Here is a 142,693-nt window from a genome sequence, read left to right as displayed (position 1 = left end):
TATTTATTTGTATTTTTCTGAAGCTGGAAACGGGGAGAGACAGTCAGACAGACTCCCGCATGCGCCTGACCCGGATCCACCCGGCACGCCCATCAGGGGCGATGCTCTGCCCATCAGGGGGCGATGCTCTGCCCCTCCAGGGCGTCACTCTGCCGAGACCAGAGCCACTCTAGAGCCACTCTAGCGCCTGGGGCAGAGGCCAAGGAGCCATCCCCAGCGCCCGGGCCATCTTTGCTCCAATGGAGCCTTGGCTGCGGGAGGGGAAGAGAGAGACAGAGAGGAAGGAGGGGGGGTGGAGAAGCAGATGGGCGCTTCTCCTATGTGCCCTGGCCGGGAATTGAACCCAAGTCCCCCGCACACCAGGCCGATGCTCTACCGCTGAGCCAACCGGCCAGGGCCAGGGATGAGTGCTTTTACAGCACCAGAGGTGTGGCCTTAAAATTTTTAAATATTTTTCTCCTGAGAGTCTTTGGAACCAATCAAAGAAGGAGTTCCATCAGCTCTGGGAAGCCTCAGTGTGTTCATTTGTTCATTTGCTCCAGAAGTGTGCAAAGACATTATTCAAAGGAAACTCTTCCCGCTGATATGCAGACAGAAAAAAGTCTGACCCTCCCTCACCCAGCAGAAGAGTCTTCTCCAAGTCTCCTGCGTGCTGGAAACTGTCAAGGAGACTTCCTGTGAAGACAAAAGTCCCCTCCACCCCTGCAACTGTGTCCAAACTGAGGGTCTTCGTTGGGTATGGAGTTTTAGGGTCTCTCTGGGAGTGTTTTTTTGTTTGTTTGTTTGTTTTTTAAATTTTTTTTTTTTTCATTTTTCTGAAGCTGGAAACAGGGAGAGACAGTCAGACAGACTCCCGCATGCGCCCGACGGGGATCCACCCGGCACGCCCACCAGGGGCGACGCTCTGCCCACCAGGGGGCGATGCTCTGCCCATCCTGGGCGTCGCCATGTTGCGACCAGAGCCACTCTAGCGCCTGAGGCAGAGGCCACAGAACCATGCCCAGCGCCCGGGCCATCTTTGCTCCAATGGAGCCTTGGCTGCGGGAGGGGAAGAGAGAGACAGAGAGGAAAGCGCAGCGGAGGGGTGGAGAAGCAAATGGGCGCTTCTCCTGTGTGCCCTGGCCGGGAATTGAACCCGGGTCCTCCGCACGCTAGGCCGACGCTCTACCGCTGAGCCAACCGGCCAGGGACTCTCTGGGAGTGTTTTAATAAGCTTGGGAACTCCTGGGTGTGGATTAATAGGTGGGGTGCTGGTCCTGTTTTCTGCAACACTGCAGAAAGCTGGTACTTTGTTGGAGCACAGTGAGGGCGAGCTAAGTCCCACAGATTCTCCTGCCAGCCTGCCTTAGCCCCTTAGTGGTTCTTCAGAAGGAAAGAAAGAGAAGCAGTCAGAACCAGCCTCAGAGAGCTGAAGTAGAGGTCCAACTCATGAGCTGGCCAGTCTCTACTTCTCTTCTAGTGTAAGACTCAGACTCCCCCCCCTCCCCCACAGCTGTGCTCCAAATGTCACAGGTGCCCTAGGTACCTCCAGGAACCAAACCTCTCCCCAGGAAGCCATTCTCACCAGGTGGCTCCCTCTTTCAAACCAGTCTCATTTTTATAGCTACTTGCATGTTCATTTCCTTAGAGGACACAAACAGGCAGCATGTCCTGGTCCCTTCGGATGGTGATTCCAGGGAGCCTAACTCACAGGCAAAGACCACAGAAAACAAGCAGAACCAGTTCTGCAGTGAGAGCTAGAAGCAAAGTTTAAACAGGCACCCTGAGTCCACAGGGAGGGCTATTGGTCTGGAGCTGGCCCTTGGACAGCTACTCTGGCCTCAGACTAGAAGCACAGAGAGGACAACCACTGCTTCCATTTCTTTTTTTTTTTTTTTTTTTTGTATTTTTCTGAAGCTGGAAACGGGGAGAGACAGTCAGACAGACTCCCGCATGCGCCCAACCGGGATCCACCTGGCTCGCCCACCAGGGGCAACGCTCAGCCCACCAGGGGGCAATGCTCTGCCCCTCCAGGCCTCACTCTGCCACGACCAGAGCCACACTAGCGCCTGGGGCAGAGGCCAAGGAGCCATCCCCAGCGCCCCGGGCCATCTTTGCTCCAATGGAGCCTTGGCTGCAGGAGGGGAAGAGAGAGACAGAGAGGAAGGAGGGGGCGGGTGGAGAAGCAAATGGGCGCTTCTCCTATGTGCCCTGGCCGGGAATCGAACCCGGGTCCCCCGCACGCCAGGCCAATGCTCTACCGCTGAGCCAACCGGCCAGGGCCCACTGCTTCCATTTCAATCTGGAAGACAGGAAACCTCACCCAGGCTTCTGCTTTTTCAACTGGAAGACAAGCACGCTAAAGGGATCTGGTCAGTATCCTGGAACACAGTCATGGTTCACAGAAACAGGACATTCCGTCTCAAACCATGAAAGACAAGAGGAACTAACCAAGACAGATCAGGGGACCAGAAATTCAAGTGGCCCCCAGACTTTGGCAGATGACAACCCAGAAACTATTTTAGTTGTTGCAACTAAGGTTCAGCTCCTCAGTCATTAGCAGCCCTCCTGGGGAGCAAGATCCAAGACTCAAGGATCCTAACAGCACACTGCTATGACTTCTTGAGGGCCAAGGCTTTTGCTCTTGATGGCAGCTATCCTGAAGTGAGTGACTCATAGAGGAAACTAAACTGTGAAAGCAACAGTCTGAGCCAGAGAGAGTGCAGATCTCAGGAACGAGCTGCAGAGAGAGGAGTGTTTACATCAATTTCTTCAATAGGTGTGAAACAGGTTAGTTTCCCAAGGGCTAGAACTCTTCCCTTTATGTCTTTATGAGTTGTGTGGGTTAAAACTGGGTCATTTTGATCCAGATATATTTTCAATAAATGCCAGATATGGGAATCTTAATCAGAAATGTGGTTGAGAACTTCAATCAGAAATATAAGGCAAGAAAGTCTAGTTTTCTCTCATGACAAACTCATGTTTAATTGGGGGAGGTATCTTCCTTTTCTTAATTTTGAAATAAAGTCTACCCACTTGTGGATGGGGTCTGTGTGTCATTTCCACTTCAGATACCAATCTAGACTGTTGTCACAAGGATGGTGACATGATTAATAGAGCAGGAGACAAAGCAGAGCTGACTGGCTGAGCAAAAGCTTCCCTGGAAGAGCCATAACATTTATAAACCTCATCAATGCAAATGAGAAAAAACGCATTGATGAAACATATGTTGGATGGAAAATGGCACATAACCACAGATGAAGTAGGTTTTATTTATTTTATATATATATTTTTAATTTTTATCAGATGAACTAGGTTTTAAACTAATGAATATTCTAACTAACTTTATGCCAATACATTTTTTTTTTAATTTTTAGAGAGGAGAGAGAGTGATTGAGAGAAGGGGGAGGGAGGAGCAGGAAGCATCAACTCCCATATGTGCCTTGACCAGGCAAGCCCAGGGTTTCTTGAACTAGCGACTTCAGCATTTCCAGGTCGACGCTTTATCCACTGTGCCACCACAGGTCAGGCTATGCCAATACATTTGAGAATGCAGGTGATATGAACAAATGCTTAGGAAAAAATGACCAGTATTGATTCAAGAAAAGGCAGAAACCCTAAATAGTCGTGTAATCATAAAATATTTTTTTACTAGTCATCAAATATCTTTTCCCATAGCAAACAGCAAGCACAGATGACTTCCTGAGCAATATCTACCAAATATTCAAGAGTAAAGAGTTCTAATTTTACACACATTATTCAGAGAATAAAAGAAGTTATACCCTTGTTAGAAGGCAAAGATAACTTTGACACCAAAACTTGTAGAAGACATTATGAGAAAGAAAAGTATAGGACAACAGAGAGGAAAGGGGCCAAAGGAGTGGGTGAAAATGTGAAGAGATTAAGAAGTACAAATGACTAGTTACAAAATAGTCACAGGGATGTAAAGTACAGCATAAGGAATACAGTCAATAATATTTTAATAACTATACATAGTGTCAGGTGGGTACTAGAAATATCAGGGGGCTCACTTTGTAAAAGATATGATTGTCTAACCACTATGCTGTACACCTGAAACTAATACAAAACAATATTAAATGTAAACTGTAATTGAAGAACAAAATTAATAAAAGTAAAGAAAATTATAGGCCAAACTCACTCATGAGCATAGATGCAAAATCCAAAACACAATAATGGCTGTATATTAAAATGATAATACACGGTGACCAAGTTGTGTTTATCTCAGGAAAGAAAAATAGATTTAAGAATAGAAAATAATTTATTATAATTAACCACATTCATAGGTTAAAGAAGAAAAATGACGTGATCATCACAATAGGTACAGAAAAAAACATTTGATAAAATTTAGCCTCCACGGGAGGAGGTGGAGGGTGGTAGAGGGGGATAAATGGAGATGGAAGACTTGACTTGGAGTGCTGAATACACAATACAGCGTATAGAAGATGTGTTGTGGAATGGTGCATTTGAAACCTGTAGAATTTTAACCCCGAGAAATTCAATAAAAAGGAAAAAATCAATATCAATTCATAGTTAAAAAGAAAACTCAGGAAACTAGGAATTAAAATAAGCTTCCTTAACAAAAAGACCTATAAAAATAATTATAGTAACCATCAATCATATTATTTATTTATTTATTAGCTAGAGAGAGACAGACAGACAGGAAGGGAGAGAGATGAGAAGCACCAACTCATAGTTACGGTACCTTAGTTGTTCACTGATTGCTTCTCATATGTGCCTTGACTGGGGTGTGGGCTCAAGCCAAGCCAGTGACCTTTAGGCTCAAGTTAGCAACCATTGGGTCATCTCTATGATCCTATGCTCAAGCCAGTGACCCCGTGCTCAAGCTGGTGAGCCGTGCTGAAGCCAGCAACCTCGGGGTTTTGAACTTGGGTTTCAGCATCCTAGGTTGATGCTCTATCCACTGCACCACAACCTGGTCAGGCTCAACCATCAATTTTTTTTTTATTAAGTGGGAGGTAGTGAGGCAGAGACAGTCTCCTGCATGCACCCTGACAGGAATCAACCCGGCAAGCCCCCTTCCAGGAGATGCTCTGCTCATTTGGGCCACTGCTTCGTTGCTCAGCAACCAAGCTATTTTAGTGCCTGAGGTGAGGCTATGGAGCCATCCTCAGTGCCTGGGGCCAACTTTGCTGGAACCATTCGAGGCATGACTGCAGGAGGGGAAGAGAGAGAGAGAGCTGGGGGGGGGGGAAGCAAGGGAGAAGCAGATTGTCACTTCTCCTTTGTGTCCTGACCAGGAACTAAACTCAAGACTTCCACACACTGGGCCAATACTCTACCACTGAGCCAACCAGCCAGGGCTGCAACCATCAAATTAAAATGGTAAAATGTTAAAAGCTGTCTTTGAGAACAGAAATAAGAAATTGATGCCCACTATCACCATTATTATTATTATTATTATTATTATTATTATTATTTAGAGAGAGAGACAGACAGATAGGGTCACCATCAGGAAGGGAGAGAGATGAGAAGCATCAGCTTTGTTGTTGAGGCACTTTAGTTGTTCATTGATTGCTTTCTCATACGTGCCTTGATCAGGGCGGGGGGGGCTCCAGCTGAAACAGTGACACTTTGCTCAAACCAGTGACCCTGAGTTCAAGCCAGAAACTTTGGGTTTCAGGCCAGAGACCTTTGAGTTCAAGCAAGTGACTATGATCCCATGCTCAAGCCAATAACTGTGCTCAAGCTGGCAACCTCGGAGTTTCAAACGTGGTCCTTAGTGTCCCAGGCCAATGCTCTATTCATTGTGGCACCACCTGGTCAGGCTCCACATTACTTTTTTAAAAAATACTTTCTTTGTTAATTTTTCACAGAAAGGAGAGAGAGAAGGGGGAAGGAGTGGGAAACATCAACTTTTGGTAGTTGATTCTCATATGTGCCTTGACCAGGCAAGCCTCAAACCGGCAACCTCAGCATTCCAGGTCAACACTTGCGCTACTGGTCCTAGCCAGCGAAGCAGGTCAAGAAAAATAAAAAGAAGAAAAGAAAAGACTGTCAATTTTCACAGGTGATTTGATGTGTATTATAAATATCAAAAATCTAGAGATAACTTATTACAGTTACTAAGATAATTGCTGGATACAGAATTTATATATAAAATTAATTTATATTTCTACCTATCAGCAGCAAACACTTCAAAACTGAAAGTCAAAAATTAATGTACCATTTTCAATAGCATTTTTAAAAACCCAAAGTACCTAGGAATTAATTAACAAAAGACTTGCAAGCCTATTTTGGAGGACTTTGTAAACGTTTAATGAGAGACCTTAAGGAAGACCTAGATAAATTAGATATATCCATGTCCATGGAAGACTCAATATTTTAAAAGATTTCAATTTTCCCCAAGTTGGTTTTTAGAGTCAATGCACTACCTATCAAAATCATAATATAACAAGCTGATTCTCAAATTGATTTGGAAGTGCATAGCCCCAAGAATAGAATAGACACTTGTGAAGTTGAGGACAAGGGGGAAGACTGGATCTCCCAGATATCAGATATAGAGCATATTCTAGAGCTACAGCAGTTAGTACAAGGTAGTCTGGGGGCCAGGACAGACAGACTAGTAGGGATTAATAGAGAGCCTAGAAATAGCTTCTTTGCTTCTGTGGACTCTTGAATACATGACAGAGGTGGCACTTAGGGCATTAAAAAGAGTGAACCTTTTTTTTTTTTTTTTTTTTTTTTTTTTGTATTTTTCTGAAGCTGGAAACGGGGAGAGACAGTCAGACAGACTCCCGCATGCGCCCGACCAGGATCCACCCGGCACGCCCACCAGGGGCGACGCTCTGCCCACCAGGGGGTGATGCTCTGCCCCTCCGGGGCGTCGCTCTGCCGCGACCAGAGCCACTCTAGCACCTGGGGCAGAGGCCAAGGAGCTATCCCCAGCGCCCGGGCCATCTTTGCTCCAATGGAGCCTTGGCTGCGGGAGGGGAAGAGAGAGACAGAGAGGAAGGGGGGGTGGAGAAGCAAATGGGCGCCTCTCCCATGTGCCCTGGCCGGGAATCGAACCCGGGTCCCCCACATGCCAGGCCGACGCTCTACCGCTGAGCCAACTGGCCAGGGCCAAGGGTGAACCTTTTAATAAATTGTGTCAGGACAACTGCATTCATATGCAGATAAAATGGAACTGTAAAAAAATTTAAAAAAGAAAAAAAGAAATTGTACCATGCACAAAAATCAATTTTGCATAGATTACAAACCCTAAAGGACAAACCATAACTCTTTCTGAAAAAAACATATGAAAATATATTAATTACTTGGAGTAAGCAAGGTTTATTTTTATATTATATATGAGATACAAGAAGCACTAACCACAAAGGAAAAAAACTGAGAACTGATGTACATTAAAATCAGGTAGTTGGATTCATCTGAAATCGCATCAAGAGAATGAAAAAAACAAGCTACATGATGAGATGATTGTCACACATGAACCCAACCAAGGACTCGTATACAGAATAAATTCCAATTTAATAAGAAAAAGACCAACAACTCCATTAAAAAATGGGCAAAAGGGCCCTGGCCTGTTGGCTCAGTAGATAGAGTGTTGGCCAGGCATATGGATGTCCCAGGTTCAATGCCGGGTTCCATTCCCAGTCAGGGCACACAGAAGAAGTGACCATCTGCTTCTCTCCCCATATCTCTCCCCCTTCTTTGTCTCTTTCCCTCTAGCAGCCAATGGCTTGATTGCTTCAAACATTGGCCTCAGGCACTGAGGATAGCTTAGTTGATTTGAGCATTGGCCCCAGATGGGGGTTGCTGAGTGGATTCTGGTTGGGGAGCATGCAAGAATCTGTCTCTTTATCTCTCCTCCTCTTGCTTAAAAAAAATGGGCAAAAGTCTTGAACAGGGACCTCACAAGAGTAGAACTTTTTATAAATACATGAAAAGGTGCTCAATTGCCATAGTAATCAGAGGAGTAAAAAAATTAACCCACAAAAGATACCACTACACATACACCAGATTGGAATGAATTAAAAACCCCAGCTCTGACAGTACCAAGTGTTGGCAAGGACATGAAGTAATAGGAATGCTCAGACATTGCTGGTGAGACTGTAACTTGGTGCAACCACTTCAAGAAACTGTTTGGGCCTGACCTGTGGTGGCGCAGTGGATAAAGCGTCGGCCTGGAAATGCTGAGGTCGCCAGTTCGAAACCCTGGGCTTGCCTGGTCAAGGCACATATGGGAGTTGATGCTTCCAGCTCCTCCCCCCCTTCTCTCTCTCTGTCTCTCCTCTCTCTCTCTCTCTCCCTCTCCTCTCTAAAAAAAATGAATAAATAATAAAAAAAAAAGAAACTGTTTGGTATTGTCTACTTAACTTGATCATACACATACCCTGTTACCCAGCAATTTCCCTCCTGGGTGTATGGATATGTCCAGCAGAAAGTTGGGCACACAGACTCCAAGAGAAGCAGGATGTTTGGCTCTTCAGAATGAGCAAAAACTGGAAAGCACCAACACACCCATCAATAGTAGAATGTATAAATAAGCTGTGGTATAATAATAGAAGTATCTCTCATAAACATGATGATGAGCAAAAGAAGAGAAACACAGACTAACATATACTGTATTATTCCATTCATATAAAGTTCAACTATCAGCCAAACTAAACTCTTATTTGGGGAGGCTTCTTTAGGAGGTAAAACACTAGAAAAACGAGGATATGATGATCACAAAAGTGAATACGGGAGTGACAGCTGGTTTAGGAAAGAGCACTATGCCTGAGGAAGGGCATTGAGGGCCTGGCAATATTGATTTGTCAAACTGTGAAATGTTTATGCGGTGTTTGCTTCTGAATTGTGCTTTAAACTGTACAAATAATATTTGATGTACTTTATTTTGAACAGCTTTATAGAGGCATAAGTTACATACAACAAAGTGTATTGTTTAAAGTATACAAATGGAAAATTTGGACATGTTTGATATATACCCATAAAACTACCACATCAAGATAATGAGCATGGCCATCAGCCCTCAAAAGTCCCTCATGCCCCTCTGTAAATCTTCCCTCCCCTGCTCCCCATAGCCCAACCCCTTGGCAACCCCTGGTCTGCTTTTTATTATTATTTATTTATTTATTCATTTAAGGGAGAGGGACAGGGAGCATCAACTCCCATATGTGCCTTGACCAGGCAAGCCCAGGGTTTCGAACCAGCGACCTCAGTATTCCAGGTAGACATTTTATCCACTGCACCACCATAGGTCAGGCCCTGATCTGCTTTTTATTACTATGTGTCAGTTTGCATTTCTAGAGTTCTATATAAATGGAATCATGCAGTATATATTCTCTCTCTGGCTGCTTTCACTCAGCATGATTACTTTAAGATTCATCCAGGTTGTTGCATTTTTAAAAAATATTTCCTTCCTTTATACCATTGAGTAGTATTCCCTTGCATAAATGTACCAGTTTGTTTCTCATCCATCCTTTGAAAGACATTTGACTTGTTTCCAGTTAAAACTATTACAAACGAAGCTGTTGTGAATATAAAAAATGCACAGAGAGGTTCATTCCAGGTTGAATAGCAGATTGAACATTTGTATCTAATTCTGTGCCTCAGTAAAGCTACATACAGTAAAGCAACTTTTGGAAGAAAAACAAAGTAAATCTATTATATGAAAGTGGAGGGCAGAAGATAAGATCACAGCAACAACACTTTGAAAGCTGGTGAAACAGATGACTGAGTGTGAACTGACTTTGCTAACCAGAAAGTCAGGTCACAAGTTGTAGGGGAGGGAGCTGAGGTTGCAGGGACTGGAGCTAGGAGAAACTAGGAGATTTATTTTCTGGAGGAACAAAACAAGGAGTCAGTGGACTATAAGATACCAGATGCAATTGAGGGCTGTGAAATTCTACCTGGAACAGGGTGATCCTGTGAATATCTGCATCCTACATGGTCAGATACCTTCCTCTGCCCCCTGATCCAGGCCCCCAGGCAGTGTGTCTTCTCTAGAGCATCAGGATGAGACTGTGCTTCCAGTCACTTTCCCAGAACTGAAGGACAGGAGCTGCCAAACTGAAAAGGACCACCAAATGCCTAAGACATGGGTGAAAACAGCCCCTCTCCGAGGTATATCCTCCTGATAATTTAGAGCACTGAGGACAAAGGAAGATTCAACAAGCTTCCAGATAGATGAGCCAGAGTTCAGTATAAAGAATCAGGAATCAGAATGGCTAATCCTGGAACAAGAAGCTAATGCAGCAATACCTTCCAGTAGCTGGAGGAAAATAATTTTCAATCTAAAATTCTATAAGTAGCCAAATTATCACTGATATCTAAAAGCAGAATGGAGACTTTATCAAACATGCAAGTTCTCAAAAATTCCTCTCCCTCACACTCTTTCTCTGGGAGAGGATGGAAAAACATGATCTCCTCCCTTGAACTGTGAGGTAAACATGATAGAGGAAGATGAGGACCACAGGGACACAAGCTCCAACAGAGGACAGAGGGAAAGGACTCCCCGAAAGCAGGGTCCAGCCTGACTCTAGGTCCCAGGCTTGAGGGTAGCCAGTCGGAATTGGAAAAATGTGACACAAAAGGCAGACACAGGTGGTCCCTGGTCCCAGCCTCAGCTCTGCCAGATACCCCACTGGGGAGCTCTGTTTCTCAGCAGCCTTGTGACTTTGTCCACTGGCTTCCAGATAGATGGAAGGGAATTCCCTGAAGCTATACCATGACCTAGAAATTTTGTCTAAACTTCCCTTCTCCTGGAAGCCTGGACCCTATAGTGATGAGGTTGCCCTCTCCTTACCAACCACTCAGGCTATTTATTTATTTATTTATTTATTTATTTTTAGGTGAGAGGAGGGAGATAGTGAGGCAGACTCCCGCATGCATCCTGACCAGGATCCACCCAGCAAACCCATCTGGGGCCAATGTTTGAGTACCAGCTATCTTTAGTGCCTGAGGCTATTGCTCCTACAGAGCTATTCTCAGCTCCCAGGGCCACACTCAAATCAGTCAAGCCACTGGCTGTGGGAGAAGGAGAGAGAGAGAGAGAGAGAAGAGGGAGAGGAAGAGGAAGAGGGAGAGGGAGAGGAAGAGGAAGAGGAAGAGGGGAGAAGCAGATGGTCACTTCTCATGTGTGCCCTGACTGGGAACCAAACCTAGGACGTCCATACGTCAGGCCAATGCTCTATCCACTGGCCAGGGCCACCACTCAGATATGTTCATTATCTTTTTTGTGCACTTTTGTGAGTTGGGCCTTCCCTATTATCCTATTTAAACTTGCAACCATCCCAATGCCCATCCTTCTAGACTTGAGCTATAATAGTAAAGAAATCTGACAAAGACACTATTTCCTTCTTGAAACTGTTAGCATAGGCAAAAGAGGTGCAAGTGTATTTTGGGAATTATCCATCAAGTCAACTTATTTGAGTGCTGACAATAAGCCAAGCACTTTTCAAGCACTGGATAGAGCAGAAGACAAAGTGCAGCCCTGCTCTCATAGTGCTTACCTTTCAGCAGGGGAGACAAATGTTAACATGCCCTTAGAATCTGTAACGTTGGAAATAGGTGCCTGGAAGGGAGGTACAGTTAAGGTGTAGAGTGGCACAGTGCAGCAGTGTCAGCTGCTATTTTAGGTACAGCGAATAGGGAAGGCTTCTTTGAGCGTAGGACACTTGAGCAATTGGTTGATTCCAATTTCCTTTGCAGTGTAATCTATTATCACTTTTTGTAAATTTCTCTTCAGAACTAAAAATAACATGTAGTCTCTGTAGTGTACACAGTTTGATACTTTATTAGAAAACCAGTGTTATGGGTTATAATTTTAGCCAACTGTACTGTAAATATTTTTACATTTTCTATATATTATGATGTTGTTTTTTTGACAGAGACACGGAGAGAATTAGAGAGAGGGACAGATAGGGACAGACAGGCAGGAAGGGAGAGAGATGAGAAGCATCTTCATTGCAGCTCCTTAGTTGTTCAGGGATTGCTTTCTCATATGTGCCTTGACGGAGGTGGGGGTGGGGCTACAGTAGAGCATGTGACCCCTTGCTGAAGCCAGTAACCTTGGGCTTCAAGCCAGCCACCTTTGGGCTCAAGCCAGCGACCATGGAGTCATGTCTATGATCCCACGCTCAAACCAGTGACCCCTCGCTCAAGCTGGTGAGCCCGCGCTCAAGCCAGATAAACCTGAACCTGGGGCCTCCACATCCCAGTCTGATGCTCTATCCACTGCGCCACCGCCTGGTCAGGCTATTATCCTAAAAATACCTTTCTGCCTAGGGTGAGATTGCCCTTCCCAGGGCTAGCCAATTCTCCAATAAAGCAAATAGCAAAAGGGTAGTCAGGGAGCATGCAAATTGACCAATCCAGTGCTGTATCTCCTCTAGCTGGCCCCATCCAAACCAAGAGGCAATATTTTTCTGCCTTAATCATACCACTGCCAGAGGTCACACCACTAGAGACAAGGCCTATAGCCCAAGGCCTGCTGAGACTATTTAAACTAGCCAAGCCTAAACTGTTTGCTTTCCTTTCCCTGGAAACTGCCATAAAGGCTCTGACCTAAACCTTCTTCTTGTTCCTCACCTCTTGACCACCCTGGAGTTTCCCCCATGCAGCCCTGCATGGTGTGCCTCCTGCCTCTAGGACCCATGAATGTAAGAAACTTTTTCTTCCTGAGCCTGTGCTCTGTCTTCTCTTGTGGTTGTACCTGACTGGGCATCCCGTAAAAGAATACAAAACACCAACTTGTATCCCTCTCCTCATGTGGCCCCGGAAGTAAGACTTGTTAAATTGCTGCCCATTTCTTCTTTACATATGGGGATAACAGCTGTGTTAGGCTTGCTCACTGGTTTACCGGCTGCAAGCACTTTACCTGATTAGTGCACAAGCACATGGCAGCGCCCTGTGTGTATGGTCTATGTAAGGCTACGGGTGCTTTTTCTTGGGGTCAATGCTTTCCAGATCACTGTCTCGCCACTGCAAGGTGCAGTTTTCCTGCTCCCTTTCCCTACACTGTGAAAAGCAGGTTTTCCTTTATTAGCTCTTTTCCTTTTTTATTTGCTCGCCTGTCTTCGTGAGCCTCCAATGAATGGGTACGGCCCTACACTTTCCGGCTCCTCAGTTCCTCTACCATCTTCCCGAAATCAGTGAGAACCTGCTTGGGCTCAACCACCAGCATTACATCTGACGTAGTGGGCAGGATTCAGAGCAGACTGGTATGGAGCCACCAACACCCTTGAAGGGTGGGGTAGAGGAGTGGTCATTGTTCTCCAACATATGGTTCCCCGTGGCTGACCTTTAGGGGAATATGGGCTGGGTGTTTTTTACAGCCCTGCAAGAAGAAACCGAGAGCTCCATGCGAGACACTGCCCAAGGTCAAAAGCTCCAGGATGAGCTGCAGACCGGACGCCAACAGTCATATGAGCTGGAACGGTCACTGGAGAAAGAGTTGCAGATCCAAGAACTGCAGGTCAGGCTACAGGCTGAGAACCAGCGACAGCCTGAACTGGAACGAGCACTGGAGAAGGAGGCTTACCAGGTTCGAGAGCTGCAGTGTGAGATGCAGGCTGAGCACCAGCGGCACCTGGAACTGGAATGGTCTCTGGAGAAGGAACTATGGATTCATGAGTTGCAATTTTCCCTGGAAGCTGAATGGCGGCGGCGACAGGTGTTGGGGAAACAACTGCAGGTTCAAGAGCTCAAGTCAGCTTCAGGCTGAGAGCTGGCAGCTGCAGGACCCAAAATGGTCACCGTAGAAGGAGCAGCATCTGTGCAGGTGAAGGGGCAGGAGCAGGTGTTTCCAACTCCTCCTCTTCTGAGGAGGAGGCTCAGGCTGAAACTGCCATCTCCAGACTCAGAGTCCAGCCAGTAATTTCCCAGAAGGTAAAAACCTAGCAGCCAAGAGTGCCTCAGGGGCAGGCACAACCTTCTCCACAGGTAGTGGAGCACTCTGTGGTCCAGCCCTACACCCAGTCAGAGCTGATGGAGTTGGGGGGCACAATTCAGGAAGAAACCCACCAAGCCCCTTGCAGCCTAGCTGCTGCAGTTGTGGGGCATAGGGGTGGATAGCATCATACTCTCTGGAACAGAAATGGGGAAATTGGCCTCCATTACCAATCCTCCTTGAGGCGGTGTGTTCAGAACGGCCATGACAACCCAGGAAATCATACCCTATTAGAGTGGGTGATGGCTGTCATTCGTACAGTCTGGCAGAATGCTGGAGATTTGCCAGGGGCCGTGAGTCAGTAGCAGTCCTATAGTGAGCTTCCCCAGGCCCTTTGGGAACTAGGTATAAAGAATACTGCTTTCAACTTGAGGTCTTGTGGGCCAGATGAGGAAGTGTTTATGGCAGGGATGAGGAACCTTATTCTCTGTAGCACCCTGTCAACCCTTTTTGGGTCACTAATGGCTATCTTGAGCCCCTATGTGGGACAGCCCATCAGCGTGGTTACACAGATGGTGGCAGATTTGGGGGAGTTGGAGACAGCACTGGACCATAAGGTGTGAGGACTGCTGTTTATGCTGCCCCCACCCATGACTAACAACAAGAGAAACACGGTTGTAAAGGTTACCCAAGCACAGATGTGGGTAGATTTGCTTGTGGCCAGGGCAGATAGAGAGAAATTGGATGACAGGTCTAATAGAGTCCTGTTAGAGCTTTGGCAGCAGCTTAAGGCACAGCAGAGGTTCCAGCCGCTGAAAAAGTGGGGGAAGCAGGTGGTCCTGGAAGCTGCCAAGAAAATGGCTGGCATTTGGGTTGCACAGTTGTAGGATTACTTGATGGAGACAGCTGAGGGAGAGAAAGATCCCCAAGATCTGTTATACCAGTTTGAATAGGGGGAAGCTGAGGGACCTGTCCAACGGGGATGGGCAGGGGGCAGGAGAGCCCATGTGAAATTGGCAATCTGCTGGTCCACTTCTAATGTGCAGCAGGTGTTGGCGTTAGAAGATAATAAGTGGTTCTTTTTGTTTGTTTTTTTGTGCCGTGACTCGGATTCAAGTGTTTTGTTTTGTTTTGCAGCAGCAGCAGCAGCTAAAAAGAACTGTCAAGGCGGCACAGGCCTTGAATGTGTTTGACCTCACCAAGCTCTGTAAGCTTGCTGAGGGGTTTAGATGGGGCTTGTGGCAACGAACAGAGCGCTTATGGAAAGGTGCTGAGACCTGTTAATAAGAAGCTGTGTGGCTAGTTGCCTGTAATGAACTTACACTTTGAGTGATTTGCACAGACAGTTGGGCTGTCTATCATGGACTTATCATTAAGCGGTGTAATGGACTCTTGAACTGTGACCAGAGGGGGGCACTGGCTCCCTTACTGGACAGACATGCTGCCTGTGGACAGTACTATAAGAGACCTTGTAGGGGAGGCATGGCACCTGTGAAGGCCCTCCTGGACTGGGAAACTGTTCCCATCCAGTTGCAGAAATGCACCAAGGACACTTCGTGGTTTCAATGGACATAACCCTGGACTATACAGGCCCTACCATCTGCTTGAATCCAATGTGGACCTTCCTGGCCTCGGCCACCGGCATTCCAATGATTCTTTTTTTTTTAATTAAACTTTATTTATTTATTCATTTTAGAGAGGAGAGAGAGAGAGAGAGAGAGAGAGAGAGAGAGAGAGAGAGAGAAGGGAGGAGCAGAAAGCATCAACTCCCAATGTGCCTTGACCAGGCAAGCCCAGGGTTTTGAACCAGCGACCTCAGCGTTCCAGGTTGAAGCTTTATCCACTGTGCCACCACAGGTCAGGCTCTTTTTTTTTTTAAGATTTTATTTATTCATTATAGGGGGGGAGAGAGAGAGAGAGAGAAAGAGAGAGAGAGAGAGAGAGAGAGAGAAGGGGGGAGGAACAAGAAGCATCAACTCCCATATATGCCTTGACCAGGCAAGCCCAAGGTTTTGAACCGGCAACCTCAGCGTTTCCAGGTTGACGCTTTATCCACTGTGCCACCACAGGTCAGGCTGATTCTTTATCTTTCAATAGCTCTTATCAATAGATATTGTCTAATGTTGATCAATAAAGTAATAAATTTTTGAATATATTATTTAAAGTTTTAAATAAAACCACTAGGAGGTCTAAAACTAATCATACAAACGACCGTTTGGAGGCGCAAAGGCCAGGGAAGGAGTGGAAGTGGCAAGGGAAATGAGCCCATTTTCCGGCTTTGAAGTAGAGAGTTCATTGATGGGCCTGCCCCACACCTTTTTATTATCAGATCCATTCCCCGCCTTTCCTTCACCCTGCAGGGTGAGGCCTTGCTACCCGCCTTTCCTGGGCTCCTGGCTCAGCTGGTTTCAAGATAGAATTGACAGTAAGAGGCAGGTACAAGAGATAAAGGATGGAGGGGAATAGCCAGGGTATATTGCCTCTTTGCATCTCTGCCGTAGGGCCAGCAGCTGCAGCACCTACTGAGAGAACCTCTATGATTCTAAGTCTTCTCTTTGTCCCTCCAGCCTAGGGACAACAGAGACTTACTGCTCATGATCACAAGCTGCCTCACTAGCCCCCCACCACCAACTTCCCATTTTCTACGTGCCCCTTCCCTGGCATTCAATGCCCTTTGATGAAGTGTTTTCTGTTTTTCTGGGAAGACCCTAATGGGTAAAAGAGCCATTCGAGTCCATAGTGAAGAACATCCCATGCTGGTCATCATGGTACAGATGAGTGACGAATGAATCACTGACCACATATTAAGCCAGGAAGGGTCCTCAAGAAATTCCAAAAAAAAAAAAATATATATATAGAATGCATTTTTGGAGTCGAATGTTAACAAAAATGGAGGGAGCCTACCTTTAGAATTTAGAACTCCCTATAAAAAATCGTCAGTAGGAAAAAGTCAAAGAAAGATTCTGAATATCTAGAAAACAGGAATGATGAGAACAGAAAGTAACTAACTGGAACACAGAGAATCCAGAGAACTAATAAATAAATCTCAAAACTTGTTCTTTGAGAACCCTAAAACAAGACAAGAAGATAAAACATTAGCCAACCTATGTAAAAGGGAAATAACCCACAGAATTCAAACTCCAGTCTTGGAAATAACAACAGATACTGATGAAAGTCTCTAGTCTCCCAAGACCTCACAGAAGTGGCCTTAAGCCCCCCGGGGTCACAAGCAACTTGTGATCAAGGCAACAGGAAAAAATAACTATGGCAGGGGAACCCTTAACCACAGAGAAAGTTCTCGTAAAGAGACCCCTGATGCATAATTGAGCTACCGCCACTGTTTCAAAAGTCACCTTCAGACCAAACCCAGTCCAGGAGGAGCAGAAGGGCTACAGCTTCCCAGAAGCCCCTGGAGGATTTGCCTACACTTCTCATTGGCCAGAATTAGGTCACCAGTTACCGTAGTTTACCACAGCAGAATTTCTTTCTAAATCAAACAAGAAAACAGTGGGAGCCAGCATATAAGGAGGGCTTTACTGAGAAAGCAGAAGGGGGATCTGCCCAGACTGTGCCTGGGTCTCTTTAGGACACTACTCAGTTTCATTGATCATTTGTCTCTTTTGGAACCAAAACTGCAGTATTTTCATTAATGTCGTTTCAGAGTGTCTTTGGATATCTGGTAGGCTACTCTTACCTTGAGTTGACATGTTCTTGGCCCATCTTGTGCATTTTTACTCTAATGAACCTTAGAATTATATTAAGTTCCATGACACTCAGGTAGAAAATATATATCATTTATTGGGCCCCTTCAAGCCCCAATATGCTTTTTTTTTTTTTTTTTTTAGAGACAGAGTCAGAGAGAGGGATAGACAGGGACAGACAGGAACGGAGAGAGATGAGAAGCATCAATCATTAGTTTTTCATTGCGCATTGTGACACCTTAGTTATTCATTGATTGCTTTCTCATATGTGCCTTGACCGCGGGCCTTCAGCAGACTGAGTAACCCCTTGCTCGAGCCAGTGACCTTGGGTTCAAGCTGGTGAGCTTTGCTCAAACCAGATGAGCCTGCACTCAAGCTGGAGACCTTGGGGTCTTGAACCTGCGTCCTCGGCATCCCAGTCCGATGCTCTATCCACTGCGCCACCACATGGTCAGGCCCCAATATGCTTTTGTTCTCCCTTTCTCCACTCTCCCACTTCTCCCTTATTGATTATCTTTTCAACTTTATCAGGATGGGATGTGAAGGTTAACTCTGACAATGTAAAAGTAAAGTATAACTGATACCAAGTTGTCAAAGATACGTTACTATTGAAAGTTAATGTAACAAGGTTTGAGTGTGTTATTTAAACTTACAAAGAGTTAAAGATAGTATAAATATTTATTATGATGTGTCTGGGATCGCCAAGAACACCCTCAGAAACACTGAGGCTTAATGAGTTAACCCTTTAGTACACATAAAGGGAAGAGGGCTGTGCATAGGTTGACTCTAAAAGTTGAAAACCAGGCCCTGGCCGGTTGGCTCAGTGGTAGAGTGTCGGCCTGGCGTGCGGGGGACCCGGGTTCGATTCCCGGCCAGGGCACATAGGAGAAGCGCCCATTTGCTTCTCCACCCCCCCTCCTTCCTCTCTGTCTCTCTCTTCCCCTCCCGCAGCCAAGGCTCCATTGGAGCAAAGATGGCCCGGGCGCTGGGGATGGCTCCTTGGCCTCTGCCCCAGGCGCTAGAGTGGCTCTGGTCGTGGCAGAGCGACGCCCCCGGAGGGGCAGAGCATCGCCCCCTGGTGGGCAGAGCGTCACCCCTGGTGGGCCTGCCGGGTGGATCCCGGTCGGGCGCATGCGGGAGTCTGTCTGACTGTCTCTCCCTGTTTCCAGCTTCATAAAAAAATACAAAAAAAATAAAAATAAAAAAATAAAAGTTGAAAACCAAACATTATAGTGTTCGTGTAACTATTTTGTAATGCCAGATCAAGATATGTTTTCCTTTTTTTTTTTTTTTTTTTTTTTACAGAGGCAGAGATAGACAGGGACAGACAGACAGGAACAGAGAGAGATGAGAAGCATCAATCATCAGTTTCTCGTTGCGCGTTGTGACTTCTTAGTTGTTCATTGATTGCTTTCTCACATGTGCCTTGACCATGGGCCTTCAGCAGACCGAGTAACCCCCTGCTGGAGCCAGCGACCTGGGGTCCAAGCTGGTGAGCTGTTTGCTCAAGCCAGATGAGCCCGTGCTCAAACTGGCGACCTCGGGGTCTCGAACCTGGGTCCTTCTGCATCCCAGTCCAACGCTCTATCCACTGCGCCACCACCTGGTCAGGCAAGATATGTTTTACTTTGATTCTTATTTTGATCATAAATTTCTTGTCCAGTTCTTTTTTCCCTGTTGTTTTAATTTTCCCCTTATTTTCTTGTACTAACTACCATCATAATCAATTTTCTTTAAACTCACAATCATACATCTAATATGTTTAGTTCACATACACTCTGACTTAAAAAAAAAATTATTGGAATCCTCTCTCCCAGAGCCTGCCATTGTCCTACTCCTGTCTGGACTCATTACCAGCCAGGCCTTCTGCCCAGTTGGCATTCCTATTATTTCCTGTCACTGCTCCCCTGGATTAGATCCACTGTCTTGTGGATCCCACATCTTCCTTTTTCTTGGCTTATACCCTTATTTTGCTGGAGAACACCCTCAAGTAACTTCCTAAGAAAGTATATTTAACAGATAAATCTTAGTTCTTTGTTTTGCTTTTTGTTTCTTTTTTACAGGGACAGAGAGAGAGAGTCAGAGAGAGGGATAGATAGGGACAGATAGACAGGAATGGAGAGAGATGAGAAGCATCAATCCTCAGTTTTTCGTTGTGACACCTTAGTTGTTCATTGATTGCTTTCTCATATGTGCCTTGACCGTTGGCCTTCAGCAGACCGAGTAACCCCTTGCTTGAGCCAGTGACCATAGGTCAAAGCTGGTGAGCTTTTTTTTTTGCGCAAGCGAGATGAGCCTGCGCTCAAGCTGGCGACCTCGGGGTCTCGAACCTGGGTCCTCCGCATCCCAGTCTGATGCTCTATTCACTGCGCCACTGCCTGGTCAGGCTAAATCTTAGTTCTTGTATATCTAAAAGTATTTTTATTCCATTGTCACACTGGATGAGTATTTTGGCTGGTGTAAAATTCTAAATTGAACGTGATTTTCTGCCTGACCTGTAGTGGCGCAGTGAATAAAGTGTCGACCTGAAATGCTGAGGTCATCAATTCAAAACCCTAGACTTGCCTGGTCAAGGCACATATGGCAGTTGATGCTTCCTGCTCTTCCCCTCTTCTCTCTAAAATAAATAAATACAGTCTTAAAAAATGTAAAAAAAAAAGGCCCTGGCTGGCTGGCTCAGTGGTAGAGCATTGGCCTGGCGTTCAGGAGTCCCGGGTTCGATTCTTGGCCAGGGCACACAGGAGAAGTGCCCATCTGCTTCTCCACCCCTCCCCCTCTCCTTCGTCTCTGTCTCTCTCTTCCCCTCCCGCAGCCGAGGCTCCATTGGAGCAAAGATGGCCCGGGCGCTGGGGATGGCTCCTTGGCCTCTGCCCCAGGCGCTAGAGTGGCTCTGGTTGCGACAGAGCGACGCCCCAGAGGGGCAGAGCATCGCCCCCTGGTGGGCAGAGCGTCTTCCCTGGTGGGCGTGCCGGGTGGATCCGGGTCTGGCGCATGCGTGAGTCTGTCTGACTGTCTCTCCCCATTTCCAGCTTCGGAAAAATACAAAAATAAAAAAAAAGAAAGCATTGTCATACTATCTTTAAAATTTTTTTTTGCTATATTATCTTTGATCATCCAGTGTTGTTATGAAGTCTGATGCTTTTTACTCTGATTTCATTTCCTTTTTCTGGTTTTATCTCTCAAGAACTTGTTAGATGCTTTCTGAGCTTCCTAGATCACTCTTCAAAGTCCTAATATTTTCTCTCATATTTTATGTCGGTATTGTTTAGTTTTGTTTCCTGGGAGACTTCCTCAGTTTCTTTTTTAAAAGATCTTATTTATTGACTTTACAGAGGGGGATGTAGGAACAAGAAGTATCAACTCATAGTTGCATTACTTTAGTTGTTCATTGATTGCTTCTCACATGTGCCTTGATGGCAGTGGGGGACTCCAGTGGAGCCAGTGACCTTGGGCTTCAAGCCAGCAACCTTTGGGCTCAAGCCAGCGATCATGGGGTCATGTCTGTCTTCTCACACTCAAGCTAGTGACCCCGCACTCAAGCCGGATGAATCCGTGCTCAAGCCAACAACCTTGTGGTTCCAAATCTGGGTCCTTAGCGTCCCAGGTCAACACTTTATCCATTGTGTCACCGCCTGGTCAGGCTATACTTGACTATTTTTTTTATACTTGACTATTTTTAATATTGAAGACCTTATTTAACTTTCTGATGCTCCTTAGTGATTGGTTTATATTTAATAAAGAAGGTCTGGGTAACTATTGTGGATTTAATCTGCTTTAAGGGAAATAGGTTTGTTTTCCTGCATTGACTCTTCTGTGTAGGGCAGGGAGCTAAAGAACTGAGTTCACATCCCACAAATACTAGAATGAGGAGAAAATTGTTCAGGGGTTGCCAACATCTATGCTGGAAGCCCTAGCTTTTTACAGACATTTCATTCAATTTTGCTGCAGGCTTGCACCAGCTGCCAGCTCAGCTGTCTGTTGGAGGGGAGAAGGTTCCAACTGGTGCAATCATTCTGTATTGGGGCCTTCAATCAATCCTCGTGTTCAGTCCCATTCAATTCTATTGCCTTCCTCCATGTGCCTCCTGATTCTGAGCCTACACTTCTGGTGTTATACCTGCCAAACTGGCTCCCAAATCGTCTGTAGTTCCCTTGTCAAATATCGTAGGCTGGATTTTTCTTGCTTATTTCATTCATTACTTAATTCCCATCTGTTTCTCAAAAAATTGTTGAAATCTGTCCATTAAGGAAAGCCTTTCATCCTTACCACATTCTTTACTTTCATGGGTTTATTTCTTTCTGTTCCTATTTTTCTTGTAGTGAGCTTCTAGGGGTAAAGAAAACCCTGTGTGTATGTCTGTGTGCGTGTGCATGCACAAGAGTGCAAGCATAATATATCAGAATCAATTCAGTTCTCATTTATCTTCCTATTCCTAATAAATGTATTTAAAGCTATTATTTTTTTCTAGATGACCTCTTTGGCTACATAGCATGGGTTTTAATATACTGCTCACAAAAATTAGGGGATATTTAAAAATGAACATAAAGTGATAAAAGCATTTGATTTTTTTATTAAACAAGAACATCATAAAAGCAATGACAAGTCAAAGAAAGTTGTTTGATTATGCAAAAGAGATGCAGACTCAATTATCGTGATTGAGTGGCAAGTGACATTGGTGAGGGTGAACAGAAGCATGTCAAACTGGATGAGAGTGCCACACATTGACTGTCCAGTAGGGTGTATGATCACCCAAGACTGCCAAAACACTGACAGCGATGGGGCATGGAAAAGATCAGAAGATCAAACTTCCAAATGCGCCCTGGCCTGTTGGCACAGTTGTAGAGCCTTGGCCTGGCATGTGGATGTCTCGGGTTTGATTCCTGGTCCAGCAGTTCCTGTGGGATCCTCTGCCACGCTTGCTCCAGGGCAACTTCTAGCTCAAGAAGTGTCATGGGAGGCATTGGTCGGTTTGCCAGACGTCTTCCCAGTGCATCCCAAGCATGTTCAATGGGATTTAGGTCTGGAGAACGTGAAGACCAGTCCGTGCGTTCGATTCCTGCCTCCTGAAGCATGTTGTTGACGAGATGTGCACAGTGGGGCCTTGCATTATCGTCCATGAAAAGAAAGTTGTTTCCAACTGCTCCAGGATAGGGTACCACTATAGGGTGCAGGACCTCATCTTGATATCTGACAGCAGTCAGATATCCATTTCTGATGACGTGGAGGTCAGTACGACCACCAATGCTGATGCCAACCCCCACCATGATTCCACCACCACCAAAGGAGTTCCTTTCTCACATGAAATGTGGATTCTCTCATGTTCCTCATTCATGCCAGATCAAGACACGATGATTGTCAGGCTGCAGACTGAACCGTGACTCATCAGAGAAGAGGACAGTTGACCACGCATCACGGGTCCAATGACGATGCTCATCAGCCCACTTTCAGTGGGTTCTACAGTGTTCAGCAGATAACATAATGCATACTATCGGTCACCAGGCATGCAGCCCAACACAATGGAGTCGATTTCATATGGTCTGGGTGCATATCCATCGTCTAGTGGTAGCAAAAAAGTGTCCCCACAGCTCTGTTGTATCACTGTGCCTCTTTCTTCTTGTCAGTAAGGTCAAGTAGCAGTCATCTCTTGCTGTTGTGGCAGATGGGCAACCCTGCTCTCGTCTTCTTCGTACTGTGCCAGTCTCTTGAAAGTGATTCCACCGTCTGCTAATCACGCTTTGTGATGTTCCAAGTGCTGTTGCCACTGTCGTCTGTGTTTGACCAGCTTCAATATGTCCTATGGCTCTCCAGGCTTTGCATTCGGGCAAATCCTGTGGCAGGGGCATTGCAAGGGCTGGGAAATTGCAGGATGTGCAGTTTCAAGATCAGGGACCGTACAGATACTCCAGTACTTTCAGCCTTTTGTATAGTGCACTTTCACCAATGAAATAAAAGTTGGGTTTGCATCTCATTTGCATAATTGAACAACTTTCTTTAACCTGTTTGCTTTTCTGATCTTATTTAATAAAAAACCAACCAAGGTTTCTTTTTTTTTTTTTATTGCTTCATATTTATTTTGAAATATGCCCTAATTTTTGTGAGCAGTGTATGTAAGGCTCTCATTGTCGATCATTTTAGTTTTTGTTTCCCCTTTAACCAAAGAATTATTTTGAAGTTTGTTTTAAAACTTCCAAATGGGGCCTGACCTGTGGTGGCGCAGTGGATAAAGCGTCGACCTGGAAATGCTGAGGTCACCGGTTCGAAACCCTGGGCTTGCCTGGTCAAGGCACATATGGGAGTTGATGCTTCCAGCTTTTCCCCCGTCTCTCTCTTCTCTCTCTCTCTCTCTCTCTCTCTCTCTCCTCTCTAAAATGAATTAAAAAAAAAAAAAAAAAACTTCCAAATGGGCCCTGGCCTGTTTGCACAGTGGTAGAGCATTGGCCTGGCATGTGGATGTCTCGGGTTTGATTCCTGGTCAGGGCACACAGGAGAAATGCCCATATGCGTCTTCACACCATCGCCTCCCCCTCTTGCTTCTCTCTCTGTCTTCTCTTCTCCTCTCCTCTTATAGCCATAGCTCAATTAGAATGAGTTGATCCCCGGGGATTGAGGATGGCTCCATGGCCTCTACCTTTGGCACTAAAAATGGCTCCTTTTGCAATGGAGCGAGGGCCCCAGATGGGCAGAGCATCGCCCCTTAGTGGGCTTGCTGAGTGGATCCCTGGTTGGGGCACATATGGGAATCTGTCTCTTCCTACTCTCCTCTCACTAAAAAAATTAAATAAATAAATAAAACGTCCAAATGGAGAGAGGTTTTTTGTTTGCTTTGTTTTACTTTTGCCCATTCTTTTGTTCCTAAGTTTTAATTTTATTGTATTGTTGCCAGAGAGTGAACTGCAGGATTTCTACATTTTGAATGTTACTAAGATTTCTTTTATCAAGCCCACATGCAGATTATTTTTTCTCTAACAAGTTTACATCAGTGTATGGCAGTTACAGACATTTATTTCATAACAAAAAATTAACAAAAGTTAATATTTATTAAACTTGAAGTGAGGTAGGTAGGGAAGAGGAAGGAAAGCACATTCAGGAATGAATTTTCAAAGTGAAGCTCAGAACTGGTGTCCAAAATGATACAGACATCACCTTCCCAAATAGTGGAGCCTTTCCTTTCCTAGGGATGAACGGGCGAGGGAGCGGCGGTCACAGCAGTGCTCCTGCTGACTCTTTCTCTAGTCCTACTTTTTTGGCTATCAGATGGCATTTTGGGAACTAGGAATTATTACTATCACCTATAAGTTATTCATAGAGTTGAAAGTTACATCTGTAAGAAAAAAAGAGAAGTATGTGGAATAGGTGCTCACATTGTGGGCAGGAAGATGGGATCAAGGGCTACAAAACAACACAAACCCATAGGAAGGATTCCCACTCTTGTCCCCAGATAATCTCTTTTATTTTATTATTTAATTATGTTTGTGTGCACGCATGCACATTAGGGGGTGGGGCAGGCAGGGACAGACAGGCAGGAAAAGAGAGAGATGAGAAGCATCAACTTGTTGCAGCACTTTAGTTGTTTGTTGATTGCTTTTTCATACATGCCTTGACCAGGGCTGGGGTGGGGGCTTCAGTTGAGTCAGTGACCCTTTGCTCAAGCCAGCAAACTTGGGCTTTAAGCCAGCGACCATGAGGTCATATCTATGATCCTACGCTCAAGCCGGCGACCTCAGAGTTTCAAACCTCGGTCCTCAGCATCCCAGCTCAATGCTCTATCCACTGTGCCACCTCCTGGTCAAGCCCCAGATAATCTCTTCATTAGTTAATCATTACTTTTCATTTTTATTTTATTTTTATTTTTTTAAGTGAGAAGAGGGGAGATAGTGAGACAGACTCCTGCATGCGCCCCACTGGGATCTACCTGGCAACTCTCACCTAGGGCTGATGCTTGAATCAACTAAGCTATTTTTAGTGCCTGAGGCTGACACACTCAGACCAACCAAACTATCCTCAGTTCTTCAGGCCCACGCTTGAACCAATCGAGCCACTGGCTGTGGGAGGGGAAGGGGGACAGAAAGGGGGTAGGGAGGGTGAGAGAAACAAATGGCCACTTCTTTTTTGTGCCCTGATCGGGAATCAAACCTGGGACGTCCATACACCAAGCCGACATTCTATCCATCAAGCCAACCGGCCAGGGCAATTATTATTTCTTTTTCTCTTTTTCTTTTTTTCTTTTTATTTTTTTTACAGAGACAGAGAGAGAGTCAGAGAGAGGGATAGACAGGAATGGAGAGATGAGAAGCATCAATCGTTAGTTTTTCGTTGTGCGTTGCAACACCTTAGGTGTTCATTGATTGCTTTATCATATGTGCCTTGACCATGGGCCTTCAGCAGACCGAGTAACCCCTTGCTCGAGCCAGCAACCTTGGGTTGAAGCTGGTGAGCTTTTGCTCAAACTAGATGAGCCTGCACTCAAGCTGGCAACCTCGGGGTCTCGAATCTGGGTCCTCTGCATCCCAGTCCGACACTCTATCCACTGCGCCACCGCCTGGTCAGGTGATTTCTTAACATAAAAATAAAGGTAAAATTATGTTGAGAAGGTATGTAAGACTAGACCTTGAAAATTAAAGAACCCAAGAAATGTGTTTTATCTTTCATTTTCTTCTTTACCACCAATCTTTCCCCTTTCAAAAAACAGATAAAAGCTCCACCGCCATTAAGATATTGACTTATCCTATTCAACTGATTCTGTCTTTATTCTTTTGGGTTCTAAGATAACAGTTTATTTTAGTCCAACAATTCTTGTGCTTGATACTGCAGGTAAAGGGAAAGAAGGGGAAAACATCAAATAAAAAAAAAGAAGCTTGAAATGCAGGCTTAAGCTGACACTGAGCACATTCTTCATTGTACAAGTAATAATGTTATAACTATTAAATGGTGTTTTAGTAACTGTGGCATTTCTGGTTTCCATGTACTTATTCTGCCTTTTTCTTTGTGATTCCAGGTAGTTTTGCTTGTTTTTTTTTGTTTGTTTGTTGTTTTTTTTAGTGAAAGAGAGAGACAGAGACAGAAGACAGGGACAAACGGAAAGGAAAGGAGAGAGATGAGAAACATCAACTCGTAGTTGTGGCACCTTCGTTGTTCATTGACCACTTTCTCATATGTGTCTTGACTGGGGCGGGGGCGTTCCAGCTGAGCCAGTGACCCTTTGCTCAAGCCAGCGACCTAGGACTCAAGCCAGCAACCTTGAGGTTTCAAACCTGGGTCCTCAGCATCCCAGGCCAAAGCTCTATCCATTGCGCCACCACCTGGTCAGGCAGCTTGGACTTGGTTCAATCACAAGGTGATCCTAACATAGTGGTCAATATAGGTCTTGTATTTTCATAGACAATCAGAACACTGAAAATGAGCAATTCAGCAAGAATTAGTAAGGTGATTTCATTGAAAATGGCACCACCATAGTTATCAGCCACATGAAGACAGCCAGTTTTAAGGAGTCAACCAGATCTTCTATCAGAAAGAGAGAATAGGCCTGACCTGTGGTGGCGCAGTGGATAAAGCGTCAACCTGGAAACGCTGAGGTTGCCGGTTCAAAACCCTGGGCTTGCCTGGTCAAGGCACATATGGGAGTTGATGCTTCCTGCTCCTCCCCCCTTCTCTCTCTCTCTCTCTCTCTCTCTCTCCTCTCTATAATGAATAAATAAAATCTTTTTAAAAAATTAAAAAAAAATACATAATCAATTTCTTTGTGGTTAATAGAGGGTCTGTCCAGGTTTTCTGTTCCCAGAGTCAGTTTGGTAAGCTGTGCTTTGTAGAAACTTATTCATTGTGCTTATGTTTATTAATTTACTGACATACAGTTGTTCATAATATTCTTTTAAAATGTATGTGTAATCTGTCATCTATTGTATAATCTATTGTATCTATAGGCTCTTTTTCATTCCTAATATTATTGTCTCTTCTCTCCTCATAGCTAGCTTGTTAGAGGGTTGGCTTTTGTTTTTCATCTTTTCAAAGAATCAGCTTTTGATATTCTCAATCCTTTTTATCACTTGTTTCTGCTCATCCTATTTTTCTTCTACTTTTTCTTTCTTTTTTGTATTTTTCTGAAGCTGGAAACGGGGAGGCAGTCAGACAGACTCCCGCATGCGTCCGACCGGGATCCACCAGCATGCCCACCAGGGGGTGATGCTCTGCCCATCCAGGGGGGTCGCTCTGTCGTGACCAGAGCCACTCTAGCGCCTGAGGCAGAGGCCATAGGCCATCCTCAGCGCCGGGGCCAACCCTGCTCCAATGGAGCCTTGGCTGCCGGAGGAGAAGAGAGAGACAGAGAGGAAGGAGGGGGGGAGGGGTGGAGAAGCAGATGGGCACTTCTCCTGTGTGCCCTGGCCGGGAATCGAACCCGGGACTCCTGCACGCCAGGCCGACGCTCTACCACTGAGCCAACCGGCCAGGGCCTCTTCTACTTTTTCTAGGTTTACTATGCTGTTCCTTTTATACCTTCTTGAGTTGGATGTCCAGCTTGCTGACTTCTTGGTTGCTTGTTGACCCAACTACTTACTCAACATCTCCACTTGCACATCTAATAGGCACCCCAAGCTTAACATGGCCAAAAAAAATTTTGATCAGTACATCCAACGTGCTTTTTCTAATTTTCCCAATCATAGTGAAAGGCACCTATTTACTCAAATGCTCGGGCCAAAACCTCAGGAATCATGCTTATTTCTTCTCTTTCTTTATACACTACAGCCAATCCTTTCTGCTTGATTTTGAAAATACAGCTTGACTCTCACAACTTCTCAGAATCTCCACTGCTACTACTCTAGTTAAAGCCATTACCACCTCTCCTAGACTGTTGTCAGAACCTCCTGCCTGGGCTCTTGTTCCTAATTTTTTCCCAGCACAGCTAGTTCTCCACACTACACATACAACACAGATCTGATGATGTCAGCTCCCAGTTCAAAATTCTCCAAGGGCTCTCATCTCAGAATAAGCTCCCAGTTCTCATGGTGGCTCCAGCTGCCTCTCCAACTACACACACTTTCCCTCTCTAGCCACATAAGCTTCTTTGTTAGCCCCCAACATGCTAGGCATCATCTTTTCTCAGGACGTTTGAATTTGCTTGAAATGTTCTCTCCCCAGATAACCATATGGGGGAATAATATGAGGGCAAAAAAGCTTGTGGATATCTAAATAGCACCCCTTTTACCCCTGTTTTATGTATCTCAAAGCCCTTATCACTTTGTGACATTATATTATACACTTATTTGTATGTTTAGCATAAATCTTCCACATAAGAATGTTAGTTTGCTGTCTTGTTTAGTACTGTGCAGCCAAAGCCTGGAACCGTGCCTACTACACAGAAGCTGTTTAATAAATGAATTGGTGAAAGCCAAATCAGAATCAGAAGATTCCACATTAATCATAGAACTAGCACAAGGAGCACTGGATGAATTGGATGATGGTTGGAATAAGAATAAGGTTGCCTTGATAAACAGTCTTGTCCTCAACATCCTATTGGCTGAAACTTTTCTCATACTCTTAAGTATTTTTCTAAAACAGAATTGCTGGATCTTAGCTCCCAAATCACCTCTTCTAGGAAGTCTTCTCTCTCCCCTCCCCTCCAGGCAGAGCTTGGTGCTGTTCCTCTGTTCTCCACTGTCCCTTCTTCACACCTCTGCCAAACCATCTGATCCAACAGTGACAGATCTCATGCAGTTTGGCACGTACCCTTTTCCCCCACCAGTTTTACGAAGGCCAGGGCTCTGATACGTTGTCAGTTTATTCCCTGCCTCTATGTGAGTGTGACTCATTGCAAGCTGAGATGAAAGAATGCAGTGGGCAGGCCTTTTAAATCAAGGTCCCTAGGTTGGAACAACGTCAGGCTCCAGAGCAAGCAACTTCGCCGCTTCTACCAAAAGTGGTAGTATTGAGAGAATGCGGGTGCAGTGAAACACTTATTGCAGCATCCTTGGTGCACTCGGGAACAAAACGTCAATGGCCCAGGAGGGCTGCGCAAACAGGAGGCCTGAGCCTAGGCCTTCCCTTGCCCTAGCACCCGCAAGAGCGCATTAATCCTTAATATTCAAATTCTGCCTACTAAACCAGCCCCTTCGTGTCCAAGCCGCCTCTTTTTCCCAAATGACGGCCAATGGCAGCCAATCGACAGCTGGATAGGGTGCCCGCCCCCTTTTCCCTAGCCGGAATGGACACAAACTCCCGCCAATTGCCGGCACCACCGCCGAGACCTCGCCCACCCCGGCTGTCGCACCCAATTGCTAGCGGGCTCGCTGCGGCACTGGGGGTGGGACGCGGACGCGCAGGTGCAGCTGCGTGCATGCCGGCCGGGAGGGCGGGGCGCGACGTCGGCCGTGCGGGGTCCCGGCGTCGGAGGCGCGCGCGCTCCCTCCTCTCGGAGAGAGAGGGCTGTGGTAAAAGCCGTCCGGAAAATGGCCGCCGCCGCCGCTGCCGCGCCAAGCGGAGGAGGAGGAGGAGGCGAGGAGGAGAGACTGTGAGTGGGACCGCAGCGGCCGCGGGCGGGGACCCTTGCCGAGGGGCGGGGGGTAGGGGCGGGACGTGGCGCGGGAGGGGCCCGCGGGGTCGGCGACACTGCTGGCGGATGGCGTCCCTCCTCTCTACCCTCCCCCTCCCGGCGCCGCCGGTGACGGCTTCCCCCCGTCCCGTCACCCACACTCGCGGGTGACTGTCCTCGCCGCGGCTTCCCGGGGCCGCCTTCGCCTGGCGTTTCGCTCCCTCCCGCCTTCGGCGCGCATCCCGGTCCCCAGACCCGCGGGCGCCCCTTTCGCTGGGGCTTCGCTAGTCCGAGCTGCGCGCGCGTCGTGCCCTTCTAGGGGCTTCGGGCCCGCGGCGCCGTCGCGCGCCCGCGGCCCCGGCCTCTCCCTGGATCGCGCTCTCCCCTCTCCCTTCTTCGCGCACCCCCTCTCCCGTTACTCGCCCCCCCCACCGGCGCGCGTGCGCAGTCCGCCTCCTGTCGGGAGAGTGCGCCACAAGAGCTCCCGTGCTCTTACCCCCATCTCCAGGCTTTGCCTCCTTTTCCTTCTGGCCCATTCCATGACTTTCTGCCCTCATTGCGAGCGAGTCGTCCACTATCTCCTTTCCCATCTAGCAGGAACAAGTAGGGGGAAATTATTGTCCACTCACAAACGGGACTACATACTGTGTGTGCTCCTGGTCCCACAACTCATCCTAAAGAGGCTGTTCTAGTTCCGATCAGAAGCCGTGGACAGGAGATTGTGTGTCCGGCAGCACCTGAAGCTCTTCAGTGGAAGCGCGTCCTTGGGGTCTTTGGGGGTGCCGTGGCTCAGAATTTAAGCGCCCTCCTATCCTTCCCCCTTCGCCGGCGATCTTCCAGTTACATAAGTGGAGTGGGACATAGCATGTAACAGGCTCCCATAGTCTTGGAGCGCCAAGATCACCAGTACCACATGGGGCAGCTTCATCGCATTGTTGTGGTTCCTGTCAGTTTTCCCTGAAAGTTTATTTTCTTTTTTGTTTGGTTATAACTGACCTGAATCACTCAACCTGAAACTCAGGTGACTTTTATGTGGCGTGGCAATGTGTCTGTGGTTTTGCACCGAAGACTTAAGGTCATCGTGAAGAATCTGAAAAGAGTGCTCTCACAGAAGAGACCCTTTGTGACACTGCTAAGTATGGACCCGAGATGGGGAAGCTTGCTTTGGAACACTTCTGTGGCAGTCACTTCTGTTGTGTGTTCGGTGTGGCTTGGTCACAGCAGAAATGGGCTTTACCATAAAATTGATATTCCTGACTCATGGTCAGGCAGATGTGTGCTTCTGGTTATTTTTCCAGGAACAGGAATGGGCTTCCTGGAACCATTCATACGTGTGTCTGCTGTGTGGGATCAGTAAATTGTGAGATGGTAGGATCAAATTCAGGGGGTGGTTGGTGAGCGTGGAACCAAACCTACCTGCGTGTGATGCTAAGTGTCTTAGACTTTGTAGGACTCACAAGTTGTAGGCACTTTGTCATATTAGAAAAATGAAGCATATTCGGACCTTGATAGTAAAATTCGCTAATAGGCAGTTATTACTCTAGAGGAGAAATTTGGATTTTGTGGCTGGAATTTTCATCTGGATCTCAGTGATTGCAGTTAACAAGATAGAGCAGATCTCTAGGGTCTTTTGAAACATAGTGGGCTCTTATTAAAAATACAAGGTCTGGAATTTTGGGTCTTTTGGGAATTTCCCTCAGGGATTCAGGGAAATAAGCTTATTTATGGGCTTTTTTAGGACTTCTACTTCAAATTCCAGTCAGGAAGCCTAGGAAACACTTCCCTTTATTTTCGTTCTTACACGTGTCAGAAGCTTAAAGGGCACAATCAATCTGGTAAAAGTACAGTTAATTAAGTAAGTCATTACAGAGCACCCATTTGTGGCATGTCAGCTAGGCGGCTGATTGCTGAGGTACATCTTGTCCATGCACACAGACACACAAGCCTCACTTGTCAAAACTTCCAAGGTGTATACATCTGAACCTGAGATGTGACAGGACAAGGGCTCTGCTTTGTTTTGCCATTGTGGCAATGTGTTTGCCTCCTCAGATGCCCTGCAGCTAGCTATTTGTCATACCCCCAGCCCTTTAAACAGCACAGGCAGCTTCTAGAATGTAGTTTCTTTGCAAAGTTCCTAGTGGTATCTGAAGTCAGCATGTCCTAACAACTTGAAGAAACCTTTTACCACTTGCTTGCTCACTCATATTGGCTTATGGCACTGTTCTATTTCTTACTGTTACAAATTTGCCTGGAATGCTTTAAACCTAGAGTACCAGGTCTTTGTTTCATTTGACAGAACATGATACAGTCAAACCCTACTCCAACTTTTGTGCTGTTTGTGTTTGGTGGGGTTAGAATACAACTTTGTATCCTCTTTGCAATTTCCAGCCAGAGTTACTGTTTCCCTGCCTGCCCTGCTGCTGAGTGACTGAATCTACTTCGGTGGGGAGGCAAGCTGTGGAGTTTGACACCAACTGGCTCAATGAGTGCAGTATGGTGTTGCCACCACCCAAATACTCCTTCCCCCACATGGAGATGGAATGAGAAGCCCACTTCTTTAACTTAGAATAAACAAGAGCAGAGGTAAAATTGTTACTTCCTGCTCAAGGCCAGTTTCCACTGCTAATGTACTTGCCTGGGACTATTTGCATGATAAACTGTGTCCTGAAACCAGTAGGCTTTTATGAAGGTGAATATTAGTGGAAATCTTTTAATTGACTAAGAGCAGTTTGTTGGCAGACTGCCTGAGTATCTGTGAGGAGGGAATAATCACAGAAAATGTTTGACATTTGTAGTAACTAGTGTTTTAAACACATGGGAAGTAAAGAACAAGTTTTAGACTGGCAATGAATTTCAGCGAGTTTAGCAGGACACCTGCTTGTATTTACTGCCCTCTGTTATGGTGACATGAGACCAGCCTCCTGTGGCCGACAGATGTAACCTTATTTTCTTGGGTAGAGCATTATTGCTGCTCCAACGGAAGGACCTTGTCCTCAGTGCTTCTGTACCAGTACCAGCTGTGTTCAGGCAAACTGCCATTGTCACCACTGTGCTTCTACCTTGTTTTGGTTAGGACAGACATAAATGGTTTTCTCATATTTGGGCTCACTTACACGAAGATTGTGCTCCTCTGCCTTTACCTGGTCTCTTCTGCCTTTCTCTTGCAAGGAACCTTTACCTACTGAAAACTTGACTTGCATGCCATTGCTTAAATACTTGATTCCACTGCTTTGATGATAGGTATGGTGTGTAGGGGACCTGAGGGGAAATGGGAATTTGGGAGCAGACAGGGTACCCTCAATCAAAGGCATGGTGGCCATCCCGTTAGAGAATAAACCCTTAGCCTTTGTAGCTTTCTCGAGGCACATTTGCGTTGGGTCTGCTGGATATGTTCTCACTATAGCTGTTTTGTTGTTACTGCAGAAGTCTGGACTCTCGCAAGCAAGCCTGAGGAAGTGGTCACTTGTCTTCCTTGCCTAAGAGCTGGGGGTGTTATATCTATGTACCTGCAGATCACTGCTGTATTGGGTTTTCACCTAACTGCTCTCATTTTCTGGCACTGTTCTTTCCCCCATGAAATCTTGGGTTAATCTTAAACTTAAGAAAGTTAAGAAAGATCATAAACTTTCAGACCTGGAAGGCACCTTAGTCCAGTTCACTCAGTTTATAAGTTAAAAAAAAAAAATTGTGGCTTTGAGAAGTTTTGGCTTTTCCGGGGCCTCCCAGCCAGGATACCAGTTTTTTGTTATGTAGCTGAGTGATACTGTTATACTGTTACCTTGACTTAGGGGATTTTAAAGCATTCTGTGACTCGACTGTTTAAGGGAGTTAGTTGTAAGGCCTCGCTGTACCTCAATAGCTAATTCTAGGTACTATCCTGGCAGTCAGACCAGCTCTAAGTAAAAGACTTGGTTGATACTGCCCTTCGTCTGGGTTTAATTACACAAGTAATTGTGTGAATAGTCTCTAAGTTGTGCACGATGGCTTTTTTTTAGTCTAAAGATAAAAGTGCTACTCTTGGGCCAATAAGGTATCAGAGGTTAGCTAATGTGAACAAGTTTAGGTTTTAACAAGGAAATGATGGTTATCTTAGTGATGAAAAATGTAATGACAAAACGTCCTTTTCTGAACATGTACTCAAAAGCAGAAGAGAAACTATCAGACTAACTCAGTTTGTTGCACATTGCAATTTACTGATCTGAGAGGCTTTTAAAAAGGGATTGCTCTGAGTCAGACTTGTATATTTTGGAGGATGGCTTTGGATCTCCCAGAGCACTTGGTTTCCATTGATACTGCTTTTTAATCTTAGGGTTAAAGCTCCTTTACATGTTACAGCAGTTTATTGTAGCTTCAGTTGCTTGAAAAGGAAGGAGGACTTTGCCTCTAGATTTCATGTGTTTTTTGGGGATGAGATTTTAATATTGCCTGTTCTCTTGAACATGTATTCTATCCCTGAGTATTTTTGTGTGACAGGGTACAAGAAATACTTCTCAGAGATCACCACTAATGATATGCTTTATAGTGTCAAAGTGTCCTTCAGAGGTGACAAGATCTGTGATAGTGTCAATTCTAACATGTATGAATCTTTATTTTAGCACTGTGTGTTATGTGTCAGTAATTTGCAGTTTGTCCTTTGTTTCTAGCTAAGTAAGCTGGGATATAGCATAGTACTTTGTCTATATGTTTATCTTCAGAATGTCCCAAGTAGCCCTGGGAAAAAGGTCGTGCAGCACAATGGGGGCTTTCAACTTACGATTTTCTTTGTTTTAGGCTCCATAAAAATACAGACTCACCAGTTCCTGCTTTGATGTGACATGTGACTCCCCAGAATACATCTTGCTTCTGTAGACCAGCTCCAACAGGATTCCATGGTAGCTGGAATGTTAGGGCTCAGGTAAGTAACCTTCCTTTTTTTTTTTTTAGTATATGTCCTGGTTTGGCCATCTGTTTTTAAAAAAAGGAAAAAAAAACAAGATATACTACTCTTGGACAGTATAAAAGTACCCCAAAGACTAAAGACATAACTGTGCCAAACTGTGCCATATAATAAAAAAAAGTCACTTCCCTGAGCCCTGAAAGGTCAGTTTGGGTAGGGTTACTTGGTAGCCACAGTGTGATCTAGGGGCGGGCGTCAGATTAGAGCTGGAACTGGTGATCTGCAACTTCAGTTCACCTTGAAGCAGGTCAGCTGAGCTGAGAGCACTGACTGAGCTCTTCACCTGCCTCGGCTGCTGTTGCCCAGTGGTCTTTAGCATGGTGCTTTGTTTGCTTTGGTTTTGGGTAAATGACTTCCTGGTCAACATTAGTGAACAGTGGTAATACATTTTCAGATATGGGAATTGGTGTTTGGTCCCCTGGAAGAATAGCCTCTGGAAAGCTGTCAGAACAGTGGAGCCCATGGCTAATGGCATGTACTTGCTGCACTCCTTCCATGGGAACTAAAGAGGACACCCAGACACATGTCTGGCTCTTGAGACTCTAGAGCAGAATGAATGCCTTTTGAAAAGCTGGGGATCCAAGCCATTGGAGGTCTGATAGTTAGGTGCTCTGCCAGCCGTACTTTTGGCTACTTCGGTGCTATTGTGTGAACTTTAATTTTGTAAAAATGAGTGGTTTCTTAATTTCTCAACTGTCAGGCTCAATATCTCAAGCTTTTTAAAAATCAGTAGTCACTACACATTTGTTGTTTTGACGCCTGCATTTCAAACATTCTAAGTGATTTTTTTTTTCCATTTCTTTTCCTAAGAAAAAAATGTGAGTGTATACCTATGCTGCCATTGTGATTCCAGCTGAGACCCCCACGTATCATTTGTTGTGTCTCTAGTGGTTTCTGATACCTCATTCTAAAACTGTGTGGACATCCATTACAGATGGACAGAGTTTGGGCAGAAGAGAATAGAAGGTGTGGAAGAGAAGGGAAGAGCATCACACTGCCTCCAAGTCCCAAATTTGGTTTCACTCCTGATCCTGTGACTCAGATTGCCATTCCCCTTTGCTGTGGGGTGTGCCCTGGGTCCTGCTGACAGGACATTCTTTGTACTCCACGTATTTATGCTGGTGGGAGTTGTGTGGCTGGTGCTTTGTGCATTGTTTCAGAAATTGTGTAGACCAAATGTAATACAGGCAGTAAAATTGGTTTCTTCTGGTAGGTGGTAGACCTAGGGGGTAGTTTGTGTTTTTAATAGTCTTTTTCTAAGATTACAAATGGATTTTATAAAATAGGCAGTGATGACTCTAAATAAAAAATATCTCTTATTATAAGTGGGAAAGACATGGCCATTTGAGCTTCAAGGAACTTGGAGAGGAATACTCAAAAAGATAGAACTTGTCTTTAGTAAATAAGTGCTTGTATCTTATTAATTTTCTTTTTTAAGAAACTATAAAAATAATACAAACTTCTATGTAAAATTCAAGCCATTTTAAAGTATATCAATTAAAAAGGTGCAAGCTCTCTATTACTCTCTGAGCTCACTACCCAGAGTAACCACTCTTAATAGCTTAACGTAGATCCTTCTGAATCTCCTTCTCAAGCTATACACATACTGTATGGCATCTTTTGTGTTTTTAACAAAATTAAGGTAGTAGTATACACATTCATTGTCTATCCATATAATACATTTCTCTCTGCCTCATTTTTGTTAAATAGCAGCATGATCTAGTTCTAAATTACTGTTATGCATTATCCCCCTATTGGTTTTCCCAGTGGTCCCCTGTTTAAGATACTACTGGACTGAACTTCCTCATGTGTCAGTCTTTTTGAAGAACAGCTACCTAGACTTGGAGTTGCTGTTGGGTACCACGACATTGCCCTCTTAAATGGCTATCCCAGTTCCCACACAGTCTGAGAAAGTGCCATTTCCCCATACCCTCCCAGAATTGGCTATCCATCTTTTAAACTTGTGCTCCTTGGGTTATTACTGAGACTGAACCTCAGTAATCATTGGCCATTTGTATTTGGTCTTTGTGAGTTGTCTGTTCTTGTTCTGCATTCATTTTTCCATTGGAATATTTTAAGACAATTTGTAGGAACTCTTAATCACGTATTAAGGATGTTCTCTGTCGTTATGCAGATACTTTTCCTACTTTGTCATATATCATTTGATTGTCTTGTTGATATGTAAGATTTCTCTTACGATTTCTCCTTTTGTTTTTATACTTAGAAAATCCTTCCCTACCCTAAGAACACATCAGTATTCATCTATATTTAATTTTTTTCCAAAAACTTGATATACTGTATTCACATATTCATACTTGATATGTACAGAAAGATCTTATACATAAGTTGTCCTATGTATTTTATATGGTTTCTTAAAATACCTCTACTTGTATTGAACTTTAGGATGGGCTGAGGTCTAGAGCCCACTTAGCCAGTTGTGTCATAGCTATTTGGTGAACCAATGGAATGGTTTTCACCTTACCATGTGCTGACTTCAAGTGAACAAAGCATTTCTTACTCTTGATGGCAAGCCTATCAGCAGATATCATTTATTCATTCACTCAACAAATATTTGAGTCCCTGCTCTGAGCCAGGAGTAGTGCTGGACCTTGCAAGTGCTGCCTTCTCCTTGACTGGGGGCAGAGCTATAGAAGTGATGGTAGTGGCTTGGCTGCAGTGCCCACTCTGGAAGATTTAAGAAAATAGTGGATCTTCACAAAAGTAGGCTTTAGATAATCTAGTAGGAATTCAGAAGCTGTGTGTGTATAATTCTGATATATAAATTTTAGCTTTAGGGTAGACTGCAACATAAAGCATAGTTTGTTTTATAACTCATATAATTGTGGGCTGATTTTTGTGTTGAATTATGATGAGGGCTTTTTGCTGTTGAAACAGTTCTATATTCAGCCAGCTTCATTGTTATGATAGAATAAAAGCTACGTACTGATAAAAATGGTAATTTTCTTCTATGATGAGTTTGAAGCTTTTCTGTAAAGGCTGATAAATACAAAGACAGGCTTTTGGTGAATATGTTCTTAGGGGAAAAAGTATAGTTTTTTACAACTAACATCATTTAAATCTAGTAAATATCCTCAAAACTGAAGTGGAATCCTGATTTGGATTGAAGATATGTTTTACCTTTTTTTTTAAAGCAAGAGAGAGAGCGGGAGGGACAGACAGACAGGAAGGGAGAGAGATGAGAAGCATCAACTCATAGTTGCAGCACCTTAATTGTTCATTGATTGCTTTCTTATATATGCCTTGACCTGGGGGCTCCAACTGAGCCAACAATCTTGGGCTCAAGCCAGTGACCATGGGTCATGTCTGTGATCCCATGCTCAAGCTGGCAACCCCAATGCTCAAGCTGGTAGGCCTGCACTCAAGCCAGATGAGCCTGCGCTCAAAGCTGGGGACCTCACGTTTTCGAACCTGGGTCCTCAGCGTCCCGGGCTGACACTCTATCCACTGTGCCGCTGCCCGATCAGGCATTGTTCACTTTAGTTAATGTATCTTGGAGATTGTTCAGTATCAGTTCCTGTAGACCCATATCATTCTTCTTAGGAGTTTGGTTAGTAGTCCATTATATAGATGCGCTATAATTTATTTAACTAGTTTTTTATTGGTGGCTATTTATGTTTCCATTTTAACTTCATTGATGTTGTAGTGAATAGTCTTTTACATATAACAATTTGCTTACAGTCAAGTATATTTGTAGGTGAAATTCCTAGAGAGGGGACTTGCTCGATCAATGGGTATGTGCATTTTAAACTTTGATAGATATTGATAGATCAAAGGTGGCCTTTTAATTGCACAGTTTCAAAGAAAAAAACTACATATGACTGCAAGGCTATTGTAAGGATTAGAGAGCTGTTAATTATTATAGGGAGACATAGTTTTTAACAGCACTAGAAAGCAGAACTTCAGAAGCTTTCATTTTATCAGAAGTGACCTTGTGTGAGCAGAACCTATGAGGTAGGACCCTTTGGTTGGCAAGAGGAACTTCAGCCAGTTCTTATTTGTGAAACTTAGAAAAAAGGGATCATTTTTATTTTGATACTGTTCTATGTTGCAGTGACTCCTTGGGACTCAGGGTTGAAGAGTCTTCATGGCTGCTGGACTTTTTGTCTTCTTTGAATTATAACATGCATAAAGAATAGTATCTTGGAAATATTCAGGACCAGATTGCTGTTGCTTCATTCCTCTTTCACTATTATATTTATATAGCAATACTTTATTCATTTACCCTATACTAATTGATCATCTGTTAGGTGTCAGTTGCTGTCCTAGATGCTAGGGACTGTCTCTCACCCTTAGTAGTCTTAATGAGCTAAAGGAAGATCCAGCGGCTAAATGCTACAATAGAGAAATACTGGCCACTGAGGGAGCACATAAACTTTAGAGGGGTCCCACCTAAATGAGGGAAGTGATTTCTTTGAAAAGTGACCCCCCCCCAAGACATTAGTTAGTTCTGGAGAAAGTCTGAGTGAAGAGAGGCCAGTACAAATGGAGGCTTAGGCAAGAGAGAACTGTTTGGCCAGGTCTCAGGAGTTTGGAGTGTGGAGGTGAGACAGGTGGAGCATGTCATCTGGGGCCTGGGAGCAGTTCTGTTTGCAGTGTGCTGGTAGGAAATCAGACACAGCCTTACCAGTTGTGCTGAATAGTCTCAGTCTTTGTTCCCAAGCTGCATCATACACAGAGATGTTCTTAAGACCCAGAAGATAATGTGATGCGCTCTGGACATCCATCGTGTCCCCTTTCCACCCCTCAACTGCTCTGGAGTCCATCTGTCCAGAGCTGACTTCCCTCCAACTCATCAGGCTCCGAGGGGTCCCACTTCAGGTCTCTTCATGGAACCTTCTGCCCCAGGAGATCCTGGAGGACCTATAAGAGGGCTTCCCATCCTCCTGCACACTTAATTTCACGATAACTCAATTAATTCAATACTGAGAGGAAAGCAGGAGCTTGCATGATGTGTAAGTCTACTATAATATCAAACTGACTGCTTAGTTCTGATTTTTTTAAAGATTTTTTTGTTTTGTTTTTTTACACCAAGACTTTCATTGTGAAGGAAGTAGCCTGTACGCAAGCTTGCTCCTGGCTTGTTGAGGATCAGGTCCACCCTGACAAGCCACTGTGGATGATGCACTGTAATCCCTGCAAGCCTGCGCTAAGCAGGTGGGATTGGAGCCTTTCTCATCACTCCTCTGTGTGCCTGCCTTTGAGGCCCTGCTTTCCTACAGTCCTCCCTGCCCTCTTTCTCCTTGGCCCCTGCATTCTGTTCATGTGGTAGCTACTCAGGTACTTTCTATTTGGATTTCAGAAATAGTATCAGTTTGTCCAGTTTATATCAGCCTCCTTTTCTGAAACGCAAATGTGACAGCTCCAGCAAAATCCCAGCCCCTAGTTGCACTTGCTGCCCTGCCTCCCCAAGGTAGCCTGTTCCCCAAAGGTGATGGGGATAGTTTCCATGCAAGTTTTATGCTGTGTTATACATTACCAATATATAACATTCAGAAGTGTTTTTGAGAGGGACAGACAGGAACAGACAAACAGGAAGGGAGAGAGATGAGAAGCATCAGCTCGTAGTTGCAGCACTTTAATTGTTCATTGATTGCTTCTTATACGTGCCTTAATGGGGAGGAGGGTGGCTCCAGCTGAGCCAGTGACCCCTTGCTTTAGCCAGTGACCTTGAGCTTTAAGTCAGTGACCTTTGGGCTCAAGTCAGCAATCATGGGGTCATGTCTTATGATCCCATGCTCAAGCCAGATGAGCCCGCTCTCAAGCCGATGACCTCTGGGATTCTAACCTAGGTCTTTAGTGTCCCAGGTTAATGCTCTGTGTACTGCACCACCGCTTGGTCAGGCATGTGTGAGTTGTTTTTTGAAAATATTAAAGCATTTTGTTTTTTCTGGGGCTTCTAGTGGCATTTAAGTTTTGACATTATTTTGATAAGTTGTATTTTAAGTTTGTCTACACATTATTTTTAAATATAAATTTTCATGTGTTTCTGGTTTTTGTAAACAACAGAAGGTATTAGTCCATATTACATCTAATTTACTCTAATATTTTCAGCTGTTTTTGGACTTAACACTTGGCAAAAAAAATAGACAAACGTCTGCAGTTTTGACAATTTGTCGTTTTGTCCTTTTTAACGCCAGAGTAAATAATTCTAATGATTTTTTTTCTATACTTATAAGAACATGGGAATGATTAAAGTTGTCAATACTTAAGTGATTAGGGAAGGATGAAAGTAATTTTTTAAGTAGAATCACCCTATAAAAAATATTAATATGGCTTGTAAGCAACTGTATAAAATTTCTTAGCCACTCTTCCAGGTTGTTAAGACAAAGCACATAGAAACATAGTATTTAAGGCCCTGGCCAGTTGGCTCAGTGGTAGAGCGTCGGCCTGGCATGCGGGAGTCCCGGGTTCGATTCCTGGCCAGGGCACACAGGAGAAGCGCCCATCTGCTTCTCCACCCCTCCCCCTCTCCTTCCTCTCTGTCTCTCTCTTCACCTCCCGCAGCCAAGGCTCCATTGGGGCAAAGTTTGCCCGGGCACTGAGGATGGCTCCATGGCCTCTGCCTCAGGTGCTAGAATGGCTCTGATTGCGGCAGAGCGATGCCCCAAGATGGGCAGAGCATCGCCCCCTTGTGGGTGTGCGGGTGGATCCCAGTCGGGCGCATGCGGGAGTCTGTCTGACTGCCTCCCGGTTTCCAACTTCGGAAAAATTAAAAAAAAAAAAGAAAGAAAGAAACAGTATTTATTTTTTAATTACACAAGTAAAACACTAAAAAATTTAGATGCAGCCTGGCCATTGATAGCACAGTAGATAAAGCATCCACCTAGAACACTGAGGTTGCTGGTTGGAAACCCTGGGCTTGGCACATACCAGAAGCAACTATGAGTTTGGTGCTTCCTGCTCCTTTCTCTCTCTCCCTCCTCTCTCTAAAATCAATAAATAAAATCTTTTTAAAAATTTTAGATGCACATAGAAATCACTCCGGAAATTCCAGGCAGAATAACTACTGTTACTATTTTGTGTGTATTTTTCTAGACCTGAGGGCTCTGACTCAGATTTAAGACTTAAATTTCAGTCCTGGCTGGTTGCTCAGTAGTAGAGTGTTGGCATGGCGTATGGAAGTCTTGGGTTTGATTCCCAGTCAGGGCACACTGGAGAAGTGACCATCTTTTTCTCCACCCCTCCTTCTCCCCTTCTCTCTCTCTCTCTCTCTCTCTCTCCCTCCCTCCCTCCTTTTCCCCCTTCCCCCCCCTTTCTCCCCACCTCTTCTCCTCCCGCAGCCAAGGCTACATTGCAGTAGGTTGGCCCTGGGCGCTGAGAATTGCTCTATGGCCTTGTCACAGGCGCTAAAATATTTAGCTCACTTCCAGAGCAATGGAGCAAAGGCCCCAGATGGGCAGAGCATTGCCCTGTGGGGGGGTCTTCCGGGTGGATCCTGGTCAGGGAGCATTTGGGAGTCTGTCTCTGCCTCCCCTCCCCTCCCCTCCTCTCACTTAAAAAAAAAAAAGACTTAAATTTCAGGTTTCTGTGACCTTGGATGGGAAAAACACTTCATCTTTATTTTCACTAACCTCTCACTAAAAATTCACATTTCCTTCAATGATGACTGTAGGCAACAGACCATGGTAGTGTTAGGAGTACCTTGTGATTTTATCACCAATAGAGATCAAAGATGTTGTCCTATCATATTGTAGTTTACAGATGTTTTAAAATACCATTTGTGCTCTTCACGACTGCAAACTTTTGGTAGTTATTAGACCCACCTCTAGATCTGGTTATTTAATGATTTACTAAAGAAACACATGTTATTCTAGTTCCTATTCTCAAAGTATGTTGTTAATCAATTTCTATGCATTTTATTTTATGCATTTCAAAGCATTCTTCTGAGGGGGTGTCCAGAGGATCAAAAGGGTTTATGACAGGAAAAAAGTGTCTGTTGTGTACATACATACATGCAGCTGCAAATAGAAGAACAGCTAGCACTGAGTAGTCAGTATGTGGGGGAAAGAGACAAAGGAAAGCCCTAAAGAATAGATGCAATAAAGGGAGATAAAATAACATTTAAAGTTTAGTTCAAATTATTGTGTCAGATGTTTTTATGAACACATTATTGTTTTACAGATACTGTGCAAAGTGTAATGCAACTAAAACTGTTTAAGAATTCTTTTTTTTTTCTTTCTTTCTTTCTTTTCATTTTTCTGAAGCTGGAAACAGGGAGAGACAGCCAGACAGACTCCCGCATGCGCCCGACCGGGATCCACCCGGCACGCCCACCAGGGGCGACGCTCTGCCCACCAGGGGGCGATGCTCTGCCCATCCTGGGCGTCGCCATGTTGCGACCAGAGCCGAGACTCTAGCGCCTGAGGCAGAGGCCACAGAGCCATCCCCAGCGCCCGGGCCATCTTTGCTCCAATGGAGCCTCGGCTGCGGGAGGGGAAGAGAGAGACAGAGAGGAAAGCGCGGCGGAGGGGTGGAGAAGCAAATGGGCGCTTCTCCTGTGTGCCCTGGCCAGGAATCGAACCCGGGTCCTCCGCACGCTAGGCCGACGCTCTACCGCTGAGCCAACTAGCCAGGGCAAGAATTCTTAATATGCATACATATTATTTAGGTAAATAGGTTCATATAGTATGTGTGGTTGTAACTTGCCTTCTTTCCTTAATGTATTGTAGATATCTAACTACGTGTGTCAGTAAAAATAGGTTTATATAATTTTTCCCTAAAATAAAAATAATTTAATTGTATTTTCTTTATTTTTTTAATGTTTATTGTATTGATTTTAGAGAAAGCAAGGAAGGGAGAGAAAGACAGGAACATCGATCTGCTCCTATGTGTGCCCTGACCGGGGGTCGAACCGGCAACCCTTATGCTTTTTTTTTTTTTTTAACCCCTATGCTTTGAGGCAATGTTCTAACCAACTGAGCTATCCAGCAGGGCTTAATTGTATTTTCTTATTGCAAAAGTAATATCTCTTTGATGGAAATACATTTTTTTAATTATTGATTTTAGAGGAGAGAGAAGTAGGGTGGGGGGGAGGAGTGGAAGAATTGGAATCATCAATTCGTAGTCGTTGCTTCTCACATGTGCCTTGACAGCACAAGCCCAGGGTTTCGACTGATGACCTCACCATTCCAGGTCAATGTTCTATCTGCTGTGCCACCACAGGCCACAAAAAATTTTTAAAGAAAATATAGGAAGAACCTGACCAGGTAATGGTACAGTGAATAGAGTGTCAGCCTGGGATGCTGGGGACCTAGGTTCGAAACCCCAAGGTTGCCGCCTTGAGCACAGGTTCATCCGGCTTGAGTGCAGGCTCACCAGCTTGAGTGCCAGGTCACTGGACTTGAGTGTGGAATCATAGACATGACCCCATGGTGGCTGGCTTGAACCCAAAGGTCGCTGGCTTGAAGCCCAAGTTTGCTGGCTTGAGCCCAAAATTTGCTAGCTTGAGCAAGGGGTCACTGGCTTGGCTGGAGGGCTCCCCCCCCCCTTGTCAAGGCACATACGTGAAAGCAATCAATGAACAAATTGGGTGCCTCAACAAAGAATTGATGCTTCTCATCTCCCTCCCCTCCCCTCTCCTCCCTTCCTCTCTCCTCTCTCTCTCTCTCTCTCTCTCTCTCTCTCTCTTTCTCTCTTTCTTCCTCGCTAAAAAATAAATATGCTGTATATATACACACACACATATATATGAAGAAGAAAAGTAAGAATTGCTCATAAATCTGCTATCTACAGATAGATAACATCTGGATAATGTCTTTACACCATCATTTTTAATGACCACATGACATTTCATTGATAGCTATGCCTTGATTTATTTTTTTTAAGATTTTATTTATTCATTTTAGAGAGAGGAGACAGAGAGAGAGAGAAGGGAGGGAGGAACAGAAAGCATCAACTCCCATATGTGCCTTGACCAGGGAAGCCTGGGGTTTCGAACCAGCGACCTCAGTGTTCCAGGTCAACGCTTTTACCCACTGCGCCAACTCAGGTCAGGCATATGCCTTGATTTAATTAAAAGCGTTTCCATTGTGTCTGATTTCATTGCTCTGAATGACAAGTACAGTTCTGTGCTGACGATTTCACTGTGTGCCTGCATCTTTGACCTCCCTCTTAAGCCCCACATTGGATGACCTCTTCAGTATCTTCACTTTAGTTGCTCATAGACATCTCAGACTTAACAAGTCTCAAACAGAACTCGTGCTTTTTACCCTCATTTAAATCTGCTCCTGTCTTTTCTAGCTCAGTAAACAACATCAGCATCCACCCAATTACCAATCAAAAATTCTAGCAGTTGTCCTTGACTCTGCTCTTTCCTTCACCTCCCTCTAATTCACCAGCAAGTTCTGTGGGGATGTACATTCAGAAGGTACTCAAGAACCATCTCCACTGCTAAGACCTCCATCTAAGCCACAAGTCACATCTCAGATGGGTGCAGCAGGACTTTGGGTGATACAATGCAGTAGTTTTCAACTGCCAGTCCCAATGATTAGACTCTATAGTCTTTATACAACATCAGAGTGATTAATTAACTCTTTTGTGGACCGGCACTGGTCCGCAGACTAGCTGTTGAAAAATACTAATATATTGAACAGCTTCCTCACTAACACTCATGAAACATGATATGTTTCAAAAGACTATTTGTTAAAATAACACTTAATTCTAACTGATTGTTCCGCATTGAGTAACTTTTTCATCTAGCCGTTACAGTTTAGTTTAGGTGCTGAGTTCCTTGCTACTCCATGCCAAAGGCTCTGCAGTTTATCAGGCTGTCGTCCAGCCGTTCATTCCACGGTGGGGTCAGGTGTCTACAGTACCGTAGGCACTGAGACAGATTGATGCTTACCTTTCCTCATAGAGCCTAAGTCTGGCAGAAGGGACAGACTTTAAATCATTTATAAGTAATTATATAATACAGTGGGTTAAGTGCTCTGGAGGACAAATTTGAGGGGCTTGTGATCATGTATAATGAGGAAACAGCCCCAGCCTTGGGAGGGGTAAGGAGGCAGTGCCAAAGCTAGAAATCGAGGGGTGAACAGAAGTGTTGGGCAAGGTGCAGAGTGGAAGAGAGCTTTTTTTTTCCAAAGGAGAAAAGCCTGTGTGAAGCTCCCTTCCCCCTAGGTCTTATAGGAGCTTAGCCATCTGAGGCCCTTAAGAAGCCCTATGTAGTTGAAACAGAGCAGGGGTAGGGGTTGAGGATGACAGATTTGGACAGAGAGGTTGACAGGCTGGGTGCAGGATTTTTGATGCTAACATCGGAGCAGTAGGAAACTACTGTATTAAGGGCTAGGTTGTTTGGATTTTGAGTTTTATCAAAATAGTACAGCCACTCAGTAACAACCTCTTTCAAAAGAGGTTATGGTGAAAACAACAGTCTATTCCTTCCACTTCCTATTCCATGACCCAGAGATAACAGCTTTTTTTTTTTTTTTTTTCTTTTAAGAGAGAGAGCCTGGCCTGTGGTGGCACAGTGGATAAAACGTCCACCTGGAACTCTGAGGTCACCGGTTCAAAACCCCAGGCTTGCCTAGTCAAGGCACATATGGGGAGTTGATGCTTCCTGCTCCTCCTCTTCCCTCGCTTGCTCACTCACTCACTCTCTCTGCTCTCTAAAATGAATAAAAATAAAGTCTTTAAAAAGAGAGAGAGAGGACAGACAGACAGGAAGGGAGAGAGATCAGAAGGATCAACTCATAGTTATAGCACCTTAGTTGTTCATTGATTGCTTCCTCATATGTGCCTTGACCCGGTGGCTTCAGCTGAGCCAGTGACCCCTCGCTCAAGCCAGTGACCATGGGGTCATGTCTATGAACCCACGCTGAAGCCGGTGACCCCATACTCAAGCTGGTGAGCCTGTGCTCGAGCTGGTGACCTCGGGGTTTCGAACCTGGGTCCTCAGCGTCCCAAGCTGATGCTGTACCCACTGGTCAGGCATGAGATGACAGCTTTTAACTGTTTCTACTTTTTCGTTTCTTTGACGGTTATCTTCAAAACTAAATCATATGCCTACATATTTTTGTTGATTTGCGAACTTTGGGGAATTATATTAGCTCCCTAAAATAAATGAAAGAGGACAGCTTAGTTTACATCACCTCCCATGTTGAGATTCATATTCACATTTTCTCTGTAACTTTAAACAGTGGTTCCCGTTCCATCAGTTTTAGTCCATATGGCACTTCCCTTCTATATAAGATGAGGATATTAATGACCCTGTTTCCCCCCCTCCCCCGTGGACTTCTACCTCCTAAAAGCTAGACTTAAGCATTTCCATTCTTAAAATTTTTAATGTTTATGTCCTGTGTTGCAGCCACATCCAGTGGTCATAGGTTAATTCTGAAGTTGAAAGCCAGTCAGCATAATTAACATTCTTATACATATGCAAATACTTTTCCTCACAAGGCCTACTAAGGAATGAGAGGATTACATTTCCTTCTTTATAGGTCTAGAATAACAATTGCTGGACCACTCAAAGGAGAATGACCCATCAAAATCAACTGGGGATTCTCTTTTCTTAAACTAAGAATAGGATTCCAAGTTAAAAGTGTTTTTTCCTCCTAACTTTCAAGGTGTTGTTCCCATTGTCTTCTAGCATGCACAGTCACTAATAAAACAAACTGATGCCAATCTAGTTGTAGTTCTTTTGTAGGTGGTCTTCTTTACTCTCTTCTTCCCTGGAAAATTTAGAATTTTTTCTTTTTCTTTAGTGTCCTGAAATTTTATGAGGATATGTCTAGAGTTGTATCTTTTTCATTGACTATGCTGGGGTCATTCAGAACACTCCTGTCTGGCCTCAGAAGGGCGGAGCATCGGCCCCAGACCAGGGTGGGGGTGTTTGCTGGGTGGATCCCGGTCGGGGTGCATGTAGGAGTCTGTCTATCTCCCCTCCTCTCACTTGGAAAAAAAGAACACTTCTGTCTATTGTCAGTTCTTTTTAAAAATATGTTAGCTTCCATTCTTTCACTTTCTTTCTTATTTCAGCTAAAGCTGTTCTTCTAAATTGTGAAGCCTGTGTGTCCACTGCTTAGATTTAACAATTGTTAACATTTTGACATATTTGCTTGATCTGTATTGATATGTGCATTTTTAAAAAGATATAAGGATTTTTACAGAGAGAGGAAGTGGGTGAGCTAGAAGTATCAACTCACAGTTGCTTCACTTTAGTTGTTCATTGGTTGCCTTTCATATATGTGCCTTCACTGGGCAAGCCTAGGGTTTCAAACTGACAACCTCAGCATTCCAGGTTGACGATCTGTCCACTGTGCCACCACAGGCCAGGTGATGTGTGCATTTTTATATCCTTTCGCTGACCATTTGAAAGGAATTCACAGACAGCATGGCATTTCATCCCTAAAGTGCTTAAGCAAACATCTAAAAATCAGAACATTTTCCAATAGAAGCACAATGTCCCAAGCATATCTTGAAAAACTAACAGTAATTCTCTAATGTTATCAGACAGCCATTCCAAATTGTGATTTCCCCCAAATGTCTCTTATTGCTGTTTGAGGGTAATAAGCAATTACCTTGCATTTGCATATGCTTCCTTTGTTGCTTTTAACAAGAACAGCCTCCCCACTTCCTGTCCACCTGTGACTTTTTGAAGCAACCAGCCCAGTTGTCTTACAGAGGGCCCACATTCTAGATTTGTCTCTTTTCCTGTTTATCCTTTATATTAATTGTAAATGAGAGGTTAGATCTGCAGGCTTGTGTAGGTAAACATTTGGGGTAAGCATATTTTTTTATTGGAATCAGAGTCACTGGTTCTTCTGTGGCTCCTGATACATTTACCACTTGGTTGAAGAAGGTGACTGCCTAATCTCCTATTGCGGATGTACAGCTTCCCTGTTGTAATTGATAAGTAATCTGTGGTGTGGTGGTTTGGCACCATATGAAGATCCTGCTCTCCAGCAGCCATTCGCCTAAATGATTTTAGCATTCATTGATGATCTTTGCCTGCATCTATTATTACATTGAGGGTTGCAAAATGGTCGGTTTTCTAATTCTGTTATCTCTTCTTAACTTTTAATATTTGCATTCAGTAAAGAAATTTCATCAAGAAAAGAGGAACTATATTTCCTTCTAAAAAGACAGTATAAGTACGGAATCTTTGCCTTTAATTTAATTTATTTATTTTTTACAGAGACAGAGAGTGAGTCAGAGAGAGGGATAGATAGGGACAGACAGACAGGAACTGAGAGAGATGAGAAGCATCAATCATCAGTTTTTCATTGTGACACCTTAGTTCATTGATTGCTTTCTCATATGTGCCTTGACCGCGGGCCTTCAGCAGACCGAGTAACCCCTTGCTGGAGCCAGTGACCTTGGGTTCAAGCTGGTGGGCTTTTTCTCAAACCAGATGAGCCTGCACTCAAGCTGGCGACCTCGGGGTCTCGAACCCAGGTCCTCTGCATCCCAGTCCAACACTCTATCCACTGCGCCACCGCCTGGTCAGGCATCTTTGCCTTTAATTACTAAATTAATTATCAAATTCTAGAGGAAGGAGCTGTATAATGAGCACCTCAAATGGTGGCAAAATATTTGCTGTTTTCTCTTTCATGTCAGCATAGATTCATGGAGTTTTATGAAATGTTCTACAATTCAGTTACAGTCCCTATTCTTTTGATAAAAAATATAATATCCCAAATTTAGTCCGTGAGAGTTCCCTCATACTGGCACCTCTGTCCTTTTGGAATACCCTCATTAATTAGTCTTTGAGTGATTCTTTGCTTTCTGGTATAAAATGTTTCATCGAGGCTTTTCCTGCCTCAGAACTGGTTCCAAGAGCTCTGGTTTCTTTTAGGAGGAAATGCTATTTAGAATTGGATGCTAAATGTGCTCATTCTTGTTGAGGTGACATTGAGTCTAGGCCCTTTCAGTGGACAAAGCTAGAAAATATATTGAAAGAACTTTTTAAAGTCATGAATACATAATAATATCTTCAATGAAAATTTAACATTAGAAAGTTTGACTTTAATTTTTATCCTTACATATCTTTTTTTATAATGAAAACATTGATTCCTAATTAACATTAACATACTTGTTTTAGCTTATAATACACATAAAATACTTATTAAATTATAATACTAGCCTGACCTGCAGTGGTATAGTGGATAAAGTATCAACCTGGAATTCTGAGGTTGTCAGTTCAAAAACCCAGGTCTGCCCAGTCGAGGCACATATGAAAAGCAACTATGAGTTGATTCTTACCAGTCTTCCCCTCTTTCTCTCTCTCTCTCTCTCTCTCTCTCTTTCCTCTCTAAAAAAAATAAATAAAATCTTTTTTTAAAAATTATAATACTAGTATCACTACTAGCAATAAAAATAATGAAGTTGAAGATTTCTTTTTGTTGTCCTTAGGATATATCTCACTACAGATATAGAATCAAAATTATTGTGTTCAAAAGTTACCTGGCTAATTTGCTTCTGGTGGTAGGGAGGTAGCTCATACTGGACTACAGTCCCTCTTGCAGATAACAGCTAAAAACTGGACAGAAATTTAAAAAATAAGTATTTAAAGGTACTAGAGAGTGACTGAAAGTGGGTGGAAACTGGAGGAAACTTGATACTTGGAAGAAGGAAACTGCATTAGGTGAATTTCCTGTTTGTAACGCTTTTTGCCCTAGGGCACTCCTAGTCAGTGCTGCAAGGGGGCTGAGACGCACTTGGAGACCCTCAGCCCTCAGGGGTTAGGGAATCAGAGGACAGAGTTCATTCTGAACAACAGCTGGAAACTGAGGGCAGAAATCCTAGAAAGCAAATAGCCACAAGAAGGGGATCCAGATTCTTTGTACAAACTCAGCTAAAACGAAATGAACAGAGATTTCAGCTGCTGTCCAGCATAGGGAAGACCGTTTGGAGTTTGGGTTCTACCAAATTAACTGCCTTCTAAAATAAAAAATCAGTATTCTTCACTGGAACAGAACAGACTCCAAAGTCTGACTGTATATCACTCACAATGTCTGGACATTTGAAGGAATAAGAAAATGTTACCCTTATTCAAGGCAGGGTTAAAAGAAAATGTTTTCTTAAATAGTACTTATTTTAGGCCCTGCAGGCTGTGCAGTCTTTTGTCACAACTGCATAACTCTGCTGTTGTAGTGACAAAGCAGCCATAGACAGTACATAAATCAAGGGGCATGGCTGTCTTCCAATAAAATTTTATTTAAAAAATTTGGGCCTGCAGGTCATATGTTGCACAACCGCATTCAAGAGAAAAGGCAATCAGCCTGACCAGGCGGTGGCACAGTGGACAGAGCATTGGACTGGAATGCAGAGGACCCAGGGTCGAAACCCCTAGGTCGCTGGCTTGAGCGCGGATTCGTCCAGCTTGAACGCGGGGTCACTGGCTTGAGCATGGGATCATAGACATAACCCCGTGGTCGCTGGCTTGAGCCAAAGGGTCACTTGCTCTGCTGTAGCCCCCTGGTCAAGGCACATATGAGAAAGCAATCACTGAACAACTAAGGTGCTGCAACAAAGAATTGATGCTTTTCATCTCTCTCTCTCTCTCTCTATCTGTCCCTCTCTCTGTCTCTGTCTCTCTCTGTCACACACACAAAAAAAGAGAAAAGTCTACCTCAAGATGACCCATGTGTTGGAATTAGCAAAGGAGGATTTTAAAGCAGCTGTTGTAACTGCTCAAGGACATAAAAGAAAATATGCTCATAATGAATGAACAAATCAGGGCCCTGCCAGTTGGCTCAGTGGATAGAGTATTGGCCCGGTGTGTGGATGTCCTGGGTTTGATCCCCGGTCAGGGCACACAGGAGAAGCGACCACCTGTTTCTCTTCCCCTCCCTCTCTCCCTTTTCTCTCTCTTCTCCTCCCACAGCGAGTGGCTCGTTTGGTTCATGCGTCAGCCCGAAGCACTGACGATAGCTCAGTTGGTCTGAGTATCAGCCCTGGAGTTGCCGAATGGATCCCAGTCAGGGTGTATACAGGAATCTGTCTATCTCCCCTCCTTTCACTTAGAAAGAGAGAGAGAGAGAGAACAAATAAATAGTCCTAAATCTAATATCAATAATTATATTAAATGTAAATAAATAAGAATTTTAGTTAAATGACAAAGATTATAGTCTGACTAAAAAGCAAGACCTGACTATATGTTTTCTATAAGATAAGCAGTTTCAGTATAAAGACACAAGTAGATTGAAAATAAAAAGATGACTAAACATATAGCATGCAAACAATAAGCATAGGAAAGCTGAAGTGTCAATATTAATATCTAAAACAGACTTCAAAGCATATTGCCAAAGATAGACACATTTCATAATAAAAGGTCAGTTCATCACAAAGACATTATCAATCATAAATGTATATGTACCTAATTATAGCACTAAATACATGATAAAAAATTGGCAAAATTAAATAAAGAAATTCATAATCATACTTGGCAATTTTAATACCTTTCTCTCAATAATTGATAGAACTGGACAAAAAAATCAGTGAGTATGTAGAAGATCTGAGCATTACTAGTCACTCTGACCTAATTGACATTTATAGAGTAATATAACAACTGTAGAACACATTCTTTTCAAGTGTACATAATACAGTTTAACTGTGTTGTTTGCTGGACCATAAAACACGTGTCAGTAAATTTCAGAAGCTTGAAGCCCTGCAAATTATGTTCTATGATGAGACCGGAATTAAATTAGAAAGCATAACAATAAGATCTAGGAAAAAATACATGTTTGAAAATTAAACAACACATTTCTAAATAACTCATGGGTCAGAAAAGAATCAAGAAAAATTAGAAAATATTTCAAATAATAATGAATTATAATGAAAATGCAACATATTAAGATTTAAAGACTGTAGCTAACAGCATATTTAAGGGGAAATTTATAGCTTTAAGTGCCTTTATTAGATGAGAAGAAAAATATAAAATTATCAAATATTCTACCTTAAGAAATTAGAAAAAGAGGCCCTGGATGGTTGGCTTAATGGTAGAGCATTAGCCCAGTGTGTGGATGTCCTGGGTTCAATTCCCAGCCAGGGCCCACAGGAGAAGCACCCATCTGCTTCTCTACCCTCCCCTCCTCCTTCCTCTCTCTCTCTCTCTCTCTCTCTCCCTCTCCCTCTCCCTCTCCCTCTCCCTCTCCCTCTCCCTCTCCCTCTCCCTCTCCCTCTCCCTCTCCCTTTCCCTCTCCCTCTCTCTCCCTCTCTCTCTCTTCCCCTCCTGCAGCCATAGCTCAGTTGGGGCACTGAGGATGGCTCCATGGCCTCCCTCAGGCACTGAAATAGCTCAGTTGCTGAGGAATGGACCAGTGGTCCCAGATGGGCAGAGCATCACCCTGTAAGGGGCTTGCCGGGTGGATCCCAGTTGGGGTGCATGTGAGAGGCTGTCTCTCTGCCTCCTCGCTTCTCACTTAAATTAAGAAGAAAGAAATAAATTTGAAAAAGAAGAGCAAAGTAATCCCAAAGTAAGTAGAGAGAAGAAGTGATAAAGGTAAGTGCAGAAAACTATGTTAGAAAACAAAGAAACAAATAAGAAAAAAATTAACAAAGCCAAAAGTTGATTATTTGAATATATCAACAAAATTAATTATCCCCTGGCTAGACTAATCATGATAAAAAGAGAAGCATGTAAGTTACCAATATCAGGCATAAGGGGAGGGGTATTACTAAAGCCTCTTTAGATATTAAAAGGATTTCGATGTTATGACACCTAAAGTTGACAACTTGGATGAAATGGACAAATTCCTTGAAAAACAGGACATGTCAAAACTGCCTTAATAAGAAATAGAAAATAGTAATTGCCCTTTATCTAGTAAAAATATTTAATTATCAAAAAAAATTCCTACAAATTCTAGGCCCAGATGGTTTCACTAGTTATTTTTATCAAACATTTAACAAATAATACTGCCTGACCTATGGTGGTGCACTGGATAAAGCGTCGACCTGGAACACTGAGCTCACTGGTTCAAAACCCTGGGCTTGTCTGGTCAAGGCACATATGGGAGTTGATGCTTCCTGCTCCTCCCCCTTTCTCTCTCTCTCTCTCTCTCTCTCTCTCTCTCCTCTCTATAATGAATAAATAAAATCTTTAAAAAAGAAAGAAATAATACCAATCTTACATAAATATAAGCTTTTAGAAGATAGAGGAGGGAGAAGAAATGCTTCATAGCTTGTTTTATAAGTCCAGCATAACCCTGATAACAAATCTTACAAAGACATTACATAAAAAAATTTTACACCAGTATCCTTCATGAACATAAATGTAAAGATCAATAAAAATACATGCCCTCATTGGATACCTCGGTTGGTTAGAGAGCATCGTCTGGAAGCGCGAGATTGATGGTTTAATCCCCAATTGGGGCACATGGCTAGATGTTCTTGTCTGTCTTTCCCTCCCTCCCTGCCTCCCTCCCTCCCTCCTATCTTCTCTCCCTCCCTTTCTTTCTCCCTCCCTCCATTCTTCCCTCCCTTGCTTCCTCCCTCCCTTCCTCCTTCCCTCCCTCCCTCTCTCTCCCCCCCCCTCCTCCCTTCCCCTTCCTCTTCCTCTTCCTCTTCCTCTCACTGAAATCAATAAAAAAATTTTCAAAATCTTAATAAAATACTGTGTGCCACATAACAATGTTTTAGTCAATGGGCCACATACATGGTGTGCCATATAGCCTAGGTGTGTAATAAGTGCTAAATCTAGGTTTGTTTAAGTGCACTATGGATGAACAACAAAATTGATGCATTTCTCATTAAGCAGCACATGACTATTTTAGCAAATCAAATTCAACCATATATAAAAAAGATAACACAGGCCCTGGCTGGTTGGCTCAGTGGTAGAGCATCAGCCCAGCATGTCGATGTCCTGAGTTCGATTCCTAGTCATAGTACACAGGAGAAGTGCCCATCTGCCTATCTACCCTTCCCCCTCTCCTTTCTCTCTCTCTCTCTCTCTCTCTCTCTTCCCCTCCTGCAGGCAAGGCTCCATTGGAACAGAGTTAGCCTGGGCACTGAGGATGGCTCCATGGCCTTCACCCCAGGTGCTTAAAAAAAAAAAAAAAAAAGGCTTGGTTGCTAAGCAACAGAGCAACACCCCCTAGTGGGCTTGCCTGGTGGATCCCAGTTGGGCACATGCGGGGTGTCTGTCTTCCTGTTTCTCACTTCAGAAAAATCCAAAAAAAAAAAAAAAGAAAGAAAGCGATAATATATTATCACCAAGTGAGGCTTTTTGCAGTAGTACAAATGTGGTTTAGCATTCAAAAACCAATCTGTAACTTAACATATTTAGAGAATTGAGGTCACTGGCTATATCCTGAGGTCACTCGCTTAATCCTGATGGCACTGGCTCAACCCTGAGGGTGCTGGTTTTAACCCAGGTCATGGCACATATGAGAAGCAATCAGTGAAACAACTAATGGAACAATGAATTGATGCTTTCTCTCTCTCTTCTTTCTCTTTCTCCCTCTCTTTCCCTCTCTCCCTCCCTTTCTGTCTCTCTCTCTCTCTCTCTCTCTCCCCCCCCCCCTTTCTCTCTTTCTCCCTCCTTTCCTCAAAAAAAAAAAAAAAAGAATAAAGGAGAGGAGCCATATAATTAATTAATTTTTTTTTTAGTGAGGGAGAGTGACAGGGACAGACAGGAAGGGAGAGAGATGAGAAGCATCAACTCATAGTGGTGGCACTTTAGTTCATTGATTGCTTTCTTATATGTGCCTTGATTGGGGGACTCCAGCTGAGCCAATGATCCCTTTCTCAAGCCGGCAACCTCAGGGTTTTGAACCTGGGTCTTCAGTCCCAGGCTTGTGCTCTATCCACTGTGTCACCACCTAGTCAGGCTCAAAAAATTTTTTTTAATTTATTGATTTTAGAGAGGGAAGGAGAGACAGGAGCATCACTCTGTTCTAGTATGTGTCCTGACTGGGGATTGAACTGGCAACCTCTTCGCTTCAGGACGATGCTCTAACCAACTGAGCTATCCAGCCAGGGTGCCATATAATTATCTCAATAAATATAGAAAAAGCATTTGATAAAATTCAATGCTAATTCATAATAGAAACTTGGCAGAGTAGGAATAGAAGGAACTTCCTCATCTGAGAAAGTGCATTTTTAGCAGAGCTCTACAGATGAATTGTATTTAATAGTAAAATATTGAACATGTTGCCCTGGATGGTTGGCTCAGTGGTAGAGCATCAGCCTGCCGTGTGGATGTCCTGGGTTCAATTCTCACACAAGAGAAATGCCTATCTGCTTCTCTACCCCTTCTCTCTTTCCCTCCTGCAGCCATGGCTCGATTGGAGCAAGTTGGCCTGGAGCACTGAGGATGGCTTCATGGCCTCTGCCTCAGGCGCTAAGAACTGATTGCTGAGTAATGGAGCAGTGCCCCAGATGGGCAGCCCATTGCCCCCTAGTGGGCTTGCCAGGTGGATCCCGGTCAAGGCACATGCAGGAGGAATCTTTCTCTGCCTCCCCGCCTCTCACTGAACAACGACCAAAAAAAAAAAAAAAAGTTGAACATGTTATCCCTAAAGTCAGAAAAAAGTTAAAAGAGTGTCCACTCTTAATACTTCTATTCAACATTGTATTCAAGGTTTTAGCCGTTATGATAAGGCAAGAAAAAAGATACCAAGCATTGGTATTAAAACTTTCCTTTTGGAGGTAATGTGGAAAATTTGAAAGAATCTATTGACAGAAAATATCTTACTAGAACTAAAAAGTGAATTAGCAAGGTCTCAAGATACAAGGTCAGTTATACAAAAATTAATTGGAAAAGAAATTTATACTGTAGTATCATTAGGAATGATTTAATGAAAAATGTACAAGGTCTGCACACTGAAACTGACAACATTGCGATGCAAGTAAGTAGAAAAATATATCATGTTTATGGATTGAAAGACTAAATAATTGTTACAATGTCAGTTCTCCTTGTATTGATCTCTAGATTAAACATATCCCAATCATAACTACAGACTTTTTTATGGAAGTTGACATGCTGATTCTAAAATATATAGAAACCCCCCCAAAAAAATTGAAGGAATATCACCAAAAAAATTAAAATAAATAAAATGTCTATGGACAGCAAAGTACCTGGAATATCCAAAGCAATCTTGATAGAGAACAGAATTAAAACACTTATACTACCTGACCTACTGTAAACCTACAATAATCAAGACCACCTAGTACTTGTATAAGGATGGTTCAGTGGAATGGAATAAAGAACCCAGAAACTTATGTAACTTCTATGATTGTTTGATTTTTAACAGAGGTGCCAGAGCAATTCGATGGAAGAAAGGAAAGCCTTTTCAGCAAATGGTTCTGGATAATAGCAAATGATGCCCATGCCCGACAAAAATGAGCCTTGACTCTACCATATTAGTTTCCTAGGGCTGCCATAACAAAGTACAACAAACTGGGTGGCTTGAAACTCAAGATGTCTGTAGGGTTTTGTTCCCTCTAAAACCTGAGGAACCCTTCCTTGCCTCTTCCTAGCTTCTGGTAGTTTGCTAGCAATCTTTGGTGTTCCTTGACTTGCAGCTGCCTCACTCCAGTGTCTGCCTTCCTCATCATGTAGCTTTCTCTCTGTGTGTCTGTCTTCACATGGCTAACTTCTTATAAGGACACCAGTCATATTGGAATATGAGCCCACCTCATCTTAACTAATTATATTTGCAAGGATCTTATTTGGTACTGTGTATTGGGAATTAGGATTTCAACATATCTTTTTTGAGGAAGACATAATTAAACATATAACACTATTTCACACCATTCATAAAAATTAATTCAAGATGGATTGTAGGCCTAAATGTTTTGTTTTTCAAGATTTTATATATTGGTTTTTAGAGAGAAGAGAGAGAGAAAGGTGAGGGTGGGGGTAGCAGGAAGCATCAACTCATAGTTGCTTCTCACATGTCCCTTGACTGGACAAGCCCAGGGCTTTAAACCAGCGACCTCAGCGTTTCAGGTCAACACCTTATCTACTGCGCCACCACAAGTCAGGCTAGACCTAAATGTTTTAAAACCTAAAATGCGAAGCTTCTAGAAGAAAACCGGCAAATACCTTACAAATTAAAAATTAAGGATTCTTAGGTTACAGAAAGCAATAAGTATTAAACAGAAAAATGGGTAAATTGTACTTCATTAGAATTTAAAACTTTTGTTCTTCAAAAGAGACCATTAAGAAAATTAAAAGACACATCAGGTGTCTTTTAATTTAAGAATCTAGCTGATGAGTATGTAGGTGTTCTTTATACAGTTTATTCCATTTTTCTGTATGTTTGAATTTTTCTTTACAATATGTTGGGTAAAAGTCACTTGGAATACTTTGCTGTGTGGTTATGTTATTGATTTGATACACAGTTTTGTTTGTTTTCTGGTTTTCTTTTTTCTCTATTTTTGGGATACATAAAGTATTTAATGGTTCAAAAGTCAAGCCTAATTTAATACAGGGAAGTACTGCTTCACTGATCTTTGTTTAGTTATGACTGTGGGATAACAAAAAGTTACAGTTGTAGTAGTGATTTTTTATATTAGTGGGATAACAAAAAGTTACAATTGTGGTAGTGATTCTTTATATAAATATTAATGATCTCTATGCACTTTTATGTACATGTAAACAACACATATGGTTTTTGTAATGATCTTTTGTTATAGTTGTTGAAATGCAACTTGATGTCTTGGGTTTTTTTTAAAAAGTCAAGCCTATATAGAAGAATTTAGTCAGAAGTCACATTTCCATTTATATCCCCTTGATCCTGGTTCCCTCACCCCATATAGGTGACTTGTCAGTTTCTTGCTTATCCTTCTACGGTTTCTGCTTGCAAAGATAAGCCAATAAATATATGTTTTTATTTCTCCTTTTCTACACAAAATGTTATCATGCTGGATATATTGTTTGGCACCTTGTTTTGAGTTTATTTTCACTTTGTCTATCCTGAAGGTCACTCACTATCAGGATAGATATATTCCTTAATTATGGCAGTGTAGAGCTTTCCCTTCATTCTCCCCCCCCCCCCATTCGTTTTGCTCCTGCTGCACAGACTGCTATATAGACCAACAATGCTTTAGTGAAGCAGCTCTCTGTGGATGGACATTTGGGTCCTTTTTGGGCTTTTCCTATTGTAAACAGTGCCACACTGTTGCTTTGTATTTGTAACTAATTTTTAATCTCTGAACTCTTATCATCTGTTTGTTTCTTGTGGATGTTTTTGTTCTGGTTTTATGGCTGTATTATCTTCTAGATAATATTCCAAGAATATTATTTGTGTCCTCTACAGGCAGAATTGGTCTCTTACATGTTGCTGGGTCTCTTCTCCTTACCGAAGAGTTTGGATTGGAGACAAGAGGCCTGGGTATCTGGCATGCTTTTATGGAGTAGCTCGGCTCCTGCAAGGTCCCTCCCCTGAGCAGGGGTTGTGGGAGCTATGTGGGGAGCAGGGCAGGACAGGGCAGGTTGGCCAACAGATTTGGCTTTATGAGGAAGCAGACGGGTCAGCTCTCGTGCCGTGGACCTGCAGAGGCCAGAAAGAGGTGGGCTTCACTTGGGCTACTGCCAGCCACACCAGGAGCCTTGGGAGGACAGGAAGGTTCCAGCCATTGGATTTAGAAAAGACCCTTTTGATTTCTTGCCCATGGGAGGAAGTGGTGCCTTCCTTACCACTCAAAGTGTGCTCCACTGACTAGCCCCAGTACCATCAGCCTCACGTGGGAGCTTGCTGGAAGTACCTCATCCCAAACCTACTGGGTCAGAATCTGATGGTCAGCACCCCCCCCCCCAGGTGACTCCTAAGTACATGAGAGTCTGAAGGGAACTGCTTGCCCTGGCCTGCTCTGCTCTGCGAACCTTTTTGGGGTTCTCATCTTCTTCACAGCTCCCTTGTATAGTACATTCTGCTCTGTTCCATTAGTCAACATGTTCCTCCTACTTACAGCTTCTAGAAATTTGTGAAATATATCTCATCTGTTCACAAGTCCCCTCCTGCTGTCATCTCTGTGGGATGTTTCTTTTTCTTTATACATCTGTACTTTGTTTCTTTGAGGTTTGAAGAGTTGGGTCATAAATGCATGTACACAGTTGGTTATCCTTTAGTGAAAGATTTTAAGCAGGGAACTAGCTGTAATGTGGTAAACTTTATCAGAGGTGATGGGGATGGAAGCCAGTTTGGAGTAGGTAAGTGGGAGGTAATGACATTGAGACCGGAAGTAGACCACTCTTTTTGAAAAATTTTGCTCTGATGAGAACTAGGGAAATGATGGGGTTGAGGGCAATGTGAGGTTGCAGAGGGTCTTTTTCAGGTAGGTGGCTATGGGAACATGTTTGCACAAAGAGGAAAAGAAGGAGGAGGAGACAGGGCCCTGTGAAGGAGTAGAGTCCTTGCATGGAGAGGGTGGGCTTGGTGCAGACACTTCCTCTTTGGTAAAGGCAGAGGGTAGAAGGCACATGGATACTTTGTTAATGCTCAAGAGTCCAGTGAGAATTAGAGCTCAAGTAGAAGTTGGTGTGTTTTGGGACAGCTGCAACAAAGGACCCCAAGCTGGTTAGCTTACAGCAACAGCAACATATTCTTTGCAGAGTGCTGAGTACAGATGTCCAAAATCAGGGTGTCATAGGACCCACTCACTCCTGCGGCTCTAGCGGAGGATTTTTCCTCGCCTCTTTTAGCAGTTGTCCGCTGCCTGGCAGTCCTAGACATTCCTTGGCTTGTAGTTGCATCACTCCAATCTCTGCTTCCATCTTCATTTGGGCTTCTCTTATGTGCGTCTTCTCACCCTAAATTTAGGATGGTCTCATCTTGGGATCCTTTACTTAATTGCATCTGCAAAGACCCTTTTTCCAAATAGGTTGCATTCATAGGTCTAAGGTTAAGGGATATATGGCATATACATACCTCTTCGGAGCTGCCATTGAATCCACTGTAGCCTATCCATCTCCAGGATAAAAGGGCCCAGGAAAGGCCAGGATCTCCACTGAATAGTTGTTTTCATGGAATCCAGGCTATAAGTACATGGGCAGTTGCAATTCAGCCCTATTCCATGTAGTATGGCCACAGTAGTTCAGCTAAAGAAGTTCACAGTAGACTTAATGAGATGCTCATTTTATCCTAAGTAGTCTTCACATAGTACCCACATAACTTCTGTCTGGGTGCCACAGTTTGACAGTTGTAATAGGACAATCCTTGTTATTCACTGGAAGGTTTGTGTAAAAATTAAGTGTTCCCTTACTCTGCTGTATAAAAGAAAGAAATCTTACCTTTTGTGACAGCATGGATGGACATGGAGATTATTATGCTAAGTGAAATAAGCCAGTCAGAGAAAGACAAAATAAATACCATATGTTGTCACTTACATGTGGAATCTAATGAACAAAATAAACTGACAGACAAAATAGAAACAGAAGCATAGATACATGGAACAGACTGACAGCTGTCAAAGGGGAGGGGCGTTGGGGAACTGGGTGACAGAAGGTAAAGGGATTAAGCAGAAAAAAGTTACACACACATATATAAACAAACAAACACATAGACAGAGACAATAGTGTGATGATAGCCAGAGGGAAAGTGGGGTGGGGTTAGGTAGAGGTTGGCAGAGGGAATAAATGGGGACTGAAAGAGACTTGTGCTTTGGGCGGTGGGTGCATGATTTTGTTAACTAATGTCACCCCAGTAAATCCAATTAAAATTTTATTTTTTTTATTTTTTTATAGATTTTTGGAGATGGGGAGAGAGAAAGAGAGGGAGAATGAGAAAGAAGGGGGAGAAGCAGGAAGTATCTACTTGTAGTAGTTACTTCCTGTATGTGTCTTGACCGGGCAAGCCCAGGGATTTGAACCAGAGACCTTATCGTTGCAGGTCAACATTTTATCCATTATGCCACCACAGCTCAAGCTATATATTTATTTATTTTAGGTGAGAGTTAGGGAGATAGTGAGGCAGACTTCCACATGCACCCCTACTAGGATCCACCTGGCAACCCCATCTGGGGCTGATGTTTGAGTACCAAGCTATTTTTTAGCACTTGAGGCTGATGTGCTCCAACGGAGCTATCCTCAGTGCCTGGGGCCATGCTCGAACCAAGAACCACTGGCTGCGGGAGAGGGAGAAAAGGAGGGGGGGTGAAGCAGATGGTCGCTTCTGCCTTGTGCTCTGACAGGGAATCCAACCTGGGCCATTTATATGCTGGGCCAACACTCTATCCACTGAGCCACTGGCCAGGGCCTAATTTTATTATTATTTTTAAAATTTATTTATTGATTTGAGAGAGGGAAACATCAATCTGTCATTCTAGTCATCCGTGCTCTCATTGGTTGCTTCTTGCATGCGCCCTGACCAGGGATCGAACCCACAACCTTGGCACATCAGGTCAGTGCTGCAACCAACAGAGCTACCTAGCCAGGGCAAAATACCTTTTTAATTTTTTTAACAATAAGTAAAATTTAAAAAGCAGAGAAAAAAATTAGTTCTCTTAAGTCTATTCTATACTTCTATACCTTGTTCTAACTGACTAGTTATGGAAATGAAACACTTTTTAAAGTACAACTAACTGTGCTCTTCATGACTTTTTTTTGTGAAAGAGACAGAGAGAGAGGGACAGACAGGAGGGGAGAGAGATGAGAAGCATCAATTCTTTGTGGCATCTTAGTTGTTCATTGATTGCTTTTCTCATAGGTGCCTTGATGGGGGAGGGGCTACAGCAGACTGAGTGACCCCTTGCTCAAGCTGGTGAGCCTTGCTCAAACCAGATGAGCCCACGTTCAAGCTGGCAACCTCAGGGATTCGAACTTGGGTCCTCTGCATCCCAGTCCGACGCTCTGTCCAGTGTGCCACCACCTGGTCAGGCTGCATGACAGCTTTTTAAAGATGCATGTGCTCTGAAGGATAACCACATCTTATTCTTTCTAAAAGCCAAACAACTTTTACAATGGCTGTTGCTGGTGCCAGAAAATTTAGCTCTAGTCATTTTTATCATCTGCAAAAGAAGGGGTTCCCCTATATGTTCAGCTTACAGTCTCTATACCCAACTCCATAATCCTTTGTCCTTGCTGGCGCTCAGATGCCATTGATGGTTCTATCTTTTCTCTGGTCTTTGCTGCCCTTATACCCTCAGTCATCTCTTTCCCAGGCAATCATGAATGTTCCCTGGCATGCCACCTCCCCAGCCTCACCCCTTTCTTGCTTTATCATACTTGATTGGCAAAGCCCCTACTCTGGTGAAATTCAGCCTCTGCCTATCCCATACCTGTTCTGTCATACAGCTGAATGTGGCCCCCTGACTGATCCCATTTCCAGTTCACATCTACTTACTTCAGGAGAACTTCACACTGTCCAGCCAGAATACTGCATCTCTCCAGTCTCTCCTTGCTTCTCCCACCCTCCTCATCAGCTGTCACCTTATATCTTGCAGCTTATATCTCATTTCCTATTTCCCAAAGAGCAGGGAAGCAATCGAAAGAGAATGTCTGCAGGCCTGCATCTCCTCACCAGCATCTGCCCCTGCTCTGTGCTCCCCACTCCTCTCCTGGGTCCTCACTCCTGCTTCTGTTCCAGGCCATCTCTCCTCTCTCAAAGTTGGTTCCTTCCCATCCCTGAAAAGTTACTTCTCCTATCTTGACAAAAGCTTCTCTTGGCCCCACCCCCCTTGCAGCTTCTCTGCTTCCTTTTCCAGCGAGACTCTACTCGTCTCTCAATATGCTCTCTTGAGCCCTCTCCAGTTGGTCCTTTGCTGGCACAAATGATGACCTTTGTGTTATTAAACCTGGAAACCAGTTGTCACTTTTCCTCTTCCCCAACCTGTCAACATCAGTGACCCCTGTACCCATGTGAGTCAATCCCTTCTCTCCCATGAGGCTTTGCGCTAGTGATGATCTTCTCAGTGGGGCCTACCTGGGCTATCCTGTTTGTTTGTTTTCCCCAAACCACAGTTTTTGTCCCTTTCTAAAAGAGTAGGTGACTGATCATTTTATCATAACTGTCGTCCCTGCTGGCGCAGAACTCTATAGGGCAAAGATGTCCACTGTATTTACAAAGGTAGCTCAGGCACCTAGAACAGTACCAGGATCTTCCTCATTGCCCCATATGGTGTTGGAGGGCCTTAGGCTCAAACTTCTCTTCTCCATCCTCACTTGTAAGTAATCTTGTCCAGCCTCATGGCTCTCTATTCCATCTGTAAGCCACTGGCTACCAAACTGGTCTCCTGAATTCCAAACCTGTGCTCCCACTACTGACTTACATCTCTGCTTAGCTTCTAACAAGGCTTCTCCAGCTGTACCTGTTCAGACCTGAGTTCCTGACCCCCACACCTCTTTTTCTGGTCTTCCCCTTCCCAGTAAACGGTGACTCCACTTTCCTACTCCTCAAGCCAGAAACCTGCTGCTGGTTACCCAGAATGGTCTCTCACACCACATCCCATTCATCCACAAACTGTTCATTCTCCCTAATAAATTCTCCCTATCTCTACTTGTCCCATCCTGGTCTGAGCATCCAGCCTTGCTGCTTGCTACCTGCCTCTGTCTGCCCTTGCCCTCTGCTTCTCTATTCAGGTCTGCAACATTGGAGCTGGAACGTGGGCTCTTCTGTTCAGGACCCTCTAGTGGGCTCCCTTCTCGCTCAGAGTCAAAGCCAAAGTCTTTACAGTGGTCTACAAGGCTCATTGTGATCACCTCTCCTGCTTTTCTGTCACTCATCCACTGAGGTCTCCCTGGCCTGCTTGCTGCTCCCTGAACCCTCCAGGTACACCTTTGCCTGGGAGCCTTGGTCCTGTCCTCTCCTTGTTAGGGAGATTCTTCCCCCAGCAGGACCCTTTTTTGTCTCTTTTAAGTCTTCTGATATGTGGCCCTCCCTGAAGATTGATGCCTGACTCTACCCCACCACTTCTTCCTGCCTGGCCTAGCACTTGTCACCATCTGCTATATTCTGTTTTACTGGTTGGTTTTATTTGTGTTCCCTCCTTCCCTTCCCCTTTCTTCCTTCCACTAGAATCTAAGCCAGGGGTTGGGAACCTTTTTGGCTGAGAGAGCCATGAACACCACGTATTTTAAAATGTAATTCCATGAGAGCCATACAATGACCCATGTACATTATGTCTTATCCAATAAAAATTTGGTGTTGTCCCGGAGGACAGCTGTGATTGGCTCCAGCCATCTGCAACCATGAACATGAACAGTAAGAAATGAGTGGATTGTAATACATGAGAATGTTTTACATTTTTAACGTTATTTTTTTTTTATTAAAGATTTGTCTGTGAGCCAGATGCAGCCATCAAAAGAGCCACATCTGGCTCGCGAGCCATAGGTTCCTGACCCCTGATCTAAGCCCTATGTAGGAAGAGATTTTTTTATCTCTTGTCTGCTGTATCTCCAGTGCCTGTAATTGGCATGATGGATGGATGGAAGGATAGATGAATTTTGAAGTGGGACCTTGCCCTAAGATTTTGTCTTATGCTGAGAGGAGCAGAGTAGACTGCAGCCTGCTCTGCTATTGACTCATTATCTTCTATGTAGCCAAGAGGAACAATATTGTTTATGGGTCAATCAAACCTGTAGTCTGGAGTCAGAAGATACACATAAAGGAGAGATATGTGGAGTTAGAGTTTAAACTTTAACTTTTGGGTGATTTGCAGTTATCCGAAAAAGTGGAGTAAATTGATAAGAGTCTAAATACCACCTACATGGTTGCCTCACTTTTTAAACATACATCCTTTATGAATGTATAATTTAACAGAATGATTTCTCAATGCAGCTTTGCAGAACAGGAGAAGTGAATTTTAAAGGCTGTCATGTACCTTTGTAATCTGTGGCTTGGTATTTGTGTAAGAACATTTGTGTTTTGCCAACAGATATGCTGCTTAAAGTACCCACGAGAATAGCCTTTGTGGTTTTCTGCCCAACTGGACAAAACCTCAGGAACTGGTTCCTGAAAATAGGCTGACACTGCCCTCCCCAGCTCCCAGGCCAGAGGGGCCTGACCACTCTGCCCTTGGTCCCTTTGTGGCCCCTGCAGACATCTGGCGTAGTCCCTATAGCCAGAAAAGAAGGGTTTTCTCACATGTTGCTTGCTCTTTAGTGGGTTATTAGCTTCTGGAACAGAGACTTCATACAACTACTCTGGGCCTTCCCCTATGCACTATAGTACCTGGCACAAGTGGCTGATGGAGTCTCTCCTAGGAGCGCTAAGGGGCAGGATTTTTGCCTCACCACATGACTTCTACATACGCCCCTACTACCTGGACCTGGTATTCCAGGTTCACTCAGCAGTCTTGGGCCATTTATCTCCCTGCTTGGCGGCTCTGGTTGGGGAGAGCAAGTTGCTCTGGCTAATTGAATTTTCTGAGTCTCAGCCATTTGAGCAGTGTTTTGTTTTGTTCTGGTCAGGTTATGACACCCATACCATGAAGAAAAGGAAAGGTATCTGGTATTGTAGGAAGTGGTATGTTGTGTCATTGTTTTAAGTTTTTAATATTTTTGCAATGAGACAAGTTGTCTTTGAATAAATAATGCTGGGAGTTTGTCAGAAGATATAATTTTTGTTCTTAGTACATTCTGAATTATGTAGGTTTATTTTTGTCTCTTGAATTCACTTACAAACAACACAAAGGTTTCATTTTTAGCCTGACCGGCAGTGGCACAGTGGATAGAGCATTGGCACAGTGGATGCTGAGGCCCCAGGTTTGAAACTCTGAGGTCACCAGCTTGAGCGCAGGATCATCGACATGATCCCATGGTTGCTGGTTTAAGCAAGGGGTCACTGGCTCAGCTGGAGTCACCCCTGCCCCAGTCAAGGCATGTGTGAAAAGCAGTTGATGAACAACTAAAAGTGCCACAACTACAAGTTGATGCTTCTCATCTCTCTTTTTGTCTTTCTCTCTCAAACAAACAAAACAAAGCAAAGTTCATTTTTAGTCTATAGAAATTGGAAGAAAGAATCTCAGAATTTATTTTGTCATTTTTCAGTAGCTTGAGTTATAGTGATTATGGTGACAGTGGAAAAGCTGTGCAGTGAGTAAACCTCACATATGGTTTATTGTGAACATTTTATTGTGCCTTTTTTGTTTTCTGCTTCTAAGCACCTCGATACCTTTTTTGTGTTAAAAGAATCCCACATTGTGTATACCTTGAGTAAGAGGCAGGTGGGCCCTGGCCGGTTGGCTCAGCGGTAGAGCGTCGGCCTGGCGTGCAGGAGTCCTGGGTTCGATTCCCGGCCAGGGCACACAGGAGAGGCGCCCATTTGCTTCTCCACCCCTCCCCCTCTCCTTCCTCTCTGTCTCTCTCTTCCCCTCCCGCAGCGAGGCTCCATTGGAGCAAAGATGGCCCGGGCGCTGGGGATGGCTCTGTGGCCTCTGCCTCAGGCGCTAGAATGGCTCTGGATGCAACAGAGCGATGCCCCAGAGGGGCAAAGCATCGCCCCCTGGTGGGCATGCCGGGTGGATCCCGGTCGGGCGCATGTGGGAGTCTGTCTGACTGCCTCCCTGTTTCCAGCTTCGGAAAAATGAAAAAAAAAAAAAAAAAAAGAGGCAGGTGGACCTTGGCTTCTACTTAATAAAAGCCTAAATTTGGCGTTGGAGTCTTGTGGTGTCCTCTTCTCTCATGTGCCTTGCAGTCTGGAGGCAGGCTGTTCATGGCCACTGCATTGGCTCCATAAATATCTGGGTTCCAGAACGCATCAATCTTTTTTCTTCATCACCTTGAGCAGGAGACTTCTATTCCCAAGGTTGCCTGTGGTCACAAGATGGCAGTTGCAGCTTATCCTCCTTTTTTTTTTTTTTTTTTTTTTTTTTTTTTGGTATTTCTCCGAAGCTAGAAACGAGGAGAGACAGTCAGACAGACTCCCGCATGTGCCCGACCGGGATCCACCCGGCACGCCCACCAGGGGGCAACGCTCTGCCCCTCCAGGGCGTCGCTCTGTTGCGACCAGAGCCACTCTAGCACCTGGGGCAGAGGTCAAGGAGCCATCCCCAGCGCCCGGGCCATCTTTGCTCCAATGGAGCCTCAGCTGCGGGAGGGGAAGAAAGAGTCAGAGAGGAAGGAGAGGGGGAGGGGCAGAGAAGCAGATGGGCGCTTCTCCTGTGTGCCCTGGCCGGGAATCGAACCCGGGACTTCTGCACGCCAGGCCGTCGCTCTACCACTGAGCCAACCGGCCAGGGCCTGTATCCTCCTTTCCAGGTAAAAAGGAGAGCATGGGGAAAGAGCAAAGGGCACTTGCCAACTTACCCTACAGTACCATTCAATAATTCCCATCTTCACATCTGTCTTTTCTTTTTTACTGAGGAACAAACAGTGGCTATAACAGCAATCATTTATTTCTCACTAATGGGTCTGGATCAGCTATAAGATGGGGTTCAGGTCTATTTTCAAGCCTATGGTTCTAGGACCCAGGATGGGAAAGCAACTGCCAGGGACAGTCTCTTAGGTGGATGTCAGGAGCCCCGAAGGAGTGAGTGGAGACACAGAAACCTCTTATAGTTTTATCTTCCTTAGTCCCATCAGTGGAAGCCAGAGCAAGTGTGAGCAAGTGCAGAGCCCGGGAGCTGAGAGGTGTGCTCTCCACAGTCCGTGGGGCAAAAGCGGGCCTGAAGAAGAATGGAAGAGACCGCACTCTCTGCCTCCTTCTCATTGGCCAGAATGTTGTCCCAGCTCTGCTGGGAAATACCTTACCTTAGCTGAGCCACAGGGTCCTATTAGGAAGTCAGATGGGAACCTGGGGGTTGGGGGCAGTAGGCAATGCCTGTCATAGGGGGACAAATATTCCCTCCCCTCTTTGCTCCCTGCAAGCTAGAAGGTAGCAGTGAGAACGAGGCTTGGCCAGATCCATTTTGCCTTCAGGGCCTTTTACTCTTGAGGAGGGATAGTGAGAAATAAGGCGTGGTAGTGGTACCTGTCAGAAAGCAAGCAGTGGTGACTGATGTCCAGTGATGAGGCGATGGTGGTGCCCAGGTGGGTTTCCCAACCAGGTGGTCCTTTTAGTACATCTTGGCTGTGTTTTCAGTTGTGCAGCTGCTTTTTCTGAGCTTAGTTCTCTTAGTTTTCAGTCATGCAGCCACTGCTCTGGGCTTAGTTCTTTTAGTATTTTTTCCATTTTCAGATCTGCCATAAAAAAAAAAGTCCTTTGTAATTGAAATTAGCTAGAGTTGGTTTCTGCTGCTTGAAACCTAGGACCTTGATGTATGGGCAAGGAAAAAATATGCTTTCACAGCTTTATCTCTAGATAGTGGAATAGCATAGGCTTTTTGAGCCATGTTGCCTTAGGATTAAATCTCAGCTTTTATACCTACTAGTTGTCAAGTCACTTTTCTATCCTCAAGCCTGTGTTGCCTTTGGTTAAAACACTACTTTCGTGTGTTGCTTAGCATTCAGTGAGACTGTATGTAAAGCAGTGATTGTGAACATATTGGGAAATATCCTGATCTAAGCTTTTGGATTGACTATATATCATTTCAGCATTGGGCTAGTAACTTAAGAATACTGATAGGTGCTAAAAGGCCCCTCTGGAAAGGGGGTAAAGAAGGGTGGGAAACACTGCTGGTGCCCACTGAGTGAGGCTCTTCAACAGACCCCGGCCTTCATCAAAGCACAGTGCTTGACAATATAGAGGCTGTTCAGTGAGTGAGTGAGTGAGTGAGTGAGTGAGTGAGTGAATGAATGAATGAATGAATGCTTAGGTGTATTCTAAGGGATTTGGGTGAATCTGAAGTGTTTGGAATGGGAAAAATAGTTCAGCTGCAAATCCCCACCCAAGGAAATCAGCCTAGGCTCCTAGGCTTAATGCTTCTGACCTGACAGTGGGAACAGTTATCTTGGGCTGTTCAACAGTCATTTATTGTCAGTGTACTTGAGCAGATTTTTTAATTTCCCTTTTAGTCTAGACTTGAATGCAACAGTCCTTATTGCTGACTTACCACTAGTCACCACTAATGAACAAAGATTATGCACAGGTAATTCATAAAAGAAGAGATGGCTAAAGAAGATAGAGAGTTCTGTCTTAGTGATAATCAGAGATATAAATGAAAATGAAGATGCCATCATCACCTGCCAAATTTGTAAAGATTAAAAGGACAAAAACAAAAAAATACCTTGTGCTAGCTAATATTGATTGGGATCAGCTTCTGCTACACAGCTTGCTTCCCACCTGCTGGGCCGACCTGCATGCGCACAGCCTGGTGAGGCCTTTTCTTGTCTACAGGTGCATTTGGACCCATTGTTGAGCAGGTGACTCACTCACACAGTTCACAACTTAAGAAGTGCAAACTCTAGTGTGATGCTTGGTCTGTGAGTGTCCCTGCTACCATCCAGGTCCCTTTGTAGGGAACAGCTGCTTCCAGGGTCTTATGATGTGTTCTGTGCAAGTATACACACTTGGAAACCTATTTTTATTTTCCCTGCCCCTTACTCGGCTCAGGTATATTTTTGTCCATTTTGTCTACGCTACTAAATTCACTAGCATGAAGTTGTGCATGTTTTTATAAACCTCTGCAATATATGTACTTGTGTCTCCTTTTTTATTCTAGAATTGTACCTTCTCCCTTTTAACTTGTCTTGGTAGATTTTTGTTGGTTTTATTCATCTTTCAAAGAGTGAACTTGTTGGCATTATTGTCATATATTACTGTATGCCTGCTTTCTAGTTCATTAAGTTCTGCTTTTATCTGTATTGTATCTTCTACTTTTGGAGAGTATGTTCTCTGATTTTCTTTTTCTCACTTCTTAAATTGTAAACTTAGCTCATTGATTTCCAACTTTCTTTTCAAATGTAAACGTTTAAAGCTGACCCACAAATTATTTTAGCTGCATCCAGCAAATTTCTGATTTGTGTACTACACTTTAAGTCAGCTTGAAGGGTTTTTAAAATTTATTTTGTGATTCTTTGAACCACAAATAATTTAGAAATGTATTTTTTTATATTTCTAAGCACATGGCTTTGTGTTTTTTTCCTAGTTAACTGCCTTAAAAAATCAAGTTCTAGCTAAACTGCATTGTGGTTCAAGAACTCAGTATGTGTGACATCAGCCCTCACAGCTGAGAAGTGCGTGACTGCTTGAATAGAGGGTGCGGCTGCCAGGTGGGGATGCAGAAGCCTGAGTAAGCTCATCACCTCTGTCTTTTACTGGTATTTTGTCTACTTGATTTACCCACTGCTGAGGATTGTTTGTCACAATCTCCTAGCCATACTGATGGACATGTCAGTTTTTCCATGGGCTCTGTTAATTTTGGCTTTATTATTTATTTTGAGGCTTTTTAGAAGTTATTTCATTTCCCTCGTAAATTGAACTTTCGGCATTATGAAGTGATCCTCTTTAAAATGAATGTGCTTTTGGCCCTGGCTGGTTAGCTCAGTCAGTTAACAGTACTGTCCCAAAACAACGAGGTTGCGGCTTCGATCCCTGGTCAGGACATGCACGGGAAGCAACCAAAAAACTGCACAACTGAGTGAAACAACAAATGCTTCCTCCCCCCCCCCCACCTCTTTTCCTTTCTCTCTCTCTAAAAATCAATCAAAATTAAGCCCTGGCCAGTGGCTCTGTTGGTTGGAGCATTGTCCGGGAGCGTGGAGGTTGCTGGTTTGATTCCTTGGTCAGGGCACACAGAGGAGCAGCTCCATGTTCCTGTCTCTCTTTTCCTGACTCCCTCAAAAAAAAAAAAGTGCTTTTGCTTTGGGTTTTGGTTATTTGATAGTAATGGCACTGTATCACCTTTGTTTTGGGTCAGCACTGCTGCTTTTCATTTTCCTACCTTTGTATCTTTATGGGTTAGGTGTGACTCTTGAAAAGTGGCAAATAGCTAGATTAAAAAAAAATTCATTCTTTTTCGTTCATTAACATCTATTTAATTATGCATTTAGATTTGTTTATACTAGTTTATTGTGTGCATTCCATTTTTCTACATTTTCTGTTCCTTACTTGCCTTCTCTTAGATTGGTTTTTCAAGATTATGGTAAGATACACATAACATAAAATTTACCATCTTAACCATTTTTAAGTGTACAGTTCAGTGACATTAAATAAATTTAAGTTGTACTGCCATCTTTTGGACTGAGTTTCAATTGGTATCCTGCTGTATATGAAGTGCCATTCCTTGCCTGTTCATTTTTCATTTTACAGTAGAACATTGTTATGGACTATTGTTTTGTGTTCTCCTAAAATTCACACATTGATGGCCTTACCTCCATTGTAATGATATTTGGAGACAGGGCCTTTGGGAGGTGGTTAGGGTTAGATGATGTTATGAGGGTGGGGCCCTTGTGATGGAATTAGTGTCCTTATCAGAAGAGACACCACAAAGCTTGCTGGCTCTCTGTCATGTGCCATGAGTACACAGTGAGAAAGCAGCTGTCTGCAAACCAGGAAGAGGGCTCTCACCAAGCATCAAATCTGCGGCACCTTGATCTTGGACTTCTTCCTCTAGAGCTGTGAGAAATAAATTTCTCATGTTGAATCCACCTGACCTGTGGTATTTTAGTTAGGGCAGCCTGAGTAGACTGAGACATCCATGTTATAAAAAACAGTAAACATCCTTTTAAATAGACCTTACATTTCATTGTAAATTTAGCATATCTTCTGTCTTGGCCTTCTGTTGTTGGCTCCCTACCGCTCGCCTCTGGACGCCCTACATCTTCTCTGCTCCAGGTTTTCCAAAAGAGTAGTTTATATTCAGTCTCCGCTTCTACGTTGGTCAGCCCTTAGGATTGTTTCTCTGCTCTGTCCTTCCACGTGCAGTGGTTCTGGACAAGCTGTTGTCTGTCTACCTAATCAGGATCCACTCATGGAATCCACACCAGCTCAAGAGGCAGACTCATCCTTATCCACACTCTGCAGGTGAGAACTTACCAGACTAAAGCATTTATTTTAGTGGCCTTTCCATGACATGTGAAAATGTTGGTTTCCTTCTTGCAGCTCTTCACTGGCAAAAAGGGGAGTTAAACCAGGTCATGCTCTTTGGCCCTCCTCTCTTTGTCCCCTCCCCTGCACTGGGCTCTATGTCCTGCAGTGAGACTCCTGTGGACTTCTCTCCAAGCATTCCCAGATGACGATGAAGTTACCATATTGCTGCCTGTGCTCCCTGCTCTGCTGTGTCGCGAACCAGTGCCACTCATAATTTTGCAGGTCTCAGGTGGGAAGGGTGGAGGATTAGAAATAAACATAGAATGAAAAAGAATGGGATCTGGAGGCCTCCTGACAAGCTGATGGCTTTCAAGAGCAAATCAAAACCGGGGTTTACTTTATTATATATAGAGCACAGCATATGCAAATAAGGAAGTCTCCAATACAAAGTCACATATCTGAGGCATAAACAGGAATCCCCCCACCATGCCTAACTGAAATCAACCAACAGCAGAACAAACAAAGGGTGAAAGGAAGGGCATGTAAATTGCCTTTACCAACTTAAACAATCAGAGGTAGGGAAGAGCTTACTTAGCCTCTAGCAACTTAACCAAGCAGGTGAGGTGGTTGAATGGGACGGGTAGAAACACTCAGCTTCACAGCCAACATGGAGGTGTGGGGAAGAGATTAGCCTTTAGTTTAAGCCTTAAACTGCAAGGACTTTGTCAGCTTGCAATCTCCCACACTGTTGAAGCCACTGAGAGCAGTGACTGCTTCTGCTTACCCACCACAGCCTCCCTTTGTCACCTCTGGTATGATACTTGTTACACTTCTTGTTCAGTGAGTAACATCTCTAGGTATGCTGGAACTGTGAGAGGCAGCAGCAAGGCGTAAGTCTACCTAGGCCTAGCGGTGGCATGTTAAATACTGGAACCAAAAACTGATCTCTGGCCCTGGCCGGTTGGCTCAGTGGTAGAGCATCAGCCTGGCGTGCAGAAGTCCCGGGTTTGATTCCCGGCCAGGGCACACAGGAGAAGCGCCCATCTGCTTCTCCACCCCTCCCCCTCTCCTTCCTCTCTGTCTCTCTCTTCTCCTCCCGCAGCGAGGCTCCATTGGAGCAAAGATGGCCCGGGTGCTGGGGATGGCTCCTTGGCCTCTGCCCCAGGCGCTAGAGTGGCTCTGGTCGCAAAAGAGCGACGTCCTGGAGGGGCAGAGCATCGCCCCCTGGTGGGCAGAGTGTCGCCCCCTGGTGGGCGTGCCGGGTGGATCCTGGTCGGGCGCATGCGGGAGTCTGTCTGACTGTCTCTCCCCATTTCCAGCTTCAGAAAAATGCAACAACAACAACAACAACAAAAAACTGATCTCTGATAGGCTCAAGTGTCCCAGAATTTTTGTTCCACCAATTAAGTTTCACATGTGTCTACACAGTGGTTCCCTGAGCATGACCCAGTTTGATGGTTGATCCTGGGAGTACAGAGAAGTACAGGTTGGAACACGTCTGTAGGAAATGATTTAAATTGAACAAAGTATTATTAATGAATGAATGTTTCTGTTAGCTCCAGAAACTCTGATCTTCCAGAAGATGGTCCAGTGGGCCCTAGAGCTGTTGCCAGATATCTAAAGTTAGCTGGACAGGTCCTTCTCTACCTGGGCACTGTCCCATCACCCCCCCCCCCTCCCTCTCTCCCTCTCTCTCTCTCTCTCTCTCTCTCTCTCACTCTCTCTCTCACACACACACACACACACACACACACACCTGGGTGACTACTCTTATCAAGAGCCTCCCTTTGCACACCAAATGGTCCACAGATGAATCTTTGGGTTTCAGCTGACATCCCATTAGGTGGCGACATAGAGCACTAAAATGAAGTATAAAGGACTTAAAACTTGTTTTGTTTCATGTTAGAAAAAGGCTCATGGGATGTATGTACAGTTTAGTCCGTCCTAAGCCTCCAGGTCCATCCAGGTTGTATCCCTCCTCTCTTGCTCCCACTTCATACCATGAGAGTAGCCTGTTAACTGTCATGGCCCTAGGCACCCCAGGCAGGAGGAGTAGCTGTCTTCCACATTCACTATCCATGCTCTCAAAAAACATGCTGTGATGCTCGTTCCACTCCGCTTTCCAAGCCCACACACTCCCTGTGACAGGCTTGCTCACTGCCCCGAACAGTTCCCCTCCGTTAAGGATTCAATGTCATGGCCCACAGTCTTTGTCTCTCTGGCCCAGTCCTTTCCATCCCACAGGTGACTTCAGTGCGCCCATAAATGGCCCTCCTAGCACTTGACTTCCTGTCTCCTTGACCACCTCTGCTCCAGTGTCCTCAGCCACCTACAGAGCTGTAACAGCTCTGTTGGTGACAAAGATTTCCTGTACTCCTATCTCACAGCTTCCATATTCCCCGGGGCTCTGTCAGTTTTCCCTCCTCTCCTAAATCATACCCATCACTCTACAAACATGTTTTAGAATTACCCATCTTCACTGAGCACTCCCTCCTCCTCTGCTATCCTATTCTCTGTTCCCCCTTTGGCCATGCTTTTCAAGAGTTGGCTACTCACCATCTCCTCTCCTCACTCTGCTCTTTGCTCAGCCCACTCCACAGAACAGTCTTATCAGCCCCCAGTAGATGTCCACGTTGCGGTGGCCATTGGCAAGTCCTTTTGACATGGTTATTCTGTCCTGGAACCCTTGTGTCTCTTCCAGGATCTCACCCTTTCTTTGTACAGCATCACTGACATAGTCGATTTTATTTTCCTTGGCCCCCTTATCTCACATCTGAGCCCCCTTCTGTGTTTGGGAGAATTCTCACCATACCTTATGAGTTTGATGGGAGGCCGAGTGACCTTTGACCTTAGTCACTGAGAATGCCAGCTGCTTCTTTTTCTAGGTTCCTTTTCAGCTGGGGTAGCTTTCAGCAAACTACATCTCAAGGCCAAATCTGGCCCACTGCCTGTTTTTGTAAATAAAATTTTATTGCACACCTTCCTTGATGCATTGTCTGTGGCTGCTCTCCCACTACACCAGCAACAGTTGAGTGATTGTGATAGAGACTGACTGTGTGACCTGCAGAGAGAAAATATTTGCTGGCTGGTCCTTTACCCTAAAAATGGCCTGAGCCTGCAGAAGGGTGTGGGGATGTGCCTGGGCTCTACCAGTCAGACCCATCTGCCTGCGGGGAGGTGGGTGGGCAGCAAAAGAAGCCCTTGCTCGGTATCAGGGCTACAGAAAGGACCCCAGTGGCCTGTGGCCAGCGCTGCCTCCTACAGGGTGGCAGAGGCAGTGCTGGCTGCCCTATGCCAGCCTGTTAGAAGGATTTGGAATATTGTTCTTGGCCAACTAAACTCAAAACCTGTTCCTCCAACCTTCTAGCTATTCTCTGGCCACCTAGTAAGCCTTTTCCCCCAACTTGTATTATGGTAAAAATATACATAACATAAAATTTACTATTTTAAGTATACAGTTCCGTAATATTAAGTACATTCATTTCATGTAGACATCACCACCTTTGATCTTCCAGTAGCCTTTTAATCAAGTCCTTGTCTGTGTAAATCAGCTAGAATTGGCCTCCATTGCTTGCCACCAATAATCTGGACAGATATACCTGGTCATCCTGCTGTCACCTCACTCTTCTTCCTCTTTCTCCTTTGCTGACTCTTCTCATCCCAACTCCAGATAGTGGAGTGTGTGTTCACTCACACTTGTGATGCGCTCACTCAGTCACTCACTTGACTCTTAAGAGTTCTGTGGTGACTGAGAACTCCTGAATAGCTGTTTCTAGCCCAGACCTCTCCCCTGAACTCTAGGCTTGTATATCCAACTGTTCTTTAAACCTCTAGAAGGCAGTATGTTTCAATATTGGAAACATAAAATATGGAAATCAGAACCCTTGATCTGTACACCTCCTGCCATCAGTACACACATGCCCTCCACTGACAGCACTTAGGCCAGCCACTGCACCACCTACTCTGCAATAGCGTGTGTAGCATGGAGGTCACCCACAGACCCCAGCTGAGGTTACAGTCAGCAGACAGCTTCCAACTGCCTGTTCCTTTAAGCAAGAGCCTTCTCACCCAGGTCACACTGTTTCCAGGGCAGCACCAAGGTGACTGAGTGAGGGGAGTACAAAACCCCTGTCCTGCCCTCACCAGCTTGAGTACTGGCTTGCTGGCTTGCGTGTGGGATCATCAACATGATCCCATGATCACTAGTTTGAAGCACAAGGTCATTGGCTTAAGCCCAAGGTCTCGCTTGAACTAAGGCGTCACTGGCTCATCTGGAGCAGGGGCCCCTCCCCCTGTCAAGGCACATATGAGAAGCGATCATTGAAAACCGAAGTACCACAACTACAAGTTGATGCTGCTTATCTCCCTTCCTGTCTGTCTCTCTCAAAAACAAACAAACAAAAAAACCTGTCGCCTGACCAGGCAGTGACGCAGCGAATAGAGCAGGGGTCGGGAACCTTTTTGGCTGAGAGAGCCATGAACACCACATATTTTAAAATGTAATTCTGTGAGAGCCATACAACGACTCTTGTATGTTACACATAATCCAATAAAAATTTGGTGTTGTCCCGGAGGACAGCTGTGATTGGCTCCAGCCACCCGCAACCATGAACATGAGCGATAGGAAATGAATGGATTGTAATACATAAGAATGTTCTATATTTTTTATTAAAGATTTGTCTGTGAGCCAGATGCAGCCATCAAAAGAGCCACATCTGGCTCGCGAGCCATAGGTTCCCGACCCCTGGGATAGAGCGTCAGACTGGGACATGGAAGACCCAGGTTCGAGGCTCTGAGGTCACCAACTTGAGCCCAAGGTTGCTGGCTCGAGCAAGGGGTCACTCTGCTGTAGCCCCCCCAGTCAAGACACATATGAAAAAGCAATCAATGAACAACTAAGGTGCCGCAACAAAGAATTGATGTTTCTCATCTCTCTCCCTTCCTGTCTGTCCCTCTCTCTGACTCTGTCCCTGTCACAAAAAAGAAAAACAAAAGACAAAAAAACCTGTCATGCCATCTCTGCCTAAGGTGTGCCAAAGCATTGTTGGGCCTATATCGCATTTTGGCTTTTTCCTCTTCCCACGTCCACTTCCTCCCCCTTTCACAGGTGTCAATCTCTAATAAACATTTAACATCCCAAACTGTGAGCCCGCCCTGCAGGACTTTGTATCTCCCCGTTTCCCTCAACCACACACACTCAACATCTTCCACCATAGTAAGCTTTTTAAAATTGTTTGTCTAATTATGTCACTCCTCTAAGACAAAAACGCCTGGGGGCCTGTCATTCCTCTCAGAATAAAGTCCAAAGTCCATTGCCTGGACACAGGACTAACTTACTGAGCATGTAACCTATATAATGCTCAGACTTAAGGAGAACTGTGCTTAGTTTAATGCTCGCTGTAGCCATCTTGAAATTCTCCGTTTTTGAACAAGAGGTCTTTTCATTTTCATGTTGCACTGGGCCCTGCAAATTATGTAGACAGGCCTGCCTCATTTTGAGCTCATTTTCTCTGCCTTTCTCACTTAGCTCCAGCCCATCGCTCTTGCTTTTCCTGGAACATGACAGATTGTTCCTGGAATCAGGGCCTGATTCTTGCTGATATTTATGCCTAGGCCTCTTCATGTGACCTGCTCCCTCACCCCTTACTTCCTTCAGATCTCACTTCACCTCAGAGAGGCCTTCTTCAGGAATCGGGCCCCTGCCCATCTTTATGGCCTCCCCTCTGACCTCATGGGTGTGTGTGTGTGTGTGTGTGTGTGTGTGAGAGAGAGAGAGAGAGAGAGAGAGAGAGAGAGAGAGAGAGAGAGAGAGAGACCCATAATGGCTGTGCCAGGATTTGAGCTCACAGCTTGCTGGCTTTAGAGCCTTTGCTCCTTACCATTGCATTGAACTGTCTTGGAACTTTGTAGATGTTACATACACCTGTTTTTCTGATGTTTCCCCTCTAGGAAGTCGTTTGCTTTTCTCCTCAGAGTGCCTGAAGAATTCTTTCTTTATCCTTGAAGTTGAGGAGGTTGACCAGTCTAACTATTGAGTGTTCTTTATCACACTTTCCTGGGAACACAGTGTGTTCCCAGCTTGTCTTCATTTCAAGCCAGTTCTCTTATATCTTTGATGGCATCTTTTCAATTTTGGAGTTCCCTACAATGGGGATACAAGTTATTTTTCTGTTAGATTGGCTTTGCCTTTTTTCTAGTGGTATTTGCTTTGCTCTAGTTGCTTTAGCTTTTTTCTTATTCATCTGCATTCACTGTTTAATTTGATTTTCAGCTATGCATTTTCTGTTTTGGGCCCTTTAAATATATTTATGAGTTACGTAATGATGTGGCTTGGTCTTCAGTTTGTTTCTGTAGGTTGAGAATTTCACCTTACTGATTCATCATCTCATCTTGGAACTTCTACTGAGAATGTGTTTTTAATAAAGTTGTGGGGGCTTTCCTTCTCTTCCTTGAAGTGTATTCTCTTCTTGGTAGAGGACTTTGCCTTTTCTGAGCCATCTCCTTCCTTGTCACTTTTTTCCTTCTGGCCATAATATGTTTGCAGAGTTACCATGTCATTTCTTGTCATCTTGGTTAAGGCTTGGATAGTTCCATGAAGTCATTGTTTGTTTTGGTATAGTGGGGAATTCTTGGCCTCTTCCCAATCTCTTGGCATCCGCTCTCACTGCTTTCCCCTCTGGGCTATGGCGAGCTCTTTATCCTGTGATCAGAGCTCTAGTGGGAGATGGTCTTTGGCAGTATCTAGATTCTTCTCTCTGTCCTAAAAATTGTGTTAAATGTCTTATACCAAGGCTCACTTCAGGTGCCTAAAGGACATGTATGCCATTCCTGTAGGGATGTGGAAAAGGAGCACCTCTGTACCCAAGAGCATGTGCGTCCCACAGAGCCAGCCTGGCTCACTTTACCTGTTTGTCCCACCCCTCCCAGCAGGAGCTTCTGTAGTTCATAGGCCTAAAAGGAAGAAGTTACTGGCTCCCACCAGTTGCTTCTCCAGCTTATGAGCTGAGAGGTCTTGGGGTGTTGTTGGCTGTCCAGCAGGGCTTCTGGGAATGAGACAAAGGCTCAGTCTTGCTGCTGCTTTTTCCTCTGGAATCCTTTCCCAGACTGCTGGGTTTTGAAATTTACTGTGTTCAATTTTATGTCCCTTTCCTTTGTATGATGAATTCTTCCCTTGACATTCCTCCTCCCCACCTTTGTTTTGTTTATTTTATTAGGGGTTGGGAGAGAGCAATTCTTTGGGAAGTTGTCACCTGCCATTTGGATCCCAGTTCTCCAATCCTTGTAGAATCAAGTTTGTTGTATGGTGTGAGGTGCAGTGGCCACAAGAAGCCATTCATGGCCCCGCACTCGCATATGATCTCTGACTGTACACAGATGCTTATTCTAGGTAAATGTCAGGTTCCAAAGGGAATTACATTGGGACCTTGACTGGAAGGACAGTATTCAATCTTCCAAATGTATTTTCTACCCAGTTAGTATTTATACACAGGGAAGTGATCAATTTGTTGATATTTATCTTGTCACACCCTGGTCAGATAGCTTGGTTGGTTAGAGCATCGTCACCTACTTCTCTTCTCTCGTTTACTTTTTAGCAAGTCCCTAGAGTTGTTTATGGGATAGAGACCTAGTCCCAGATGCTTGCCTGCTACATCCTGGTGGCTTTGAACCCCTTGTTGAGGTAAGATAGATTCCCAGGGTGCTGCCGAGGAGGTTGCTAGGGCAAATGGGATCTCCATCATCCATATCTTTGTATCTTTTTCTGGGTGTTCTAGAAGTTCAGGGTCACTGGAACACCACAGTCCTTCTCTGACCTTCCCAGCTCTCAACATTGCCTGGGGAAACCCCTTAGTCAAGTATTAAAGAAAAAAATATAAAGTCCAAGCGTGCTTTTATGGTAATTAAACAAAATAAATACAACAAAATTAAATTTATTCTGACATTAAAAAATATTTTTGTTACATTTTTTGAGTTATGCTTTTTAGAATTTGTAAAAGAGGGGTTAAAAAAATAAATGACAAAAAAGTTATCTTTTTAAATATATAGATACATTCTTAGTAAGATTCAGTAAACTCGGCAGGTCCTAGTACAAATGTGTTAAGTTTTTTCATTCTTATGTTTATGAGAAACATGAGGCTGATGTGTCCTAGTGATTTCTTCAATGTTTGGGCATATATTTAAAGGCAAACTCTCATTTTCTCATCAATACATTGAAGAATTCCTCTCTTTTTACTCTTGTGTTGAGGGTAGAAAATCCTAATTCACATAAATAGGATATTGAAAATTGTAGCAAAATGTTCAAAGCTTTTTTAGATATTGCCACATATTCTTCTTTTATAGAAATCCAAAAGGCTTCAAGAAACAATTTCATATGTTTAATCATCAATCCAAAACCCCTACCATACATATCATCTTAACTTGACACCAAAGGATAGAAGAAACTTGCCTCCAGTCTTTCTGAGGAACATGGGGGGTAGTGTAAACAATCCAGCACCACAGCTTAACAGCCTTTTGCAACCTAATTAGGCAAGTGAGGTGGGGGTTGGGCAGACTGTCATCTTACAGCCAATTCCCCACACCTCTGTCCCCCAAAACTCTAAACTCCAAAAACCCTGTTGGTTTTTTGGTCCCCAACAGGCACATATTTCTCTGGAATACCATAGGGCACACCTGGAAATCTTCTAGGGTGCACCAGTGTGCCCTGGCACACACTTTGAGAACCATTGCTCTAGACTGTACCAAAGGTTTTTTCAGGGGCCAAGCCAAACAAGGAAGCAACAAACAGAGGCAGTAGGAGGCAGATTTCAGAAAACCTTGGGTCTCTTGGTGACTTTCCCCAAGACCCACAGCAGGTATAAGTCAGCCTAGGTGTGCAGCTTGGTCCTTCCATGTGCACCTAAGCCCACCGGAGACAGCCACAGACTCTAGTTTACATATAGCTCCAGAGAGATTGCTGAGGGACAGTCACAGGCAATGTCTTACCCTGGTCTGCACCAGGTTCCCTCCTAAGGGACCTGGAACCAACACACCCAGTGGCCACCAAGAGAGAACATCAGAGCAGGACCCAGCTACCCTTACTAGCTGCATATCCAAAGGGAGAGCTAGCTTGTCAGACACCAAACCCAGTTGAGGCAATTCCACTTTCTCTGGTCAGCACCTGCCCAACAGCTCGCACACATGAACCAAGCCAGCGCCTCACAGAGGCGGGCACAAGTCCCGGATATCCTGCCCCTCTGGGCTGAATTCCACAGGGGGAAGGGAGAGAGGCTTAGAGCACAGACTTGCAAAGAGTTCCTTGGAGCCTATTGTTGGGACTGGTCTAGGGGCTTAGCCACCTTCTGGGGGGGACACAATCAGCCCCAGTGGAGGACTCTCTCAGTCTTCCTCCATGAGACCAGGGACTCCCGAGCTGAAAGAACTTTTGCAGAGGGGATGGTCGGCCCCATCCAATCTGAACCTGCTACTCCCCTTGCTGGGTCAAATAGAACTGGAGTATCTAGCAGTGTCTGAGGGATTAGGCTCTGGAGTAGGGGCCACTTTCCTGGTACTGAGCTCCTGACCAACAGACACCCAAAGTAGGGTGTCCCACTAAGCTGTCATCCCGACCTCAGCTGCCCTAATGCACCAAGCTCGCAACCTGTAGAGGGGCGGGTGGGTGAGGCCAGGCTGAGACCACTCAACACAGTCTTTCTACAGAAGATTCTGTGGGAAGACCAGGCAGCTGCAAGAGGAGATGGAGCAGCTGAGAAGTGGAGGCAAATCTTACAGAACTCGGGCCCTTTTACAGAGCTGCTGTCAGCACTAAGCAGGAGGAAGCTGAGCCTTATACCCTGGTTGGCCCCTCCCACACACTCTCAGGCACAGAAAACGCAGACACAAACGGGACAGAGCGGTAGCTCCCATAACGTAGCCCACGGTGGGTTACAAATGTCTGAACAACAACCTGTACCCAAACCACACCCAAGAGGACCCAGAACCAACAAAACCAGCAGTGGGTGTCAGACCGCACCAAGGCTGGACTTAACTAGCCACCCAAGTGGCACACCCAAAGGAGGAGCCCAGCGGGCAGCAGACCCTGCTGAGAAGAACTACACCCCATAGGACAGACACTGCACATGTGATCTAATACATGTGATCAAGGCTGACCCTTAGAGCCAGCCAGCCTGAAGCGATAACTCCACCCACGAAAGGAACAACTGCATTCAAGACTCATGTACAACAGGAGGATAAATATAACCTCAAAAAACTTTCCTAGTCTGACCAGGCAGTGGCTCAGTGGATAGAGCATCAGACTGGGATGCATAAGATCCTGGTTTGAAACCCCAAGGTCGCTGGCTTAAGCGCGGGCTCGTCTGGTTTAAGCAAGGCTCACCAGCTTGCACGCAGAATTGCTGGCTTGAGTGTGGGATCACAGACATGACCCCTAGGTCACTGGCTTGAGCAAGGGGTCACTTGCTCTGCTGTAGCCCCTCCCCCTGTCAAGGCACATATGAGAAAACAATCAATGAACAACTAAGGAGCCGCAATGAAGAACTGATGCTTCTTATCTCTCTCCCTTCCTGTCTGTCTGTCTGTCTGTCCCTATCCCCTCTCTGTCTCTCTCTTTGTCACAAAAAAAGAAAATGCCAAAGTTAAAAGACAAAGAAAGAATTCTAAAAGCTGCAAGAGAAAAGCAGTTAATTATCTACAGAGGAGCCTCCATACAGCTGACATCTGACTTCTCAACAGAAATACTTTGGGCCAGAAGGGATTGGCAAGAAATATTCAGTGAAGCAAGACAAGAACCTACAACCAAGACTATTCTATCCAGCAAAGCTATCATTTAAAGTTGAAGGTGAAATAGCTTCCCAGACAAAAAAAGAAAAAAGGCCCAAGGATTTCATTACCACCAAAGCAGTACTACAGGAAATGTTTAAAGGGGCTGCTATAGGAAAAGGAAAGAAAAAATAAAATAAATCCAGAGAAAGAGAATTAATAAAGAATAGAATGGCAATAAATAAGTACTCATCAATAATCACCTTAAGTGTAAATGAGTAAATGCTCTGATCAGAACAGTGGTCCCCAACCCCTAGGCTGCGGACCGGTACTGGTCTGTGGGCCATTTGGTACCGGTCCGCAGAGAAAGAATAAATAGCTTACATTATTTCCGTTTTATTTATATTTAAGTCTGAACGATGTTTTATTTTTAAAAAATGACCAGATTCCCTCTGTTACATCCGTCTAAGACTCTCTCTTGACGCTTGTCTCGTAAGTTTGACAATTATATTTAAAAATACCACAGTCGCATAATTTTATTTTGTGCATTTATCCGTCCCACCCTAAAGGCCGGTCCGTGAAAATATTTTCTGACATTAAACCGGTCCGTGGCCCAAAAAGGTTGGGGACCACTGGATCAGAAGACAGTGTAGCTAAGTGGAAATGGCCTCCTTGCAGTGGCTACTTCCATCCTGAAGTGTTACTTGCTTCCAGTTCTTTCTACCTCCAACCAAGGATTCTTTTTTTCTTTCTAAATTTTTGTTTATTGATTTGAGAGAGGAAAAGAGAGAAGCAGGAACATTGATATATTCCTGTATGTGCCCTGATGGGATTGAACCAGCAACCTCTGTGCTTCAGGACCATGCTCTGATCAACTTAGCTATATGGCCAGAGCCCAATTCTTTCTACCTCAAAATGAGCTAAAGAATCTCAGAATCGCCTGACCAGGCAGTGGCGCAGTGGATAGAGCATCAGACTGGGATGCGGAGGACCCAGGTTCGAGATCCCGAGGTCGCCAGCTTGAGTGCGGGCTCATCTGGTTTGAGCAAAAGCTCGCCAGCTTGGACCCAAGGTCGCTGGCTCGAGCAAGGGGTTACTCGGTTTGCTGTAGCCCCCGATCAAGGCACATATGAGAAGGCAATCAATGAACAACTAAGGTGTCGCAACAAAAAACTGATTGATGCTTCTCATCTCTTTTTGTTCCTATCTATCCCTCTCTCTGACTCTCTCTCTCTCTGTCTCTGTAAAAAAAAAAAAAAAAAGGAATCTCAGAATCAAGGAAACTGCTCCACACAAGTCAGTGAAGGCGGCAGCACTGTGAGACACCAGCTTTGGCCCCTTTAAAGATCTGAGAGAAGTCAAACTGCACTGGAGGGGGGTCTCACTGGTCTCTGGGAAGCAAAAGAAGGGATGGGGTTTGTAATGCCTGGTGGCCGAGGCCATGCAAGTCCACATTGGATTTGGGTAGATGGTAGAGAAACTGCAGAGCCAGAAAGCATTGGGCCATTACCATTTAAATAAAGTCTCACAACGGTGAACAAGCACACAGGCAGGGGAAACCACCTCTCAGGCAAACAAACAGCAAAATGGCGCCTCACAGTGGCAGGAAGACAATCCGTGCGCATCAGCAATCCCCCATCTCTTCTCGAGCACAAGCACCCATAACCGTATATAGGCTATGCACATGTGCCTCTGCCACGTGGTCACGCACTAATCAAGCAAAGTGCTTGCAGCTGGTATACGTACACCAGCAAGCAAGCCTAACACAGCTTCCCCACAGGGTTTCAGTTTGAAGGCTACCATGGTAGCACCTGAAATTCAGTGGCCCTGCTCTGAATTCAGTGTATTTTTTGTTTAAAAAAAATTTCCCATTGATTTGAGGAAGGGGAGGAAGGGGTGGGGAGAGGGGGAAAAAGTGAGAGAGCGGGAAGGAGAAAAAACATAGTTCATTGTTTCATTTAGTTGTGCACTCATTGATTGCTTCTTGCTCTGACAGGGAATAGAACCAGCGACCTCAGTGCACCAGAACACTATGCACTGAACCATCCAACCAAGCCTCTGTATTTTTCTAAAAAGATTTTATCTATTGAATCTATGGCGGGGATTGGGGGGCAAACAGTATCAACTCATAGTTGCTTCAGTTTAGTTGTTCATTGCTATCTTGTTATTTGTTATTTTTGTCTTTACCTGGCAAACCCAGAGTTTCAAACCAGTGACCTCAGCATTCCAAGTCGCCACTCCAGCCAGCATGCCACCACAGGTCCAACTCAATGTACTTTTTAATACCCCAGTTTTAGAAGATCCAAGAAACTGTTTTGTGGGTTTTTTTAAGCAAGAGAGAGACAGACAGGAAGGGAGAGAGATGAGAAGTATCAACTCATAGTTGCAGCACTTTTTTAGTTCTTTGATTGCCTCTCATACGTGCCTTCACCAGCGGCTCTAGCTGAGCTAGTGAGCAAGGGTTCTCAAGCCGACGACTTTAGGTTTCAAGCTAGCGACCTTGGGATTTCCAAATTGGGTCCTCAGTGTCCTAGGTCGATGCTCTATCCACCACGCCACCAATGGTCAGGCGAAGCTATGTTTTAAAAAGCTAAACAAAACATAGTTTTTGCCACCCAAAGGTAGAGCCTTCCCTAAATAAAGGCAACCAGTGCCATAGAGTAAGTCTCATCTTTGTAGCACAAGTCTACCACACACAGAGAAAGAAAAGCAGGTTTAAACAAACACTGCTGCCTGACCTGTGGTGGCACAGTGGATAAAGTTTAGACCTGGAATGCTGAGGTCCGTAGTTCAAAACCCCAGGCTTACCTAGGTCAAGGCACATATGAGAAACAACTGCTGAGTTGATGCTTTCTGCTCCTTCTTCCCTTTCTCTCAAAACAAAACAAAAAACCCACCAACACTGCTGATGTGGGTAACAGACAGTTCCTCAAAAGGTTAAACATGGAGTTCCCATATGAACAAGCAATTCCATGCCTAGGTATAGACCTAAGAGAATTGAAAACATGGACTCCAGCAGATACTTGTACAGCAATGTTCAAAAAAGAATGATTTACTGTAGCCCAAAAGTGGAAACAACCCAAGTGTACATGGATGGATAAATGGAGAAACAAATGTGATCTATCCATATAATGGAATGTAATTCAGCTATAAAAAAGGAAATTCTGACATACGCTGCAACATAGATAAATCTTGGGAAACATGCTCAATGAAATAAGGCACTCATAAAAAGATATACTGTATAATGCCATTTATATAAAATGTCCAGAATAGTGAAATCCACAAACAGAAAGTAGATTAATCATTGCCAGGGGTTGAGAATAGTGTATAACAGGGATTGACTTCTAGTAGGGTGCAGGGTTTTATTTTAGGGGTGATGAAAATGTTCTGGAACTAGATAGAGGTGACAGTTACACAGCACTGGGTTTAAACTAAGTATCAATGAACTGTACACTTAATTTTTAAAAAGAAAATGTATTTTAATTTCTATTAAGTTATAAACAGAGACAACCCCTTCTAAATGAAGGATTGCAAAACAACAAAGGGCCATTCCATTAAAAATCAAATCATCTAAAACATTAAAAAAGTTTCTTTTTTTGCCTGACCAGGTGGTGGCACAGTGGATAGAGCGTTGGACTGGGATGCGGAGGACCCGGGTTTGAGACCCTGAGGCTGCCAGCTTGAGCACGGGCTCATTGGGTTTGAGCAAGGCTCACCAGCTTGAGCCTAAGGTCGCTGGCTCGAGCAAGGGGTCACTTGGTTTGCTGTAGCCCCCCTGGTCAAGGCACATATGAGAAATCAATCAATGGACAACTAAGGAACCGCAACGAAGAATTGATGCTTCTCATCTTTCTCCCTTCCTGTCTGTCCCTATCTATCCCTCTCTCTGACTCTCTGTCTCTGCCACACACACACACAAAAAGTCTCTTTTATTTAGAAAATTCAATTTAACAGGGTGACATTGATCAACAAGTACACATAGATTAAAGGCAAATGTCACTACATAATTTAAATAGTCAATTATGTTGTATACCCATCACCTAAAGCCAAATCATGTTTCACCACCTTATATGTGTCCCTCTTTACACACTTCACCCAACCCCCCCTCCGCTCCGTTACATCCCCTCCCCCTGGTAATCAGTTCATTTTTATCTATGTCCATGACTCTCAGCTTTGTATCCCACCTGCGTGTGAAATACAGTTCTTAGCTTCTTCTGATTTACTTATTTCACTCAGTATAATGTTCTCAAAGTCCATCCATATTGTCATAAATGACTCTATGTCGTCATTTCTTATGGCTGAGTAGTATTCCATTGTATATATGTACTACTTCTTTAATCCTCTTTTGAAGGGCATTTCAGCTGTTTCCATGTCTTGGCCACTGTGAGCAATGCTGCAATGAACATGGGGGTGCATGTGTCTTTATGTACCCATGTTTTCAAGTTTTGGAGGTAGATACCCAGCAGTGAGATTGCTGGGTCATATGTTAGTTCTATTCTTAATTTTTTGAGGAATCACTATGCTTTCTTCCATAATGGCTGTACTAATTTACATTCCTACCAGCAGTGAGTGAGGGTTCCTTTTTCTCTGCAGCCTCAATGCTTGTTATTACCTGTCTTGTTGATAATAGCCAATCTAACAGATGTGAGGTGGTATCTCATTGTAGTTTTGATTTGCATTTCTCTAATAGCTAGTGAAGATGAGCATCTTTTCATATATCTGTTGGCCATTTGTATGTCCTCTTGGAAGAAGTGTCTGTTCAGGTCCTCTCCCTATTTTTTAATTGGATCGTTTGCATGTTTGTTGCTGAGCTTTATATGAGTTCTTTATGTATTTTGGATATGAACCCCTTATCAGAGCTATTGTTTGCAAATATTGTGTCCCACTTTGTTAGCTGTGTATTTTTTGTTGTCAGTTTCTTTTGCTGTGCAGAACCTTTTTAATTTGATATAGTCCCATTCATTTATTTTTGCCTCTACTTCCCTTGCCTTTAGGATCAAATTTATAAATTGTTCTCTACAGCCAGGGTCCATGCGTTTAGTGCCTGTTTTCTTCTATGCAATTTATTGTTTCAAATCTTATGTTTAGGTCTCTGATCCATTTTGAATTGATTTTTGTGTGGGGCGACAAACTGTAGTTAAGTTTTATTCTTTTGCATGGGGCTTTACAATTTTCCCAGCACCATTTATTGAAGAGGCTTTCTTTTCTCCACTGTGTGATTTTGGCTCCTTTGTCAAAGATGATTTGTCCATATACATGTGGTTTTATTTCTGGGCTCTCAATTCTGTTCTGTTGGTCTGTATGTCTGTTTTCCTTTCAATACCATGCTGTTTTGATTATCATGGCTCTGTAGTATAATTTGAAGTCATGTGTTGTAATACTGTGCCTCTAGCTTTGTTCTATTTTCTCAGGAGTGTTTTGGCTATTCAAGGTTTTTTTATGGTTCCATACAAACCTGGTGATTTTGTGTTCCATTTCTTTAAAAAATGACATTGGAATTTTGATGGGAATTGCAATAAATTTGTATATTGCTTTGAGTAATATGGCCATTTTAACTATTTTGATTCTTCCAATCCATGAATGTAGAATATTTTCTCATTTCATTGTCTTTTTCAATTTCCTTTAATAATGCTTCATAGTTTTATATATATATATATATATATATATATATATATATATATATATATATATATATATATATATATATATATATATGGTCTACCGGAAAGTTCTGTTTTTGGAATAAAACAAAATACAAATTTTTCTTACCGTCAGTAAACTTTATTAAATAATATAATTGCCATTATTATTAATGATTTCTTGCCAGCGTGAGGGCAATTGGTATATCCCATTTTTGAAAAATGTTTTATCTTTTGATGCGAAAAATTGAACCAGTGCTTATTTGATACCTTCATTTTTAATTTTTTTCCCCTTCAAAAAATTTTGTAAGGACAAAAACAAGTGATAGTCGGAGGGTGCTAAGTCCAGGGAATATGGTGAATGTGACAGACATGCTTCTATAAGCATTTCTTCCTTGTTGAAATTCGTAAAAATTACAGTGGCGTAAATGAACTTTATCAGTAGCCATGGGTACACACACTATCGCTTCACACATAAGACTAACGTGAATCAACTTTTAGTTAATTTGCTACGTCAGTATGTATACATTAAGTGATAAAAATAGAGAGGCACACATGAGCCAAATAAACACGTGCTTACGTGTCGAAACTTGTTGTGATAGAAACTGAATTTTCTGGTAGACCTTATATATCCTTTACATTCTTTGTTAATTTTATTCCTGTGCATTTTGTTGTTGTTGCAACTGTAAAAGATTATTTTTTTGAGTTCATTTTCCGAAGTTCCATTGTTGGCAGATATGAATGCATTTTGTATAATGATTTTGTGTCCTGTGACTTTACTGTATTGGTTTACTGTTTCTAATAGTTTATTGTGTGGAGTCTTTGGGGTTTTCTATATACAGGATCTTGTCATCTGCAAAAAGTGAAACCTTTACTTCTTTTCTAATGTGGATACCTTTTATTTCTTTCTCTTGTCTGATCACTCTGGCTAAAACTTTCAGCACTATGTTGAATAGGAATGAAGAAGGTGGGTAGCCTTGTCTTGTTCCTGATTTTAGAGGAAAAGCCTTCAGTTTTTCACCATTTAGTATGATATTGGCTGATGGCTTGTCATATATGGCCTTTATTATGTTTAAGTATTTTTCTTCTGTACCCATTTTTTTTTTTTTTTTTGGTATTTTTCTGAAGTGAGAAGCGGGGAGGCAGTCTCCCACATGCGCCCGACCAGGATCCACCCAGCATGCCCACCAGGGGGTGATGTTCTGCCCATCTGGGCCGCTGCTCTGTTGCAACCAGAGTCATTCTAGCACCTGAGGCAGAGGCCGTGGAGCCATACTCAGTGCCTGGGCTAACTTTGCTCCAGTGGAGCCTTGGCTGTGGGAGGGGAAGAGAGAGACAGAGAGGAAGGAGAGGGGGAGGGGTGGAGAAGCAGATGGGTGCTTCTCCTGTGTGCCCTGGCTGGGAATTGAACCCAGGACTTCCACATGCCAGGCTGATGCTCTACTGCAAAGCCAACCAGCCAGTGCCTCTTCTATACCCATTTTATTGAGTGTTTTAAACATAAAGTGATGTTGTATCTTATCCAATGCCTTCTCTGCATCTATTGATAGGATCATATGATATTTGTTCTTTGTTTTATTGATATGATGTATAACATTAATTGATTTACATATATTGAATCATCCTTGTGCTCCTGTAATGAATCCCATCTGATCATGATGTATTATATTTTTAATGTGTGTTGTATTTGATTTGCTAGTATTTTTTTATTTAATTAATTGTGTTTACATAGATTCTAGGGTCACCCCAAATGCATCCCCTCTCCCCCCTATTCCCCTCAACATCTCCCTTGCCCCCCTCCCTACAGCACCCTCCCCCCTTCCCTTCAGGTTTATCCCATCCTATCATCCCCTTTCCCTCTATCCTCTTTTCCTCTGGTCCCTTTGATCCCTCTGTCTCAATTCTGTTCCTCAGTTCTCATTATTCCTTGTATTCCTCAAATGAGTGAGGTCATATGATATTTTTTTTTCTCTGCCTGGCTTATTTCACTCAACATAATAGTTTCCAGGTCCCTCCATATTGTTGCAAAAGGTAATATTTCCTTTTTCATAGCCCCATAGTATTCCATTGTATATATGTACCACAGCTTTTTAATCCACTCATCCACTGACGGACACTTGTATTTTGTTTAGGATTTCTGTGTCTGTATTCATTAGAGATATTGGTCTGTAGCTTTCTTTTTTTGTAATGTCCTTGCCAGGTTTTGGTATGAGGGTTATGTTGGCCTCATAAAATATGTTAGGGATTATTGGTGCTGCTTCTATTTTTTGGAGGACTTTGAGAAGGACAGGAACCAACTCTTCTATTAATGTTTAGTAGAATTCACTAGTATAGCCGTCTGGTCCTGGACTTTTATTTTTGGGGAGGTTTTTGATAGTTGTTCCTATTTCCTCCCTGCTTATATTGTATCGGAACAGCGAGATAAGACATCTTGCCACACAATTAATCAATTAGCCAAATTAAGAAATTAGGAGTCTTTAATTTGCCGGCTACGTGGACCACATGGAAACCTAAGTTGTTCAAATCAATTCAGCGCCTACTGCAGTTTGGAGTTAGGTTTTATTGGGAGAATTACATACTGATTGAGGTATGGGGAGGGGAGAAAGTATAACAGTAAAAGAAAGCAATGAAACAAGCTTTCTTACAGTGTTTATCTATAGGGTTAATTCAGGGAGAAACATTCTGAGAACACCTGCTACTTTGCAAAGCTAGTCCAAGGCCACAGTCTGGGAAACCAGCCTCAAGGCCAATAGAGAGTAACTTTCAGAAAAAATAAGTTCTACTAAAAGTCTCTTTATTTTAGAGAAAGTAAGTTTGCCAAAAATTATTTATGTTACAAGCCTTTCTTTTCTACACTTCACTTATGGGTCAATTTAGGCTTTCCACTTCATGACTCAGTCTAGGAAGATAGTATCCGTTTCTTCTAGGTCGAGGGTCGGGAACCTATGGCTCGCGAGCCAGATGTGGCTCTTTTGATGGCTGCATCTGGCTTGCAGACAAATCTTTAATTAAAAAAAATAACGTTAAAAATATAAAACATACTGACCAGACAGTGGCACAGTGGATAGAGCATTGGACTGGGATTCAGAGGACCCAGGTTTGAGACCCCAAGGTTGCCAGCTTGAGCACGGGCTCATCTGGTTTGAGCAAAAGGTCACCAGCTTCAACCCAAGGTCGCTGGCTCGAGCAAGGGGTTACTCAGTCTGCTGAAGACCCGCGGTCAAGGCACATATGAGAAAGCAATCAATGAACAACTAAGGTGTTGCAACATGCAACGAAAAACTAATGATTGATGCTTCTCATCTCTCTCCGTTCCTGTCTGTCTGTCCCTGTCTATCCTTCTCTCGGACTCTTTCTCTCTCTGTAAAAAATAAAAAATAAAAATAAAATAAAACATTCTCATGTATTACAATCCATTTATTTCCTACCGCTCATGTTCATGTTTGCGGGTGGCTGGAGCCAATCTCAGCTGTCCTCTGGGACAATAATTCCTAAATTTTTATTGGATAATGAGTAATGTACATGGGTCATCGTATGGCTCTCACGGAATTACATTTTAAAATATGTGGCGTTCATGGCTCTCTCAGCCAAAAAGGTTCCCTACCCCTGCTCTAGGTTGTTGAATTTGATGCCATATAATTTTTCATAGTATTCTACTGTGATCCTCTGTATATCTATGATGTCTGTGGTAATTTCTCCTCTTTCATTTTAAATTTTGTTTATGTGAGTTCTTTCTCTTTTTTCCTTAGTGAGTCTAGCCAGGGGTTTATCAATTTATTGATCTTTTCAAAGAACCAGCTCTTTGTTGTATTAATTTTTTTCTATAGTTTTTTTGTTCTCTGTTTCATTTATTTCTGCTCTTATTTTTACTATTTTCTTTCTTGTGCTGATTTTGGGTTGCCTTTGTTATTTTTCTATTTCCTTTAGATATGATGTTAAGTTATTTATTTGGGATCTCTCTTGTTTCTTGATATAAGCCTGTAATGATATAAACTCCCCTCTTATTACTGCTTTTGCTGCATCCCAGAAATTTTGGTATGTCATATTGTAATTTTTGTTAGTCTGTATATATCTTTTGATCTCTGCTTTTATTTCTTCTTTGACTCAGTCATTTTTTAGAAGTATGTTGTTTAATTTTTATATTTTTGTTGGTTTCTTCTTTTTTGCAGTTGAATTGTAATTTTAAAGCCTTATGGTCAGAGAATATGCTTGGTATACTCTCAGTCTTCCTGAATTTGTTGATGTTAGTTTTGTGGCCAACATACTGTCTATTCTTAAGAATGTTCCATATGCACTGGAGAAAAATGTGTCCTCTGAAGTCCTGGGATAAAATGTCCTGTAAATGTCTATTATGTCCATTGGTCTAGTGTGTCATTTAAGGCTGATATTTCTTTCTTTTTTTCTTTTCTTTTCTATTTTTTTTTTTACAGAGACAGAAAGAGAGAGAGGAACAGATAGGGACAGACAGACAGGAAGGGAGAGATGAGAAACATCAATTCTTTGTTGCAGCTCCTCAGTTGTTCAGTGATTGCTTTCTCATTTGTGCCTTGAACAAGGGGCTACAGCAGATGAGTGACTCCTTGCTCAAGCCAGCGACCATGGGGTCATTTCTATGATCCCACAATCAAGCCAGCGATCCCACGCTCAAGCCGGTGTTCTCAGGGTTTTGAACCTGGGTCCTCTGCATCCCAGTCTGACACTCTATCCACTGTGCCACCGCCTGGTCAGGCAAGGCTGATATTTCTTTATTGATTTTCTGTTTGGAAGATCGATCTAAAGCTGTCAATGGTGTATTGAGATCTCCAAGTATAGATACATATGTTTTTGTCTGTTTTTATTTTTAGATCAGTTAGTAGATGGCTTATATATTTTGGTGCTCCCTGGTTTGGTATGTATATATTAAGAAGTGTAATGTCTTCTTGATACAGTGTCCTCTTTATCATTATGCAATGACTATCTTTGTCTCTGGTTGCTTTTGTTGTCTTGAAGTCAGCATTCTCAGATATAAGTATGGCTACACCTGCTTTTCTTTGGGTATTATGTGCTTGGAGAATCGTTTTCCAAGCTTTCACTTTGAGTCTTCTTTTGTTCTTGCAGCTTAGATGTGTCTCTTGAAGGCAGTATATGGTTGGTTTTTGCTTTTTGATCCAATCTGTTACTCTGTGTCTCTTTATTGGTGAGTTTAATCCATTTACATTTAAGGTAATTAATGACGCTTGAGGATTTCCTATAGCCATTTTATGTATTGTTTTCTGATAGCTTTGTGTCTCATTTGGTTCTTTTTTGTTTTTCTGTAAGTTGTTATTGTTTGGTGATATTCCATATTTTTTACTGTTTCTTCTTTTTAGAAGCTATGTTTCAGTAGTGGCATTTTCGTGGGTGGTTACCTTTAGGTTGTTAAAAGAAAAATTGTCATATTTACAAGAGTCCATTATCATATAAGTGATTTTGCACTCCATCCTCTTTTGCTACGGCTGATCTTTATCCTCTCCCCTTTTATGTTATTGTTGTCACAAATTATCCTTGTTTTTATTGTGATCTTGTTGGAGCTTTTACTTTACTTTAGTTTTGTTTTGTTTTGTTCTTTGTATCTGGTTGAGTAATCCCCTTGAGTATTTCCTGTCATGGAGTTTTTCTGGTGATAAATTCCCTCAGCTTCTGTATGTCTGTGAAAGTTTTTCTTTCTTCTTCATATTTGAATAGCTTTGATGGAGATAGTATTCTTGGCTGGTAATTCCTCTCTTTGAGTACTTTGAATGTTTGGGTCCACTCTCTTCTGGGTTTTAGGATTTCTTAGAAATCTGATGGTAATCTATGGGCCTTCCCTTATATGTTATATTCTTTTCCCTAGCTACTTTGAGGATTCTTTTTTTGCCATTGATATGTGATAATTTCATTATGTTGTGCCTTGGAGTAGGTCTCTGGGTGTTGTGTTTGCTTCTTGGATTCGAGGCTTTAATTCTTTCTACAGGCTTGGGAAGTTCTCATCAATTATTTGTTTTGTGTGTGTGTGTGTGTGTGTGTGTGTGTGTGTGACAGAGACAGAGAAAGATAGACAGGAAGGGAGAGAGATGTGAAGCATCAGTTCTTTGTTGTTGCTCCTTTGTTGTTCATTGATTTCTTTCTCATATGTGCCTTGACCAGGGGGCTACAGCTGAGGCAACAACTTGGGCTCAAGTCAGCAACCCCATGCTCAAGCTGGTGAGCCCCCACTCAAGCCAGTTGAACCCATGCTCAAGCCAGCAACCTTGGGGTTTCGAACCTGGGTCCTCTGTGTCCCAGTTCGATGCACTATCTACTGCTTCACCGCCAGATCGAGCCAATTATTTGTTTAAATGGGTTTTCCATTCCCTTTCCCTCTCTTCTTCTGATATACCTATTATTCTTATATTTCTCTTTCTGATGGAGTCAGACAGTTCTTGTAGAGGTCTCTAATTTTTTTTTTTTTTAATTTGTGAGTCTCGGTCGTCTTCTCTCTGTAATATCTCTAGTTGCCTGTCTTCGATGTCACTTATTTTCTCCTCTATCTGGCCTATTCTATTAGCTAATTTTATTACCTCATTACATTAAATTGCCTATCACTGTTTTCTCACAACTCATTGAGGTTTTTTTTTGTTTGTTTGTTTGTTTTTGTGTATTTTTCTGAAGCTGGAAACGGGGAGAGACAGTCAGACAGACTCTTGCATGCGCCCGACCGGGATCCACCCGGCACGCCCACCAAGGGCGACGCTCTGCCCACCAGGGGGCGATGCTCTGCCGCTACCAGAGCCACTCTAGCTCCTGGGGCAGAGGCCAAGGAGCCATCCCCAGCACCCGGGCCATCTTTGCTCCAGTGGAGCCTTGGCTGTGGGAGGGGAAGAGAGAGACAGAGAGGAAGGGGGGGTGGAGAAGCAAATGGGCGCTTCTCCTATGTGCCCTGTCTGGGAATCGAACCCGGGTCCCCCGCACGCCAGGCCGACGCTCTACCGCTGAGCCAACCGGCCAGGGCCTCATTGAGGTTTTTTTAGAACTTCAATTTTGAATTCTGTCATTTAACTCCAAGGTTTCCATGTAATTGATATTTTTTCCTGTATATTTTTCATTATCTGTCATAACAACATCTCTGTCTTGTGTATCCATGATGTATGATATCTCCTTCCTTGATGGCATTTGAGAACCCTAATAAGAAATTTTTTTTTCCAGTAGGTGTCACTGTACTACAAGTTTTGGCTCTGTGAAATTCTTGGGCAGACCTCTTCTGTCACTGTTGTAGTGATGTAGTCAGGGCTGCAGTTACATTGGTGGGTGAGGATTTGGGGGTAGCTTTCCAGCTTCCGCTTTGCAGCTTTGCAGCTTTAGCAGTGGCAGTTTCAGGTCTCAGATTGTTCTTCCCCATATCTCAACAGGCCAGGGAATCAGACACAGAGCACTTCTACCTCTCATGGGAGAGAGTGGCCCCAGAGAATCAGCTGTGGGGGGCCAGCAGGAGGGAGGTGGGATCTGGAAGGCTAAAGGGGTACACTTTCCTTTTCCCTGACACTGCACAGAGCGTGAGTCGTTGGTAGAGTACTGACTGCGGTGAGTGTGTTTGAGCACTGTGGGTCTAGCGTGTGCAGTGCTGTGTGGACTGATCTCCATGTGCTAAGCACCTACTGATGGAGCGTGCACCTCTCTCTGTGAGTCTGGCACCATGGACCCAGTGTGCGCTGATGGAGCTCATTCCACGTGCCATGGGAACCAAGCACTTTGGGCCAATGCACGCCGATCAAGTGAGGGCTGCAGGCTGAGTGCAAGCCAAGTGATGTGAGTAGTCCTCGGTAACCCTGCGCCTGCCTGGTTGTGCCCGCCTTAGTTCAGCTCGTTCCTCTCTGCCCCTCAGTCTATCTGCCTCTCCTGGGGCTCTGAATAAAATTCCCTCCGAATCCAGCAAGGAGAAAGAAAACTTCAGTTTTCCACCTTCTCTCCTGTCTAAATTCTACTGCAAAGGTGTTTTATCTTCCACCCCCCTTTTCAACCCATCCCACCTTCAGTCCACTCTTTGCATGGATCTTTTAGGCATGGCTGCAAGCTCAGCTGGGGTTCTTTCGCTGCATTACAGTTGTTCAGTTTGTTGAAATTTTAAGAGGAGAGATCAGAAGTATCTCTCACACCACCATTTCTGTGGTGTCACTCAACATTTTAAAATTTAACAAACACGATCCTTAGACAGCATTCTGGCTTCTAACATGCAATTCTTCAGTCACAGCTACAGGGATTAAAATCTGCTTCTGAATTCTCAGGTGGAGAAAGATAAGCCATGTGATATTTTTTAAGTAGCAAAACTGATCAGTGCTCTTAACTTTCTGGTTGGTTGTCTCTCCAATGTATAAATCTGCTATTCTTGACCTTTTTGAAGGGCCACCTTATTTATTTGCATTATTTCCTACGCTTATTCTTACAGGAGCTGGATGATGGGGGACAGCACAGGCCACAGGTATTGAAGCATCAGAAGTGGAGAACATTGACATACAGATGATTTCAGATATAAAAAGATGATCCCCTGGGAGGACCTCAGTCTTAATGTTATAATCAGTGGGATGGTATCAAAATTCATAAAATCCTTTATACACCAAGGTTACAGAACACTGATCTCCTAGAAACACTTCTTCAGGGGCCATAGGTAAATCCTTTTCAAATGCAGTTCACTTGACTCTGGCCAGGAACAGAGAGGGGCTGCACTATACATACACTGGTTATTCTCCAGAGCAAGTCCAAATCAGAGAAAAAATGAAGTGCAGCCCTTCTAACAAGAAAAGCTTTCCTCTAGTCAGAGGCCGAAGAAAACATCCATTCAGGGAACAGGAAGTTTTCTGACTGTATACTTTAAATGGATGAACTTGATGGTATGTGAATTATATATCAATTTTTTGTAATATCCTACTAAAATGATAGCTGACTTCACAGTTACCCTAAATAATAAAGGTAGGTTTTATGATTCCCCTGTAGTGCTCAGAACCCAGTGCTGTCTCCAAGCAAGCCTGTCTGGTTGCAGGCACAGAGCCCAAGCACCTCTCTCATCCATCCTAGAGAAAGAGCTCAGCACGGGGACCTAAGGTGACAAATGTTAGACCAGACCAAGCTGACATGAATGCCACTTCTGAAGTCCAGGACATGGTAACAATGCCAATCAAGAAGGAATTTAGTTCAAGATTAATTACCAGGCATTTAACCAAATTGAAGGTTGTTAGCTAAATATTCTGAAGGCATTTGATCAATTTTATTTTTAGTCTTAATTTTTCTGTTAGTTTTTTATGACAAATTATCCTATCTATCTATCTATCTATCTATCTATCTATCTATCTATCTATCTATCTATCTAAATTAAGGGGCAGGGAGGCAAAGAGACAGACTCCCGTATGTGCCTAGACTGGGATCCACCCAGCAAGCCCCTATAGGGCGATGCTCTGCGTATCTGGGGCCGCTGCTATTTTAGTGCCTGAGGTAAGGCCAGGAGCCATCCTCAGCGCCTGGGGACAACATGATCAAACCAATGGAGCCTTGGCTGCAGGAGGGGAAGAGACAGAGAGAAAGAGGGAGGGGAGAAGGAGGGAAGCGGGAAGTGGGAAATAGAGGTGTGGAGAAGCAGTTGGTCACTTCTCCTGTGTACCCTGAACGGGAATCAAACCCAGGACTTCCACGTGCCAGGCTGACACTCTACCACTGAGCCAACTGGCCAGGGCTACAAATTTTTTCTTATTAAGCTTATAATTTTTATTTCATGCTAACATAAAATAGTTTTTATATGTTAATTTGTCATTTTTTTTAACTTACTCTGTTGACATGGTTTCAAGTGTCCCACTCATTATAATACCCTCTACCCAACACATCGTGCTCTCCATACTTCATGCAAAGTCCCTTTTCACCCCCATTTCATCCCTTTGCCCCCCTCTTACCTCCATTTCCCCTTTCCCTCTGGGATTTGCTACCCTGTTGTCTGTATCTATGTATTAGGTATATATAATTTGGCTAATGCCTTCACCTTCTTTGATCCCATCCCCATTTCCCCTTTCCTTCTGGCAGCTGTCCATCTGTTCCCTGTGACCCTGCCTCTGTTTCTATTTTGTTCCTCAGTTTCTTGTGTTCATTAGATTTCCACATATAAGTGAGATCATGATATTTGGCTTCCTCTGCCTGACTTATTTCACTTAGCATAATAATCTCCAGGTCTACCCACGCCGTCACTAAAGGTAAGAGTTCCTTCTTTTTCACGGCTGCGTAGTATTCCATTGTGTAAATGTACAACAGCTTTTTTATCCATTCATCCACTGATGGACAGTTGGGCTGTTTCCAGATCTTGGCTATTGTAAACATTGCTGCAGTGAAAATGGGGGTGTATATCTTCTTTTGAATTAGTGTTCTGGGGTTCTTAGGCGACATTCCTAGAAATGGGATAGCTGGGTCATAAAGCAGTTTCATTTTTAATAGTGGTTGCAAAAATCTGCATTCCCACCAGCAGCGCAAGAGGCTCCACACCTCGACAGCACTTGTTGGTTGTTGATTGGTTAATGAAAGCCATTCTGGCAGGTGTGAGCTGGTATCTCATTATGGCTTTAAATTGCATTTCTGTAATGATTAGTGATGCTGAACATTTTTTTCATATGCCTATTGGCCATCTGTATGTCCTCTTTGGAGAAGTGTCTGTCCGGGTCCCTTGCCCATTTTTTAATTGGATCGTTTACTTCCTGGTGTTGAGTTTTAGAAGTTCTTTATAAATTTTGGGTATTGACCCCTCATCAGACATATCGGTGAATATGGCCTCCCATTGAGTGGTTTGTCTTTTTATTTTGTTAATGGTATCTTTTACTGTGCAAAAGCTTTTTAGTTTGAAATAGTCCCAGTTGTTTATTTTGTCCTTTATTTCACATTGGCCGAGGAGATACATTGACAAAAAATAGTGCTTCGAGAGCTATCATAGAGTCTACTGCTTATGTTTCCTTCTAGAATCTTTATGGTTTTGCAACTTACATTTAAGTCTTTTATCCATTTTGAGTTTATTTTTGTGAGTGGTGTAAGTTGGTAGTCTAGCTTCATTTTTTTCTTTTTTTGCATATACACGTACAATTTCCCCAACATCATTTATTAAAGATACTGTCTTTACTCCATTGTATACTCTTGCCTCCTTTGTCAAATATTAACTGACTGTAAAGGCGTGGGTTTACTTCTCTTTTATTTCCAATTTTAGTTATTTGGGTCCTCTCTCTTTTTGTCTTGATTGTCTGGTTAAAGGTTTGTCAATCTTGTTTACCTTTTCAAAGAACCAGCTCTTGGTTTCATTAATATTTTGTTTTGCTTTATTAGCCTCTATGTCATTTATTTCCACCCTGATCTTTGTTGTTCTTTTTCTAGTTCTCTTAGGTGCGGGGTTAAATTGTTTATATGAGATTTTTCTTGCTTCTTAAGGTACGCCTATAATGCTGTGAATGCCCCCATCAGGATTGCTTTTGCTGTGTCCCATAAATTTTGAGTTGTTGTATGTTCATTTTCATTTGTTTCAAGGAAATTTTTTATTTCTTCCTTGATGTCATTGTTAACCCATTTGTTATTTAATAACATGCTGTTTAACCTCCAAGTGTTTTAATGTTTTTCAGTTTCTCTTTTGTAGTTGATTTCTAATTTCATGCCATTGTGATCAGAGAAAATGCTTGATATGATTTCAATCTTCTTAAATTTACTGACACTTTTTTTGTGTCCTAACATGTAATCTGTCCCAGAAAGTATACCGTGAGCACTCAAAAAGAATGTATATTCTGCGCTACTTTGGGTTGAAATGTATCAGTTAAATCCAGTTGATCTAGTGTGTCATTTAAATCAACTGCTTCTTTGTTGAATTTCTGTCTGGAGGATCTATCTGTTGATGTCTGTGGGTGTTAAAATCCCCTGCTATTACTGTATTGGTGTCAATCTCTCCCTTTATGTCCTTCAAAATCTGCTTTATATATTTAGGTGCTTCTGTATTGGGTGCATAAATATTTACAATGGTTATATTCTCTTGTTGGATTGCTTCCCTCCTCTTCAGTGTCCTTATCTATCCCTCCTTATGTAGTGTATTCTTTCTCCCTCACTGTAGTCGTTGTTTTAAAGGCTATTTTGTCAGATATAAGTATTGCTACCCAGTTGTTGTTGTTTTTTCATTTGCAGGAAATATTTTTTTCCATCCCTTCACTTTGAGTCTATGTGTATCTTTTGTTCTGAGGTGGGTCTCTTGTAGACAGCATATGTACAAGTCCTGTTTTCTTATCCATGCAGCTACCTACCGTATGTCTCTGATTGGAGTATTTACTCATTTACATTTAAGGGGATTATTGATGAGTACTTATTTATTGCCATTTTATTCTTTAAACCTATCATTCTCTTTCTCTTGATTTTTTTTATTTTTCTTTACTCTTCTTATAACAGACCCTTTAACATTTCCTGTAGTACTGGTTTGGTGGTAATGAACTCCTTGAGCCTTTTTTTCTTTTCTTTTTTTGTCTAGGAAGCTCTCTATTTCACCTTCAATTTTAAATGATTGTTGGATAGAGTAGTCTTGGTTGTAGGTTCTTGTCTTGCATCACTTTGAATATTTCTTGCCAATTCCTTCTGGTCCAAAGTGTTTCTGTTGAGAAGTCAGGTGTCAGCCTTATGGGGGCTCATTTGTAGGTAATTGTTTTTCTCTTGCAGCTTTTAGGATTCTTTCTTTGTCTCTTAACTTTGGCTTTTTTTGTGACAGAGACCAAGAGAGACAGAGAGGGACAGACAGGGACAGACAGACAGGAAGAGAGAGAGATGAGAAGCATTAGTCCTTTGTTGCGGCTCCTTTGCTGTTCAGGGATTGCTTTCTCATATGTGCCTTGACCAAGGGGCTACAGCAGAGTGAGTGACTCCTTGCTTAAGCCAGTGACCTTGGGTTTAAAGCCAGCAACCTTGGGACTCAAGCTAGTGAGCCCACACTCAAGCTAGCGACCTCAGGGTTTCGAACCTGGGTCCTTCACATCCCAGTCTGACACTCTATCCACTACACCACCATTTGGTCAGGCTTAATGTCCTTTTTAATGCTTACTAAGTTCTTGTTGTGATCATCCATTCCTACTAAGATCCTTGAGCATCCTAATAACCATTATTTTAAACTCTGCATCTGGTAATTTGGTTACTTCCATTTCATTTAATTCTTTCTCCGAGGATATCTCTGGTTCATTCACTGGGGTCATATTTCTTTACCCACTTTGTCTATGTATTAGGTAGCTTTGCTCTGACTCCCCAATTAGTTGTGAAAGGAAGATGAGCTCAGTGATTGTAACCTTCAGGCCACCTGAGCTCCTTGCTCTAGGAATGTTTCTTGAGGGTTATATTTACCCTCCTATTGTACATGAATCTTGAATGCAGTTGTTCCTTTCGTGGGTGGAGTTATCGCTTCAGGCTGGCTGGCTCTAAGGGTCAGCCTTGATCACATGTATTAGATCACATGTGCAGTGTCTGTCCTATGGGGTGTAGTTCTTCTCAGCAGGGTCTGCTGCCCGCTGGGCTCCTCCTTTGGGTGTGCCACTTGGGTGGCTAGTTAAGTCCAGCCTTGGTGCGGTCTGACACCCACTGCTGGTTTTGTTGGTTCTGGGTCCTCTTGGGTGTGGTTTGGGTACAAGTTGTTGTCAGACATTTGTAACCCACCGTGGGCTACGTTATGGGAGCTACCGCTCTGTCCCCTGTTTGTGTCTGCGTTTTCTGTGCCTGAGTGTGTGTGGAAGGGGCCAACCAGGGTATAAGGCTCAGCTTCCTCCTGCTTAGTGCTGACAGCAGCTCTGTAAAAGGGCCCGAGTTCTGTAAGATTTGCCTTCACTTTTCAGCTGCTCCATCTCCTCTTGCAGCTGCCTGGTCTTCCCACAGAATCTTCTGTAGAAAGACTGTGTTGAGTGGTCTCAGCCTGGCCTCACCCACCCGCCCCTCTACAGGTTGCGAGCTTGGTGCATTAGGGCAGCTGAGGTCGGGATGACAGCTTAGTGAGACACCCTACTTTGGGTGTCTGTTGGTCAGGAGCTCAGTACCAGGAAAGTGGCCCCTACTCCAGAGCCTAATCCCTCAGATACTGCTAGATACTCCAGTTCTATTTGACCCAGCAAGGGGAGTAGCAGGTTCAGATTGGATGGGGCCGACCATCCCCTCTGCAAAAGTTCTTTCAGCTCGGGAGTCCCTGGTCTCATGGAAGAAGACTGAGAGAGTCCTCCACTGGGGCTGATTATGTCCCCCCCAGAAGGTGGCTAAGCCCCTAGACCAGTCCCAACAATAGGCTCCAAGGAACTCTTTGCAAGTCTGTGCTCTAAGCCTCTCTCCCTTCCCCCTGTGGAATTCAGCCCAGAGGGGCAGGATATCCGGGACTTGTGCCCGCCTCTGTGAGGCGCTGGCTTGGTTCATGTGTGCGAGCTGTTGGGCAGGTGCTGACCAGAGAAAGTGGAATTGCCTCAACTGGGTTTGGTGTCTGACAAGCTAGCTCTCCCTTTGGATATGCAGCTAGTAAGGGTAGCTGGGTCCTGCTCTGATGTTCTCTCTTGGTGGCCACTGGGTGTGTTGGTTCCAGGCCCCTTAGGAGGGAACCTGGTGCAGACCAGGGTAAGACATTGCCTGTGACTGTCCCTCAGCAATCTCTCTGGAGCTATATGTAAACTAGAGTCTGTGGCTGTCTCCGGTGGGCTTAGGTGCACATGGAAGGACCAAGCTGCACACCTAGGCTGACTTATACCTGCCGTGGGTCTTGAGGAAAGTCACCAAGAGACCCAAGGTTTTCTGAAATCTGCCTCCTACTGCCTCTGTTTGTTGCTTCCTTGTTTAGCTTGGCCCCTGAAAAACCCTCTGGTACAGTCTAGAGTCTGGGGCATTTCAGGGATTAGGAATGGTGGTTCTGTGGCTCCCACCTCCAGAGCCCAGGTATCAGTCTGTCCTGAATTTTTAAATCATTTTTATTTATTGATTTTCAAGAAAAGAGAAAGATAGAGATACAGAGGGGAAGCATCAGCTTGTAGTACTTGCTTCTTTTATGTGCCTTGACCAGGCAAGCCAAAGGTTTCAAACTGGTGACCTCAGCATTTCAGGTTGAGGCTTCATTCACTGCACCACCACAGATCAGGCCTGTCCTGAAGTTTTTCACAGACTTCTGTAGGGTCTGGTCATTAGGAGTTTGTAAAGCCAGTAGCTACAGTCACCATCACAGCCGCCTGGCCCATGCAGGTTTGCATTAGATTCGGACAGACGGTAATGAACCAGCGGAGCCAGGAACTGGTAGGCCATTACCTTTAATCCTAGCTTGCACCCAGCAGGCAAGTAAAAACACACACTGGTCTCCAAAACCCACTCACTCAGTGCTCACAAAGCTACTGACTTATCTGAGTTTCCTAGAATCAAAGTTTTCTAGCTCACTAGCCTTATTCACCTCTGTTCCCCATCTCCTCCTCTCTGCACAAACTACACAAACTGGCTTCTTCAGCATTCTGCCATCTTGGCTGCTTCTCCTCTCCTCCACGTGGCCTTTATCTGCTCTCCTCCTCTCTGCTCTCCTTCTAGAATATAATCCCTCTTCTCCTGGAACAACATGATCTCTCTTCCTTTTAAAAGCTTTTGGCGGAAAAGCCCTCCCCCAACACATATTAACATAGTCACGCCCAACCCAAGCAAGAAGAGCAACTAATATTATCACCTGGCCGGTTGGCTCAGTGGTAGAGCGTCGGCCTGGTGTGCAGGAGTCTCGGGTTCGATTCCCAGCCAGGGCACACAGGAGAAGCGCCCGTCTGTTTCTCCACCCCTCCCCCTCTCCTTCCTCTCTCTCTCTTCCCTTCCCACAGCCAAGGCTCCATTGGAGCAGAGTTGGCCCTGGCACTGGGGATGGCTCTATGGCTTCTTCCTCAGGTGCTAGAATGGCTCTGGTTGCAACAGAGCGACGCCCCAGATGGGCAGAGCATCGCCCCCTGGTGGGCATGTGGGTAGATCCCGGTTGGATGCATGCGGGAGTCTGTCTGACTGCCTCCCTGTTTCCAACTTCAGAAAAATACAAAAAATAAAAATAAAAAAATAATAATATCACCTGGGTGATGGGCTTCCATGTGGGCAGTGCCATCTTTAACGAAGTGAGCATAATATATTTTATCTGCCCAACAGAGTTTGGTTGGTGTGGGCTCTGAAACCCAGAGATTTTGATTTGCTCACAGTCTGTACAGTTTCTTCTATTGAATATCCCATGTGGCAGAAGCACCAGTCATATTCTTGGAAAGTGTAAGGAAAAGCTCCAGCCTCAACGCCAGACAACTGAGTCATTGTCACACCCTCTGCTTCCTGGACAAGGCTGCTTTCTTCTCAGCAGGGCCCAATCTCCATAGGGTGGGGCAAGGGAGGTTCCCAAGTATGGGGCAGTTGCTTTCCCCTACTTGCTGCTAGACAGAGGGTACTACTCCACCTAAGAAATATAGTGACTGTAGTATTGGAAAATGATTGAGCATAGGGGTTCAGGTGGTTGTCCCCCACAGTGTCTCTCCTCTAGGCTGCCAGTTTCACACTTTCCTCACGCAAGTCCAGCCCTCTTAGCCCTCCCTCTTCCATAGCCCAGGGTAAATGGCTGTGAATGAGATTTTCTGCATTGGCCCTTTAAGAAGGTGCCTGCATCTCTGAGATCTCCGGTCTCTTTCTTGTAGACAGCAGCCTCGCCTCTTTTCACTGCCAAATGCTACGTGGGCACTTCTTCTAGACTGGTGCTTAGGACCCATACCTCTCAGGGAAAACCTCCCTTTTAGACCCTTAGCCACCACTTGCTCCTGGGAGCGGGTCAGCCCTTTTCACATCTCCGCCCTTCCTACCAGTCTTGATTTGGCTTATTTGGCTTCTTCTGTGACTCTTTGGTTATAGACTCCTCTTCATTTAGACCTAAATTGGTTTTTAGGATGATTTTTCTTAAGTTTAGTTATCACTCTAGTTTGGTCCTAGGAGGTGGCAATTCGAATGCCTGCCTACTTTGTCACCATCTTGGAATGTAAGTTACTTTCAGTTTTAAAATACAGGCAGTTCTCATCATCAGATCTCTTGAGATAAAATGATTTGGCCCATAAACAAAATTCCTGCAACTTTTTCTTCTGCTAGAAGGAAGGATTTGGTTTTATCTAAAGTTTGCAGTCTAGCTGCAGAACCAGTGAATGATGTTTAATTACCAAGAGCCTTCTCTTATGTTTTTAGGTGTTTAAGAATTTGTGAAGATGTTTCTGCTTGAATGTTATATGAGCATTCCTGGGGAGGAGGGATCTTGTATTCTACAAACCACACAATAAAATACAGGAATTTTTAAAGGAAAAACAAGTGGGGTAGACCATGCCAAATCTATGTAATTTGGTAACCAGAGCTCACTAAAAAAATCAGTGACAATTCTGGTTAGAAAACGAAACACCAGGCCTAATATTAAAGTGTCCTTGGCATTTGCATCCAGCATCTCCATCAACCAACCATTTTTCACCATAACTCCAATTTGTACATCCTCCCACACAATGTACAGATGAGTTGTTCATTTCATCCATGTTAAAAGTTAGGTCCTAGGCAAGGCTTCCTTTGGCAATGATTTTATTTTAAAGGGGAAATATCGCCTGACCGGTGGTGATGCAGTGGGTAGAGCATCGACCTGGAACGCTGAGGTTCCAGGTTCAAAATCCCAAGGTCACTAGCTTGAGGGCAGGCTCACCAGCTGGAGCACAGAGTCACTGGCTTTAGCGTGGGGTCATCAACATGGTCCCATGGTCACTGACTTGAGCAAGGGGACACTGGCTCAGCTGGAGCCCCCTGGTCAAGGCACCTATGAGAAGCTATCAGTGGAAAACTAAGATGCCACAACTACGAGTTGATGCCTCTCATCTCTCTCCCTTTCTGTCTGTCTAAAAAAACAAAAACAAACCAAAACAAAAACAGAGAAATATCTTGATACCTTTATTCACATTCACAGCTTCACCATAACACTATGGAAGACATTGTGGTTCTCTGAGCCACCAAAGGAAGGCACTTTTGAAAGGTTTCCAGCTTTTTCTTTTACTGTTGTTTTGTAATGTGAAGGCATTCTCTTTGTTAGAAAGCTTTCCCAAAAGTGCTTCAAAATATTAATCAACCAGAACAGCTGCCCGTTATATTGATAACATCTCCCTTCACTTTTAAATATGTTTCCCTGAACCCTTGACTATTGGAAGGTTAGGCACAGTCATCATTACATTTTACCCCTAAGTACCTAAGCATGGTTTTCCTAAGAGGACAGGATGCAGTTATGACACTCAGGGAGTTGAATGTCGAGCTAACATGGAACCAGATTCACACCCCCCAAATGCCCCATTTCTGCCTCTTTTAGCACCTTCGAACCTGAGAGCCAGCCCTGAATTGCATGTTACTTTTGATTATTCTGTTTCTTGGGCCTCTTAACCAGAAGCATTTCCTAGCCCTGCCCCCCTTTTTTTTCCATGCCACAGACCATCCATTTTGAGGGGTCCAGGCCCATTGTTGTATGGAATGGACCCTCTCTTTGGACTCTTCCAGCTGCTTCCTTATGGCCTCCTCAGTTACCCCTTCCTGCAGGGTAGGTGGTGCTGATGCTCCTGCTTCCCCACAGCACTTCTGCAGGCTGGACAGTCAATAGTGCTCAGTTTGATCTCTTTATTAAGAGGGCGCCTGCCAAATTTCTTCACAGAACAAGACTTCCTCCTTTCCTTACTCTTTAGCCCATGTATTCCTTAGTTTCTTGCCAGCTTGTCTGTGTAGGTAAGAGTTTTTAAACACTGTCTTCTATAACATTTTTTAGAAGATGCAGTCCAGCCTTCTTAGTAGTTTTAGCAGGAGCAGTATCTGTAGACCTGACCACCTCATTGCTGGAATCCAATATGTGGAAACCTGGAGCCCATCTTCCCAGTATAACCATCTCTCATTCTTTTGCCTTCCTGTTTTTTGTTTGTTTGTTTGTTTTTTGTTTTTTTCAGAAGCTGGAAACGGGGAAGTAGACAGACTCCCGCATGTGCCCAACCGGGATCCACCTGGCACGCCCACCAGGGGGCGATGCTCTGCCCATCCGGGGCGTCACTCTGTTGCGACCAGAGCCACTCTAGCGCCTGAGGCAGAGGCCACAGAGCCATCCCCAGAGCCCGGGCCATCTTTGCTCCAATGGAGCCTTGGCTGTGGGAGGGGAAGAGAGAGACAGAGAGGAAGGAGAGGGGGAGGGGTGGAGAAGCAGATGGGCGCTTCTCCTGTGTGCCCTGGCCGGGAATCGAACCCGGGACTTCCACACACCAGGCTGACGTTCTACCACTGAGCCAACCAGCCAGGGCCTCTTTTGCCTTCTTGACCCCTCTCTCTCCATCACTGTAAATGTCACTGTCTGTGCTCCTGGGTGAGTGTGACACCAAGGCCCTCTATGACTGCTCCAGCTTGTGATTAGATGGAGGATGAGGAGGGCTAATTGGTTTCTCTGGAAAAGTGTATGCTTTAGCAAACCCCATAGCCTCCTGGTGTGTATGTGGGAGGGATGCTTAGGGAGACACCAGGCATCCCATCCTGTTCTCCCTCCTTTGGGTCACCCTGGGACTGAGCAGGCATGGGGCCAGGCATAAACTCATTTGCATTACCTGTTTTGCATCATTTTTACTTCCATGCCCAGAAGAATGGCTTCCAGGCTTTGAAACTTTTGTTATTTGTTTTTGAGTAACAAACACTTGCATATCCTTGCAAACAGAATTGAAAATCACCACATTGTCATAGTAGTTTCAAGTAATTTCAATTTGAAGAACTAGAATACTATATTACCGTTAGAGTTAAAGGTCTTTTTGTTCCCCATCTTTAGTGCTATTAAAGTTCATTTATGCCTGACCTGTGGTGGCACAGTGGATAAAGCGTCGACCTGGAAATGCTGAGGTCGCCAGTTCGAAACCCTGGGCTTGCCTGGTCAAGGCACATATGGAAGTTGATGCTTCCTGCTCCTCCCCCACTTCTCTCTCTGTCTCTTCTCTCTCTCTCTCCCTCTCTCTCTCCTTTCTAAAATGAATAAATAAAATTTAAAAAAAAAAGTTCATTTATTGGCCCTGGCTGATTGGGCCAGTGGTAAAGTGTCAGACTGGTGTGTGGATGTCCCAAGTTTGATTCCCAGACAGGGCACATAGGAGAAGTGACCATCTGCTTCTCCACCCCTCCCCCTCTCCCTTCTCTCTCTTACTCTCTCTTGCCCTTCCACTGCCATGGCTCGATTGGTTTGAGTACATCGGCCCTGGGCACTGAGGATGGCTCTGTGGAGCCTCGGACGCTAAAAATAGCTCTGTTGCAAGCATGGCCCCAGATGGGCAGAGCATCTACCCCAGACAGGGGTTGCTGGATGGATCCTGGTTGGGGTACATGCGGGAGTCTCTATCTCCCCTCCTCTCAGTTGGAAAAAAGTTCATTTATTGTACACTTAGGAATGATTTAAAAATTAAATTTTGTGTTATGTACATTTTATCACAATAAAAACTTAAAAAATAAACCAAGCAGTTCATTTAAGCCCCAAGAGTTTGGGCACAGTTGGATATCCCACTTTTGTAGATTAGTAGCCACAGATCTATGTCCTCCTCTCCTTGAACTTTATCCTCCCAGGCTTTGGCCAAGATCCTTAACTCATCCCTATTCCTCACCCCACCTGTCCATCAGCCAGCTCTTTTGTTTCATCTACTGGTTATGTCCTCAATTCTCTGCTGTCCTATCCTGGGCCACGCTAAGACCACTGCAAGAGGCCACTGCAGTGTGCCGAGAAGCCACACTGTTTTTACTCAGAAAAAATGCCACCTTGTGCAGGCCACTCACTCTCGTGCACACTAGGAATGTGACTTGGGTGGCCACAGGGCAGGTAGAGTGCAGTTAGCCACCACCACCAGCAGCCCAGAGTCCCTAATAAAATCTGTGAAGGGGAAGAGTATCAAGACCTGGGTGCGCACTGGCAGGGCAGCCTCGGCCCCCGGAGCCAAGGTCCTCTTAGGTCTCCTGCAGTCCATTTAGAGTGATCTGTTGAAAATAAGAGCTTTTATCCCTATCCCCTGCTTAAAGCTTCCCATCACATTTGTCAGAATAAAACCCAACAAAGTCCTCCATGTCCCACATTGAGGCCTCTCTACTGTCTGGAACCTTTACCCCCTACACAGCCACATGGCTTGCCCCTTCACTTCCTTTAGGTCTTTCTCTCTTTTCTCCCCTGATATCACCGTGTGGATTTTTTTTTCTTCATTGTGTTCTAATCAGTTCATGCTTTTGAACACTCAGCCTGGTCATAGCATTGCCCAATGCAAGGGACCCTTTCAACCAGCGCCTGTGTCCTTTTGACTCGCCCTAGTAATCTCTAGGTGCTCTCATTTTCCACCTTCACAGGTCATCCCAGAACCAGAACCACCCCACTTCTCCAAGGGGCCAGCCTGGTTCCCTTCCATGGACTTTAGTCGTGTTCCCTGCCTTCGGGGTGCCATTGTTGGCCTTAGAATATGTTCCACCAAGGGTATCCAGAGCACTGTGATCAAAAGTATTTGAAATAAACCTTTTCTCTGTAGTATGTTCTCGATTTGATAAAATTATTCATTTGCTTCTGTTTGCATTCAATGTAATGAGGTTTTGTTACCTTTTGTTTATATTTAATTTTTGGTCATGTAAATTTTTATTTCATTGAGAAGTTGAAGTTATGCTCTGGGGTACCCAGAGAGGCCTTGACAGTTCCATTAGTTTCTGCTGGGTGCTTCCTAAAGTCCCCTTCTTTCTCACACAAAAGGCAGCTTACTATATACATTTTACCTCACAGTAGATCCTGAGGATCACTCCCCAGGAGTTCAGAGTGCTTTCCATGGTGCAGGCATGCTGTTTTCTAGTCAGCAGCTCCCTGGTGGTAGCTGTGGCTGTTTGAGTTGTTTGCACTCCTAGGCTAGTAAGAACAATGCTGTTATAAATAGCATCATCCTTTGGTTTTCTTTGTTTATTTGTTTTGTTTTTTTTTTAACAAGCAAGAGAGAGACACAGAAAGGGAGAGAGATGAGAGGCATCAACTTGTAGTTGTGGCACCTTAGTTGTTCATTGATTGCTTCTCAGGTGTGCTTTGACTGGGGGCTCCATTTGAGCCAGTGACCCCTTGTTAAAGCCGGCCACCTTGGGCTCAAGCCAGCTACTATGACCATCATTGACATGATTCCACACTCAGGCCAGCAACCCCATGCTCAGGCTGGTGAGCCTCTGCTCAAGCTGGATGAGCCCACGCTCAAGCCAGCGACCTTGGGGTTTTGAACCTGGGTCCTCATTATCCCAGGTCAGTGCTCTCTCCACTGCACCACCACCGGTCAGGCACATCATCCTTTGTTGTTTTGCCTTTCTGGAGGTGTCTCTTCAGGGTAGATTTCTAGAAGAGATTGCCCTAGATTGCATCAATACCCTTGATTGTATCTAAGAGGCATTGCTGGGTCATATAGCTTGTACTTGGACCTCACGAGTGGAAGTATTTGGGGAATACAAATACGAGTTCTGAAGAAGCCATACCCTTTCCCTTGGTGCAGTGTTTTTCTCTGACTCCGGCAATTTCGAGATTCCAGGGAACAGCCTTGAACTTTAGCAGTGCCCCTATGGACTGTGTGGAAGTGGTAATTCCAGTCTGTCTATCACTTTGCTGCTAGCAGAGCTCCCCTTCTCCCTCTGTGTGATGGTGGGCCTCCAACCACACCCAACTTCCCAGGGTTCTTCTTCTTTGTTTCCTGTTGAGAAGCTAAGACTAGGCGAATTGAAAAGTAAACTCTGCTGAAACAGGCTAGAGACTCCCACTTTTACAGCAGGAAAAGGTCTCCTGTGAGCTGAGAGCTGAATCTGGGCAACCCTGGCAGCCATACTTGGGGCCTTAAACTTCTGTATGAAGATGCAGGGAACTCAGGGGTAAGCCTGAGGACGACTGGGCCACACTCTCACCACAGTGTTTCCACCTGAGCTGTTCAGCAAAGCCGTGTCCTCATGGTGCCAAATGAGTCCTGGTGCTAACCTGCCTTCAATGACTTACCTACTACATCATTTGAGTCTGGTTTCAAGTGTACACCACAGTGCCTTCATTGACGTCTCCACAGTGTGGACAGGAAGGAAAGGCACTTGGGATAGACCAGGTGTGGGACAGTGATCAGTGCAGACACAAGCTGTATGGGACAGGGCGCTCTAGGGCTGAGCAGTACAGAGAACAGGAATGGTCTTGCCCTTTTCTATCATGAGCTGCTAGCTGAGGGACTAGCCGATGGCTGATTCTGAGCCCACAATTCTTTCTAAGCCTCTTCTGGCCCCAGTTTTGTTCTTGCCCTCTTAGCCCAACCATGAGAGCACCATTGTCAGACTCTGATGCGCAGGTCCAGGGACTCTACCAGATGTGACCAAAGTATAGGGAAGGAGCTGCTCTGTCTGTAAAATAATGGGGAAGTGCCTGCCCTGGAATGGCGAGGCTGTTCCCTTGTGCTTTTCTCCTTGTTCTTTCCTCCCACAAGCAAGGCTGTGTGTTGTAAGGGAGCATCTGGTGATAAAGGCTCACCCAACCTGGGATCACTTTTCTTACACCAGAACCCTGGGCAGCAGTTTCTGGTTGCCTGAGTTAGCCAGTATTTATTAGTGCCTTTCTGACATTTCTTCCTCTGAGATGTTGGTACCCATCGTTGAAATGAGGCTCAGGTCCATGTTTGGAAATGGCAGAGTCAGGATTTGAGCTCAGGTTGCCTGGCTTCAAGCCTATGTGCTCTTTCTAGATGCACTATGTGCCACCTCCCAAGCAGGTAGTGTGGGGCTGACTCTGTCAGCAAGTTATACTGTGCCCCACAGCAGTTCTTTGTCAGGTACACATTTGAGAAAACCCAAAATACAGAAGCTATAGTGACACCCAAGCCAGGCCTTTGTGAAAAGGAGCTCTACCCCCATTTTGGGTGGACACCTCCCTCTCAAGCAGCCCAAGGCCTCTTCTTAGCCCTCATGTACAGCTCATAAAGTGGCCTCAGCCAAGGCAGCATGCCGAGAAGCCACACTGTTTTTACTCAGAAAAAATGCCACCTTGTGCAGGCCACTCACTCTCGTGCACACTAGGAATGTGACTTGGGTGGCCACAGGGCAGGTAGAGTGCAGTTAGCCACCACCACCAGCAGCCCAGAGTCCCTAATAAAATCTGTGAAGGGGAAGAGTATCAAGACCTGGGTGCGCACTGGCAGGGCAGCCTCGGCCCCCGGAGCCCTGTCTGTGCTGGGCTTTCCCAAGCCTGCTGGTGCTGTTTTTTGCAAACTGGTGTGTGCTCTGTGATACTTACATACTTGTTTAACACTCCAGGGAAGAAAAGTCAGAAGACCAGGATCTCCAGGGCCTCAAGGACAAACCCCTGAAGTTTAAAAAGGTGAAGAAGGATAAGAAGGAAGACAAAGAGGGCAAGCATGAGCCCCTGCAGCCGCCAGCTCACCACTCTGCTGAGCCAGCAGAGGCAGGCAAAGCGGAGACCTCAGAAGGGTCAGGCTCAGCTCCAGCTGTCCCAGAAGCTTCTGCCTCCCCCAAACAGCGGCGCTCCATCATTCGCGACCGGGGACCCATGTATGATGACCCCACTCTGCCTGAAGGTTGGACCCGGAAGCTTAAACAAAGGAAATCTGGCCGCTCTGCTGGGAAGTATGATGTGTATTTGATCAAGTAAGTAAGGGCAGGTAATCAGGAAGTCAGGGACAGGCACTGAAAACTAATAGGGGTCCCTTGTTAGGTGTTCTTTGCTGCTGTTGATCAGAAAAATGTGTGTGTGTGACTTCGCCTGGGGTCGAGGTGGCTTCAGTAATGAGCATCGCTTGCAGATATGCCTAGGTATGCTTGGAACAACTATGTACAGAAGTCACTTCCCCGAATGAGACATGCACAGGGTAACAGAGTGTGACTTGACCCTGCTAGCCCTTGAGCCTACCCAGGTTCACTATGAGAATGCTCGGAGAGGTCACCTGGAAAGCACTGAGGGCATAGAGCCTGCCATGTGCAGTGGCCTGGGCTCAGGAAGCAAGTGGAACTCCCCGGGGATCCTGTCACTTCCCAGCTGGAGAACATCTAGCCAGTGGGCTCTTAGAACCTGTTAACCTCATGTTCTTTCTGGGAGAGTTCTGTGACATTGCTTCATGAACCAGAAACAGGATTTCATAGGGCTTAGTCCACTCTGTAAATTGTGCTGGGAAAGGTGGGCTCTTAGACACGGCCTCTGGGGGCAGACACAGATGGGCCCCAGTTCCTTTCCAACTGTTCCTTTTGCATTTGTCCAGCTTGGGTGTTTTCTACTGAAACAGTAACTTCTAAGCCTGAACTTCAGAGGTAGAGTAAATAAGTACATCTCTGCCCCTTAGACCAGGGGTCCCCAAACTTTTTACACAGGGGACCAGTTCACTGTCCCTCAGACCATTGGAGGGCCGGACTATAAAAAAAACTATGAACAAATCCCTATTCACACTGCACATATCTTATTTTAAAGTAAAATATAAAATGGGAACAAATACAATATTTAAAATAAAGAACAAGTAAATTTAAATCAACAAACTGACCAGTATTTCAATAGGAACTAGGCTCCTCTCACTGACCACCAATGAAAAAGGTGCCCTTCCGGAAGTGCGCTGGGGGCCGGATAAATGGCCTCAGGGGGCCGCATTCGGCCCGTGGGCCATAGTTTGGGGACCACTGCCTTAGACAATCTCAAAAAGGTCAGCAGTTTTCTTTTTCTTTCTTTTTTTTTTTTGGACATTGTAGTAACAGTCATTAATATTTATTGACCACTTGCTATGTTCTAGGCAGTGCTTTTTTTTTTTTTTTTACTTATTTGGTTTTTTTTTAAATGAGAGGAAGGAAATAGACATTTCCCCTCTTCTTCTGCATGTTCCTTAATCAGGATCCACCCAGCAACGCCTGTCTGAGGCCGATGCTCAAATCAACCGAGCTATTTTTAGCACCTAAGGCCGATACTCAGACCAACTGAGCTGTCCTCAGTGCCCAGAGCCAACACTCAAACCAGTTGAGCCACTGGCTGCAGGAGAGGAGGGGGGAAAGGAAGGGGAGAGAAGCAAATTGTTGCTTCTCCTATGTGCCCTGACCGGGAATCGAACCTGGGACATCCAAACACTGGGCCAACACTCTATCCACTGAGCCAGCCGGCCAGGGCCAAAGGTTGGCAGTTTTCAAAGGACATTTACAACTTCATTTGGTCCCCAACAAGTCTAAGAGGGTGAGCAAAGTATTATCCTATTGACATATGAGGAAACTGTTTTCCAGAGATGCGAAATAGCATGCTTTACTGTCAGATCAGGCCCAGGCACCACCCAGCAGAGTGGGCCCCAGCCTGATGGCTAGACAGCATCCCCAGGTCAGACCCCTTTGAGGACCAGAGGGGGCCTCCAGTGTCAGGCAGGTCCTTGAGGGCATCCAGGTGACAGCTGTGGAGCAGCTAGCACCAAGATATTCTGGTATGGGAGCAGGCCACCTAGGTGCCCACCACTGTGACAACTCAGTTGCTTCATGCATAACTGTGGCCGTACCCTTCAAGTTTTAGCTCATTTTGGCTTTTCTTAAATGTGACTGGTTCAATAGTATCGTCAGAGATACCAGCTGCAGAACATCTTCTGTCAAAGTTTATTAACACCTTCTGCTCTGCCCCATCTCCAACATAGCTGTGGAAGCTTCTAATCATTTTTTGTGTCTCTCCATTTGTTCCCACAGTCCCCAGGGAAAAGCCTTTCGATCTAAAGTGGAGTTGATTGCATACTTCGAAAAGGTAGGCGACACCTCCCTGGACCCTAATGATTTTGACTTCACGGTAACTGGGAGAGGGAGCCCCTCCCGGCGAGAGCAGAAACCACCTAAGAAGCCCAAATCTCCCAAAGCTCCAGGAACTGGCAGAGGTCGGGGACGCCCCAAAGGGAGCGGCACCGCGAGACCCAAGGCAGCAGCATCAGAGGGCGTGCAGGTGAAAAGGGTCCTGGAGAAAAGTCCTGGGAAGCTGCTCGTCAAGATGCCTTTTCAAGCTTCACCAGGGAGCAAGGCCGAAGGGGCTGGGGCCACCACTTCAGCCCAGGTCATGGTTATCAAACGCCCTGGCAGGAAGCGAAAAGCCGAGGCTGACCCCCAGGCCATTCCCAAGAAACGGGGCCGAAAGCCAGGCAGTGTGGTGGCGGCGGCTGCTGCGGAGGCCAAGAAGAAAACCGTGAAGGAGTCATCCATCCGGTCTGTGCAGGAGACCGTGCTCCCCATCAAGAAGCGTAAGACCCGGGAGACAGTCAGCATCGAGGTGAAGGAGGTGGTGAAGCCTCTGCTGGTGTCCACCCTTGGTGAGAAGAGTGGGAAGGGACTGAAGACCTGCAAGAGCCCTGGGCGGAAAAGCAAGGAGAGCAGCCCTAAGGGGCGCAGCAGCAGTGCCTCGTCGCCCCCTAAGAAGGAGCATCACCACCATCACCACCACTCAGAGCCCCTGAAGGCGCCTGCACCGCTGCTCCCGCCCCCGCCTCCGCCCCCACCTGAGCCCCAGAGCTCTGAGGACCCCGCCAGCCCCCCTGAGCCCCAGGACTTGAGCAGCAGCATCTGCAAAGAGGAGAAGATACCGAGAGGAGGCTCACTGGAGAGTGACGGCTGCCCCAAGGAGCCAGCTAAGACTCAGCCCACGGTCGCGACCGCCACCACGGCCGCAGAAAAGTACAAACACCGAGGGGAGGGAGAGCGCAAAGACATTGTTTCATCCTCCATGCCAAGGCCAAACAGAGAGGAGCCTGTGGACAGCCGGACGCCCGTGACCGAGAGAGTTAGCTGACTTTACACAGAGCGGATTGCAAAGCAAACCAACAAGAATAAAGGCAGCTGTTGTCTCTTCTCCTTATGGGTAGGGCTCTGACAAAGCTTCCCGATTAACTGAAATAAAAAATATTTTTTTTTCTTTCAGTAAACTTAGAGTTTCGTGGCTTCAGGGTGGGAGTAGTTGGAGCATTGGGGATGTTTTTCTTACCGACAAGCACAGTCAGGTTGAAGACCTAACCAGGGCCAGAAGTAGCTTTGCACTTTTCTAAACTAGGCTCCTTCAACAAGGCTTGCTGCAGATACTACTGACCAGACAAGCTGTTGACCAGGTTTCTTAGGGTACGCCTGCACCTCCCCTCCCACCCAGACCTCCCCCCACGTGGTCGTTATAGACAGCACTTGAGAGGACACTCCCATTTTCGGTGCCATTGGTGCCCCAGTCTCAGCTCTCCTCTCCCCCCACCCTGCCCCCAGCTTCCCCACCTCCCCCACTCCCACCCACGCTGGGACAAGGAGGTGTGAGGTAGTAGAGACAGTTGGAATCTTTAGAGAAGAAGACGGAGATGGCCAGTGGCTACAGCCCGTGTGATCGCACCCGTGGTGACACAAATCTGGCCTCACTCTAGCCCCAATCCAAAACCGACAAGGACATTTCATAGGATGGGGAAGTAGTACCTGTTCATTCCGGTCCTGGCGTGGCTCAGAGGGAGTCATCCTTTGAGCTGCTGGGTGTAGACTGGCCTGAGCCAGAGGAAAAGATGGCCCAGGGCCGGCCTCCAGTGGATGGCACTAGAGAGAGGCCACGGAGGCAGCAGGACAAGGTGCAGGCAGGCTCGCCTGGCTCTGGACCAGCAGAGCGCAGCAGGGCAGGAGGGACTCCTAGTCACTCAGAGCAGTCTGGGACTGGCAGTTAGAGGCTCGGTAGGGCAGGGGCCACAGGGAAGGAGGGGAGAATGTTCTTCCAAAACTTTCCAATTCTACTCCTTAGGGACAGCTTAGAACTATTTGCACTATTGAGTCTTCATGTTCCCACTTCAAAACAAACATGCTCTGAGAGCAAACTGGCTTGAATTGGTGACACCTTTGTCCCTCAAGCCACCGGATGCAGTGATGTTTAGAACTGCCTGGATCTGTAGATACCTGCGCTTGTTTTAAAGTGGGCTCAGCACATAGGGTTCCCACGAAGCTCCGAAACTCTAAGTGTTTGCTGCAATTTTATAAGGACTTCCTGATTAGTTTCTCTTCTCTCCTTCCATTTATGCCTTCTGTCATTTCATCCATCCTTTCATTTCTTTCCTTCCTTCCTTCTTCCTCATTCATCCCTCTGTTCCAAGCAGCCACAGTGCCCAATTGTACTCCAAACTGATTCTGGTTAGCTCATTCCCCCAGAACTCACCCCACCCTTGGCCTTCCTGCCACCAACCGCAGCCCAGCCTCACCCCGTTCTGAGCGCTGAAGAAGCCTAGGCTCTGCTAAGTCCACCTGACCCTAGCACCTCAACCTCTGAAGGGCAAGAGAACAGCGAGGTCTCACTCTCCTACGTCAGAAGCCAGACACTGAGCCTCCTCAAAATCTTCCACTAAAGAGAACTGGGTGGGAGAAATTGGGCCAAATTTGGATTTAGGAGCTGAGGGCAGAACAGAGGCCTCCCTGGTCTGCCACAGTCATCGAGAGGCCCATCCCTGACCTTGATCTCTGCCAGACCTGGCTAGTGCAATGCAATGCGACAGCAGCAGGTGGAACAAATGCAGGTGCCCCCAGACCTGAGCTGGGATCAGTGCCTAGAGCCACCCTCTCTACCCATCCAGGCTCCTCCATTATCCACCAGTTCTTTTGTAATGGACAACACTTGGCTTTTGCTTGCTGGAGCCTGGGTAGGGCCACTGTAGCCACCTTTCCGTGTCTGCGCCAGAGTTCCAGTGTAGGGGCCTAGAGGCTTGGGTTTGCTGTGGGATCCCATCCTTTCAACCTCTTTCAGGAAGTCCTTATCTAGCTGCATATCTTCATCATATTGGTATATCCTTTTCTGTGTTTACAGAGATGTCTCTTATATCTAAATCTGTCCAACTGAGAAGTACCTTATCAAAGTAGCAACTGAGACAGCAGTCTTATGCTTCCAGAAACACCCACAAGCACGTCCCATGTGAGCTGCTGCCATAAACTGTCAAGTGCGTGTTGTCTTGTGTATTTCAGTTATTGTCCCCTGGCTTCCTTACTGCGGTATAACCATGAAGGAGTGAAACATCCTAGAAACCATCTAGCACTTCCTTGCCAGTCCTTAGTGATCAGGATCCATAGTTGACAGTTCTGATCAGTAGCTTAAGAAAAAAACGTGTCTGTCTCTTCCAGAATGGTTAGAAGCAAGGGAGTTTTTCCCATTCTGCTTGTAGAGTCATAGCTGGCCTTTCTAGCATTTTTGTATCCATTTCCTATGCTGCAAAAGCAAGTCCTAAAACCAACGCCACTCTGCTGTCAACCCTCTAGGCTTCACTTCTGACTCCTCCTCAGAAAGAGAAGGGAGGTCAGAGGAGGGGAGGAGTCCTTAGGGACCCCTCTTCCTACAGAGACAAAAGGCTCCTGACTCCACAGTGGCCTTTCATTCCTGGCTCCCCCAAGAGATACTTATCAATGTGAGCAAGGCACTCAGTCAGTCTGTCATGGAGATAGATACTGTCCATTTTGGTTGGTTGGGTTTTTATGCGTTATACCTAGTCCCGTGAACTGTGGCTCCTGGGAGCAACGTCAGGAGCTGGCTGGCCTCCCCGTCAGCTCGGCACCATCTGGTCCTGGGAAGAGGAGTGCAGAGCCCATGAGGCCCCCCTTTCACCCCAAGTTTATTCAAGGGCTGTCTGGGCATTGGTGGTCAAGAACACAGCGCTGTAAGGGTTGTTGTCTTTCTGTCCAGCCTAACCTACAGCCCCCTATCTCCCCAGCGTCCTCCCTTAGAGTTCCAAAGCTGCAGGCAGTGCCTGAGGCTCCTTAGGGGTTTCTCTTTTTCCTACCTTTCTTCCACATTCCCTCCTCTTCCCCAAATAAAGGCATCATGAGTGAGTCACTATTAAGCAGGCCACCTTGGTGGTTTGTCACCCTGGTGGGCAGGGTCCCTGCAGCTCCCATGCCACCCCTGTTCCTGAAGTCAGGTTAATAGGAGGGTAGAGGGAAATCCTAAGCCCTGGAATTCTCACCAGCTATGTCCAGCCCTGTTTGGGATGTGACCTTGATTTTGTGTGTACTTGAACACCATGAAGACTGGGAGCATCTTTAAGGGACTGTGAAGAATACAGGAGCTGAGCGACAGCTTTCAGATCCCCATGGGTCTAGGTCACAGAGTCACGTTCCGTCTCGCCAACCTTCATTCTAATTGTTAGTTACTACCTCCTTTCTTGACTGAACGCTGTATGTCCTCCAGCTCCTCTCACAGTGCTCGGCCCAGCCCTGCCCTGCCCTGCCCTACTTGTTCTGCTATTGGTGGGCTTGTTCTTACCAGTGGAACTGCCAGCTTTGACACTTCAATGAACTGGGGAACTGGGCCACAACCAGGCTCTAGTACAATTTTCTTCTGTTGGCATAGGAGACACCTAGAAATGCCACATCCCCAGTCCATTAGTGCCAAACTAGCCAAGGACCCTAACCACTCAGCTCCCTGGAAAGTGAAAATTGTGGTGGCCTGAGGATGCTGGCCACAGCCAGCTCCTGGCTTTTACTGAGACCCCTATGCAGGTATGGGCACAGTCTATTCATTGGCATCATTCCAGGCTAGAAGTCAATAACAGTGGCAGGGAGGCCTGCAACAGCCCCAAGTTGTCTGCTCCTCTGCTTAGTTTGTCATTGCTGTAACAGCCATCATGAAAGTACAGTGGCCAGAAATAAACTTCCATGTTTGGTGGGAAAGGAATTTCCTTAGGTGACAGGCCCTCCGGATTTTAAGTAACTAACTCTTAACTAACTTTTAAGTAACTAGCTCAAGCCCAGGAGGGAGCAAATGTTACAAACTGAAGTCACCAGGGAACTGAGTGGATCTTGTGGAACATTCCCTCTGGGCTGTCTGGACTGATGGGGTCAGGGGAAATCACAGGTACTGTTTCTTGGACCCCTTTGCGCATCCATTTCTAGGTGGTGGTGGGAACCCTGAATTGCTTCCTGACAAGTTTCACACATGGAGTCTAGGACCAATGGCCCAGACCTCGAGAAGCAAGCTATGTCTAGAACTCTAGGGGTGTCTGCCTAGCCAGTCCCCCTAGTGCTAGCCCCTGGCGGGAGGGTGTGCACGGTGGCGATGGCGGCGGCGGCAGCCTGTGGGCCAGCCCCTGCTCCTATGCCACTGCTCTGTTGGATTCCTACTCTTCCTCTGCTTTCTGCAAGGGTCCATCTTTGCTCTTGGTCAGTGAGCCTGTTCACTTTGGAGGGTTTGTTGAGTCTCCATTTTTGTCTTTCTCTTTTAGATCAATCTTTAGAAAAGGCCTAATTATTAAAAATCGCTAGGATACTGCCTCCCCCAGGGTCTGAAGTTACATATTAAAGGGGAAAAAAGTGAACACTTAAACCTGCTCTCAGCAATTCAGAAGGAAAGCCTAGAAAATATTTGGCAAAAAGTTACATTTTAATATTTCTAAATGAATTAGAGCAAGCTTTTGCAAAAATTCTGATCTAAAAAGACTTGAAGCTTGGCCTGATGTGTAGCGAAGGGGATTCCAGCCTGAAGCTGCAGGATCTGAGGCTCAGGGCCATCCTGTCACTGGAGAGCCCGTCTCTCCTTTGGTAGCAGTCCCTGAGAACTTGGCTGCAGCCCCCCTGGTCCCAAAGCTGCAGGAGCCCAGCCCTTGGTCTGGGAAACAGTGGTCACCAGGGGCTCCTGAAGGCCTGCGTCATCCTCACTCCCAGCACCACAGGTTTCTTGCTCCGTTCTCATCTCCACAGGGCCTGCCCAAAGCTCTTGATTTGTCAAGAAAAATGAATTATAACTAAGGCCCAGGTAACTAGGAAGGAGAGAGTAATGTGCCCCCCTTGGCCTCTGCGTATGGCACAGTCTGTCACCTGAGGACATTCCCCTGCTCTGCTCTCCTCGGGGTCCAGGGCCTGGTGAATTGGCACTCCCTTCTGAAGACAGAGGCCTGAGCACTCGCTCACTGTGGTGTGTGCCCCACTCACCCCGAGGACCCCTGGGGCAGAGGGAGGGTGGCTGTGAGGATAGGTGCCCCCATCCCCGGCAGAGCTGAGACCCTCACAGGGGAAATCTGGCTTTTGAATTTCAGAGCATTTGGGAATCTTGGAAATTGTGTTTACTCCTCTAGCTCTCCCCTCTATCTTACCTTTTCTCAGGTCCTGCTCAGCAGCGAAAGAAAATGAAAAGGCCAAGAGGTTTAGCTCCTGCCCACTGGTAGTCTCTCTCCCCGCAGTGTTTGTGTGTCAAGTGACAGCTGTTTCTCCTGGTGACCCTGATTATATGCAGTATCTTATAGACGATATGCATAGGCCTACTTGGTCTTCTCTGTCCTAGGCTTTTGGTTTTTTTAGTTTTTCTGTCCCTTTTATTTAATGCACCAACTAGACACACAAAGCAGTTGAATTTTTATATATATATCTGTATATTGCACAATTATAAACTCATTTTGCTTGTGGCGCGCCACACACACACACACACACACACATACACAAACCTGTTAAAACTATACCTGTTGCTTAATTACAATATTTCTGATAACCGTAGCATAGGACAAGGGAAAATAAAAACAAAAACAAACAAAAAAAACAAATCCGTCTGCTGGTCACTTCTGTCCAGGCAGACCCGTGGTCTTTCCTCGCTTCTTTCAAGGGCTTTCCTGTGCCAAGCTAAGGAGGCTCCAGGCAGCAGCCGGGTTTCGCACTGTTTCTCCAGTGCTCGTGAGAGAGGGCCCAGGACGCTGGTGCAGGACAGTTCACCTCGGCGGGTGGGTGTGCGAGCGCTCCCTTGCCCTGCTGAAGTCCGGAATGTAGTTGGCACCGCCTGATCCCCCACCCCTTCCAGTGACCCGGCCAGAGTGACGTGTGTGGAGAGTCAGCTCAGCAGGCCTCCCCACCAGTAGGGCTCCCACTTTGCCGAGTCCAGGGGCTGAAGGGAAGATGGGAGGCCTGTTGTGTCTTTGAACACGTGAGCTGCACCAGGTAGAATGCCAGGGACCCCAGAAACCACATATGAGAGTCCAGTCCCCTCTAGGAGGTAGCGAAGACTCCAGAAATGTCCCTTTCTCTTCTCCCACATCCTGCGAGTAATTGCATTTGCTTTTGTAATTCTTAATGAGCAATATCTGCTAGAGAGTTTAGCTGTAACAATTCTTTTTGATCGTTTTTTTAAGTAATTAAAAACACCAAAAAAAAAAATCCAGAAACTTGTTCTTCCAAAGCAGAGAGCATTATAATCACCAGGGCCAAAAGCTTCCCTTCCTGCGTCAGTACTTCTGAGGCCTGAACCCAAAAGAGAAACACTCATAGGCCCTTTGGGTAACTGGGCTACCCGCGGGCCCCTCGGAGGACCTGGTCTGGGGATCACTCCAGCCTGCATTCAGTATTAGCAGTGGGTCACGACATCCTTGCCCAGCCAGCCAGGGATGGGGCCGAGGAGGCCGCTGCCGCTGATGCTTGGCCACTAACAGGTGGGTGTCCGCATGTGTCCTCGTGCATGCTTTCTGACGGAAATGTGAAATCAGCACCCGAGTTAGCCTCACCGTGACCTCTCACCCTGCCGGGCTGGAGCAGGGCCCTCCCAGTTCAGTGTTTCTGGGCAGCTGGACAGTGGAGTGCAAAAGGCTTGCAGAACTTGAAGCCTGCTCCTTCCTTTGCTACCAAGGCCTCCTTTTCTGTTTGATTTGTCACTGCTTCAATCAATAACAGCCGCTCCAGAATCAGTAGTTGATGAATATATGACCAAATATCACCAGGACTGTTACTCAATGTGTGCCGAGCCTTTTCCTCGCGCTGGGCTCCTGTGTACCCGGACACTGTAATGTGTGCTGTGTTAGCTCTCCCCCTTTCCCTCTCCCCCTCCCCTTGTTTTTCTGGGGGTTTTCTGTTTGGGTTTGGTTTGGTTTTTATTTCCCCTTTTGTGTTCCAAACATGAGGTTCTCTCTACTGGTCCTCTTAACTGTGGTGTTGAGGCTTATATTTGTGTAATTGGTGGGTGAAAGGAACTTTGCTAAGTAAATCTCTTCTGTGTTTGAACTGAAGTTTGTATTGTAACCATGTTTAAAGTAATTGTTCCAGAGACAAATGCTTCTATACCCCTTTTCTTTACAAACAAAAGAATTCGGAGGGAGGGGATAGTGACCGAGATGAAAGGGGCTGTCCTGTTTCCCCAGGAGGGGAAACCCGAAGAGATGACCCCTGCTCAGATCAGCCAGTAGCCACCCAAGAGGTTAAACCTAAGCCAAGAGACTGAATAGCTGATGTGTTGTCATTTTCAAAGTCAGAGCAAAACCAGGTCTTGTTCCACCCAGTGGATTCTTTTGGCCTCCCCTCCCTCCCAAGATTATTAGCATCATTGTCACTTTTAAGGACAGATGAGGTTTATGTTCCTGCAAGGGGAGCCAAGGCTGTAAGAAGGGCCCACCTAGAGCAGGCCTGCACTGAGTAGCTCAGATAAAAAGCGGGCATCTCCCTGGAGATCACTGTGGCCACAGGTCAGGTATATGTCGACAAGGAAGATTGGTCACTTTTCACCTGACCGCTCTTTCTAAGACAGGCCAGGCAGTGGGCATTACCGTTTAGGATGCTTCCATCACATCCCACCCATTATTGCAGTGCATGACACTAAGGTGACCTCAATTCCCACCATCCCAGGCGTTAGGATGATGGTAGGGTGGGAAGGTGCACTCCCTTTGCTGTCATTCGATTCCCAGAAAAATTTGGATGTGAGAAACCCCCTTCCCTTTCTGTCATAAAACCAGATCCTCCTCAGAAGCCGTTATCCCCACCATTGTTTTGGGTTCATAGAACAGGGACAGATGTGTGCTCCCTTAGCTCCTGGCAGCCCTTCCCTCTGAAAGGTGAGGACAGTACTGATTGTAGTGACCATCCGTACATGGGGTTTGGTAGCTAGAGGAACCAGGCAGGGTGGCTGCCCCCTCCCGAGTTGCAGTGACACAGGCCAGTCACCCTGTGCAGAGGGGAGCCCCGCTGAGGGTGGGAGAGGTAAGCATAGGATGCAGGGAGTCGCCCAGGACAGACTTGGCAGGAGATGTCTCGAAAAGCCCTCTATTGCATTCACCTTCAGTTTTGTGTTTTGGGACAATTACTTTAGGAAATAAGTAGGTCGTTTTAAAAACAAAAAAATATTGATTGCTTTTTTGTAGTGTTCAAAAAAAGGTTCTTTGTGTATAGCCAAATGACTGAAAGCACTGATATATTTAAAAACAAAAGGCAATTTATTAAGGAAATTTGTACCATTTCAGTAAACCTGTCTGAATGTACCTGTATACGTTTCAAAAACACCCCCCACTGAATCCCTGTAACCTATTTATTATATAAAGAGTTTGCCTTATAAATTTACATAAAAATGTCCGTTTGTGTCTTTTGTTGTAAAATCAAGTGATTTTTTTCATAAGGTTCTTTTACTATTTGAAAGGATGGGCAGCACGCAGTTTTATTTTATTTTTGTAAGTTTTTTAATACGTGTGAAAGCAAAGACTACTCAGCATGCCTTTCTAAGTGACGCGTTTGCACCTTTTGTTGGGAAGTACTGTATCCTTTGCTGTTAGCATTCTCGATAAATCTCTCTGTGAAAGTGACTCAAGGTCTGGGCTTTCATTATCTGACAGCTCACAGGACAGTATGGTGGTGTGTTTCCTGATTCGGTCTGGCTGTCCCTGAACACAGGAGAGCCAGCTGCTTTCAGGGCCGCCGTGGGAGGAAAGGGCAGCCCACTCACTCCATACACTGCCTCCCCTTGGGTGCTCCAAGGCCACCTTCCCAGGCACACTGCTCCTGCATGTGTGAGGAAACTCTGGGGTGGCAGGCTGGGAAGGACTTGGCACAAGTCTGCCCACTGTACCCTAGCTCCAGAGGCAGGTGGGCTGCAGGCCTTCTGCACAGCAGCACAACCTTCCTATTCCCGAGGGCCATGATAGGGGCGCCTCTTCGGTCTGGATGCGCAAGGTCCTTTTGCAAGTACACCTCTTTCCCCAGCTCCAGCTCTTTCTGTGCCTACCACCCGAGACTCTCCCGTGGCCTCTGCTGAATTGGCTCCCTGCCCAAAGGGAACACTGTCATCACGCAGGTTTATAGGTGTCACACCCTGCCTGCGCTTCTTGGCTTCTGGGTAAGGGTATGGGCTCTCAGGAGCTACCTGCCCCGCCACAGGCATCCCCACCAGGCTGTTGCTGGATTCAGGACAACTGCTCAGTGTCCAGCTTCACATGCAAATGTGGACATACCTATTAGGAGGTGCACTCAAAAGTCCTGGACTTGAATGTTAAAACAAAAGGTTGAAATTCAACCTTTGTGTACTGAGTATCTCTTGTGTGCTAGGCCTGTCCAGAACGCTGCAGTTAAGCAGTGAGCAAGTAGGATCAAGTGCTTGTTCCCTTAGAGTTTAGTGTGTATGTGCATGATAATTTCCCACACTCAGGGCGTGGCTGGCCTCCTCTCTGAGAGTGGCTGTGGCTTCTGGGAACGGATTCGAGAGGACAGAGTGGCAGAGGGAATCCCTCTGGGGTCAGGATTGAGAGGACAAGGGGGACCGTGAGGGAAGACCTGCTGCCTTGGAAGCATGCATCTAGCTGGAGAAACAAGAGCAAGGCACCTGTTGCTGCTTGTGGGGTTTTCTCCCATCTATTGGCGGAGGCTCAAGAAGGATGCACCAGAGATGCTAGGCACACCAGGGGCTGCAGGCCGCTCTGCCAGAGGGGCCTCGGGAGCTTTCACCCTAGCTTCCACACAGGGAGCTATTTGAACTCCACCTTGTCACACGAGGGCCAGAAAACTGCAATGCAAACTCATGGATGTAGAAGCCCTGGCCCATTCACGGAATCCTAAGGAATTCTGGGTGGTTTAAGGCTGCTGACATGAGCAGAGAGCTAGACATGAGGTGGGAGGGTAGGGGCCACATCGTGACAGCAGTGGAGGCTGCTCTGAAGAGGTGGGACCCATCTGTAGGCTTCAGAAAGCATGGGAAGGTCTTAGGAGGAAAGCTATGTGGCTTGATTTGTGCCTGAGGAAGAATATCCAGGCAGAGATGTGGCAGGGAAGCCAGCCATCAGAAAGCCAGCATTCATCCAGGTAAGAGAGTAGTGAGGGCAGTGGGCCAGTGGGAAGGAGCTAGAGTCCAGAGATTTTCAGGGAGACAACAGGAAAACAGTGGCTGCTGCCTGACCATTGCTGGCGTGGTGGATAAAGGCATCAACCTGGAATGCTGTGGTCGAGTTTGAAACCGTGGCGTGCCAGGTCAAGGCACATACGACAATCAATGAAAGCAACAATGAGATACTTCTTGCTCCCCTACCTTCCCTCTCCTCTCTCTGTAAAATCAATAAATAAAAATCTTTTTAAAGAAAAAGAAATCTCTCTCCCTTCCTGTCTGTCTGTCCCTATCTGTCCCTCTCTCTGTCTCTGTCACACAAAAATAGTGGCTACTGATTCGAGATGGAGGAATGGAGGCCGCAGAGCATTGTGGGAATGGGCAAGAGAGACAAATGTGGCCAAGATGTCAAACAGGCTGGGAACTGAGCTTGGTGTCTGTCCACTGCTTCAGCAAAGAGGATGGGAGAAGCCATCCCCACAGGAGAGAGTGCAAACTGAGCCAGGAATATCGTAAGAGGGAGAGGGGACAACAGGAGCTCCGAAGGAGCCAGCAAAAAAGGAAAAGTGGAAGATGTTAAAAGGTAACAATTACTGGTACAGGTTCCTGTGGGAGCGGAAAAGACGGGATCCAGGGTACAATGGTGAGCGAAAATGACCAGAGCTGGGCAGACTGCTGTACAAATCTCCAGATCGGTCTTTGTGCACCCAGCCACCGCCAGGTGACAGGAATCCAGCCAGGAGGCCTTTATGTATGTAACCCACATCTGACCCGTCCTGCTGGCATCTCTGACGACTCGCCACTGCCGCCCAAATAAAGCCAAACGTCTAAAGAGGACCTGTGACTCTCACAAGGCCGGGCTCCAACCCCTTCCGGAACGCCCTATGCCTTCGCCATAGCCTCCGTGCTTAGTGCTGGGAACCGCTCTCCTCCATCTGTCAGAGCCCCACTTGGACGGCCCCTCCTACTGGAAGGCCGCTTGCCGGCCTGACTCCGCGCAGTGGCGCTGTCTTGGCGGTAACAGATCGCGTGAGGCGCCCCCGTGTGGCCGAGGGTCGCGGGGGCCGCGGGCAAGATGGTGGAGGCCGGGGCACCGCCCCTTCCGCCCAGGCGGGCGTTGCACGAGGTTGGCTTAAAGGGGAAGTGAGTCAGTGTCCGCGGACGCGGCCGGCCGAGGCCCTAAGAGGCCCCGGCCCGGCGACGGCGGCAGCGGCCATGGCTGGGGGCCCGGGCCCGGGGGATCCCGCGGCCCCCGGCGCCCAACACTTCTTGTACGAGGTGCCACCCTGGGTCATGTGCCGCTTCTACAAAGTGATGGACGCCCTGGAGCCCAGCGACTGGTGCCAGTTCGGTAGGTGACGGCGGGCCGACTGGGGAGGAGCGGGGGGAGGGGGCGCACGGGCCCCAGCGCCCACACCAGACCCGATGCTCCCTGCCCCGCAGCCGCCCTGATTGTGCGTGATCAGACCGAGCTGCGGCTGTGCGAACGCTCCGGGCAGCGCACTGCCAGCGTCCTGTGGCCCTGGATCAACCGAAACGCCCGCGTGGCCGACCTCGTGCACATTCTCACACACCTGCAGCTGCTCCGCGCGAGGGACATCATCATGGCCTGTGAGCTCGCAGCTCTGGGACCTGGGACCTCCCCACACACACACATACACACTCAGCTGGAGGCCTCCCACAGGGCTCCTCCCCCTGCCAGGGCCTAACTATCCTTTCCTTCCTTAACGCCCCAGGGCACCCTCCTGCCCCCCTCACACCCTCCAGCACCACTGCCCCGATGACCAGCAGCATCTCTGCACCCCCTGTGGCCAAGGCCCCCAGCCACCGGAAGTTGCAGTCAACAGCTTCCACCCTCCTCTCCCCAGGTAAGACGGCTCCGGTGTGGGGCTTGATGGACCTGAGAAAAGGGCCACCTTGATCATGGCTGTGGCTCTAGACCAGGGGTCCCCAAACTTTTTACACAGGGGGCCAGTTCACTGTCCCTCAGACCGTAGGAGGGCCGGACTATAAAAGAAACAACTATGAACAAATCCCTATGCACACTGCACATATCTTATTTTAAAATACAAAAACAAAACAGGAACAAATACAATATTTAAAATAAAGAACAAGTAAATTTAAATCAAACTGACCAGTATTTCAGTGGGAACTATGCTCCTCTCACTGATCACCAATGAAAGAGTTGCCCCTTCCGGAAGTGTGGCGGGGGCCGGATAAATGGCCTCAGGGGGCCGTAGTTTGGGGACCCCTGCTCTAGACCCCACCTTAGACCCTACTGCGGGTCTCTGCCTGCCTCTCACTGGTGTCTTTATGAAGTTTTTCCAGGTTCCCAGACCCATTCTGGGCCTGAGTGCGGTCCTGTCCCAAGCCCTGCTACCCTCCAGCCACCACCACCATCTCTAGCCTTTTATTCTACCAAGGTAGGTGGGTCCTGCCCCCGGGAATGGTTCCAGACAAGGAACAAGAAACCCAGGCTTTGGCACACCAGGGATCCCAAGCCGGCCCAGCACTGCCAGCTGGGAGGCAGGTGGGCTGGGGTGGGGTGCTTGTGGCCAGGACTGAGGGGAGGAGACAGGGCCTCACCTGAATGGGGTCTCTTTCCACAGCAGAGCCCAGAGAACCCAGTGTCCTTCCTACAAGGGACCCACCCCTCTCCATTCTGCTGGCCCCTCCATGAGATTTCCCAGGGCACCCACAACTTCTCAGAGGAGCTGAAGATTGGGGAGGGCGGCTTTGGCTGTGTGTACCGGGCTGTACTGAGAAACACAGTGTATGCTGTGAAGAAGCTGAAGGAGGTGGGTGTAGCATCCTGGTGAGGGCCCTGGAGGCCGGCAGCAGACCCTCACCTTTCTGGTCCGCAACTCTGCTTCCCCAACAGTTCCTTCAGCCCTCTTATTCCCCAGCTCAAGGTCCACAGCCCCTTGGTTCTAGACCCAGGACAGATGGTACTGGGAATGGCCATCAAGCCTTGGCTACAAGAGCCTCATGCCCCCCCCTCCCCGCCGCCCCGCTTTTCCCTGGGGGCTACAGGAGGCAGACCTGGAGTGGACCACTGTGAAGCAGAGCTTCCTGACCGAAGTGGAACAGCTGTCACGGTGAGCCTGGGGCATCCCTCCAGGACCACATAGCATGGGACCTAGCTCCCTCGGACACCAAAGCCTGCCAGGCCCAGCCTAGCTAAAGAGCCGGTCGGGACTGTTCACCCCCATGACAGCAAGATGGAAAGCACAGTGGAGGCTGGGAGTCAGAGCACTCAGGCCCCACTTTCCCAAGCAGGTTTCGTCATCCAAACATCGTGGACTTTGCTGGCTACTGTGCTCAGAGTGGCTACTACTGCCTCGTCTACGGCTTCCTGCCCAATGGCTCCCTGGAAGACCGCCTCCACTTCCAGGTATTCTTACGTGGCCTGGTACGCTTCCCCATACCTGCAGCGCCTGGCAGAGCGGGGCATGGGGCCTGGGCTCTCAGCCTCCGCGAGTAGGTCACACTGGCAGGCAGGGCCTGGTCTCAGGGTTTGGCCCAAGGTGGGTCACTGTTTTCTGGAGCCTCTCCCTAGCTGTTCCCACATGTCTGGGAGCCTGGACCATGGTTATATACTCAGAGGAACCTGGCTCAAGATTCTTTCCTTTGCAAGCAGAGTAGCCGAGGGGTCTTGTCAGTATTTTTCTTAAGGAAGGAGGCATTGGGCAGCAGGCTGTACTATCTGAACCCACAATTGGGCCCTGTCCAGTGAGGCACCTACAAGACGAGGGTGAACTGCACACTCACCCCAAAAGGGGTTAGTGGGAAAAAAGCCCCCAATATGTCCTGATCACACTGGGAAAAATGAATGAGCTTCAGGAACTGAGAACCGCCAAATTCTAGGATGACTCCAGAAAGTACATTCTTAGCTATTTTCCCAGCATGTTTGTTTTTTTTAAGTGAGAGGAAGGGAGATAGACTCTCACATGTGCCCCGACTGGGATCCACCTGGCAACCCCCATCTGTGGTCATTGATCTGACCAAACAAGGTATCCTCAGTATCCGGGGCCAACACTCGAACCAATTGAGCCACTGGCTGCAGGAGGAGAAGAGAGAGAGAAAGGGGAGAGGGAGGGGGAGAGAAGCAGATGGTCACTTCTCATGTGTGCCCTGACCAGGGATCCAACCCAGGATGTCCACATGCCGGGCTGATGCTCTGTCCACTGAGCCAACCAGCCAGGGCCTCCCAGCATGTTTTATAAAGCAGCAGAATAACTTAATCTTGTGAAATAAGTTCATGGAGAATCTGCTCCTTATTTTCCAGAAGGGGAAGCTGAGGCCCAGAGAGTGAAGTGCTTGTCCACATCTCATGGTTACAGGTGGAGGGAGGGTTGCGGTTATGGAACGGTTGCCCCCAGCCTTCCCTGTGCCCCTTTGCTTCCTCTGCTGCTCCAGACCCAGGCCTGCTCCCCTCTGTCCTGGACTCAGCGCCTGGACATTCTTCTGGGCACAGCTCGGGCGATTCAGTTTTTACATCAGGACAGCCCCAGCCTCATCCACGGAGATATCAAGAGGTAAGGAGAGGACACAGCCACACCCCTGTGTCCCCTGAGAGCTGCAGGAGTGCAGTCTATGGCAAGGCAGTGATGCTCCCAAACCCTCTACCAGCAGGAGTCTGGTCCACAGGGACCCTGCCCTGAGTGCCCCTCGTGAGAACAGGCCTGCCTTCTCCGGCTCAAGGCGGAAGTGGGAGACGGTGCAGCCCTGAGAGCCGGGATATCAGAGCCGGGGCCTAGGGTCACTGAGGACCTGGCATGGGACAGATGTGGAAGCAGAGACCAGGGACAGGCCCCAACATGTATAGGGGCTGACCTGTACAAGCGTGGTCTGGGTGCTGCTTGCAGCCTCGCAGGTGGCTAGACTGTTCGAGCAGTACCAACCACTTTCTGTAGGCAGAGTGCGTTCGGCGGCTCCAAGCCCAGTTACATCAGGGCTAGTCAGTTGTAGGGGGCAGAGCAAGCTGGGACAAGGGCCGGGCTGACATCCTTCCCTTCTCCCCTAAGTTCCAACATCCTTCTGGATGATAGACTGATGCCCAAACTGGGAGACTTTGGCCTTGCCCGTCTGAGCCGTTTTGCAGGGGCCAACCCCGGTCAGAGCAGCACTGTGGCTCGGACTCGGACCGTGCGCGGCACCCTGGCCTACCTGCCTGAGGAGTACATCAAGACGGGGAGGCTGGCCGTGGACACTGATACCTTCAGCTTCGGCGTGGTGAGCCACGTCCCCCTCTGATGGCTGGAGGGGTGGGGAGTGTGGCCAGCCAAGGCAGGAGGGCCTGGAGAGTTCCATGTGGAGCCGGTGGCCAACCCGGCGGGAAGCTAATGAGCGGAGCTTCAGCTGCAGGCTCCTCCCTCCCTAGCATAAGTCCCCTCCTTGGCCCTGCACTTCATTTCATATTTGTCATTTTGTATTCTTTTTTTTTTTCTTTGTATTTTTCTGAAGCTGGAAACGGGGAGAGACAGTCAGACAGACTCCCGCATGCGCCCGACCGGGATCCACCCGGCACGCCCACCTGGGGCTACGCTCTGCCCACCAGGGGGCGATGCTCTGCCCCTCCGGGGCTTTGCTCTGCCGCGACTAGAGCCACTCTCGAGCCACTCTCGCGCCTGGGGCAGAGGCCAAGGAGCCATCCCCAGCACCCGGGCCATCTTTGCTCCAATGGAGCCTTGGCTGCGGGAGGGGAAGAGAGAGACAGAGAGGAAGGGGGGGGTGGAGAAGCAAATGGGCGCTTCTCCTATGTGCCCTGGCTGGGAATCGAACCCGGGTCCTCCGCACGCCAGGCCGACGCTCTACCGCTGAGCCAACCGGCCAGGGCCTCATTTTGCATTCTTTTTCTTCAAGTCGGCGCTCCAAACTGCCAAAGCTGCAGTCCCATGATCTGTCCCTGCGGGGAGCTGATCGTGATCTGCCCGTCCAAGGGCCGGGCCACACTGCCTAGCCCACAGGCTGCCTCTGCTTGCAGCCCTCCCCAGCAGGGCCTGGGACAGTGCCATCCTAGAAGCCACTGCTATGCTCTCCATCCTGCTCTCTCTGCAGGTAGTTCTGGAGACCCTGGTTGGCCAGAGGGCTGTGAGGATGCATGGACCCAAGACCAAGTATCTGGTGAGCCTCCTGAGGCAGGGAGGGAGGGTGGGAGCGAGGGAGCGAGGGAGCGGGGCACGGAGGCGAGGCGTTGCTCCTAGCAACCAACAGGTGCAGCCCTGGAGGGTGGAATGATCTGGAATGATCTGGAACGCAGCACCCTACAGCAGTCAGCCGTTCCTGCTGCTGACTCATCTTTGAAAGCAGGCAGGGCTCCAAACAGCTTTTTTTTTACCTTGCTGAGGAAAAACCTGTCTTTTTTTCTGTACATGCATTAGGCCTTTCCAGACTCTACCCGGGCCTGGAGGAGGGGCAGGGGCATCCCAGCGGGGTAGTTCCAGTGCTTTGGGACTGGAAACTGCAGTGGAAAACAGCACGGGAGCCTTTGAGAGGCTATGGCAGAAAATAGAGCAGGCTCTGAGAGGCCTTCTTCTGGGCGCCACGGGGCATGCGCAGATGACCACTCCCTGTTGTGGAGGCCTGTCTGAGCTTCCCCCACCCCTTACTCCATGGTTCCTGTCTACCTTACCAGGGACTAAGAATGGGCCAGGAGAAAGGAGAACTGAGTTCTAGTCTCAGCTTTACTTTTTTTTTTCTTTTGTAGTGAGAAAGAGAGAGGGACAGACAGACAAGGGAAAGAGATGAGAGGCATCAACTCATAGTTGCTCATTGACTTCTCATATGTGGCTTTACTGGGGGACTCCAGCCGAGCCAGTGACCCCTTGCTCAAGCCAGCAACCACGGTGTCATGTCTATAATCCCACACTGAAGCCAGCGACCTTGAGGTTTCGAACCTGGGTCCTCTGCATCCCAGGCCGAGACTCTATCCACTGTGCCACCGGCTGGTCAGGTGCAAATTCCTGTTCTTTGCTGGGACCCTTTCCCCGTGTGGAAGCAGACCTAATGCCTATGCAACACTTAGCCACTTTCTGGGCCCAAAACATGCTCGGTCAGTGTTTGCTTTGCCAACTTGACCAACTGGTATAATTGCAGCTGCTTCTGCGTCCACTCCTAGCTTGGGGTTGTTCTTTGTCCATTACCAGGTCTGGGCCAGGAACCAGGGAGCCAGATGGGAACCCACCTTCCTTCACCTTCCACGCCCATAAGCACATCCAATTGGGGCTGCTCTTCATGTTGTCATCACTGCCCTGGACTCCTCAGGGCATCCTTCTTTGGTCTTCTTTGGATCTTTCCTATTTGTTCTCTGTGCTGCAGCCAAACTAAATCTTTCAAGAAACCTAAAGAGACTGTGGAAGCCCCTTTGCTTTCCCACTGTGCTTGGGATGAAGGCCCAGCGCCTGAGCGTAGCTACAACTGCCCAGGTCCCGCAAGCACCAGCCTTCCCTCTGTCCTCTAGGCTCCTTGCTGCCTGTCCTAGGGCCTGAAAAGCCACCCCGACCCCGCTCAGGGGCTGCTCCTGGTCCTTCCCACCTCAGAACGCCAGGTGCTCTTCAGTCCTGTTTCTGTCCTCAAGCGTCTTTCTGTGGTACATTCCCCTTCTTGGTTCTGCCCTCTCTGGTTAATTCATGCTCTCAGATCCCAGCTCAGGTGCCACTTGCTCATGGGCCTCCACCAGTTTCCCGTTGCTTTTATAGGCTTGTTGTTGGTGTCCCTATCCTCTAGGAAGTTGGCTCTGTGAAGGTGGGCCCAGGCCATTCTGTTTGCCACTGTATGCCTAGGGCCTGAGGCAGTGCTGGACACACAGTGGGTGCTTAAATCAACCTGAAGAAGCTCTGGCTGGGTAGCTCAGGTGGTTAGAGTGTCATCCCAAAAAGCCAAGGTTGTAGGTTCGATCCCCGGTCAGGGCAAGTACAAGAATTAACCAATGAATGCATAAATAAGTAGAACATCAGCCCTGGCCAGATAGTTCAGTTGGTTAGAACATCGTCCTGAAGTACAGAGGTTGCTGGTTCGATCCCATCAGGGCACATACAGGAATAGCTCGATGTTCCTGTCTCTCCCTCCCTCTCACTAAAAATCAATTAATTGATAATTAAATTAGCCTGACCTGTGGTGGCACAGTGGATAAACCGTCGACCTGGAACACTGAGGTCACCAGTTCAGAACCCTGGGCTTGCCTGGTCAAGGCACATATGGGAGTTGATGCTTCCTGCTCCCCCTGTTCTCTCTATCTCTTTCCCCTCTCTCTCACTCACTTTCTAAAAATGAATAAATCTAAAAAAAAAATCTCTTAATAAGTGAAAACCAGTGTTTCCCCCCCCCAGCTTCCTCTCTCTCAATAAATTGATTGATTTATTAATCAATCAATAAATTTAGCTTGACCAGTGGTGGCGCAGTGGATAGAGCATCGACCTGGGACGCTGAGGTCCCAAGTTCAAAGCCCTGAAATCACCAGCTTGAGCGTGGGATCATCAACATGATCCCATGATCACTGGCTTGAGCAAGGGATCACTGGCTCAGGTTGAGCCCTCTGGTCAAGGCACATACGAGAAGCAATCAGTTGAACAACTAAAATACTGCAACTACGAGTTGACGCTTCTCATCTCTTTCCCTCCCACCCACCCCCCTTGCTAAAAGAATTAAAACTAGACAGTGGTAGAGCATTGGCCTGGCGTGCAGGAGTCCTGGGTTCGATTCCCAGCCAGGGCACACAGGAGAAGCGCCCATCTGCTTCTCCACCCCCTCCCTTTCCTTCCTCTCTCTTCTCCTCCCACAGCCAAAGCTCCATTGGAGCAAAGTTGGCCCGGGCGCTGAGGATGGTTCCGTGGCCTCTGCCTCAGGCGCTAAAATGGCTCTGGTCGCAATAGAACGACGCCCCAGATGGGCAGAGCATCGCCCCCTGGTGGGCATGCCAGGTGGATCCTGGTCGGGCGCATGTGGGAGTCTGTCTGACTGCCTCCCCGTTTCCAACATCAGAAAAAAATACAAAAACAAAAACAAAAAACTAGAAATAAATAAGTTTGTTTATTTAAAAAAACCCAAAGGAATACACAGGAGTCAGTGAGCAAGGGGCCGGGGAATTCAGCCGAAGGGACAGCCTCCCTAGTGGCCATACAGTGTCTGTTCCACAGAAAGACCTGGTTGAAGAGGAGGCCGAGGAGGCCGGGGTGACCCTGAAAAGCACCCAGACCACACTCCAAGCAGGCCTGGCCGCAGATGACTGGGCTGCCCCAATCTCCAGCCAGATCTACAAGAAGCACGTGGACCCCAGGCCTGGACCATGCCCACCCGAGTTAGGCCTGGTGCTGGGCCAGCTGGCTTGCTGCTGCCTGCACCGCCGGGCTAAGAGGCGACCGTCCATGACCCAGGTATCCTGAACGGGAACAGAAAGTACTGAGGCACCCACTGCCCATGGGGGCTGTGGCCTGCTGGAAACCTCAGTCCTGACACTACCCTGGATTTAGCCCAACACAGCACCTGCCAGATTCGGGAGACAGAGTCTCCATACATTTCTCACTTACCCTTTGGTTCTGCCTGGGGTGGTAGGAACCCCACTGAACCCTGTCTGGTATATAGAGGCAAAGGGCTTCATTATGCCCCCTTCTGGATGGAACGCACCATTGCATCTGCCTTTTTCTGTCCCGTCCCTGGCCCCCACCTCTTTCCCTCTTGACAGCTGAGAATAGAGAAGCCCCATTTGAGGGCAGCAGGGCAGTGAGTTTCACTTTTTAAAAGACAGATAAGTGACAGAGAGAAGCTGTCTTCACTCCTTAGCTTTGGTAGCTGTGACTCAGTGCTCCTTTTGGCAGGGACAAAGGGACAAGGGATAGAGCTTTCCCAGCTGCAGGGTATGCCAGCTTAGTGATCCCCACGCCTCCATAGCAGCTGTGTGGGGCCTGGGGTGGCAGCCCAAGCCCCAAGACAGGTCCCGGATGACCTGGCGCAGCCTTGTGGTGTGACGGTCTTCTGTGAGGGCTCTGACTGGTCTTCACGGCCGAGCCTGGCCCACCCGGGAGCAGCGGGGAGCCCCACCCAGGCCACTCACCTTGAGATCCCCTCTTTCTCCTCCCAGGTGTACGAGAGGCTGGAGGAGCTTCAGGCAGCAATGGCAGGGCCATCTCTGGAGCCAGAGGCTACCAGCCGCAGCCCCCCTTCCCCACAGGAGAACTCCTACATGTCCACCATCAGCAGGGCCAGCCCCTGGCAGCCCCTAGCAGTGCCCTCAGGAACCCCCGTCCAGGCTACAGGGCGGCTGCAGAAAGGCCCCAACCAGCCAGTGGAGAGCGATGAGAGTGTGTCCGGCCTGTCTGCGGCCCTGCATTCCTGGCTCCTGACCGCGAGCTCTCCCCCAGGCTCAGCCCTGCCGGACAGCCCGGGACAAGAGGCTGCCACATGGGCTCCAGCACCCCTCGGGCAGGCCAGCTGTATTCAAGAGGGTGCCACCCAAGAGTTGAAACGGGGGAGCAGCCCAGGACCCCGGCCCACAGCTGTGGAAGGTAGCTGGGGACAGGTGTCCAGAATACAGACCGAGGGCCTCCTTTGGCAACAGGCCCCATACCTCACGCCTAGCCTTCTGGGATGAGATATCTGGGGCCTGCTGTTAAGCTCACTCTGTCCCTAGCAAGCTCCAGGCCTCTGTCTTGGAATAAATAGGTGGCCTGCCTGGCCTTGGAAAGGGCTGCAGAGGATAGCTCCGCGCTGTCTCGTCTCCCTCAGCCATGCCCCTAGGTGGGTGAGGAGAAGCCAGGAGCTCACTTCCTGACAGCTGAGAACAAGGAAGGCTCTATTCAGGACCAGCCTCCGAGCCTAGAGCCTAGCTGGGACCCGGGCCAGGGCGCAGCCCCTTCTAGGCCCTGCCCTCAGGGCCCTGAGAACTTCTGTCCTGAAGGGGCGGGAAGCTAGGCTGGGGGCGGGAAGACCCATGAGACCGGAAGTGTCAGTGAGGAACTCCTAGGGATGATGGCCCCTGAAACGAAGAGGGTGCTTTATCTACCCCCAGGATCACTCCTGGGCAGCTCTACGTCGTCACGGCCACCGCAGATTGTCATCAACCCAGCCCGACAGAAGATGGTGCAGAAGCTGGCCTTGTACGAGGATGGGGTCCTAGACAGCCTGCAGCTGCTGTCGTCAAGCTCCCTCCCAGGTAGCTGTGTGCACTCTGCAGCTGGGTGGCCGGCCCCCAGGGCCACTCGGGCGGTTTCCTCAGGCCAGCCCCACACAGCAGAGTGTTTTTTCTGATTCATGCACTGGTGGGGCCCTTGCTCCCAAGGGTGTGGGACAGCATGAAGGTCGCCCCCCCCCCCAACAATGGCTGGAAGCCCCGCCTGCACCCACGCCTCCCTTGGGAAGTTGTGTATTCCAGGGCAAGGCCTATCCCAGTTCCCTCACCTACCGGAACAGCACCTCTCGGCCTTGGGGCGCCAGTGCCCCTCTATGCTTCCAGCGAGCATTTTCCATTCCAGGTGCTATTTGAAGAAGCTCTGCTTAGGAATAGAAAGCCCTCATTGCAGAGAGGACCTCAAAGCGGAGGCAGAGCCATGGCCCAGTCAGTGAACTGGGCCTCTGGCAGCCAAGGAGCTCCCCCATTCGCTAACTGGCCTCTCTTTCTCCTGCAGGCTTGGGACTGGAACCCCAAAACAGGGAGGGCCCGGAAGAGAGCGACGAGTTTCAGAGCTGATCTGTTTACCTGGGCAGATACCCCAAACTCGGAAGTCAAAGTTCTCATGGTTGGAAGTTCTCAAAGCACACAAACCCTCAGGAGCCTGTGGGCAGTAGGAGTGGGGATCCCAGACTCGCAGGGCAGAGCAGGTGGTGGCCCTGTGCTGCAGGGCTGTGGGCACAGACCGGGCTCGGAGCCACCCAGGCCAGCTGCTGGAAGCTGTCAGGAGGGCGGGACATCTCAGAGGCCTGCCTTCGTCCAGCATTTGGGGAAGAGGAAAGTCAGTGTAGTGGGCGGGCTGTGGGGGAGGAACACGTGTCTGCACAGGCCATGGAGGACAGGTGAGCAGCCCGCTGGTACGGTGGGACGCGGCAGGGAGCCAGCGGCCCCAAGAGCTGGGCAAGATGTTTGCAGCCCCGGCCTACAGCAGCAGCCCGTAGCCCTTCTCTCGGCACTTTTCTGAAGCCCTGGGGGAAAGGAGCCACTCTGTAGAATAGAGCAAATGAGGCCTGGGGCCTCCCAGCCACTTGTAATGCGGAAAAGTGAGGTGTGGCCGTCCTATTGTTCCATCCTCTAGCTAGAAGTGAGGGTTCTGAGATACTCCCTGGAGTCTAGCAGCATCCCCCCCCCCAGGCCAGTGTCCGGGGCCTCACTGAGGAGCTGGGAACTAGCCTGACGTGACTGCCTGCTAGCCAGGCCACCCCTGGGTGCCATGGACAGGTACCAGACCAAGTCAGGCTCCGGAGGCCACAGGCTCGGCATCAGGCCCAGGCACTGACTGTGACAGAGGGGCCACTTCCCAAGGGTAGCCTAGGCCCGAGTCCTGTGTTACCTAGCCAGTGAGGAGCCCCAAGGCAAGAAGCTGGGGACCAAGGTAGACGAGGAAAAATAAAATGGGACTCACAGTTTTAGAAGCAAGTGAGGTTTCATGAAACGGCTCTTCAAAAGTAGCCCAGGACTGTAGCGCAGGCTTACAATAATTTCTGTGTCCACAGTCATGAGTCACACACACTACATGCCCCACAAAGCTAGGCATCGATGAAGTCCAAGTTGTACTGGAGTAATAAAAGGTTATGTTTCAACCTCTGGCTGTACTTGTGGAGTTTGTTGCACTGAAAGCCTCAAGCTTTTTTCTTTATTTTTGGTGAGAGGCAGAGAGACAGATAGGGAGAGATGAGAAACATCAATTCTTTGTTGTGGCACCTTAGTTGTTCAATGATTGCTTTCTCACATGTGCCTTGATGGAGGAGGGGGCCGGGGGAGGCTACAGCAGACCAAGTGACCCCTTGTTCAAGCCAGCAACCTTGGGCTCAAGCTGCTGAGCCTTGCTCAAGCCAGATGAGCCCGCGCTCAAGCTGGCAACCTCGGGGTTTCGATCCTAGGTCCTCTGCGTCCCAGTCCGACACTATCCACTGTGCCACTGCCTGGTCAGGCATAATTTGCTCACCTTTTTCTAACTTCTTAATATCTAACCTTAAAATAATTGGTTTTAAACCTTTCTTTTTCTGTCATAAGCATTTAAAGCCACAAATTCATTTTGAGAATAGCTTAGTTGAATTCTACTTATTTGATTTTCTTTTTTTTTTCTTTTCTTTTTTTGTATTTTTTCTGAAGTTGGAAACGGGGAGGCAGTCAGACTCCTGCATGCGCCCGACTGGGATCCACCAGGCATGCCCACCAGGGGGCGATGCTCTGCCCCTCGGGGCGTCGCTCTGTTGCAACCAGAGCCATTCCAGTGCCTGAGGCAGAAGCCATGGAGCCATCCGCAGCGCCCGGGCCATCTTTGCTCCAATGGAGCCTTGGCTGCAGGAGGGGAAGAGAGAGACAGAGAGGAAGGAGAGGGGGAGGGGTGGAGAAGCAGATGGGCGCTTCTCCTGTGTGCCCTGGCCAGGAATCGAAGCCGGGACTCCTGCACACCAGGCTGACGCTCTACCACTGAGCCAACCAGCCAGGGCCTCTACTTATTTGGATCTGTTCTATTTTCATTATCATTCAGATTATAATGTTTTTTAATTTCCACTGTGATTACTTCTTTAACCAATGACTAACTTAGATGTTCATTTAATTCCCAAATATTTGGGGATTTTGCTGATACTTTTTGGTTATGTTTTATTCCCCATTGATTTGAGAGAGAAGCATCAACTTGTTCCACTTAGTTGTGCCATTTAGTTGTGCACTCATTGGTTTAACCCTTCTCATCAAGGGTTAAACCTGCAACCTTGGCTCAACAGGACGATGTTCTATCCACTCTGAGAACCTAGCCAGGGTCTGTGTGTTTTTAATTCCATATGGTCAGCCCTGGTTGGAAAGCTCAATTGGTTAGAATGTCATTCTGACACATCAAGTTTGCAGGTTCAATCCCCAGTCAGGGCACATACAAGAATCAACCAATGAATGCATAAATAAGTGGAACAACAAATTGATCTCTCTCTAATCAATAAAAAAATGCCTGACCAGGCCGTTGTGCAATGGATAGAGCATCAGCCTGGGACGCTGAGGACCAGGTTCAAAACCCCGAGGTTGCCAGCTTGAGCATGGGATCATACACATGACCCCAAGGTTGTTGACTTGAGCCCAAGGCCACTGGCTGGGCTGGAGCCCCTAGTCAAGGCATGTATCAGAAGCAATCAATGAACAAGTAAGGTGTCCCAGTTATGAGTTGATGCATCTCCCTTTCTGTCTACCACTGTCTTTATCTCTTTGTCTCTCTCTCTCCTTAAAAAAAATAAACAAAAATAAAAATAAATTTAGAAATAAGAAATAAAATTATTGATACTTTTTTTATAGTTTAGCTTGGTGAATATTCCATATACATTTTTTAAAATTATATATTCTGCAGTTGGGTACAGTGTTCCTATAAATGTCAGTTAGGTCAAGGTGGTTGATAGCGTTCAAGTCTTCAGTATCCTTGCTGATTTTCTGCCTACCAGTTCTCTTTGTCAGACTGAGAGAAAAATATTGCAGTCTCCAATTGAAATTGTGGATGTGTCTTTCTCCTTTCAGTTCTGTCAGATTTTGCTGCATCTATTTTGCATTGGGTGCATACACAGTTAGGATTGTTACACATTCTTGATAAATTGACTTTTTTATTATCATGATATGCCCTTCTTTATCTCTGGTAATATTTTTTCTTTTGACATCTGCTTTGTCTGGTATGACTATAGCCACTCCAACTTCCTTATGGTTCATTGTATTATTTCCTGTTCTTTTAACCTATCTGTGTCTTTTTTTTTTTCCAGCGAGAGAGACAGACAGACAGGAAAGGAGAGAGATGAGAAGCATCAACTCATAGTTGTGGCACCTTAGTTGTTCATTGATTGTTTTCTGACATGTGCCTTGACCAGGGGGCTCCAGCTGAGCCAGTGACCCCTTGCTCAAGCCAGTGCCCTTAGGCTTCAAGCCAGCAACCATGCAGTCATGTCTATGATCCCATGCTCAAGTTGGCGACCGCACGCTCAAGCTGATGACCCCACACTCAAGCTAGATGAATCTGCGCTCAAACCAGCAACCCTGGGGTTTCAAACATGAGTCTTTACCATCCCAGGCTGATGCTCTATCCACTGCGCCACCACCTGGTCAAGCAATATCTGCCTTTTTTGTTTGTTTGTTTGTTTGTATTTTTCTGAAGTTGGAAACGGGGAGGCAGTCAGACAGACTCCCCCATGTGCCCAACTGGGATCCACTCAGCATGCCCACCAGGGAGCAATGCTCTGCCCATCTGGGGCCTCGCTCTGTTGCGACCAGAGCCTCTCTAGCACCTGAGGCAGAGGTCACGGAGCCATCCCCAGCGCCCGGGCCAACTTTGCTCCAATGGAGCCTCG

The 142,693-nt window shown here is 45.9% G+C and overlaps 2 protein-coding genes across 5 annotated transcripts; both read left to right on the top strand.

The window, feature by feature from the left end:
* The first annotated feature begins 29,918 nt into the window (after positions 1-29,918).
* MECP2 (methyl-CpG binding protein 2) lies at positions 29,919-125,387 on the top strand. 2 transcript variants are annotated; one of them, XM_066357375.1, is made up of 3 exons: positions 29,919-30,055; positions 113,473-113,823; positions 115,873-125,387. In XM_066357375.1, the coding sequence occupies exons 1-3, from the start codon at positions 29,994-29,996 to the stop codon at positions 116,954-116,956; spliced, it is 1,497 nt and encodes a 498-aa protein (XP_066213472.1). In that variant the 5' UTR covers positions 29,919-29,993; the 3' UTR covers positions 116,957-125,387. The 2 variants fall into 2 exon arrangements, with proteins under 2 accessions (XP_066213472.1, XP_066213474.1); XM_066357377.1 differs by lacking the exon at positions 29,919-30,055 and having other exon boundaries at positions 113,742-113,823; positions 115,873-115,927; positions 116,037-125,387.
* A 2,955-nt stretch (positions 125,388-128,342) lies between these two features.
* On the top strand, positions 128,343-139,954 carry IRAK1 (interleukin 1 receptor associated kinase 1). Of its 3 annotated transcripts, none has more exons than XM_066356183.1 (14): positions 128,343-128,558; positions 128,651-128,818; positions 128,944-129,075; positions 129,527-129,630; positions 129,817-130,005; positions 130,241-130,305; positions 130,487-130,601; positions 131,627-131,745; positions 132,235-132,442; positions 133,268-133,333; positions 136,345-136,581; positions 137,286-137,709; positions 138,213-138,356; positions 138,829-139,954. In XM_066356183.1, the coding sequence occupies exons 1-14, from the start codon at positions 128,423-128,425 to the stop codon at positions 138,888-138,890; spliced, it is 2,169 nt and encodes a 722-aa protein (XP_066212280.1). In that variant the 5' UTR covers positions 128,343-128,422; the 3' UTR covers positions 138,891-139,954. The 3 variants fall into 3 exon arrangements, with proteins under 3 accessions (XP_066212280.1, XP_066212279.1, XP_066212278.1); XM_066356182.1 differs by having other exon boundaries at positions 128,351-128,558; positions 129,820-130,005; positions 138,213-138,359; XM_066356181.1 differs by having other exon boundaries at positions 128,351-128,558; positions 138,213-138,359.
* The last annotated feature ends 2,739 nt before the right edge of the window (positions 139,955-142,693 follow it).

The sequence above is a fragment of the Saccopteryx leptura genome, chromosome X (genome assembly GCF_036850995.1).
Source record: "Saccopteryx leptura isolate mSacLep1 chromosome X, mSacLep1_pri_phased_curated, whole genome shotgun sequence".
Classification (NCBI taxonomy): domain Eukaryota; kingdom Metazoa; phylum Chordata; class Mammalia; order Chiroptera; family Emballonuridae; genus Saccopteryx; species Saccopteryx leptura.
Note: the sequence above shows the minus strand (reverse complement) of the source record. Positions and strands in the feature narration are given on the sequence as shown.

What these genes read in the sequence shown, in the direction of transcription:
- MECP2 (XM_066357375.1), top strand. Translation starts at nt 29,994, where the DNA reads ATGGCCGCCGCCGCCGCTGCCGCGCCAAGCGGAGGAGGAGGAGGAGGC. An exon ending in GGAGGCGAGGAGGAGAGACT is followed by an intron (nt 30,056 to 113,472) that starts GTGAGTGGGACC and finishes TTAACACTCCAG; the next exon opens with GGAAGAAAAGTCAGAAGACC. An exon ending in TATGATGTGTATTTGATCAA is followed by an intron (nt 113,824 to 115,872) that starts GTAAGTAAGGGC and finishes TTGTTCCCACAG; the next exon opens with TCCCCAGGGAAAAGCCTTTC.
- IRAK1 (XM_066356181.1), top strand. Translation starts at nt 128,423, where the DNA reads ATGGCTGGGGGCCCGGGCCCGGGGGATCCCGCGGCCCCCGGCGCCCAA. An exon ending in ATACCTTCAGCTTCGGCGTG is followed by an intron (nt 132,443 to 133,267) that starts GTGAGCCACGTC and finishes CTCTCTCTGCAG; the next exon opens with GTAGTTCTGGAGACCCTGGT. An exon ending in CCGGCCCACAGCTGTGGAAG is followed by an intron (nt 137,710 to 138,212) that starts GTAGCTGGGGAC and finishes ATCTACCCCCAG; the next exon opens with GATCACTCCTGGGCAGCTCT.